General features: G+C 38.9%; 1 protein-coding gene across 2 annotated transcripts; it reads right to left on the bottom strand.

The window, feature by feature from the left end:
- Positions 1-6,102: 6,102 nt before the first annotated feature.
- Positions 6,103-121,114, bottom strand: CDH2 (cadherin 2). Of its 2 annotated transcripts, none has more exons than XM_033059124.2 (16): positions 120,956-121,114; positions 110,255-110,366; positions 45,161-45,387; positions 43,199-43,345; positions 41,994-42,149; positions 40,499-40,643; positions 39,272-39,444; positions 34,271-34,408; positions 33,724-33,909; positions 31,588-31,844; positions 30,123-30,265; positions 28,698-28,931; positions 28,312-28,545; positions 26,945-27,084; positions 14,693-14,857; positions 6,103-7,541 (listed from the first exon to the last, which is right to left on the bottom strand). In XM_033059124.2, the coding sequence occupies exons 1-16, from the start codon at positions 121,028-121,030 to the stop codon at positions 7,335-7,337; spliced, it is 2,739 nt and encodes a 912-aa protein (XP_032915015.1). In that variant the 5' UTR covers positions 121,031-121,114; the 3' UTR covers positions 6,103-7,334. The 2 variants fall into 2 exon arrangements, with proteins under 2 accessions (XP_032915015.1, XP_032915024.1); XM_033059133.2 differs by lacking the exon at positions 120,956-121,114 and adding an exon at positions 119,867-119,888.
- Between the last annotated feature and the right edge of the window lie 23,065 nt (positions 121,115-144,179).

Below are 144,179 nucleotides of genomic sequence, written 5' to 3' on the forward strand. Positions count from 1 at the left end.
ACATCAGCCAACAAATTTGCCATCAAAATTCTCTTCCAAATGCTCAGTTCTGAAATAGATTTCTGTAAAAGCTCATTTAAACAGGGTCACCTGTCATCACAACACAGTCCAGAGTTCAGCAAACACAGCACCTTAGTGAATAGAGTGAGTTATTAGAAAATGTGAAGTCATTAAAGGACAATTTTCAAAAGGAAGTCAACCGATAATTGATAACAACTTGGAATTGTTACGTCAGTCTCTATTTTCTGAAAGAAATGTATTCATGCATATATTACTGGTGATTCAAGGTTGTTTAGCTTCAAATGCTCTCACATATGGCTGCAGGAATGATACAGACATAAACGCTTCCCTGAGCTGAATGCCTGGGGGGCATTCCCAATGGGAGCATCTCAGTTGAGTCAGGAGCTTTGGGTCTGAACCCACTTTGGAAGGGCTGTGCTCTGCCACTCTCAGTTACATTCTGTCATGCGCTGCTGCAGTACATATGTTGACACCACTGAATTTCAAAGGGGAAACATTTTTCATGAGAACTTGACCTGATGGACTGCTGTTCAGCAAAAAGGATTGCTTTCCAGCCTCTGAAGGGCGAGCCTGAAGGCTCGTGCTCAAAAGGTTTCCTTGTGGTCATCAACCCACATGAAAACCTTATTGCCATTCAAGTCTTCCCTTCAAATAGCTGAAGGCTGAGTGGGAATGTCCAGAAAACAATTCATTTTGTGAATAAATGCAAAGGATTTGTGAACTGTTTCCTTCACGATAAAATACAGAGATTTCCACAAGATTTTTTGTGGAAAAATTCATTAGTTTCAAAATAATGGCATTCACTCAGCATATAAAGCACCGAGGCATAGTTCCTGAACAGGGACTGGGCATTTTTTACATCCCAAACAGTAGTTCAGGTGTTAAAGTCTTTTTTTTATGTACAGCAAATATTTAATCAGTCAGACCAAGAAGGAAAAATGGAAACACCAAAGTAACTAACTCTAAGTTAGAGCTTGGTTTAGACATTCTGCAGTCAGATAATTTGGTCTCTAGTCAGTGTGAATTTTTGCCACACACAAAAATAAATGGGAAGATCAAAAAACTTGGCAATAGCCTGGAATTCTTTGTTATGAAACACGGCAGCAGAGCAGGTCTTTGAAGTTGCCTCTCCCATTCCATGAGGAGTTTTTAAGGGTTGGGTTGACTATTTTTGGTCATTTTTCTTGTTTTCTTTCATTTTTCCCAAATGAGAAAAAATCAGTTCTCAGAAAGATAGGGCTCTGAATATTGCTTCCTGACCAGGTCAGGCTAAAAGATAAATTTTTTGTTTGTTTCTCAGTTATGTTGAAATAACCTTACTGAGCAAACTGCTCTTTGTTAACTTCAAGTCAAAATATACCAGTAATGATTCTACATTTTTAGTGTAATTCCCTCTAATCATCCTAGCACACTGCTTGTTTTTATAACTGCTTCACACAATGCCACCAGTAATGAATGTTCTAGAATTGGAACATAATTTTGATTATCTGGCCATTACTTTTGATTTATGGCGCACAGAGACAGCTGGGTTTTTATAAGCTCACTCTGCAGCACTGCAGATAACAAATGTAATGTAATAATCAAACTTCTGTAATTTGGAACCCAGAACGGGTGGGCCCATGGATCTGTCTGTCTGCATAAACCTATACCATATCAACACATTTTATCTTCAAAAGCAGGAGTATAAAAGTAATTTGCACAATGCTACAATTCATTATTCATACCCAGAGCAAAATATGTTTCTTTCAGAATCAGTATTTAGGCTCTTTGGGAGGGAGTGAACCACCTGAAGGTGGTTTCATGAAATTACATAAATGAGTACCACCATGAGGTTCAAAAATGCATTAGTGCTTGGAAAAAAAAAAAAAGCCTCTCAAAATGAATATATTTTAAGTAATAGTCATAAATAAAATCCATTGTGAACAATGAAAAGTCTAATTTTTTTCCTGGGTGCAACACAGGAAAATAGGAACACTATGAGAATGTTCTCCATTAGGAGGAAGAAAATAGCCAATTTAAAGAAGAGGAGGTTGGTCACTTTCTTTTTTTTTTTTTTTTTTTTTTTTTTTAAACAGCATATTGATTAAAGGTCTAAAAACAAGAGCAAAAGAGATTCTCACAGAAACTGAAAATGAGTAAGTAGAGACAGAAGCAAAAGTGGAAACATTTTCTCAGCCTTGCCAAGAGAACTAAGAGAGTAGAATTTGCTTGTGGAAGGCAAAAAGTGTTAAAAAAACTATATATTGTATGGGAAATGCAGCAAACAAGAATAATTCAAAAACCAGAGTGCATTTCCTTTGTAAATGAAAGGCAAATGGTCCTAGGTATTTTCTGAAACATAGGTGGGGGAAGAAGAATAAAGATGGAAGCAAATAGAAAATAATGACCATCTTGTTGAGGCAGTAAATGCTTGTAAAGGTGGCAAGGCATGCAGGAGATGAGATGTGTGGGTGCATTCCAGGGGTCCTACATGGGCACCTCTTCTGTGCTCAGAGAAGAGCTACAAGAGATCAACTATGTGTAAATCTTCAGAGAGACAACAGCTGCACACACACGATTCTCTGCAGCCAGAGCAACAGGAGAGCAGCTCAGCTCATGTCCGCTGCTTCACCCGGACTGATCTTTCCAAAAAGTTCCCTGGGTGGGGGTGCAATGTCACGCTGTAACCACAGGGTATGTCTCTTTGGGGCAGAAAAGTCAAGAGAGCACATAAATGTGAAATCTGATTATAAGTACCCACTGTATCAATGGCAATTGCTGCATTTTTAGATGTCCTACAAACCCACAGAGGTTTTGGGGGTAAAGCACTGTTCAGGACGCTGAACTTTGAAAAGGAAGACAAGCCTTCCCAGCTATTGCTATGTGGAAACACGTCCTCCAGCCTGCAGCAAAACAACCAAACCAAAGCAAGACTTAAGACCTTGATTCTTTGTGGCTTGTAAACTGAAGATTACATAAAACCTGATGTGAGATGTGGCACTGTTCAACTACCTAGGTAAACTGAGGAGGAACACTGGGAAAGTGCAGAGGTGGAATGTATTCTAGCAGCACTGACACAGAGAACTCCAGAGAAGGGACATCTCCAAGCTCTCCCTTACACCCACAAAGATGTTTGGCCAGTTCAGAGCTGCAGGTTGGCTGGAGAGTGGGTTGCATTGATCCATCAAAGGGTCTCTAACAATTGGGATGCTCTTTCCCTATCCATGTGATGGAAGACACCTTGGGTCCCTGTGGGGAATGCTTTGCCTTTTTTGTTTAGCCTTTCTTCCCCACTTCCATTTCCCAGCTGGGCTTTGCTGCTAAAGGGAAAGCACTTTTGTTACTCCTGTGACATAAATTCAGTAAAGGGAAATTATCCTATGCTTTAAAGAAATTCCTAGGAAAGATCCTTGTCTAGAGAGAGACTGAACATTAAAGTTTATTTAAGCAAATGCAAAACAAATTAAAAAAAAAAAAAGGACACCATACGAATCTAGATCATCCCTGGCTGAAAACTGTGTATAAGATATACCACTGTGGATTAGGTATTTAAGCATTCGACTGACTTTTCTGATTTTTATTTGACTAATAAATATTGACTAAGGTAAAAGCAGGAACTTTGCTTTCACACTCCTGAACCAGAATGGTAAATCTGCCAAAATCCAGCTACCACTGCTAGCAGGAATGTTCCTTAAGAAGGTGGGAGTAGCTGTGTAAAGGAAGAATTGGCAGTGGTTTACATGAGACATCTCTAATAACCACAGAAAGGTTTCAGAGACCCTTCTGGGGATTGTGTGTCCCATCACCTGTCAGAAGATATTTTCCCTTTGGTGTTAAGCTGAATGGGACCACGGCAGAGTAGGTGTAAATGTTCCTGGGTAAGGAGCCTTGTCCAAAAAAGTACTGCATACCAAGAAAGAGAATTCCCAGCCAGCAGCTTTCCTGTGGCTTTTAGTCACTTTGCTGCTTTGGCACCAAAAGAACTATGTAGGAGTTCAATTACCTGGAGGGAGCACGGTGAGTACATTGTAGACTTATGGAATGAGTATTAACATATATTCATCAATATTTGGCAATCTCAAAGAAAATGCAGTAAGGCAGACCCATCCACACATAAGGCCATCAGTATCCTTTTCAAATGTTTATTTCCTGAAACCACTCTTCCCCAGCCCTGAAGTTGAAAAGTATATAGGCTGAAAGGTCAAAGTGGCTAAAGCCTCATTTCTTGCTATAACTTCCATTGGATAGAGTGTCTACAAAGCAGAGATAAAATATGCTGCTACCAAATGCCATTTACAAATTAGGCTGCCAACATTTCTGTTTTTTAAAAAATATTGTAGGGCCCAACATTCAGTCATCTTACTCTCAGTGCAGCTCTCTGATGGACATTGAAGCAGGTATCACTGGTACAAAACCTGGTTGACATTTCTAGAATAAGAATTAATCTGGAACTTGATGAAAGGTGATCAAACATCCTTCTTCTTCTGCTATAAGCATCTGAGATGCATAAAAATCACTTGCCTTTTGTTCTGCTCAGCAGACCTAATGCTGATTCGTCACTAGGTCTGAGAACTGTTGCTATGATTTCAAAGGAGCTGTAGAGCTGGCTGTTTGTCTGATCAAGATAAAGCTCCTACTGCTGTGCAGAACAGCCAAGTGCTTATAAAAGATGACCTCTGTCCACTTTCAACAAAAAAATTGTGCTATAGCCCAAACTGGAAGTTTTCCAGAGATCTCTCTCCCAGTGTGTGTCTTTTAACATTCAATGTCAATGAGTAAAGTTCATTTAGCAACTCCAGTTTGTTGCTTTCAAGTAACAAATGGATTATGCTTAAAATACATTTTTGTATAATTTTTTGTGCTAAAAGCTGTCTTCCACTTATTTAACATGCATTGACAGTTTAAATCCTGCCCTTTATGAAAGTTTTAGTTACTTAACTATGCATGGTCAGATTTAATTTCCACGTCCTGATCTACGTCCTTTGTTCCTTATACTACAAATTGAATTTGGAAATAGCTTAACGGTGCTTGTTGGTAACTTTGACACATTACTCAAAAATCAAGGCTATATTACAGCATTAAGTTGTAGTTGCAAATGCATAATATAAATTATAGCCAGGTCTGCAAAGGTTGAAATAATATATCCCAACCTGAGAGGCTTTCATCAGGAGCAAAAATGAGGAAGGAGACATGGAAAGTGGAGATAGCCCCCATGCAGCATTAATGTTCCCCAAACCAGATATTTACCTCCCAAATTCAAATGATGTAAATTATGGTGTGAATGCTGAGGAAGCACTGAAGCGGCACCAGTGAAGAGCTTTCCCCCCAGATTAACTTGCTGCCCATGCAGCTGCCCCAGCACAGACCCAGAGCCTGGTTCCCCTCCCTGTCCACTGACAGTGGAACTGTGAGTTTTCTGCCGAATTTGAGCTTCACATTGTTCTCAATTAGATCCTTAATGTCTGTAAATGTAGGCATCAAACCTGAGCAGATTGCTGCAAGAGAACCAAGACAGAACTGCTGTACCTACTGTGCTTGCTTTGTTTGCAAGTAATCATGGTAACAGGTCAGAAACATGTTTACTAATGACAGATCTCCTAATGGGGTTTTTGATAGAGCTCCGTGACTGTAAGCACCTCATTGAAGGACACAATTTGATGTGCACTCAGGTTAGCAGGGGTTTGTCATCAGCACAAGAAAGTCCAGGCAGCAGAGGACTGCCACAATCTGCAATTTATTTATGCAATTCACAGCATAATCACACATTCATTAAACTGTCAGTCTAGAAATGAGCCAAAAACAATGCAAGTTCTTATTTAGATAATGCGCATTAAACCAAAGAGCTAGCCATCAGTGGGGAACTGAAAATTGTGAACTCACAGAAATCCCAGCACAGAAATCCCTTTGTTTTTACCTCGGAACTTGCCTTCCACATTTGTGCTGGGCTTTCTTCTACATGCAGCTTGTTTTTGGTCCAGCAGTAGGAAATGTCAAAGAAGCACACACAACTTCTCACAGAACTCAAACACATTTTGTGTACTTTTTATTTACTGTAGCCAGGGCTGCTCAGGTGGAAGAAATAATGCCAAACCAAGCACCAGATCCAAAATTAGCATTTTATTCAGAACGTTGGGGTCAGAGGTGTATCATTCATATTCTGGTACACAATACAGAGGCAAAGCTGTTCTCAGAAGTCTCTCCAGTTTGAAAGCTCCTTCCCCCCCTCCCCTCCCCACCCCAAAAACATACTGTATATTTTCTCGTGCCACCAGATCAGGCCAACTCCCCTCCCCCCACCCCCACCCCCCCATTTTTGGTACAAATTATGTAAAACTTTTTTGTGCTAAGAACTTTTCTCCCTCCCCAAACCAAAAAAATAATAAAAATAAAAATAAAAAAAATATTGAGTACTCTAACTACAGTTCAACAATTGAATCAATGTCACTTGTTTGCAACCTGTTTTGTAAATACTTTATCCATAAACGAAAGATATAAACATGCAAAAACCTGAATCCATAGTCGAAATAATACATACACGTGTTCTGAAGTTTCTGCACTTCTCCACAGACTATGCCAATAAAACATTATGTACACATACCATTTTTTACAGTGAAGTGGGAAAAAAATTCTAGAAATTAAAAAGAAAAAAAAAAAAACCAAGAACCAAAACGTGTACATGGATTAAGACCAAAATGTGTCTAACATTCTAGCATAAGAAAAAAAAATCAATTCTGCTACAAACTGGTGATATGAAAACTCCCTTTATTTGCAACCAGCTGCATAAGTTTTAGAATTTTAGTGAAAAAAGTCCCCTAACATCTAAAACTAGAAGTAATGTACATTGTTTCACCTCATGGTCCTCTCTCCCAGATAATAAAATTGTTCCATGAGGATTTTTTTGTTTATTTTTAATCTCCTTATTTTAATAAAAGCAATGCGATGTAACAAAAGCATTGTGAAGTATATTGTGTTTCACCTTACTCCTCCCCACCCCAACATATTTTGTCTCTTTAATTCATCATTTCATAAATCAGTACCATTAAAGCCTTAAACATAAAACTAATTCCGATCTGAAAAAGGTACAAAAAGGCACATAAAATCCCAGTGCTTCTGTACTGTAAAATTCAAGTGTAACTGAGCTCAATATTTTTTTTCCAAACAGCATTGGATCACTGATATTCCACGGAGCCCAAATTGGTTTGCAGCCTAAGCCAAAGCCTTCAGCAAGCACTTGTGCTAGTAGACTACAAAGTTAAAGCCTAGCTTCTGTATGCTTTTGGGGAATATCAGTTGAAATGTTTGTACTTGTCCAAAACCAAAGTTCACTTTGAAGTTCAGTCATCACCTCCACCGTACATATCAGCAAGTTTCTTGAAACGTGGGCCCCAGTCATTTAGGTAGTCATAGTCTTGCTCACCACCACTACTTGAGGAGTTAAGAGAGCTCAAGGATCCAGCAGTGGAGCCGCTTCCTTCATAGTCAAAGACTAAGAGGGAGTCATATGGTGGGGCTGTAGGGTCATTGTCGGCTGCTTTAAGTCCCTGCAAGAAGGAAGAAGAAAAGAAGATTAATTTCTGTATCTGAGAGCAAGACAAAAGCGTATCTGGAATATTTGAAATGCAGTTATCTATCAAGCACCACTTGAGAAAATAAAGTTCTTCCTCTCCTGCCATTCAGTGCAAAACAGGATCTACATTTTTGTAACTCCTTTTAGAATAGCAGGTTTCCAGCATCGCAGCACTGGACATTTTGAACATAGCTGCAATTACAGCCCTAACAAAACCTTAAGAGAGAGTGATGGCACTGGGACTGAAGCTAGTACACAATTTCAAAGATATACAGCTCACAACCTGTGCCATGGGCAACGTGGGAATGGTTAGACACATGAGGAAAGAGAAACAAACATGTTTGCAAAGATTCACTTCAACAGCCATCTCACATGGTCAATAGCATATCCACTGACTTTTCTGGCCTGCAGTCCATCTGCATGTGCCAAAATCCATATTTAGTTAGACCTGTAAGCTCATGTACCTCTGTAGGCTGCTGTGAGAAAAATATATGGTATGTTGTCTTAAGCCTTTTATGTTTTGCCATATCCACCCATGAAATCCACCTGCTCTTCAGAAAAAACACACAGTGACATCAAAGCTGAATACAAGATGATGATCGTTTTTGTTTCCTCATTTCAAATTTCAAAGTACTGAAGTTATCAACACGAATAATGAGCCATCAGCATTTTTAGATTTCCAGTCTATGGAGTTGAATAGCACAAATTAAAACCAACACAAACTGAATTGGAGGAAATGCTGGGAGACTGAAGAGGAAAAGCCAGGAAAGAACCATACTTCTTCCAGAGAAAAGCCTCTTAATTCCCTGTTTTGTTACTGAAGTCCAAACCTAAACACTTACATGAATAACTAACTTTAGAATATGAGACAACTTCTCTGTGCTTATCTGGGGAGTTTATCTGGGGAAGATTCACAAGCTGAATATAAAAACCAAAGCCTGAAGTCAAAAAGCCCTCTTATGATTTGTATTTTTTTAATGTCAGTTTCTTCCATGGGATTAACGCTTTTTCAAGACCTTCCACTTTGAATAGGATCTACTCTGGCAACCACTGACAGGGGATAATGTATCTTCCATCTTAGAATTCCATAAGGCTGTGCTAAGATTTTAAATTGCTCACTATTAATTTTTACCAGTGATATTTGTACTGGTTTTACTTTTAATTTTTAATGTTTATGTATTAAAAATATGGCATTATTATACTGTGGATTATTATACTTCCACTTATTTGAAGGAGTGTGCCTCCTTCAAATTATTTAATATATTCTGGTTTTAGAAAAGTACATTTCACTCCCAGTTGTGTTTTGTCCAAATATGACAAAATGGAACTAGAATCTCATTTTTATTCTACAAATATGTATGATGGAGTATATACATATTAAACCCATTAATTAAAGCATCTGGGATTGATAAGGTAGAAGTAAATCCTGGTTCTTTATTATCTGTTTAAATAATTCAGAATTGTGCAAAATGTACCTAAAATAATTTCCAAATCAGTGGTGGAGAAGCCCAGCGTATTTATCAAGCTAATGACCTCTAATCAAGAACAAATTTTGGCCTTGAAATGCTCATTTCATATGGTAAAACAACATCAAGAAGGTTATTAATAGCCTGCATTAAAAGTGCAATTTTGAATTATGAGATAAGAATAATTGGTGATGCTTGTTATCTCTCTCTGGCATTTTCCAACCTGATGGCCATAATAATCACAAAAGATGTGAGATTTTGAAAGGGCAAAGGCAAGTGTTGGAAGACATCCCTTATCCAGCTTCCAAGAGGGAAGTTCAAAAGGCTTTCTCTTATTTTCTGCTGCTGAAGCACAACGGCAACTTTACTTCTTAGGCAGTAACTGGACTTAGGATATTTAGATCTTTCCTTAAGCCTGCTTGTGGTGACAGACACCCATGTGTTTGGAACGCAGGTGACAGGGAGGGAGAATAAATACCAGCTGAGGTTATGGAGTGCTGAGGTATGAATGCCAGGTATCCATGTGTGAAAGTCATTTAGAAAGTTGGTTTGGAGACTGAATGTTATTTCCCTGCAGTTCTGCCTACTAACAGCCAGCCAACCATGGGATACCAATTTATTTTAAAAAATCAGTGAACAAAACATTTTCCTACATCACTGCAGAAATTCTGATACGTATCAGTCATCCATGACAAGGCAGAAGACAGCCTGTTTCCATCTGTTTTTCCAAAGGGAAAGTTGTAATTTTTTTTTCAATTTGCTGCTGCTATCATGATAGCATTTCAGAAAAGGAAACTGGTTTTGAGTTACTGACTTACAAGATAGGATCTCACTAACAAATTCACTTTCTCAAAGGTTGTGCTGGCGGTGTAATCCATTTCATTCAGAGAACGTAGCTACGGGTCATGTTTTGGAGGTATTGATTCAACTGCGCAGCACAATTTACACTGACATTTTCACCTATCTTCTGGTTCACAGTGGAATGACTGAACTTAGTGTCTAACTCTTCAAATGACAAGATTTCTGCTATAGTCATGTCACAAGTTACATACTAAAATGAGAAAGAAGTAGTACGATGTTTTCTGTTTCCCTCTGCTAGGTCAGTTCTTTGAGCGTACCCAGTGCACTGCTGTGCTTTGCTGTTGGGGTCTACAGCATGTCAGACAGCCCTTGGCAGTGCTGTCAGCTTATGAAACTCCCTTTGGTTTCAGCATTGCCACCTTTTTAGTTTATTATGTTGTCCCTTTCAATGGGTGGAGGCGGTGTAGATACACAGCCTGCTGCATCTGCACAACTGAAGACAACAAAAAAGACAAAAAAACAGGCTGCCAGGAGTGGCTTCTACTGATTTTGCTGCCAAGGCATTTGTTGTCAGTCACTTCTGAGAAGAGATCTCAGTTTTCACCAGATGTGTTCAAGAACCTCAGAGCTGCAGAGTTGTTACAGTTACTTGGTTTTATCAGACAACCCAAGGTTTTTATTACAGTGAGAAGCTCATTGAGCAACAGAATTTCCGGGGCACATCCTCAGGAGCAGGGGAACCTGCTGGGACAGCGAATTGTCACATTTATTTGCATGTGCTACACCACCGGCACACAAAAAGCAGTCACAGAAGAGCCACAGCAGTAGAAAGGCTAGCTTGAGACCTTGGACAGACTCACTTCTTTCCTTTTCTTCCTTTATATACATAGTAGAGCTTTCACTAAGGAGGCAACTGGAGAAACTACAGTGCCCCGGCTGAGGAACAACAGTAAACTTGCTTTAATACAGGCAGCATTCTCTATTTCTCTCAAATGAAAGGAAAGCAACCCCTCAAATCTTGAACTAACATGGAACATTACAAAATCTAATGCTTCTATTTTCATTAATCCTGCTAGTTAATCACATTCAGCAGTCTTTTGACGAGAAGGAAAAGAAAAGAGAGACCTTCAGGGAAATACAAAAAAAATTGGTTTCTATATGGAACCATTTTTTGACATGAGAAAATAGAAACCATGGAGGGACTCCATTCTGCATGGAGGTGCACTGTACCAATAACGATTTACTAAGAACGAACTGAGGGTCCTGCATGTCGCCGTGGGATGAGACCTTTAGTTTAAAATTCAAATTTACTTTACCTCAGATGATGTCCTCTATTGATTACAAATATATTCTTGGCCACAAACTCTCCACCACAATGTAACTTGTTTGAGATTTCTAGGGACAATATAGGTGGGCCTTGAAAAAAGGATTAACAAAACTACTTCCAACAGTCTAATTTATACTGTCCTGCAAATCCTGACTATTCTAAGTGTTAATTATGCTCTACACTCTGCAGGCTTTTAAAGGCTCAAAATGGAAAACAAAGCCTACAGAGGATTCTTAATAACACATGACTTATTTCATTGACTTGTTTGTACACTGGACTGGAAGAAAAGGAGGTTTTTCCTTTCCCTCTTAAATTACAGATTCATCTATCCATTGAAACAGACAAAACAAGAAAGTCCCTGAGGTCATGTAGCTTATGCCTGCAAAACCTATTTTGACTATCAGACACCTCTGGAACTTTCCTATTTTAGACAGTTCATAGCTTTGCACATGTTATCTCAACTTTGTGTTATAAAAATGCATGACTTTTTGTCATAATTCTAACTTGTTTTTCAACTGACAAGTCACCAGAAAACTACAAAACACTTACTTATGTATGTCCCATTGAGTCAAGTAGTTTTAATACACGAGATCAGAGATAGAAAATAATATACCAGCTAAAAGGAAAAAAACCCTGAACGACTCCCTAGATCTTTTTTGCTTTTTGTTTCTATGACTCTGCAATGAAAATAAGAATAAAACCCCCATGCTTGCTTGGCAAAGGGAGCTAAACCCTCCAGTATCTGAAATCAATGACCTATAGTTATGTTTTGTCAAAAGCTGAAGCAATTCAGAAGCTAATCTGAACAATGCTGTCTGTGTGTCTGAGGTGCTGGTGAGCATTCAAAAGATTAAATTAATTCCCACACGAGGACCAGCATCCCAAAAGATCATATTGGCCCACATCTCCTGGAACAGGACCAAATCCTCCAAAAGACCAGACTGATCTCCAAAAGTGTTGCATCTTTTCAAACCAAGGGGCTAATGCAGACTTTGGTACCAAAGTGCTGACAATTCAAAAGCAGCCTCTCCCTGCTCAGCTAGGGACTGGGCTAGTTTTGTGGGTGGTTTGGCTTAGAGATGCCCAAGGGAAGAATTACATCTAATAATATTGAAGTTGGATGCAGAGAGATATGAACTTTGCTCTTTCTTATCTTGCTATGCTGTTTCCACAGCTCAGCTTATCTTCTGGAGGAACTGCCTTAAGAAATGTCTCATACAGGCTTTGCTCAAGATATTTTTTCAATTTACCTCAAGTAAAACTGAGAGAAACTTACCAAATTTCTTGGGTTTAATCATACCAGGACTGCAGGTGCAATTTTCTGGAGAGTTTGAAAACCTGTGCAGCCTGAACATTTATGCTCTAGACACTGATAATTTTGAAATTTAACTGGAACAATGAATACTACTATGAAAGACAGACCCATTTCCCCCCACACCCAGTAGACAATTTATAGTCCCATCTGCCATGGGAATTTTTTTACATGAAACACAAATTAAGATTACACTATTTTAGAGAAATAAAATGTCCATTTTGTTCAGACTTTTGGGAAAACAGATGGAGCATGGACAATCTTTGCATGGCTACTGTCTGCTAGAGAGAGGGTTAGGTGGAATGCCCCACAGTAAAACAATACATTTCTGTGAAATCCTAAGGAAAAAAAAAAACCTTATGAAGAAGACAAGCTATATATATATATAACACTTAAAACATAGAAGCTACCGCACATAGTTCCTTTCAATCAGAAGATACAATTAACTCTGAGCTAACTTGCAGACAAGAAAATTGCTGTGTTTTCTTTAACTTCATATATATTTCCATATATTTTCTTAATCAATGACATTAATGACATTATTTTACTGTGTATGAATAGCTGGGAGAAGCTTTCTTTTTCTGGTGGATGGCAAGGGGAAGCATAAAGGGAGGTACTGATATAATACAAGAGACAGCAGGAAGAAAATGACTCCGTGCTCCTCTGTAGTGCAGTATAAACATACTGGGTTAAATCAAGACAGCCAGTACTGTTTCTTCAGCTCCATGTGAACACACTGATGCTATCATCTTAAAGAGTGATAACCCACTGAAAAATAATATTGCAAGAACAGCTGGCTAAGTCATTAAAAGATTGTAGGAGGCTGGACAACCTTGGGCCCCTTTCTGGCTTTCCAGTAGAATCAGACCCATTCCCTGCCTTTGCTCCATAGCAGAGTTTCCTAGGTGCTTTGAGAACAACAAAAACCAGGGTTCTTTACTACTGCCTGCCAGGTGGGCACTGTCTGGTCACAGCTGAGTGATAACAGGATGGGAATCTCTGATTGTTTGGAAGCACAAGGAAGTTCTTATGTGTACACTGCCTTGCCCACAATTGTGGGCCTGTTATTGTCCCATTTCTCCACTATTCTCCAGAAGCCAATTAGAACTGTAATATTTAGAAGCATAAGGTGTGTAAAAACTGGAGTATCTTAAAATACAATATAATTACAAGAATATTTGTACATTTCCTGCTCATCAATTCTCCTCTAAGTCTTTTGACAATTGTATCACTGTATACCTTAAAAGGGGCAAATTCAATTTTCTGCAGCTTTTCAACACAAAAGACTTTAGTATATTAGCCTGAGTTTTCTTCAAGGTAAACAAGAATAAGCATGTGGCAGAAACTGTTCTGTAATACTCTGCAATATGTGTCCAGCCCAGCTGAAATGGAAGATATGAGAAAACCAGAGAAAATAATTAACTACTACAATTCATGTGCAGAGTAAAGCACAAATAGTAGTAAATACTGAGTTGGTTTTTTTTTTTTTAATAACCAGAAAGCACAAGAAACACATTCTATCATAAGTACCAAAACACCAATGATTTAAGACTGACCAGTGATAGAAATAATGAGGGTAATTTCTTTCAGAACTATCAGTACTCTGGTATAGTCTGAATCTCAATTACATTTATTAGATTGAAGAATCAAAGATAATGCAAAATCTTTGAAAGCTCTCTGACAAGACAAGTATTAAAAGCACTTACATAACATTTAATTTAGCTGCCCTGCTCACTAATCGTATTTGATGGAATTCTTTTGGCCTTATTGAAGGTACCGAATTTCCACTATTATCTGGATTCAAAGGGTAATGTATGAGGAGAATGAAAATGAACTTCTTCCATTATTAAATTACTGTGAACTAATAAATGATTTTAGGCTACACTACAATTTTGTTAGTCTGTTTATTAGTTGGAACCCACTGCATAATCCTGCTTGGAGATATTGTGGTTGCAGCTGATAACGTACTATGAATGTAATTAATACAAATGCACAGAAGTTAATTGATATATCTTCCCTTTCTGTTTGAATGAGTTAATTAAATTTGTCTGCACTTTAAAAGAATGTATTTACTTCTGTCTAGCGAGACAATTTTAATTGTCCAAGGAAGTTTTAAAAAGTTATTATGTTCTAACATAACAGCTACTCATGCGGAGTAGAATAAACAACATATAAAAGCTTATCAGATCTTAGGAGGAAACCCTTTTTCGCTTCCTTACCTCATTAATGAAGTCCCCAATGTCCCCAGGATGAGGAGCAGCTGATCTGACTGGATACTGAGGTTCTGCATGGATTGGCCTTTCATCAAGACGTCTGATTCCAACAGGTTTGATGGCATCTGGTTCCACAGTGTCAGGCTGCTGGAGCTGGCTCAAGTCATAATCCTGCAAAATATGGAACAGACACAGTACGTTAGCAGAATTTCAAACAATATCTGTCAGGGGGAAACATGAGAAGGAAAAAAAGGGAAAATGCAAAGTATCATTTCACCACAAGTCCTGTTTTCAGGATTGCAATGCTTACTGAGAATAAGTCAATAACACTGTTATTTGCATACCAACAGGATGTTATTTGATTTATACTCCCTGAATCTCCTGTTTTGATTCCATTCCATCAGATTTGTAGAGCTTCTTGTACATTTTCCCTTGAGAAGCAGGGATTTGAGTAGTACTATTAAGGGACTAAACACTTTACCTAGTAATGATGATTTACAGCATAGAGCAAGATGCCAAATCCAACACTTATTTTTCTGAGAAAATAAATACCATACATTCTGAGGAAAAAAGCAAGCACAGTGTTCTGCAGTATTTCCTAATACCTTCAAAGAATGCATTTAAGACTCCTTGCTGATTTTATGTGGCTTCCATAATATGAAAGCCAAAGGGGGAAAAATGTCGTAAGGAGTACAAAGCTCCTCAGATTTGGCCTTAACTCTAAGCACTTTCTAGAGATGACTCATGAATCTGTTCATTAAGTACTTGATGCTGCAGTTTCAAACTCTGGCAGACTGATGAAGTTAGCATAGCAGCATGAATTCCAATAAGCATTTTGTATGTATGTGAAAAATTTAATTAGATAAATGTTTATGCAGTGAATATAGATATGCCTGAATTCTCTTTGCACAGTGTGATGCATTTCGTCATTGTCATTCTCCTCACTGTTGCCATGTCTAGAAGAAAGTCATGCTCTATGATGCCTTTACATAGGGTATGGTGAGAATGTGCAACAAAGAACTGGACTTCAAGGCTTAAACAAAAGTCATTCAAAAACTATCAGCAGATGGGGGCTCATGGTAACTCTACTGTATGCCAGACACCCTGCCCCACAGATAATCCAAGCAACTATAAACGTCCTAAATAAGCTACTTGATCCATCAAAAATATCCATTTTTCAACAGTGCTGTTTTGGTAAAATCTTATTTATAATCTCAGCTTGCTGGAAGTTGTCTGTTCAGACTATTTTTCATTAGTTCCTTACTGGCTCCTAAGGGAAGGAATGCAAGCTTTTACTGCTGTTATCTCATGGGATGTAGATCCTTTTTGAGACTATGACCTCCTGTGACCTCAAACCCAGACTTTTCTGCAGGAGAAGAATTCTTTCTGACAGCAGTGATGGTTGTTCATGGGGAGAACTGTACCTGATTATCAAATCCACTACATCTTCTGATTTGTTACTTGGGTTCTCAGATGACTGCACACAAATATACAGTCAAAAAAGGTGGAACAGCTCTACTGAGATCTGAGAATGCAGTTTCATATGCTTTAATTAGATTACAAGTTCCTTGGGGCAGAGCTGTAACTCCTACCCTTCGGTACTTCATGTACCAAACAGAATAAAAAGTGATCTCCAGGAAGCAGTATGAGTCGGAGAAAAGTAAACAGAACAGAACTTTTTATCCTTTCCCTTTTTATAATGTAAAATAAATCAAAATAGTTTAGAGACATGCTATCAGAAAATCCTATCAAACAGAGAAAAATGTACTTCCTGGAATTTATAAATATGTAACATGAGTGCTCTTCACATCCACCCGAAAAGATAAAGGTGGAAAACACCAACAGGGACAAATGAATTATTTTTTAAATCTAAGCATTTCATTGTGGAGGAATTCAAACTGTTATGGTTAAATAATGATGTACTAAAACCAGAAGAGTGTCTCTTTTAATTTCAAGTCTATAAAGATAATTTTTTTCCCACTCACACACATATGTATACAATTCTTTTACTGGTTAGTTGTCATACGGAAATAAAAATCAAGTTTTTCAGCCTATTATGTCCACATCTAGGGCATCCTTTTGTATGTATTTAATAGTTTGAGACAAATCCAGATCCTAATAGCTAAAAAGTCAGCAGTGCAGAACGTGTCCTGACTTGGAATCCCACTTTTGTTTTCTTTTTTGGGGTAATGTGTGACAGTCATTTAGCCTTCCATCAGAGGAAATTTATCTTGTAGGTCTAATAGCATCCAGACAGGAAAAGAAGATCCATTGTATGTATGACCTCAAACAGAGAGTTTATCATTAAAATCAATACTAACTGCACATCAGTGGGGTATGGTCAACTCATTCACCACCTCCCCAAACCAGCTGAGTGCCAGGCAAACACAGCACCATTCTGTCTGAAGTCAACTCTACTCAATTATTGCAAAGTAAAAGAAGGAAAAATGTCTTAAAATGCCAGGTCATAAGCTGTTTAGAGGTGCTGAGGTCCCATCTCTTCACTCAGTGCTGCTTTCACAGACAGGAAAGTGGGGAAGCTTTTCACATACTACCTAAAGCTCTTGAATTGACTGAAAGGTTAGCCTCAAACAGGATTTGTTAAGATAACTGTAGAAGTGACAGTTGAACGGAAAACAGGCACATCAAAGACAGAACATGCTGGGATAGGTTGGGACAGACAGCTTTGAGCAGCATTCTGGGTCATCATTTTTACTCTTAATTTCAGGACCACCATTCAACAGTGTTTTGGTTTTGCTCCAGTCTTTTCCCATACAACCTGTTCATAGTTAAAATCTGCTTAGGGATTAGTGGTAGAAACCCCTGGGGAAAAAAGTTCAGGCCCTCCATCAGAAATGTACAGCAATTTCATGACTATAAGGCGCACCAGACTATAAGGCGCACTTTTTTTTTCGCAGTGAGGATCCGCGCACAACAAAGTAACGAGTTAGTAACAGAATCGCGCGATTGCGGGGTTTACTGGCAGGTGCTCAATTTGCAAACGTTTTTCACAGATTGGCGTAGCCTTTAAACACAGCGCCAGGTGCCCTTCCTGTGCCGCGGGCCCCGGCACTCCCGCCCGCACCCGGCGCCGGCTGGCGTGGTGCGGCTCAGCCGCTGCCCCTCGCAGCTCGGCTGCCGCCCCTCACGGCTTGGCCCCTGTGGCCACCGTGCCTTGCGGCTCACACTTCCAGGTTGGCAAATTTCTGAACTTTGTCCATATATAAGGCGCACCGGATTGTAAGGCACACTTCCAGGTTTCGATCAAAATTTTAATCAAAAGGGTGTGCCTTGTAGTTGTGAAATTACTGTACTTCAGCAAGAGCCGTGAGCATCTAATTCGTATGGCTACCAATTTTTGTCAGAGGTATTTATTTGTACTTTTTAGCCCTAACTCCAGCAATTCTAGAAAAAATTCCCTTCCTTCAGTTTGGACTTGAGTATACCCAAACATATGGTTCGTTCAAGTTTTCTCCTACTCAAACTTCTGGACAAACTTACAACTGTTGACGAAAGAGAGAACTGACTTCAGTTTTTCTCAACTGTAGTATTGTTAAGACGTATTAGTTTGCTCCCATTTGCATCTAGAAAAACTCAGGCCTTTGGAAACCAGAAACTTGGACTAGTCTGATAGTCCAAGCCTACAGTCAAGAGAAACAGAAACCTCACATTCTACACTAGGGATGTAAGTGAACCAAGTTGAATGATTTTTTCTTCTGCTTGTTTATGAAGAGATCTGTTATCACTGTAGAAACTATAGCTGCCTTTTCGATATCTGGTGGTTTAAGAGATGACAACCCTAATGAGCTAGAAGGCCATTTTATCTGAACTTTCATCTTGTGGTGAAATCAATCAGCATCACCGGCCCCACCCCCAAACCCCACTAACCCCCTCTTCCCTCCAAGCTGATTGCAATATTGACATTAGCTCTTCACTTAGTTCTAACAGCTTTAAGAAAAGACTTTGAAGCTAACTACCTTACCAGAAGTGTATGCAGAAGGTTCTAAAACCCCCAAAAGCACTTCTTTAAGAACACCTGCACAGTAATCCAAAGCACAGTTCAAGTATCTCAACTTGAACAGAAAAAACATCCAGAATAGAAGAAAAGGCCATTTTACACTCCCCAGTAATCACTGAAAAACAAGGTAATGTAGCCTGCAAAAATCTCCTCTTGGGCAAGGCAGCTATTCACTGAACAGCACCTGAGTAATAATCCCTCATAGAGCAGTCGTCAGTTACAGTAGGAGATGTTTTAAACATTTACTTTTTCATCCTCATTAACTGTTCTAAATTAGAAGATTTACTTAAGATCTTGGAAAAAACCCTAACAAAGTAAAAATTTTTACAGTAATTGATAACTGTTTTATATGAACGTATCCTGGAGCATTATGACGCAGAACTGCAAACAACAAAACAAAACCACAATGAACTAAAACTATAAAATGCTATGCAGAAACAGGACTGACTTTTTCTGAGAAAGGAAAACTCAGAAAATATTTTAATACATTACATCTGAATTGAACTTTCCATTACCACAGCCTGGTGCCTGGAATGTGACTGACATTCATTAATGGTTTATGACTCTGGCTTCTCTGTTACCTCAGAGTTCTTGGTTTATTTCCTGGCAGTTCATGAGACTGTGTGATACACTCCTAGGGATGACTTGGGTTTTTACCTTCTACAGAATGGAAGCTTTGGCTAGGCATGAACATATGACTGGACACATGAAACATATAACATAACTGCTATACCTGTTTCTCATTTTCAAGGGATGTACCCTTTGCAAAGAAGTATGGAAGTTCAGCTCTGTCCCCACACAAGAAATAATCAGCTTAATTGTCATCTGATCACTTTTGACTTAATTTGATGGTGAGACATGTATCTTTCACTGAACACAATCAGCTGCAGTGGTTTAGGTGCATATAAAGCAAGAGCAGCAGAAATTAGAATTTTACCTGTCCTTTTAGAGGAGATGAAGCCTTAGTATAAACTCAGTACAGTAATTTCACGATTATAAGCCACACCTGATTATAAACTGCACCTCTGGGTATCGGCAACTGTCTTGGGTTACTATACAGAGTGTGATGAAAGGTATCTATTCTATCACCATCTCTTGACGGTGGGGGCAGTGATCCTTATCTCTGAGGGAGATATCTTGCTAATGGGCCATCCATTGAAACCAGGTAGGGCATTGTTCTTTATCTTTTCACAACCTATCCTTCCTCCAGCGAGTCATTTTCTGCTAATGGCCCATTGAGTCCCACTGTGGGACTGATAAAATTACTGCATCCCATTGGAAGTTGCTCCAGCCAGAGGGAAGAGCCCAACTTTTCTTACCAAGCTAAAACCAGAGGTTTTAGGACACTAAGGTAGCCCCTTTCTCCACTGGACTCCAGAGGAAAACCAGATTTCTGCACATCACCACTGGACCTCTGGAGGGAAACTGCATCTTCTGCAGGAGCACTGTTTCAACTGAATCACATTTGTCACTGCAGGAGGATGTAGCCACCATTTAATGGGACTGCTACCAACACCCTGCCTGACGGGGTGTCAGGTTGTACTCTGACTTTGTCAGGGTTTGGAGTTTGTTTCTTTGTAGTACTGTATTTCTATTTTAATTTCCCTAGTAAAGAACTGTTACTCCTAATTCCCGTATCTTTGCCTGAAAGTCCCTTTTTCAAAATTCTAGTAAGTTGGAGGGAGTGGGTTACATTCTCCATTTCAAAGAGAAGCTCCTGCCTTTCTCAGCAGACACCTGTCCTCCAAACTAAAACAGCAACTTTTCGTTCTTTGTCCATATATAAGCTGCACCTGATAATAAGCCGCACTTCCGGGTTCAGACCAAAGTTTTAGTCAAAATGGTGCGGTTTATAATCGTGAAATTACTGTAGATGATCTTCTGTAGAGAACTGACTTTGAAGTACTTACGGATAAAACATGTGTCCTGCTTTGCCTTTGTGTTCTGAAGGCAACTACTGTCTATGCCAATAGAGAAATGGGATGGGAAAGTAAGGAAAGAAATATTTCACTCCTGCATGTTTCCACTGAGATGTTAAGAAAAAATAAAAAAGGACTGAAAACCAATCCTGCTGTATATTCTACCCGCCAAACCCACAAAACATCAACCTCATCAGAAATTTGCACTTAAAACATTGCCTGAGTTTTGAAAAATGCTCCAATCCCCCTAAATCTTACCTTTGCCGAAATAATGAGACTTCAAAAAAAGCAAAGACAGAGGACTGACTAGATGTAGGCTGCAGGCGAGAGGATAGCTGCTCTTTGTTTGTCACTTGCTTTTAGATTACTTTCTGCCATATTGCTTTTCCCATTTGCTTTTATTATAGATGCATCTGTAGTACTACAGGTTAATAATTTTTAAGATAAGGAAGAAGATAGCTTATCTTTTTCATACTAAAAAAGGTGAAAACTCCAGCTGCAGATACAACATAATAGCAGGTAGAGGTTCTAGATATGATAAAACAAAACAAATTTGTAATGGAATTATGAAAAAATTACTTTTCACATCATGAGATAAAGATTCGCCGAGGAATGACAGTAATTCCTCCACAGGAGCAATGTGTGAGTCACTTATTCAAAAAAGTGAAGCTAATGTCTTAGTAAGCAAACACAATCTCTGAAATAACCACCTTTTAATTATAGTATTGTATATTCATGGGGAGTATCATAGCAACCTTTATTTCATTCATTGCGTTTGAAATTTCAGAACATAAAACATGTTCTATTCTGAATGCAACGCAAAATGAAGGTGAAAAGCTCAGAGTAAATGATCTGATTAACACTCAGATAGAGTGGTGAGAAAGAAAACGTAATCACATGGATTTATCAAGTTCATGAAGTAGGTAAGGGCCATTATCATGTTCACAACAGAGGTGGTTAACAACACCCATCACAGAAGACTAATATTATCTCAAAATGTGGGCATACAGAAAGTTATGACAATAAGGAAAAAAAAACCAACAAAACCCACATACAAAAATTCAGAAGGATTACCTAATTTTTCTTTCATCTATGACACATAAATGCTGGAACACAGCTACCCTTTCATAAAGGAGCAATTTTTTTTTAGAATTTAGATCCTGCCCACATAATAAAAAGAACATTCATCTTCTATTTTTAATGTGATTAGCATCATTAAAATAAATGCTACTATTTTCTCTCTTTAGCTAAATATGTAAAAAATATGACAAAAAGAAGGTATTGACTAAAGTAAAAAAAAAAACCCTGATGTAGGAAGGAACATGAAGACTCCTCAGCAAGAAAACTACTTTGAATAATAGTAAAATCATTGCATTAAAATTCTTGTGCAGAAAAGATCTGAGGGCTAGATTATCCTACATGTTCAAAACAGCTCATCTGCAATACTTTAAAAGCATACCACCCACTTGCTCAGACAACTTGCTTCAACAGGACCACCTGCTTTAGCAACCACTACTAAAATTCAGAAAACATTATAGAAATGAACTCAAAGGAGAGAATCATCTTGTGCAATGAGATGTATACAAAAGCAATTAGATGGAAAAAAAATGTATCACAGTTATCAGGCTGACATATGCTGCACATATCCCAGTCAAGCACCCACTGCCTTGATGTAACTCACACAAATGGCCCGAGATATGTGACGAAAATGAGTTAGTGATGGTTATGGGCTGTGATGTGCTGTGTGCGTGTGAACTACGCTGCAGACACACGCTAAGTGCTTCAAGCAGCAGGTTTTGGTGTCTGGAACTGAGACTGGTGTTACAAGTTCAGAGCACATTGTATCAGGAAAGAATATGCACCATTTGCACCCCACACCTCCCCATTTGCCAAACAACTCCAAGCTACAGATCATGAGGTCCATCAATCATCAAGAGTGGCACGCACTACCAGTTTTGTAATCTGAACTTTCTGTTTCAGAATATAACAAACTATAGCATCCCCTCCCCCAACACTTTAAGATTCAGATACAATTTTAAGAAAATCAAAACAAAATACCAAGGTTTAACAAAAAACAAACAAAACCAATACAACAACAACAACAAAAAACCCCAACAAAAAAAACCCAAAAGACCAACAAACAACCAAAAACCCCCCAATATTTCTCCCTTTCCCAAACCAGTCCCATTGTCCCACTGACTTCTGTAGAATGATGCTGACTCAAACTCTCTCACAGCCCATTTTCTCTAAGTCAGGCAAAAGTTAAACTTTTAGAAGTAGAATATAGTAAACAGAATCCTTAGAAGAATACAAAACTTTCTATCTAGAATACCTTTGCTTTCTCTCATTCCTCTCTTATCCCCCAGTTTCTGCTAGTACAGTCATTGTTCACAAAACCCAGAAAGTTGTTGCCTGGAATGACAGGAGTGCTCCAAACCGATGGGAGCCTGTTTTTCAGTCTGTTTTTTCTAGGTGAAAAAAGTCCAGAACATTTCCAGTGTTGACAATGCTCTTCAGAGGCAAGCAAGCTGACTTCAGTTATGACCCACAGATCAAAAGCTTTTATGGCTTAGTGAATTCGCAGCATTTTTCTCAGCTGCTGTGGAGATCACACGACCCTGTGTACATCATGCCAGGGTAGAAGACAACTATGAATCATTCAAGATCCTCAATTTTCTTGACAAGCATTCAGTCTGTCAGACTGAACAAAGCAGACCAAGATGGCTTCAGATGGGATTAACCAAAGACCTTCACGATGGACTAAACTGTTCTTTTATTACAGATTTCACATCATAATTCCTTGGAATTGCTGGCGCAGGAGGAAAAAAAACCAAACACACAAACAAAACCAAACAGGAATTCCAACTTGTTGCTGGCAGTTGCTATGACTCAGAGGAACTAGCTGGAATTTGAACTCATCTAATTTCTTACGGGAGACACCACTCTGACAGAGTGTACAGAGAGTTTGAAAGGAACATGTTGAACATGTTTTAGGAGTTTCTAGGTCTGCCAGGACAGCTACAAAACCCAACTTGCATAGCTTCAAAATAAATAAATTAAACCTCTCAAATAAATAAATAATTTTAAGATAAAAACCTCCAGTTTAATATGTTTCAGGACACAGAGAGATCTAAGCTTTATCACTTACTTTAAAGCCCTAACAGTCTTATCTTCAAATAACCTAAACATCTGGGAAATCTCAGGCCACACAGGGAAAATCTTCAAGTTGTCCTTCTGGAGAAGGATGTGATTTTAAAAAGTAATTTGCTGGCTATAAATAAAAGTAATTTTACCAATTATGAAAATGTCTGAAGCTTTTAAAATATTATTTTCACTGAGAGGCACACGAGGCTTTAAAATTCCCTTTTATTTCACCACATGAGATGCACTCTGGGCTGGGTGGCTCTGTGTTTGAGTCACCTTGTGTACTGCCTTCTACTGAAGCTGCTTGTTTAATCAATCCTCAGGATTTTAGGGATGGTGCACCATAGAAAAGTTAATATTGATGCAGAGCATTTTCCTGTAATTTGCTGATGACTTATGGATCCAAGATTGACACAAAGCAATTTTTCTTGATTTTAATAAAGCAGTGGCAGTTTTACCCTATGAGGCCTCACTCTGAAAATGTATTTTTGATGCTAGTCCCATGCTTTTTTAGAACCCTCACTTTGACACTTGAGTACTTTCATTAACATTGGCAAATTGCAAAGATCTTTATAGCCAATACCTTTTGCCCACAATGCTCTGCACACAGCTTTGCTTATGCAGTATTTTGCTGTGCTGTGGTTTGCAAAAATGAGATTACTGCTTGCAGAGAACTTGTTGGGACATTCAAAAAGCTTTGCATTACAAGTTTTTAAATCTTGCATAAAATATATGCAAAACCAAATAAACCCCAATGAAATATAATTCTCCCTCTTTCCCCTGGGCACAGGAGGTGAGGAGGATCAGGAGGAAACCAGGAAGAAACAAACCTAGGAATTATTATCATCTAGTTAAGTACAGGCAGAATTTAGGTTTAAAAAAAAGTCTAACCAAAATAAAGTAAAATAATCTCCCTGAAAAGCAAGGCACAACATATTTACATCATCACTGTAGAAAAAAAAAAAAGTTGAGAAGTTCATGCTCTCTCTTCATCCATTCTGCACAGGAATAAATTCCTAGATTTGAAGCTATGGGAGAACCTATCCCCATTCTGCCTGCTAGTGGCATAAAACTGGCTACAGTAGAAGTGGTCATAAAAGCTTGCTATACTTTGCACACGCTGCTCTTTTCTGGACATATTTTTGGCATTTAGAGTGTGCAAGGGTATTTTAGACCCCCAAAGACTAGCCTACTGTCAATGGATCAAAAAAGGGCTCTGTGTACCTGAACAAAGTGGCTGCAGTGAAGATAACTAAATCACAGTAGTGGCTGCAAAATTCATCTTTAGAAAGTAAGAAGGGGGTTTGTGACTAAAAATCTTTCAGTCTTTTGTAAAGCCCTCAAAATTCTCTAGTCTAGATGTTTTCTATGCCCACTGTGAGAGGAAATTGTCCTAATTTCACATTTCTCACTATTTTCCTGCTAGTCCGCCCAATGGCAGTTCTCCTTCCACTGTGTGCAGCACATTCATCCACTGCTGGTGAAAGGCTGCGATTATGGATGGTTTATATCACACTAACCTCTGCAGCACTCACAGGACACTTCCTCCTGCCACACCACCCTAAGTGCATCTCTCACAAAGACAGCACTGCCAGCTGGAGAGGAGCACGGCACATGATGGGCAGAGGAGCGACTGCAGAACCATTCCCGTTTTGCTCTCATTGTACACTTTAACGTTCCTGATCTGCAGCACAATCCCTCTCAACACTACCCTACCACCACCTATGCCTTCCCAATGCACTGTACTCAGAGAACCTAACTCACTCTGGCCTAAGGGTTGCATGGACAGCAATTAAAAATCAAAGACCCATGACAATTTCTGAACAGATCCTCTAGAGAATTCCGGATGAACAAGAGCTCAAAATCCCATATGAGAACTGAAAAATTACTTCTCACAGGATTGAGTTTTCCTAATGTTCTTTTAAGATGGTAAAATTGTAAAGACTGTAAGACTGTAAAAATCTTTCCTGTACAATAACAGATGCATGAATGGGATGCAGTTCTTGTCCTCAAACTACGTACAAACAACTGGAATACATGCATAGACTCAAAGGGTTTTCACTTTATTTAACATAAGCATTTTTCCAAAACTGCATAAACTGAAGTTTCCTTTGAAAACTGCCTAAGAAGAACATTATGCAGAAAAGCCAGGAAGTAGAAACAGTACTTGGGGAAATGCAGGAAGCATGGAAATTACTAAGGGGAACACAAATTTCAGACAAACAAACAAATGAGCAGAAGGAAACTATAGAAGTCTGTACCAGTGAAGGGAGACACTTTTCAGATAACTCAAGTGCCAGATGACTGAGACTGGGGATGTGTGCAAGAATTGCACTTAATTTTTCAAGGCTTTTAACTGGAAAATTTCTTAGACTCTATTATATGCACTGTTCTCTTTGTAATTACTACACTTACTTCTACCATTAATAATGTGCATAAATCTTCTGTTTGTCACGTTCATAAAGCACTTAGTAAATGTCCTCTGAAGGAAGGAAATCACACTGCTTGAAAATCCACTAACTTGGAGAGACAGGGGGAAAAAGAAGCTATTCTTAGCATATACACATCACTCCTAGTCCTCTGACATATCACCAGTGGTTCAACCAGAGGTGACATAAGAGTAAATGCATATGGCATCTGCCTGGGAAGGTATTTGAATAAACACAGATGTGCCCTGACAGTTACTTGAAACCTAAATGCTTTCTATGCTTGAAATCCCAGTAGTGGCAGATCTGTCAATAGCCAACATTACTATATATCTAGAAAGACATTCACCCACCACCAAGAAAGGGTTATATTTGGTTTAGATGATATCAGGCACCCTGCACTTGTGTTGCTGCACAACAAGTTCCCAGACAAGGAGTGAGGAAAGTTTACACATAGCAATGAGAGTGGATGTTAACTTTCATTTAAATGTAACAGCTTTAGCTGGAATCTGGTCAGGATGCTTTTACTGCAAGAGGACAAGATCCTGTTTTTACATCTTATCCAAATGGCAAGCAATTGGTATATCTGCAACAGCAAAAAACAAAATGAGAGAGCAATGTTTTATTTAAAGTTATTGCCTTCACCACTTAATGTAAAAACTAGCTATCAACCAGAGTGTCTCAATGTAAACAAAATGAAGTGCAGGGAGAAGTGCAAATCTATACATAAAACCCATTAACATTTCCTCACCTGATCTTCTTCTCCACCCCCTTCTTCATCATATTTCAGAATGTTGTCCCTCACATCATCTTCAGGATCAATCAAGAGCTGCTTTGCCTGACGCTCCTTATCACGGCGTTTCATCCATACCACGAACATTAAAACTAAAACTGTAATGCAAAAATGGAAGAGACAAAACCACATCTTGATTTTGAAATACAGCCACAGAAAACTGTAGGAATTTAATGTCAAGATCTAAAAATAAGAAAAAAGTAAAAAGCAATTAAGTTGCATTTGACTGTTGTGGATAAGGTAGAGGATTTTTTACATTCAAAATTTGACAAAAGACAGTTTAAGCAAGAGATGTTTAGACTTGGAATTTGGTTTGGAAATCTATCACATATTCAAGGTTGTAAGTAAAAAGCCCATTCCACATCTGCAAAATAAACTTGTCATGAAATGAATTAGGAAAGACTATGCTTCATAAACCACTATATTCAGAAAGAAATCTCTCTTTCAATAAGGTTCTGTTAGTTTCATACATAGCACTTCAAAAGTATCTTGTATCAAGAAACCAAATGCTCTGCGTGCTTGTGTAGAATCATGTGCTTCAGCAGACTCTTTTTTTTTTTATTTTTATTACTCCTTTCCATAATTTTCTATGTTCTAGATGGGTGCATAGTGTACTATGACCAGGCTAATCTCTCCCTTGTGTTCCACCACAATAGGCAATCAGTTAACTCCAATGTGCAGGAGAGCTAGCATCTAATTTACTACACTGGACAGACATGATTTTTAGTCATTTCCCTTACTCAATGTACTTCACACAAAATAAAATACTAGTACAGCTTTATGCAGTTCGTAAACAGATGCACCATTGCAACACCTGCTTTTCTTGTCAGGCCTTATGTGAAGGACTGTGATGTGTTACTTTCCAACAGTAGTTCCTACCTGCATTTATCTGAAGCACAGCAATAGTAGTAGTAACATCAGAGCACTCCTTAGAAGCGCTGTTGTTACCCACTGTGTGTGGCACCAAATCACACAATACTGGCAGCACAAGAGAGATGAGATGCCTGGGGACTAACCACATCTTCAACCTGGCTACTCACCGATGTAACATTACAAGTATCCATAGATATAAATGGAAAATCTCTTTCACAAACCCAATGCAGGACTTGACTGCCAAACAGGTGCTAGCTGTACTCTGTCCAACTCCAAATCCTGTACTGTCAGGAAGTTTTCGTACTTGTCCAAAACACTCAACCATGGAGCAGTAATTCCTGGACCTGAGCCTTTAATAACTCCCCTTTGTCAAGATACCCGATACTAAAATGTGATATTATACTTGCAAAACAAAAGTAAAGGAGTCAGAATTAAGGGAGGTATCTACTCACTGAGCAAGATGATGATACAAAGCAGAATTGCAATGATGGCACCAGTGCCCAGCCCTGCACCAACAATCCGGTCAACATCAGTGCAGTCTCCATTTATGTCACACTGGCAAACTTTCACCTTCAGCAAGGAAGTGCTGGACGCATGTGGATTTCCAGAATCTGTAATTACTATGGGCACGTCGTAGATGCCAGCCTCCAGGAACCGGATTCTTAAGGAGAGCTGGGCGTGATCACCTGTGTGTGGAAATAAGGCACTGGTTAAAAAGTAATCTATTGCTCACATGGGATTAAAATAGTGTTGGCAAAAATAGCTCATGTTTGAGCTCAGCATTAACTTCTTGCTCAAACTGCTATGTGACACTCAGGGTAACAGACTTGTTAATTACCACTAATTCGAACAATGGTCCAATTCCTCTTAATACTAGCAGGTGTGTCAGGCAGCTCAAAGGCAAACGGGCCTGCATTTGGATCTATGTCAGGGTCTACAGCAGTGATGTTAATAGCATTAGGCTGCAGTGTTTCACAAGTTGTGGCTTCTTTTGGATGCACTTGGGGGGCATTATCATTGATGTCCAGCAGGTATATCTGAAGTGTGCCAGTTCCACTCATCGGGGGTATTCCTAAAAGAAAAGGAAATAGCATTAAGCCTGTTTCCAGTTGCAAAGTTATTTAAATGAAGCTGCGTCAACACTCTTTTTACCTCAGTAAAAATGTTTACCTCAGTTTTGGGATTCTGTCTTTTACAAAACCTATCTAAGTGCTCCTAATAATTCTTATGTAGTCTGCTCTCAGAAAAATGGCCCTACTCAGCACAATTCAGCAAAAACTGCAGAACCATAGATCAGGGACTCATCCACTTCACTGACCAGACAGACAGTTAATCTCCAGAGATGGTCCACATCAAAGGCTTCAAAGAAGAAGGTGCAAAATTGGGATGGTTTGTCCTCTGGAGAAATTATTTCCAACTTTGAAGGCTTAAGATCACCCTTTACCATAAATGTGCCATTTAAATTCTTTCTAATACTGATTTTCAGCATGCTATTTCTAGACATTCCTGTTATCCACACTGAATGTCTGATGCTTCCATAAACCTTGCTGGAATCACACACTGATGTGATCATTTGGCACTGAATTTTTAGTATAACTACCAATGTTTCGCAATCCACCTCCCATAATCTCCCAGTTCCATTTACGGTTTTTTCTCCAGAACAGAGCCAAAGTATAGAAACAGTTGATCTAGGTTCCAGTTCAGAAATTTTATCAAGTCTTCTTTCCAAGGCATATAGCCCCAGTGTTTCAGTTTTTCCTTCTAATGTGAGAATGTTTCTAACTGTGCCCGCCCATCTTTCCGCTATCAGCTATGAACAGTACAGCACTCCAGCTGAAATCAAAGGACTCATTTCTGAGCAGTGTTAATTGTCATTAACAAACTGACAACAAAAAGATACTTTTCCCTCTGCACTGCTGCAGCCTGGATGTGGGAAAATACAAAGCCCTTCCGATGACACATTACTCCCCATATAGCACACTCATGCTGTGCATTCACTCAACCTACCACACTCCCATGCAGGGCTTTTTCAACTTTCTGTCAACTCAACTAATGTAACCAAGACAGTGTTCTTCTGCAAACTCAGAGAATTATTTTTCAGCCATTTCCCAAGTAGCTGGGAAATTATACACAGTCTGACAGTAATACAGATTTCCAACGGGATGTATTCTAAGCATATCCTGTTTTCTGCCCTAGTAAAACTGGATGCCATTCAATCACAAAGAAAAGCTTTTTGAAAAAAATACACAATATTGATACATACCATTATCAGAAGCGAGAAATGTTGCATTGTACATATTGTTTTGCACATATATTGACTCTCTATCCAAAACAGCTGTAGTAGTTATTTGTCCATTAATGGGGTCAATTTTCAGCCAGTTTGCAGGATCTGAAAGTTTTGAGTACCTGTGTATTTAATTATAAGTTGTGTTATTTATCTGTCAACAAAAATATTGACAACAAAGACAGTATTTTTATTTGTATTCTGAAAAAATTTTTGGAATTTGAAGATAACATTTTACAAATTTCTATTTATCAAGCCCTGTTAAGTAAATTTCTTGGAAATACATATTAAAACCAGTCCTGTATTTCGATTTTTGAAGTGCCTTGCCCTGTAAGCTATCATGTAACTGAAGGAAATCATGTAATTACCATAAACTATGTAACATTAATACTCAGACTCAATTAAAATATTCAGCCAGGATCCTTCTTGGTTTTTCTACACCTACAGAGCTATTCATACTAATTTTCATCTTGTCAGAGTGCTGAGAGCGGGAGACAGGTAAAAATGGAGTGTTAGTTCCACTAACTCACATTGTTCTAGCACTTCAGTATCACTTCATTCTCAGAGGCCCTGGTTTTGCTGCATGTTTCTCATCATAATTTGAAAGAGAAGTGTCTTTCAAAACCATTATTTTATCTGATAATTTTTCCCTTTAATATCAAGTGCAAGCTATCTTAGTATTGAAGGCCTCATGCTGTCATTTCCATGATGGTTACGTCCAGAAATGAGCAAAGTATCACAAACAGCTAACCAAAAATCAAGAGAAAAATAATTGTGATAATCTTGATTTTGGAAGGAAAGACAGAACATAAACTCTGGCATTTCTTGTACACGAGCTTAAAAGAAAAAAGCTGGATAAGGTGGATCCTGACCCATGGGCAGTCATAGCCTTAGCTTTGCACATAATGACCATGTATTATATGAGGCATGCTCATGTAGCAAAGTCTTAGACGTGAGAAAAATTATGATCAAATTATGATCACAGCTATCACTACAAGAGTTCAGAGACAGACAACACCACCACTTTGCATTGCTGGAGAAAAAATTAAAAGAAAACCCTTCAGATTTCATCAACAATCTAATTTTGTTGCCGTGTGAAAATTATAGGTGAATTTCAATTGCAAATGATCTTAGTTCGCAGAAGCACGTGTCTGCTCTAACTGAATTTGTTGGGATAGAACATATACTTTACCAGAGATGCATAACTGCATTCTGTCTTGATGAAATGGGACTTAGGTTGAGAAAACGACCCAGTTTACACACCAACAAATACTGGTCAGTTCACCTTCTCTACAGCCCCCTCCAAAAATCCCTTTGGAGAGAGCTGCACAAAACCCACAGGATGTGCTGGGATAGCTGCATGCTATAGTAAATGCAATCATTTCACATCTCTCTGCTCCCCACCCATTCCACAACACAGATATTGCAAAATGCTTAGACAGACCTTAGAGATGTTTGCTGCATGTAGCGATCCGGGTCCTGAGCAGTAAAAGTTGTCAACATGCTGCCAGCCATCAGTCCTTCTTCCTGACGCACGACCTTGGGGTTTGGAACAAAATATGGGCTCTCGTTCACATCAATGACCGTGATGGACACAGTTGCTGTTGACTGAGGAGGATGCTGAATCCCCTTAGCCAAAGGCACTTGATTTTCCGCAGCTACGGTGAGTACAAACATCCTGTTGGTCTCGAAGTCAATAGGCTGGGAAGAGAAAAGAGCAGGAAGTGTTAATGTTGACTCACAGCAGCAATGGAAACACAACAACATTTTAAATTTAAAGCGCATTTTGAAAGATTAGTTTGTACTGGTTTTCTCAAAAATGAGCACAGAGTCTGAAGAGAACACAGTATCATGAGCTCAACACAAGCCCATGTGCTGGGGTTTTGCTTAGCAGCAACAGCAGCAGTTTTGAGGTCAGAAAAGCTACAAACTTTGTCATTCCTGGATTTAACCTACTCCGGCACTGCCATTAGAGACAAATGAGGAAACAAACAGTTTAACCACAAAATGATGAAGAAGTTCCCAGCTTTGTGCCAGGCACTCACATGTGCCTCCTGATGATCTCTCCTGGGGACAGAAAGCTGCCTCTTACTGTTAGAAGGATGGAAGTTTCCTTCTAACACATTCATGACTATAGCCATTCCCATAGATCAGAGATTCTCATGTCCTCAACATCTCCCTAGAAAGACTCCTGGTAATCCCAGCCAACCTCAATTCTGATACACCTACAGCTTCCATCTTCCCAGTGAAGACAACCTTCAGTTTGGAGATTTCCCTCACTGAGCCAGAAGTCCAATTTAAGGAGACATAAAAAGAGTGCAAATCTAGAATTCCTCTGTCATGCTGCACAGGGTTGAGGCATTCCTGGAGACAGGATTTGCCTTTGTACTATGCACTGTACTACTCACACAGATCCCAGACTGGAAGAAAACCCTGTGCCTTACTGGGGCAGTTGGCATGTGACTATATGAAGTAAGTGACAAGAGGCAATTTAATCTTCATTACAGGTGGACAGATCAAATCATTGCACTGCCAATAAAAACTGTAGGCAGGTTTCCAACTCTTCTCGTGTCTGGGCACTTAAAGGAGTGCTGAAAAGCACAGACACTCACATAATTCCTTCTGGAAGACTGCAATACAACAATTGGTACCTCTGGGGAAGAGCAGTTATAAACCAGAGAAGACAGTTCTTAAAAAAACCCAGTGAAATTACTATTAATGCTCCATGTAAGCTGTCTCTTTCTTTCACCTAGATACCAGGAGGATTAAAATCAAACAAAATGAAATTAAATAAAACAAAACAAAACAAACAAAAAAAAAGACACAAAAACAGAAAAGAAAAAGTGCATTTTTTAATTTCCAAATGGGACTGCTGGCATCGCACATTTGACTTTGAAATGGATCAGCCAAAACCAGAGCAGGCCAACTCAGAGACAAGACATTTATCAGAGGATCATGAGGAAAGGTGGCTACTGCCTGGCAGGTTTAATTATAGAACCACATTGTTATTATCACTTGAAATAAGTCATCCCTCAACACAGAGCTGTGTTGGCTGGAGAATGAAGATAGACAGGTTATTCCATAAAAGGTATTTAAATGAGGTTTTAAAAATAGCCAGTCTTTAAATGTCTCTTGTAGAAATACCCTCCCACCTATCATTTTTTCCACTCTTGATTGTGCTTTGACTGCCTGTATCTGTTCCTTAATGGAACATCTTGACATAAAATGTGCAGACAACATGCATGACTACTAGCAGAGGAGGTAGGAAGTTGTTCCTTTAGGCTAGCAAAAAGTGCTAAGCAGACACTTTTTCACAGAGCGATTTCTAACTTTTAGCAAATAAAGAGTAAAGATTTGCAATTTCTAATAACCTAGCCTGATTTTTAAAACCAAGCAGGTAGAATACCATTGATAGCATAAGCAAGGTAACATTCAGAGAGACAGATTACTTCCACAAGAAAGGGAGCATCCCTTTTATTCCAGATTCACGCTGGCCTCAGGAATTACCATCTCCCCCCGTTCAGAGTAGCCCCACATCCACCACCTCTGCTGAATTCCCTGGAACGCAGGCGTGCCTCACCTTGACGACAGTGACCAGCCCATCGTTGCTGTTGGGGTCGGTGAGGATGGTGAAGCGGCCTGTCGGGTCTCCCCCGGTCATGCGGTACAGCGCGTTCCACGCCGGCGTGTGCGGTTGGTCCTTATCCGTCACCGTCAGATTCGCCACGATCACGTCCATCCTGTTCTCTGGTACTTCCCCGTAGAACTGCAAAAACCACGGCAATGCTTCACCTCAGCTGGAGGAGCATGCAAGAGCCACAGCAGGCTGAACATTCATCAAATCAGGGCAGCCCATCTCTCTTCACTGGAGCTCTGACAATTTACCTAATGAAGTTTACCTGAGGCCACCCAGAGAAACAATGGCTTGATTCCCTTGTCAGCTTTTGCCCTTTGGTCAAAAGCAGAACACTGTATGTAAGGGATATATATTCTGCATGCATTTTGATTATGCCTGCCAGTATGGTATTTAATAAGTAATAAATATTTACTGTCTGTGAATATAATGAGAGAAACAGAGAATGGTTATAAATATGCACATCCTTCAGTAACTCCTAAGCTGTACTTACAGTCATGGCAGTGAACTCTGGAGGATTGTCATTGACATCTGTCACAGCGATGACAGCAGTTGCTGTGTTTGAAAGACCATATGTTGGGTTTCCTTCCATGTCCGTAGCTTGAATTATTAATGTATATTGTTGTACTTTCTAAAACACAAAGTGACAACATAAGTTTTAGACAAAACTAACATTACCATAGGACAGCAGGTGTTTCCAAAATTGCACTCTGCTACGCAATGGAGCCTATCACACAGTTTATTCTAGTTAGCATCACCCAAAATGACAGGAGCAAAGTTTGTGCCACAGGAATACATCAGCAGGTTGCTTATACTGAACTACTGTTTGACTTTCTTCAAAGACCATCAAGGTAAGGACAGGCTGACTGCTTCCTACTCTAATAAATCAAACCACTTTAGACAGTTAACGCATGATCACAGGTTTAATAATGCTTTTCAAATGGCGAAAAGAGAACCAGAGTGCATTTTATACTAAACCAGGGAAAGTCCTCAAAAGCATTTGAGAGCACTGAGCCAAGGTAGGTTTGTCGGCCAAACGGTCACAACTGCCAAGGTTTTGTTTCAGCCAAGCCCGAGTATAAAACTGCTGCTGCAACTTCTTGTGATCTCTATGGAAACCAAAGATGTCGAGGCCAACAGAGACGAGTAAGGGCACTGGGAGAAAGGGGGAGGGAAGCACCAAACGGGCTATTTCCATAAATGTTAAACTCCCTGGCTGAGTATGGCAGCCATGGGCCCCTCTCCCCCCACTGCTGCTAACAGCCCCTGAGCCAAGCACTCGCTCCCCCCTCCCTGCTGGAGTGGGGCCAGGGTCCCTGAGCACCAGAAACGCCTGGTGACCTCAGCCTGGTGAGTTGTGTAAAACAACATCCACAAGGCTCTATTGAAAAAGAAAAAAAAAAAGGAAAATCGTAAAGATGTTTTCCGTATAGAATTGCTGAAAAGTTTATTTTCACTCATTGCTGTCAATTATGCATGCTCCTTCATTTATTTACCAATTCATCGTCCTTCCTTGGAGAGAAGTGCTACCATTCAGTTCTTCCCAAAAGAAAGGACACAAACATAAGGAGTTGCTATTACTTTCAAACAGCAATTTCACAAATGGTTTACTAACACAGGTAAAAAGCATTTGGTAAAATAAAAATATTTCAAGAAGAGCCTATTTTTATGTTTTGGGGGTTTATTTCCACTTGGTACTTTATTTTCTTTGTCTAAAGAGTGGGGTATATGACAGATTACTTCTCATGGAAACAATTTATAGAATCATGAAACATGCCGACTTGGAATGGACCCATCAGGATCAGAGAGTTCAGTTTCTAACCCTAAGCAGGAGACCCCTAGAATCACACCATTTACCAAAAAAGCAATTACAGGTATTAATACAAAAAACGAGCAAGGATAATTCCACTGATAGTATTTAGCTTTCTTTCAAACTCTGGCCAGACAGTACGACAGGCATGAGAGGTTTAACGGTTTGCACATTTCCAAGCAGCAACTATGAGTCACAGAAAAGAAAGTTTTTAAAATAAGGTATGTGGATCTTTATCTCCCACTGAAGATAATGATTTATGTTCATGCCCTCTTTCACACAGAAACCCTTACAAGACAACCAAATGTGAACTGTTATATATGCATCCTGCAATTCTTTAAAAAAGCAAGATTAGTATTAAATCTACAGAAATGCAGTATATATGTTTAATAATGCATAAATATACATATATATATATATAAATTCTGGCTTGAAAAATATACTTGCATACTGACCTACAAAAGACTTTAAACATCCTAAAGGCTTCCTTCATGACACCAATAAGAGTAGCAGTCATGAGGGAATCAAAGAAATGCTTTTACCACTTTCATCCAGGAAAAAATAATAGTTTGCTTACTGTGAAGCAATAAAATCTAAAGCAGTATTGAAGCAAATCACACTGCCATATGATTCCATGTTATTGAAACAGCAGGTGCTTCTGATTCATCTGGGTCTTAACACATTGATCCCAAGAAGCAAATTTCATTAAGGAAACTCCATTATTATTATACAGAGACTCAGCTTCCTTACAATCGTCTTACTTAATTCCAACAGAATGGGCACACTGAAAACTTCCCCAGAAAGTGCCCCAAAAGACAGCATATCAGTGTTTTTGTTTAGTTTCCTTGGTTTTATTTCCCTCTTCCCAGCACTCACATAAAGTAGATCAACTGCTGAGAGTGAAATTTCAGAAATCAACAAGCACACAACTTTCCAAGCATGGGGAAATTGGGGGAGGTGAAAGGGGGTCTCCTCTTTGTACTGTGGTTTGAGAAGCAGCCAGGAATAAGCAGTGGAGCATGTGTCAGCAGCCTGCACAGAGACTTAGCAGCAACACGTCCAAAAGAGAACTGGCAGCTTCAAGAAAGAACGCAGACCTCATCAGTTCACATCTTTCCACTTCAACACAGGCCAAATAAAAGAGCACTTCACTGAATTAACCTCACGTGAGGCAGGAATGTCAGTGTGTAAATTTAAGTACCCTGCCTGGCTTCTTCAGCACCTCCAGCAGTAAGGCAGATGTTTTAATGCTGAAGTGAATTCCACAGCAATAACGGAAGAAATAAGAGCAGCTGGATCTCATGAAACAGCATCTTTTGAGATAACAAATGAAAGATTTCTTCTGCCTTAAGCTGAGTTTCCTTACCTAAGCAAATCTCCTCTTGCGCATGTTAGCACAGATAATGCATTGTGCATGTTAATCTAAAATACCAGCAGATAAGGACTGCTATCAGAGGAACCACTTTTTTTTTTTTAATGCCTACAACACTTATGCTCCCATAAAAAATGTGTCACATTATTTAAGAATTTAAAATTATGTCTAATACTTTATGACTTTAATTACAGCTTTATAAAGAGAGACAAGATGTGTAGAAAAGAGTGAAAAAGCAGAAGTAAGCAGACCAGCAGGGGTATACAGACCACAAGGCACTCCCCGGTCCACTGTCAGAAGATGATTCAGCTTTGCCTCTCTAGACTCCCAGACATTTTAATTTGATTGACTTCCAAAAATGACTCAGGAAATGGAGGAAGCAAAGCTTGGGAAGGAAACCATTTTATCTCATATTAATCTAATTTAATATTTGAATGATTTAACGTTAATCATTAATATCCAATATGTTCAAGAAATGTTTATATATACCCATTTGGGTATCAGCAGAGTGATCCATCAGGAAAACTGATGGTGAATGACAAGGCTTTTTGAGTTGTTAATGTGAGGGTCTAAGTTCCACAGGCAGCTGGTTTCTTCCAGGTTAAATCTCTCCAGTATAGCTAGTCACCAAGTGATAAAACCTCAAGAATTATTGCTATGTCCTTCCGAAAGTTCATCTGTCAAAGATGACCAGGGGATTTCAAAAACAAGGGCAAAGCTGCCCATCATTCTTTTAATTTAGTAGGGCAATACTGTAAAGTTCAGGGTTTTCCTCTGCTCAAATCCCTTGTCTTCAAATCCAACTTAAATAGAATGAATGTTAATAAAACCTCAAAAATTAATAGCAATATCTAACAGTCTGTTTAGCTTTTCAAATCTTCTGATTGCCCCTTTCAGACTGAAATGCATCAGAATATTAATAACAAAAGCAGAACTTCAGAAAGCATTTTTATTCTCCATTTTAAATAACTATAAACAAGCAGCTAAAAGATGAACATCAAATCCAGTACTTTGGATTTAATGAGCTAAAATGAGGTTAGTAATACAGAAGTTGAAATAAGATGTATTCAAAAGAGATTTGTTTAGATTTTAGAGCTTGTTTATAAAGTAATGCTTATCTCTTGTGAAGTTTTCAAGTGGTTTAAAAGCACAGTTAGTGTCACAGATTTGGAGCTGGGAGGGAAATATTTTTATTCCCAACCTCACAGATGGGTGCATCAGAGCAGAGGATCTGGCACACTCCTTCTCCAGTGGTGGGCATAGTGAAGAATTATCTAGACAAGATGGACCTTGCTCAGCACATAGCAGTGAATTACTGACGGATTATTTTTATTATTATTATTATTATTACATTGCTCTGCTGTAGTGTGCACCTGTTCCTTAAGAGCAAACAGGTTTATGGGACAAGATCTCTTCCATGACCCCACATAGCCAAGATTAGCTGTATGTATGGAATATGTAGGTCCAATTTTCATCTCTAACATAATTTTCTCTCCTCTGAATTTTTGTACTCTGGGACTAGGACAATGACCAGGGTCAACAGGGTGAAAAAAGGGAGCAAGTTAAGACTGAGGAGGGGGAGAAATATTTCAAAATATTATGAAATTGTTTGGACTAGAAGTGACCTTAAAGATCCTCTAGCTGCAAACACCTAGCCCTGGGTAGGGACACCTCCAATTACACCAGGATGCTCAGAACGCCATTCAACCTAACCTTGAACACTTCCAGGGATGAGGCATCCACAGCTTTTCTGGGAAACTTGTTCCCATGTCTCACCACCCTCCCAGTAAAGAATTTCTTCCTTTTATTTGATCTAAATGTACCTGCTTTCAGTTTACTGTCATATCCTTGTCCTACCTCTATATGCCCTTATCAAAAATCCCTCTCCAGGCTCTCCTGTAGGCCCCATTTAGATACTGGAAGGCAGCAATAAGGTCTCCCCTCTTCTCCAGGCTAAACAGTCCCAGCTCTCTCATCCTGTTTTCACAGGATTAGGAGAGGTGCTCCAACCTTCTGATGATTTTCACATCCCTCCTCTGGACATGCTCTAGGAAGGTCCACATATTTCCTGTGCTGAGAACCCCAGATGTGGATGCAGGACTGCAGGTGGGGTCTCACAGGAGCAGAACAGAGGAGGAGAACTACCTCCCTTGACCTGCTGGCCATGCTGCTTCTGATGCAGCCCTGGATACGACTGCCTGCAGGTGCACACTGTCAGCTATTGTCCAGCCTCTCACCCACCCACACCGCCGAGCCCTGCATCTTCCCAACCCTAAATGCAGCCCAGCCCGTGGGATTAAGACCTGCCATACCTCTCTGTCGAGCCCAGCTGCTACAGTGATAATGTCGCCCGTTTCATTGTTGATCGTAAACATGTTTGGAGAGGGGCTGCTCGGGGCCTGCGACAAGATTCTGTATCTCAGCATCCCATTCTGGGCGTTGGGATCATCAGCATCGATGGCAGTAACAGTCATCACGTAGGTTCCTAGCAGCAGGATAAATAATTGATGTTATATAAACAGTTTACACTCAGATTATACAAGATCGCTTTACAAGCAGTGGTCAGAGCACATATTTCTTTTGGTAAAATCTGCACATTCCTTCTTTACTTAAAACAAACTGGCTAAACTCAAGACTCACCAACAGAGTAATTAAAATACATAAGAGGAGATAAAAATACTTTGTGTTTATGGAAGACTAGATTTGCTTATAACTGAAGAAGCTATATAAACAATGGAATCCTACAGCTCTGCCACAAATAACATTTCTGTAACAAGAGAACATCTCATGTTTAGATAGTTACATTATTAATTGGGCCAAAGGAAATATACTTATCGTTCAGATTTGGGAGACATACTGATAGTGACTGAAAATCAATATAAATAATACTCTTTCAAAAGTCTTTGAGATAGATCTCAAATGCCAAGTAAACATTGCAAAGTTAGAAAACACATTTCTGGTGCTAACCTTTCATTTTGCACTTCTGACAAATTAAGAAAGTGGTTTCAGCCATAGTGCAAACTTTAGTCTGAGCTGATTAGAATTTTAATGAGATCTGAACAACACTTAGGTTTTCTCAAGAATTCAAATGACACTGATTTCAAATCCCAGTATTTGCAAAGCCTCTGGGAATCAGAACTAGAACTGAATCTAGCGACATTTCGGAAGTTTCTTATACCCTGACCTGTCAACTAAATGAACATCAATGTCTATCATAAAAATAAATGTAAGAACTGTGATGTTATAATTAGGATTTTGAAAACCATGAACCAGAAGCCATATTCTTAAAGCATTCCCTGGTTTTAGTTCCTGTACATAGCAATTTTTGCCTTTTGGAAGTGAATCTCAGCATGCTAAAAAGTGTATTAAAAACTGGGTGAAATAAGAAGATAAAGTCTGAGATTCTGCTCATCACACTAAAGACACCTTTCGAAGTATTACAAGGTCTGACAGCAACCCCTTCTTCACACCTTCAAAATGATACTGCAAATATGATACTTCAAAATAATATCTCTGCCTCCCAAAAACCCATGTATTACCTGGCTTTGATCCCTCAGGGACTGTCCCATTCCAAACCTGGTGTAAGAATTCAGGTCTATTGTCATTCATGTCAATGACATTAATAACAATGTCAATAGGATTTTCCACCTGGTTTCCATTTACATCCACTGCGTGTGCTCTCAGCTGCAAAAAATCATTTAAAGTATTAGAATTTGCACAACATACAGGTGCAAATAGTTTTAATAATAGTGGCAGGAAGTTTCAGGCCAGACATTTTTTCTCAGTGTATTTTGTTATCTGCCACTGCTGTTTCATACTGGGCTTTCAAATCCCCAAGTTACTAATGGAACTGATGTTCAGACTTCCAAACTATTCTAAGTTGCAGACTTCCTTCTTTGATTTGATGAAAATTATTTTAGATCATGTAATTTTGATTACTACTAGTGCCTACTTTCATACAGAATTCTGGTATTAATAATGATTATTAGAGAACATTCTCTAAAAATACACAGATTTAAATGTAAATCTGTGTACTTAGACCAGTGTGCCATTGCTAGGGAAAAGACCAACTTTCTCCTACAGCAGTCCTGCTGATGCCCATCATATACATATACACAGGCTACAAAAGTATTAGAAAGCAGCAAGATGGCATTATTAACTCACCACTCTGGAAATGACTCATATAAATGTAAATTCCTAAGTCAGTAAATTCTGAATTGCCAATGTCAAATCCTCAGTTAAAACCTTATGGATGCCAGAGCTGTTGCTTGAGAGAGCCTTTCACCCACACCTCCCCCTCAGATGCTTCCTGCTGTGTCCTCTGTTTGGGAGCAGAACTCAAAGGGCTTCCCCAGAGCACAAGACAAGGAGTGTTTTAATCCACAACATGCTGGAAAACTCTCTCCAGGAGCTGAGAGATTCAGCATGGTTTCCCCAAAGCACAGCAAACTTTAGGTCACACCTTGCTTTCCCCCTCTTCCTTTGAACTCTCCTTTTCCACTGGTACTAGAATCTGTGGTCTACTCTGTCAACTTCTTTAGAGCAAAGAATATCATTTTCATAAGCTGACAGGCCTAATTTACAATTCTATTAAAATGCTTAGATTTGCCCCTAAAATAAAAATTGGTACGTTATTCTTCTCATCCATTTCTCAAATCACAGCTGCTGCAATTCTAATAGCAGTCACATCCTAATTTAAGTTGCTGAATTAAAAATAAACTTTCGGAAAGTATACAATTCAGTGGAGACTGTGATCAATGGCCTGTACTTGAAATATAAGCCACAGTATCCATATTTCAATCTCTTAAAATTACTTTATCTAAATACATTTAATCACTGTTTACATATGTTAATGTACTTAAGCTGCTTAAATATAGTAAGAGTTAGCCTTATTAAGCACAATAAATACAAATCTGCTACAAACTCTTCAAATCATATCTCATACAAAACTAAACGCTGGCTGCTCAAGTCATGTTTGAAGCAGATGTTCGTCTTCAATTTGATAATCTGATTTATGGTAAATTAAACTCTTACATGAAAAGAAGCAATCTGCTCCCGGTCTAAAGGCTTTGTCACAGACAGCTGTCCTGAGATGGGGTTGATGATGAAGATGCCTGTTGGAGGCTGGTCTGCTCCTGGGCCAGTCACACTGTACCGCAGCGAAAGGCTTTTATCACGATCGGACCTAATCTGTGTGTCAAAAAAGATGAAGCTTACATTAGCTACAAACAAGGCCAGGATGGGACTGCTGCTGAGACAAGCAGAAGCTCTATTTATTTTCTCCTTGCCCCTTAAGCTGTACTTGCAAAAATAATTATTTTGGAACGGTAGACAGTCGGTGTAAAGTTTGAAGTTTTCAACAGCACTCTTTGTTAGCAACTGGTTGAAGGATATTCAGAAATGTAAAAATATCCCTGTTTATTTCTCAGAATAAAAATTATTTGTGTCACACAAAAACAAGCAAATATTTTTACCTTAAGCAGAACTGTTTAGATCTTAGAGAAAACATATGCTATCATAAAAGTATACGTGAAATTTAAAGCCTGGTTTGTGTTTTTCCCCTTCTCCTATACCTTCCCAGCCCAAAGCTACAGGCTATCTTCCATTACAGATCAACTCTTTAGAAACTCACTGTTTTTGTTTAAAGACTGAACTTGTTTCATCTTCCAAGGCAACAACTGAAGGGCAGTGCATCTGTGAGGAGCAGCTGAATCACCAGCACACACAGAGAACAGAGTGAAACTGTCCTATCAACTTGGGCTAATGTTCTGCCAAGCTCCAACAAATTGATCATGACCAGCCAGTACCACGGTTGGAAGCCAGCCCAGAAGAGGTGCTTGGCTCCTTGTGGTGGCCGCTTCTGGGCAGCAGAGTCCTGTGGAACAGCTGCTGTCCTCACTCCATCAGATCCCATTTCCTTTGGTCTCCTGGTGCACTCTGCTTCCTGCTCACTCCCACACCATTTCCCAGGCACAGAACTGCTCTGCAGCGGAATGGAAAGTCCCTTAACACACTTACCACCCAAAACAAGGTCATCTTCCATCAGTACAGATGCACAGGAACAAGTTAAGCCCCAGGAAATTAGGTGCATCCCAGCATGCAATGCAGAGGTAGCAACAAGAAACCAGCCCAGAAGACTCTAATAAATGTCTGGATGATGAACAAGACATCATTTACACAAAATCTCTTCAAGAGCTCTCTGAGGGACACTGAAACCACACTTCTATTAACTTCCTTACCCTAACTAATTCCTGAGGAAAAGGTCCTTTGGAATTTTCTGGTAGGTTGATTGGAGGAATAACCCAGTCTCTCTTCTGCCTCTTCAGAGGGCTGCTGTGCTTGTATTGTTGCCATGGAAATATGATTTCTTCAATTTTCCTTTGGTCCTTTCCCAGGTACAATATAAAATTAAGCACATGTTAGAAGGAGAATTACTAGCAGACATTATAAAGTAACTCAGGTACAATTACACAATTGACTGAAAGGCTGTCTTTCCTCTGTGTTCATCGAACTGTTTTATTTGCATTCACAGTGCAGTTTGAAAATAACCAATATCATTTACAACTGCACTGCAAAATTGTAAGAACTCTTTTTTCCTTACTCAACTAGGAAGAGAAAGGGAATTACAAACCATTTATAACACAGCACTACTGTGTAAACTATCTGGCACTTTCTGAGAAGTAGCTAATATTTTGCAGAATTTAATAGTATGCCTTTATGTATTTCTCATTAGCTAGAGCTTCAGTTCAGGTAATGTGCTACTGTACACTAAATTTAGATCTGGGTGTGCTATAATGTAATTTGAGTTCCAAGAGAAGTTTAATACATACTGGTAAGGAATGTCTCAAATATTTATGACCCTATTAAATCCCATAGAATTAATGCTGTAATTATTTTAAACCTGTGTCAGCCATGATGGATGCAATAGATGACCCACTTTACACACTGGGCATTAATCTCTGCTGGGTGTCAACATTTCCTTCCTATTCCCTTCTATATCTGCAGTCATTTCATCCTTCTGATAACAGCACAGCTAGTTTGCTTAAGGTTGGAAACAGAGCAACAAAAAGATTTTCCAAATCTTTTAAAAGAACAACTTTTTTTAATCTAAATGACTATTTCACACAGTATGAACAGATGCTCAACTGAAGGCCAGATTCCACTACTCTACATTCTGTTGATGGTAAGGATACCTGAATAGTGTCTTTGGAATAAACAGGGCACACCTAAGCATCTGCTTTTTTACTATGCTTCCATGAACAAAATGACAGTATTTCCATTGTTAAAAATATGCCTTAGCAGATTTAACACAATCACCAAGTAAGCAAACAAATAACTGAGGATTACAGAGCAGTGGTCTCCAGAGTGTTCTCTAGAAAAATGTATTGCATAACCACATTACCTATTTTAACATTATGCTTAAATCTTTAATGTGTACCTATTACAGATACATTAATCTATGAATAAATTTTGTTCTTTACCTGTAAAATAAGCACTTCTCCTACACTAAGGAGAAGGTAAGAAACAGCAGGCAACAGGTAATAGAACAGAAAAAGGTAGGCAACCTAATAGGTTTTTCTCAAGTAAATACATTGCTAATTGCATATTGCTATGTCTGATTTTTGTTACAGTACATGGTTTATCCTGTGACAGCTTCCAGCAGAGGGAGACTATCTTCCTTACCAAGTAGTGCTGAAATCATGAATAATTTACAATCTCCAATTTGATTATGAAGGGACAAGACAAAGCCAATATTCCCTGCCAGAAGTGCTTTCCTACTTACTGCTGTAAATCTACAGCTCCCATCTAATAAATGTGACTGATGCATTCTATCACAGATTTGTTTATTTTGCGGTTATATTTAACCACTTGAATAAATACTATAATACTTTCAAGCAATTTAAAATAAAGAAATGGCTGTGTGAGACTTAAATTCAGGTATAAATCTCAAGCTATACAAACAAAAAGCTCAAACACAAAGAATCCTATATAGTTAAACAGGCATGTCTTTCCATGCCTTAGCACAACTACAGAATAAAAGACTATTGAAGTTCCTTCTAAAGCTTCAGATTTGCATGCACTAGGTGTCCATTAATAAGCTGCTCCATGGAGAGGTGCATGACAGGCAAAATTAAACCCCCATTTTTAGGCTCTCTTTGTGGAGATACATTTATACAGGCTGCATTTAGCTCTTGTTTTACCTTTTCTGAAGCCCCTGTGAAGGCTGGTTCAGGGGTTAGCTTCACCCTCATTTGCCATTCCTGCTGGGTTTCCTTGTCTTGAGCAGACACGACAAACTCTGTGGGCTCCGCTGAAAGTTGAAAGCTTCGCTCTGCATAGACAACACCATCTTCACCTACTCTGAAATCCTCTGGCTCACTGCTACCAAAGTGTATTTTTTTGTTTCCATCACAGCTTCGAAACCCCACTGTAAAACAGACATAAAAAGACAAACAAAAAAAAAAAAATTGAAAAAGCGGTCACCTTGAATTCACTGCGACATGAAATGCACTAAGAACAAACTCAAAAGCAGAGATAATGAACTTCTTGCTCATCATACACAATTATGAGTTAGGACTTTTACTTTACCAGTCACACCACGTAACAATGATATTCTTCTGTGGACTGCTAGGCAGAGATTTTAACCCTAGACAGGAACAACCTCCCTCCTACAAATTCACCCCACCACTGGCAAGAAAACCATCTCCTTCCATGTCCTATGGTACATTTCAGTTGGTTGCCAGTTGATGGCTGAGGGGATTTGCACCTCAAGCTTCACAAAGATCCAGTCAATCTGATACACTGAAAACACTCAAAAAATTTTGTTACACTGCAACCATAACTGCAGACACAACTCTGCTTTCCAGCACCTTCTCTGCCAATGGGGGTAAGGCAGAAACCCTGAAATATGTTAAAAATGTTAAATTCTGTGCACACATCAGCCTGTGATTCAGCTGTGTCATCTTAGGAAGATTACTTATGAGCTCTGGGAATGAATTCCTGGTCCCTCATTGACAAGATGGAGCCAGTAAATACCTCACAGAGAAAACCTAAGTTAAAGACCTTGACTTTTTGTTTGGGTTTTTGTATTTGTTTGTTTGGGGCTTTTTTTTGTTGTCGATTTTTAAAAAAAAAAATTTTTAAGCTATATTATGTACCACACATGCCTCTTTATCTACTTAGGAATTACGTATTCTTGTTGACTTACCTCCCTCCTTCCTTTGTTGTGTCTGAAAGACACACACTGGTACAAGAAGTAAACAAGCAAAACCGAATGTAGAGATAATGATGTGTTGTGCACAAAACAGAACTGGTAACAAGTTACTGCCTTCTCTACCCAATTCTTTTCACCACTACTTGTCCTCTGAGTTACTGCAAATAATAGCAAGTAAAAAAATTAAAGTGTGCTTTTATAACCAATGATTGCTCTTTAATGTTTCCAAAGCATTACGAAATATTTTGCTTGTATGGGCAATAGAAGTGCAAAATACCATTATGAAGGTTGTGTTGAAATCCACATAGTGAAGATGAAGATGAAATGAGGCTTTATGCCTCATTTCAGTTATTGCACTTTTTATATTGTGCTAAACCATGCACAAACTATTTAGCTTCAAAACCTAAAGGTTCCTCTCAAGAAAAATCACTACTCAATGCCATGCATCATATGCTTTCTACTGTAATGCACTACACTTTCAGGAAGGTACTAAGAAGAATCATACTTTTTTATATTTGAACTTCAAGGACCAAGCTGATGTTCAGATGACAGACTAAATTTCTTTTCTTATCACACCCTTTCAGTTATCCAGAATCCCCCATTTGCCCTCTCCTGACAGGAAAGACTGTATTTCAAAAGGGTCCATCAGATAGAAAAAGGAGACAAAGCACAGGACTACTGTAAATAAACGATACAGCATCAACCTTCTTGATTTTAATCTTGCTGAACTGGGCAGGGATACTTCCCAGACAGATCCCTGAGTTTGAAGGTCTTTTCCTGTGAAAGGCGAGCCTCACCCTGGAGAGAAGAGCATGCCATGTCCACAAAGCACTTAGCCCTGAAAGAAGAAATCTGCCAGGGTAAAAGGCTTCTGATTCATAAGCAGAGAGACCGCCTTTCTAAAATTCTTAATAAATAGCCTCTTGTGTAAGTTTTCATCTATTTAAGCAATTCCCATGGTTCCTCAAGTCCATCCTACCTGCTTTATCAGGTACAATGACTTCCTTCCCTACAATCTACAGGCTACAGGTCTGCAGAACTTGGAGAAGGTGACAGATCCACTGGTTTGCTCTTAACGCAGGAGGAGACTATTGAGAGGCAGAAGGTCCAGTTCCCAGATGTTAACCATCCCATTGATCTCCCGCTTTTTTCAACATGGGCCTTGCAGTCTGAGTCAGGTCACTGCAACACTCAGTTGAAATGCAGCAGCCAAAGGAGAACATGCATGACTCTAAGCCAAGAATAGGAAACTACTACTTAAAGCAAATACTCCAGTATGTAGAAATACTTACTGCAGTCCTAATTCTGTAATTCTCATTGGCCCACCTTCAGAGTTGGGTAGACTGTATTGCCCAGCACAAAAATAAAAAATGTACAAGAAGAGCTTACTCCAAAGTCACTACAATTAATGATATAAGAATTCAATGACTGCCCTATTAAACAGTGCTATTTGTACTTGGTTACAGAGACACAGATGACCCAGACCCCAAACAAGGAGGAAGCTGGGCATTCTTGAAATGCCACTGTTCACAAACAAACCTCTCAGAAATAGTTCATGTAAGTAAAAAAAAAAAAAAACAAACCAACAAAACACCACCCAGCAACATAAGCCATAGCTCTGTGCCTCTGCTAACCTCTCATCTCAGCTACAACTGCTCTCTCGAAGTCCGCTTTTCAAAAAAGTGTCTTGACCAAAAGGACAAACAGCAAAGCCAGCTCTACCTCTGACTCTTCTCAGACTTACTGCCGGAAAGTACAAGAGTGGGAAAGAAAATAAAGATTAATCTAAACTTTGATCATTACTGTTTCTCAAAAAAGCTAAAATGAGTATTTGTCATTATGGTCCAAAAGACCAAGATATCACAACAATATTTTATAAAAATTATTTCCTAACTATTGCACAGTAACAGAATATATTCAATCAAATTCATAAAGAAGATTTCTTTCCCCCCATCTCCTTACATACAGACTCCAGCAGCACAAAAATAAAACCAAAAAAACCCACCCTGCTAGCCACTTCATTGATATTCTTCCCCCAGGCGACTGTGTATTATGAAATTCAATGAAAATCCCTTCCTCTGACAGTATCCTGGTAAAAACATATAAAATTGTCAATGTGAGAATTATTCTCCCTTTGCAAGGAGCACACATTAACGAATTATAGTCAAGTATAACCACCTATAATTAAATTCCCTTGACAGAGTACAGGTTGTGCAGTAGCTACTCTCCCCCCAACCACATGGTTATCAGTCTTGTAAATTCAATTTAGATCATTTTGCTTCATTTTTCAGTGTTCAACTAGTATGAACAAAGAGTGATTTCTGACAGTAGGTTTTTAGACAAAGATTGTTTTTTGCAAAAATGCTACAGGAAGTATTTTTTTTACTGCGAATAATTACTGCTTATGCAACCGTGTTCTTTTCTAAAATCCACAGGAAAGGGAGGAATGATTTCCACAAGTTACTTTATGTTGACAGATCAATCACAGATTTTTTTTTCCACTTAAAAGTTTAACTAGATATACTCTGCAGAATCTTAGTCACTTTATATGCAATAGAAAGAGTAATCAAGTATCTGATTTTACTTCTTTTTAATAGCATTTTGCACAAATTATCAGATAAGAGTATCATAAACCATAAAAAATAACTCATGGATTTTTAAGTATTTTTGAGCATCCTGTGCATCTTCTCGAAATATCTGCTTTCCAGAAGTATATAATTTGAAAGTCTGGGAAGTATTCAATCAAACTCATAGACAACTGTTTCAGTTTTAAAGAGAATACTTTTGGTCATGTCAAAGCAGAAATATGCAACATGGGAATAAATGCACTCAGTTCACAGGCTCAAAATAAGGTTGTGCACAAGAATTTATAAAAGTAGGGTCTTTAAACAGAAGAAAAGTTATATTTCGTATTAGCATATGATTATTATTAAATATTATACCCTAAGACAAGAAAACATTAATATCCTAGTTTGAATCTTTTCTTGTCTTAAAGCTAAGGCAAGTACATCCTATTAAATAAAGAATAAAAGAGGACCTATGAGACTACAGCATTGTAAAATAAAAAGTCTACAGCTCCATGGTATTAAAGGAAGCTTTCAGTTTAACACTCTCACATGGAAGTAATTACAACATATGCATACATGTGTAGTGTACAAAACGTTAAGAACTAGACATGCAAATTCATTTAAAGTGCACCAGAGATCCCTACCACTCATGCTCACGTCTAATAAGATGAATGATTCATAGTATCTATTAAAAACAGCTACTCATGTTGGTTTGCACTCTCTGACAACATGTTTTTGCTCCTTTTGTCCTAGGCAAATAATATCAGAATTACTTGATTCAAATAAGGACCGAGCAAAAAAACTGATTATAATAATACAGCCCATTGTACAATATTTCATTAAAATATTATATTCATGTACAACATAGGATATTAATAAAGAATTTTCATTACTTGTTTTCGATTTTCTGCACCTAGAAAATATTCAATTCACAACTAGATAACATCCACATGCATAAAAGCACACGAGTGTGCTTCCTTCTGTAAATCTACTGGAATGCTACTCCTCTTGAATGCTCTTCTCAATGCCTAAGCATCAACCTCAAGGCAAAGTCTCACTTAACAGACACCATGAAAAACTGCAACAAATGCCAAGTGCTAACAACACATGTACTTCAGCAATACAGTTAAGAGTGTGCATCAGAGAACAGAAAACCTATAGTTATTTAATCCATTTGGGATCGTTTTGTAGCAGACAAACAGAACAAGAAACAGAACCTACTAGATACCACTTTTACCTTTGACAGATTGAGAAACTATATGGCAGCATTCTGCTTGAACTGTCTAGCCATCTGCATAGTTAATATCTGAACACTCTCCAAGAACACTGTATTTAACAAGTCTTCTCAGAGAGAGAAACAGGAGAAAACTACAGGAGAAACCCCATATAACGCCCCCCTCCCCTTACTTTATAAATTAGTAATTTATTCATACTGGTTACTTCTGTAAGATGATCTGTTAGTCCTACTGACATAGTGCACATGCTCATATTTCAGTTCATGCCTTGTTGGAGTGGCATGTGTAATGCCCATGAGACATCCTTACCACAATTATAGATGACCTTCAAAAGAACTGGGTTTTGGACATCCTGGTAAACTGTTATAATCACAAAGAACTAAAGTACATTCTAACTTGCCTTTTTCATCACTACCCTTGGATTTGGTCTAATTTTAGAACTTCCTGAAATCAGCTTGAAATATTATTAAATATTATTTAATATTTGATTTTCTGATGGGTTGTCTACATCAGCCAGAAAAACATTTGCATTTGTAAAGTGAGAAAATTAGCTACGGAAATTACTGAATCAAAATAAATATGAAATATAATATTTCAGGTTACTTTAGGCAATGGCATTTCCCTACCTGTATTGTAATTTCATTTGTCATTATATCCTTTAGAGATATTTTCATACACCAGTGTTGTTTCTAAAAGGTTCTTCTAGTCTTTTTTACTAATCCCTTTTTCTTCTCCTTTATATTTATGACCTGTAGTTTATCCCATACTCCAGACCATCCAAAAATCTCAAAGTGCTACTTATTTTCAGCCTTGCCAGAGTAACCAAGCTGTGACACTTGAAAAGAAAGCTAGCTGTCAAAAGAATGCTACTTACCAAAGCCTGCTAATTCAATAATTGCTTTTGAAAATCTGTGCCTTGTTTTGAGCACTGTGCTCTGCCACCCCAGCCCACTTGGAATAGAGGGCTGCTTCAGCAGGTCATGCAAGCCCAACTGGAGTTTTGCCACTTACTAAGGGCCAAATATGGCCATTTGCTTCTAAATCTATTTACACTTGTCCTCAACATCTTTACAACCTGGTTCCATGGGTAAGCCTGGTTATGAAGCTCTCAAGCAGCAAAGAAGTGTCACATCAGAATGTTTCAACTGAGGTAAAACTGAGGATGTATTCAAGCTATTTACAAACTTTAGGTGTTTCATGATTTGACTAATAGCAGCTTAACTTCCCACTTTTCCATGCTGAACTGTTTGCTTAATTGTCTATTCAGTTAGGAAAACAATAATTAAAAGGAAAACTGATTTGCAAGAATTAGGTTTAATACATCCTGTACAATTTTTCCATTAATCGAAAGCAGCTCGAGTGATCTGCAGCAGGAGTTAGGCGAAACCTAGTACTGATATATGACTTTACTCTTGGGTATTAGGATATTAAGTAATCTACTGCACAAAACCCCTAAGTTTTTATAAAAGGTGTACGGTATGCTGGTAAAAATAATTTGTACTGGTTACCACAATGCAATTCTTTCTCCTTCCCTACTCCAGAAACTACTAGTTGTAGATAGATAGATATGTACGTTTCCTAAAATAACATACTTTCAAAGCAATCTGGCAGTCTACATGACAGAAGAACACTGGACATAAATCCTTCTCTCCCTATTTCTGCAACATATTATTTTTCACTCTTAATTTGTACAATTACTGTGAAAGTTTTTCTTTTAAAGTATTTAGCTGCAAGGTACAATTGGGAAATACTAAAGCTCCTTCCTACGTGCATGAGAACTGCCTCCTTATGAACCCTAATAATTCAAACATTAAGGTCTATTTTGAAAGTATTTTCTTTCACAGGTAGCTATCACCAGACTGCCTAATTCTTGCATTCACAGGGAAAGACTCACACAGTTCTTTAATAAAATGCCATCTAGTTTCCAGTTCCCATAATCCTCTTTGTTTACAGAACAAAGTCGTAACAGGCATGCCAGAATGAAAATGGGGATAATGTTCTTTCTATTCCATAGAAATGCCTCTGCAGCTTTTCAGTACGGGAATACCAGCCATCAGCAAAACACAGGACTGGTATCTCAAACAGAGTCCAAATTATATCTGATTCACTGACCCTTTTCAGTCCTTGCCTCTACCACTCACTGGCACAAAGATCTGTGCTTTCACACCCCTTTTGTCTTTATTTTAGCAAAAAAAAATGTACAAAAAGAGAATAATCATCTTCAAGAGGGAAAGTACTTGCATTTCGACGACTTCTTTTGTTTTAAAACACAAAAAGGTTTCTTTCCATTTTCCTCCACTCTATTGTTTAAGGCAGTTTCACTATAGATAAGCCTATAGGCCCCTGCAGAGTTCTGCACCAGCTTTTTTTCTAAATGATGCTAGCTGAAAGAAAACTCAGTAATAAATGTCATTTCTGTACTCTGGAGTATGCAATGCACCTTTAATACTTTCCCAAGTATACCATTCTACACAGTAATAAAAAGAAGGATTAAACACTAATCTTTTATACCCATAATGCATCAACTGACTACACCTGCTAAAATCCAATTTGGTAATTAAAAAGTGTATCTACTGAACAGTCAAACCAGGAGACTAAAGGGAAAGTACTGTCTCTGCAGATAGCTAGCAGAAAACAATCTCAAAATTGAGGCACTTAACACAGACCTATTTTTACCTCTATTCATTTTCATGTGACCTTAAGCAGCATAAGAAACAAATACCTACAATTATAGTGCAGCAATTAAAGGGCAGTTTTTGTGCTACAGTAGTGATTTAAATATCTACTAAAAAACTGGAGAGGCTGCTTTGCCTTTTATTCTATCTTTAGAAAATGCCAAAAAGTTAGCTCTTTTTTTTTTCCCCTCCCCAGCAATAAGGAAAGTGAGAACAGAGAATAGATGCTTTTGTATGTTCTCTATGCTAACTGTTCTTGGCCTGAAGTCCTTTTAGGTTTCAGGTTTCAAGCTTTTTTCCCTAGCTCTTCTCTCTTTCTTCTTTATTGTTCTTTTTCCCTGCCTTTCCAGGTGTTCTGTTTTCTAGTTTCTTTAAACTTACTTTATTCCCTGATGCTCTGATTTTTCCTGTCCCCACTTTCAATTGTGCTCCTGACAGAGGTGCTAAGGTGTCAAAGCATTGCTAATTTCAGGCTACAGCTTAGGCTTGGAGCACACCTAGGCAGAAAGATGATCGGAGGTTGTCTTTACAAAAATAAACAAATTAACTAGCAAACTAAATATCCGGGTTCCTGGAGTTTCCGTGAAAAGCTAGAACTTGCTGAAATATCAAATGGGTGCATACTTCCAAATGAGCTGATGATCTATTTTATAAATGCAACTGGTCAGCAGCTTTTAACAGTGGCTTAAGCCCCCACACTAAAAGGGGTTTAGGAACAACAACAGAACATAGGAGAGAAGTATATATCACATTCAGGCAATGTGTCACTTCTTACCATGAAAAGAAATACAATAAAATAAAATCAGGGATTTTTCTCACCAAATTACAAGACTGCTCAGGCAGAACTGAGCAGAACAGTCATTTACAATGCATTGCATCAAACAAAAATTCCCAGCACTGATAAAATGGCAGCACACCCCTCAACAATCCTGCCTCCCATTTAAAAAAAAATAAAAGTATTGAAGCAGATGTGGAACACAATGCTTTGCATTCTGCTGCATACCCCTGGATACCACCTGTTTCTTGAGATCACAATTTGCAGTCCCTCCCATGTGGCTATGGATGCTTCAAGGGGAAAGGGGACAACTCTCCCTAAACTTTCCTTTCAGCTTCACAAACCAGCACACATTTGAATGCAATGACCCTCCACAAACACCAATACAGATTTTCCTCTGCTTCCTTCCTTCCTTCCTCTGTCTCGTCTGCCCAACACTGGTGGCTTTTGTCACTCTCCCATATGTCACTCCTCTGGGAATGATACAGTTTAATATCCCAAAGCTGCAGTTATTCCTTATGACTTTTAAAAGGTCCTTAGTCGTACTGCAGTTACTGTGGCAGCTCTGTGCACCTTCTTTGCTGAAAGACAAAGGCTGTTATCATTTGGGGGGAACCTAGAGAACCTTCCGGCCAACACAACGGCACCAGCATCCCCACAGCAAACAGCAGGCACAGCTGATCTCAAAGCAGAACCACCCTGTAACACAGGGATACTCATTTCCTTAGCAGATGGATAACAGGGAAAAAATACCCTCCTTGAACACCATGCTTTGTATTAAACAAGGGCAAGAAACCTGCCGGTTGCCAAAGGGAGTGGAAGAGACAGCAGAGACAAGCCAGCAGTATTTACACTGATGTGGTTAGATAGCAATAAAAATCATAAATCCCATGGATTATAGTATCGCTGGATCATGTCCAATAGCCCTTGGGCAGAAAGTTAGCTGGCATGGCAGCTTAATTGTATCTATCCAGTCAAACCTCAGGTTTTCATCATTATTGTTCTTAAACAGAGATATCTGACCTGAAAATTCAGAAAAAATCTCTTGGTGACTGGTGCAGGCTAGTACAGAGTATTTCACAGCCAGGCCACATTAGTGCTGCCCATAACAAAGCAGAGCACTCAAAAAGTTGTATGTCTGTCCTATTACGAGGCAGTATCTGTGGGTGAAATTAACCCCTAAATGGGTATTCACTCCCTCTGTGAAGCTAAGGTGACATGCTAATTAACTGATTATCACTGAAGACGGGCAAGTAACAAGAGAACTATCAGGAAAATGCCTAATTTCACCTATTTTAAGATTATTGTTTGGGTTGTTCATAGAATCTTGTTATAGCATCTCTCCAAATATGCCTCACATTCCCCCTCGAACCAATGTATGTTCGCAGATGTCTTAAAAATAAATGAAGAACCACTAGTATTAGAAAAAAAACACTACTATTAGAATTAGATTTAATTGGAAATATGTAGGAAACTACTTGACATTGCTGACTATGGAAGCTCACCTAAAACACTGCAATATCATAAGGAAACCTTAATGCTGCCATCAGTCCTCTCAAGGGAACAAAGAGTAATTAATACATACATTATGTATTTTTCCTCATGAGTTAAAATAAATACAATGAACAGGAAAAAATCTAGTGCTGGAATACTTCCTAGTATTAGTGAATGATCACAAATATTTATTAATTGTTTTTATCTTGATTGAATACCTAAACAATGAGATGAAAACCAACCATCTTTGCAAGGTCACCAAGTAAAGGAAAAACAAAAGAGGAGGAGAAACTTGGACTTTTTGTGTCTATGCTGCAGAGCCAGGACCTCTGACTTGAGTCTTTTCAAATTATTTTTTTATTTCATGTAAGGCCTACCTGACTCTAGGTAAATTACACAAACACTGGTTGCAAGCAGAAGTAGCACTCTTGCTTCATGTTTGACTGTACCATACAGTGCAAACTCATTAACATTACCAACATGAGGTTACTTGTGTACATGTGACACAGTGGAAGTCAAAATTTAAGTGATGATACTTCCCTTCAATCTTTCACCATTCTTTGAATGTCTTGTCTAGGGATTACAAAATTACAAGGTTCAGATAATCCCCTCAAATTCAAATTGACAGTAACAGAATTGACAGAAATAAAAGAGGTGTTACACCAGGAAAAAAACACTGATTAAAAAAACCATTTTCTTTGCAAAACGCAGACAAGCATGACGGCAGCAAAACATGGTACTGGGATTAATACAGGAAGGGGAAAAAGAAAATAAATCCTTGGATACAATTTGCAGACAAATCAGGAGGAAATTTTCAGTACTGCAAAATTAAGACATACTTTAGGATTCTATGCCAAAGCAATGCTGTGCAAATTTATGCAATTTATTCCAGGTGGAAAGAGAAGAGACAGACCTGGCTGAACAGACTCTTGTTTTACAATCATGATTCAGTCTTGTCACGGAAGAACAGAGAAGAAAAAGAACGGATCTTCTGACATATTCGAAGATACTCTTCCTATGATAAATGCAGCTTTTTTTTTTTTTTTTTTTTTTTTTTTTGTGTGTCTAGACTTTCCTGTGGGCCTTGGGAGCACAAAACACAAGACACTTGACATTCAAATTGTGTTAGATTGGAATAATGCCTGAAAATAGCAGGGGCTTGACTGATTGAACTAGAACTGAAAATTCTACTTTTAGCAAAGCCTAAGGATGAGAGCAGGGTATTACCTTTCTGAACCCCTTTGCTGGATTGAACAGTTACATGAGCTTTGAGACCAAAGATTACAGTTATAAATAACTCAATGAAAACCCCACATGTGATAATGGCTCCTGGAGGGAATCATTAGGATTCATTTCTGGATGTGGCAATTAACCTATTACTGTCTGAGTCAAGACTATTTTGCTGAGAAACACTGAGCTATTGCACTCTACACAGTCTTGATTTTTCAATTATTAGTCACAACATTCTAAGTTTCTTAGTAAAGATTACACAGCAACACTGCCCAAATGCCCAGACTGCATCCCAAGTGTCTGGGGATTATTTCTACAGCAATTGGTATAACAGGACTGATCCCTGACTAGGAACAAGAAAAAAATTGGATAATTTCTAACATTTACATGAATAAAACATAATACAAATATCTGAACAGTGGAAACCCTCAGTAACTTGCAGAATCAATCCATCACAAAAATAGAACTAAATCTTCCTTTAGAAACCCAAGTACTGTGCTATTCTAATAGAAGGCACTCCTTGCTTTGCTTACAGAATACTAAATATTTATTTCCAAAAGGAATCTGAATGGAAAAGCCCCATTGTAATAAAACATTTTAACATTTCAATGGCTATTTCAACTGCCATCTGTATTCCTCTCTATTTTCCTCAAATGCTTGAATTCTTCAAACAGACACCTGTGGCCTTCAGTCACGAGAACAAACATCTCTTTTCATGTCCCCTTCCCAAAAACAATGCCTGTTTGCAAAGGGAATAAAGAAAGCCACGCTACGCTTGCTGTACTATCCAATGTGCTCTACAGTAATGACTGCTGATCCAGAGATATTTTTCCTTAGGATAAGCATTACCATGAACATCTTGTGCCAAGAGCACTGAAACGCTGTACTTTGATGGCTAACATAAGCAGATTCATGATCTATCTGAACGAGTGTTGCGGTTACTCATGGCAAAATTCTTTCCTTTCTCGGTGCATGATGCACAGCTCCTCTCTAACACTATACTCCAGATGTGTCTGTGTAGGCATGTGAATATGCTTTCAGTCCATAAATGCAATGGTGTCACCAACGGGGAGAACACAAAGTCACTCACCGAAACAGCACACTGAATTTCTGTTGAAACAAAACTGCAGAGCATGAAATAGTAACCTGTCATCAGATGGTTGGAGTCTGATGTTCATCACTAGCAGATAAAAAACTGCCCTCTCACCTCTGTCTGAGGGAAATGACAGCCATCTGCATGCAGTGGCCAGTCTGCATCCGTAGGCAAGGACTGGAGTCTCTGCAGTGATATTTAGGATCTATTTCACTAGGGGTTAGGGCTATGTTCTAGAAAGTTTAAAAAAAACAACCAACAAACAAAACTACACCAAAGCAAGCAGGAAAAACACCTACCAAAACAAAAACTCACCTCAAAAAACACAACTTAATCTAACACAAAAAGCTACAAAACAAACTATCCTCTCACACATGCGCACCTGAAAAGAAAATAAAAACAAATAGCCCCCAAAGCTAAATTCTTCTATTAACTTCAAATAATTTCAGTGCAGATATTCTCCATTACTTTGTTCTTTCTATTAAAAGGTGCACATTGTAACTAGAACATAGATTCATATTCACATCACCCTAGCCCATTTTATAGCAAAGGTGAGGAAATCAGTTACCCTCAGGAGGAGGCTCCCAGGGAACACAGCCTGAGAGCTGGGAAACACAGGCTCAGTACTTGTCCAAAAGGCACTATCCAGAACATGTGGAATCACGTTTTCAGCTTTGTTTGGACAGGCTGCTCACAGCCCCTGCACTGCAGACCTTCCTACCAGTGGAGGGAGTCTACATGGCTGGTGTAGCACTTTGATGAGGTAATCAGACAGGTTAGTAACCAATATAATCAATTTGATCTGCCCATCTCAGCTGAGCACTTGGAGTCCAGAACAACTCGTATTAAGTTATGCAATGCCTACACTAAATGAGTGATGTGTTATTTTGCTTTGCCTCTCAGGGCTCAAGATCATGGTACCCAAAGCTCACCTTCCCATGAGAAAGGGATTTCTGCAAACTAAAAGCAGCCTCTCCCCGCAGCAGGAAGAAGTAGCAAGTGAAACGGAACAGATCTGACCTTACAATAAACATCTGAGCTACATTTTAAAATACTGGTACTGAAATGTTATTACTTTGCTTTGATATGCTGCCAAGGAAAAGCAAAGAGCCATTGAAAATTGAACTTCATTTTGAGGTCCAGTCCATTTTTCAATAATCCTTGTGGTACTGTGTACATAACTTAAGGATGCTACAAAGGCAACATGCTCTGATGTCATACAATAATAACATTCATATGAAGGTCTTAACAGATTCATGCTTAGTAGTGTCACAAATCAAAATAAAATATCAAGGAACATACACATAATGCCACAAATGAAATACATACGGTACCCTGGGTATGCAGAGAGGCATTTGGGGATAATTAACAAGAATTCTGGCTCACAAGCACATGACATGGCTGCTGTTCCTTATTAGAAGTTAAAAATTTAGAAAGTTGACTGTGGTGTGGATGTTTTTGTTCTATAAATGCAGAGATGTCACTTTTAATGCACATCTGTTGGCATTTTGTACATTATAGTCACAACTTACAGATTCTCAAAACAAATGGTATAACCAATCTATGTGGTTTGCCCTTAACACCTTTATTGCTGGATGTCTCCAGTATACAATTCAAATTTTTCTTTGAGGACCAAGGTAACAAGAGGAATTTGAGATGTGAAATTTTAGTCACCCAAATGTCATTTATCTGTGCTACTCTCAACAAACCCTCATGATAAAAATCAGTAACTGCATTCAATCTGTCTTCAAATCACATTCAACTGACTCATATCTCTCTACACTACATGACTCTGTTTTTACAGTAGTTTACCTCCAGATCCAACATATTTCTGCACTTTTGCCAATGTTAACTTTTTCTGGTATTAATTAATATCCTTAATAAAGGTTGACTCCACCATATCTTTTTTAGCCTACCTTCTCACACATGACACAAGCCCATTCTCTGCCCCATTCTCATTCATTTTTCAACTACATGTCTTCAATAGGTGTTTACCATAAAATGTGTCCATGTTTTTCAGGGCAGTACTATTGCCACATAGCTGTTTGTTCTATCATTTTCCCAAATGGAAAAGCTGGAGGCAGAATAAGAAAAGTCTCTAAAGGTAGCAGACCTCATGGTCTTCCCAAAATCTTGATGCAGGGTGGTAGAGCCAAGACAAACAGCAATGTCTTAAGCAAAAACATCTCCCTCACCTGAGAAATCTTAACACACAGTATTTTAGGGGACAACACTGGACACATCACTTCTTTCCACTACTCTGTCAAGTGCATTCTCCCCATCACAACTAGAGACGCTGTTATCTAATAATGGATGAAGAGCAAACATCATTTATGCTGTATTTACAAAAAAATCAGAAACTATTTTTAAATTAATTCTAAAAAGCAAGCAAGACCAAAGTTCAGAAGACTTCCACAAAGGACTCAGAAATCCGCACAAAAGTCTATAAAGAAAAATCTGAAAGTCACCACTTAAACCATGTATTGAAATCTTTGTTGTTTTATTTAGGAAAAAATAAATGAGTATGACCTGTGCCAATGTTTCCTCTCTTGTCAAAGAGAACCATTCTTTCTTCGTAGTCTCATTAGGTCAAAATCATAGGTGAGCTTGTGATTCTTAATGATCTGAAGGAAAAACTAGATGTTTAGGATCACAACAGCTATCTAATTTCCCTAGATGAAAATGAAATGGAGGTATCTTCCTAAAAATGTCCTCCCAGTCATATAGCACTTTATATTTTTTAAATATTTGCTAATATCTTCACTGTGGTCATCAGCTGCAGAAGGCTGAGATTTGAGAGTTCTTTATTAAAATAAAAAAGGTGGCTTTGTCCTTTATTTTTTTCATCTGAGTCTGAAACACATTTAGAGGGCCTGGTCAAAAAACATATAAAACTTTGAATTAGAGAACTGGCTCATCAGAACTAAACACAGTTTTTATACTGCTTAATGCTGTGTTGTTAATTATTACTGTTTCACAAAATTAAATTTACCAGGTTTTTAAAAGGCGCGTTTAGGCTTCCTGATATAGTACTTTACTACATTTACTGGACTAATAGTCAAGTCTGCATTTCTCATCTGTTCATAAACATCATGCACATATAGTAATGGTTTGACTATTTCCTTTTCTTACCACAGATAATAAATTCAAATAAAACAACACCCACACTTTTTAAGGGCTTCATATGCAGTATGAAACATGATCTAAGGTAAACACAACCATCCAGTAAAGGAGGTAGGCAATGAGCCTATCCCCACCCCTACAAATGCTGCTTTTCTGGGTAATCCCAAGGAACATCAGTCCCTGGTGCAACAGGAGGAGTTTCCCTGCAGATGGAGTGGAGAGATAAGAGGAGAGGAGGATCCACTGCCACTGGTGCCACAGCAGAGCTGCTGGTTTCACACTACACAAGAAAGCACCAGCTGAGCCTACACACAAGCAGTGTCTGCTCCTCCTGAAACTGCTACAGACCTCTGTCTTTCCAGGCACCAGAAGCCATCTCAGTCTCTGCTCAGATGGAGAATTTACGCTCTGACCCACAAACACAGAGCTCAGGAGACATCATCAAACGCCACCCAAATGCAGCAGCCCTGAGTTCTCCAGCGACGCTGCTGCAGGCACAGCTGTGCCACAGAGGCAGGACAACGGGTCATGCAGGTCAGAAAAATACTAAGGTCAGCAAATTGTCTAGTGACTATTTTGTGTACTGTGCAAAGTGGCATTTGACTACAAGGGGTGGCAATTCTTTTCCACTTGCCTTGGGCAGTAAAAGCTACAAAAATGTTTGTACTTGAGGGGTGTCCAGGGAAATCGGCAGGCTCAGGTCTCTATCAAGTCTGCCAAATTCTATACTACATGTGGCACACTTTTTTTTTTTCTCTCTTTTTCTTCCCTCCCCAATTACTCTACATAACATGTCCAGCAAGAGTGCTAAGCATGCCAGTTCAAAAGCAAACAGAAAGTAGGCAAACAAATTCCTCTAAAACCACTTAGCAAGCTGTTTTTGCAAAGGTTTACAAATGGAGCAAGAATCTGCCCTTGCCTTCATAGCAAACCACAATGCCACAGAGATTCCTCATGAGAAAAATCTCTCTCAGGCTAAAGATTTTCATGGAAAGCTGAAGGAAGCGATATATGGCTGAAAAACAACTTTATTTACAGCTAGGCAGAAGTTAAGTGATAGAGCCCACTAGGCATACATTACTGATGATAAAAATAGAAGCATGGATTTGTAAAGTTTATTTGTGGGCCATTGTGTAGTTTATGCTGTACCATTAGCACATGTAAAATAAAAAATTACAAGACAGCTGATGACAAGGGGGAATAATTTCATACTAACTTGAAATAATCAGTCATTTTTTCCCCCCAAACTTTATCTAGGAAAAGGTGCAACTTTTGTCAAAACTCCTAAAACTGAAGTAGTTTGCAAATTATTAGATTCATAAAAGAAGTTGACTTCAGCTAATACTGATCCATTTACAGAGAAACAATCCACCTTTCAAATGAAAACATTAAACATGAAACACTGAAATGATTAAAAATTTAACAGATTATGAATTGTGATTATTAAATGCAGCTTAGAACAGTAACTCAGAGAAAAGTGCGTTGACTTAAGGGTTTTTTTGATAGCACAGTAGATTAAAACTAATTATAGTTTCAAGTTCTTCATTATTACATAACTCAATGCCCACCCACATCAGTCAATTTACTGCAAACATTACACATGCATGAAACAAATTATTTATGGTGCAACTGAACAACTGAAGGATGGCAGCCACATTATTAATGAATGTGAATATAGTGAATTTAAGCAAGACCTGAAAAGCCTGAACCAACCAGTCACAGCCTGTTAATATAGTAAGACTAATCATATGAACCTTAAGTTCTTGCAAGTCTTAATAAATTTTAAATTTCCACAAAAATACTTTAAATGTCATGTGTCCTCCCACCCTCTCCAATTTGTAGGTATTATTTACTCCACTGCTCAGATAAAATGGTGGGGATGGATGGTGTCTACTGGAAATGCAATTTCATGCTGTTTTGAAAAAAAAAACCAAAAACAAACAAACAAAAAAACCAAACCCACACAAACCAAAACAATAACAACAACAAAAAACCACCTCAAAGATTGAAAGCACTAAAGTAATCTTGGTAGTATTTATTCTTGCTTTAAATGAAGCAAGAAAGACAAAAACAGACTGCTACAGAAAAATGCATGAGTCTTCACTTGTGATTTCATTTCAAAGTTGAACAAAAACCTTCCCTGAACATGCATCTCAAATTGATACTTAATAAATAAATGAAATCTCAACAACCAAAGACCAGCTTTTCCAGAGTAGTCACTGTGTTTTCAAAGTGCTAAAGGGAAACAAGCAGATACCAGAAAACTCTCTGTACTACACACTGGTATTGATTTAGAGGGGGGTTTGGTGTGCACAAGAACTTCAAGACTGCATCCTAGGGAAATGAAAAGGAGCTCCAACTCAGTTTCTGGTATTTGGAATCTTACCACCCAATGGAGGATTTGCTCCAGTGGCTTCTCCTAAAATTTCTGATGACGAACAGAAAAAGGGGAGGAGGAGGTTGTGTGTGTGTGTGTGTATGGGAATCAAGGCTGGCCAAGCATGAAGAGTGTCTCAGTCTCTTCCTCCTTTATACCGTATCCTCTTGCCTCTCAATTTGACTGCTTTGCTGAGACCCACTAAAAAAAACAGAGCAAATGTCTCTAAAGACAGTGCTAAGAGAATACATGACTGGTCTCACCAGCTGCATGCAGGCAAGGGAGAATGCTTTGGCCAAGTTAGATATGGCCTTGGTCACAGGCACCAGAGCTTGCTCTCTCATTCTCTTGCAGACTATACCTCCACCAATACTGTCTTATTCACACAGTCCCTTCTTACTGTCCACAGGCAATTCTTTGCTTATCCTTTCAAAGTACACGAATACGGCGCTTGCAGAAATCAATTTTATCTCTAAGATACTAGATTCTGACATACAAATAAAATAATAGCCTACAACAAAAACTATTAAAGATGATGCATCCATTTAAAGATTTCCCAACATATATAAATGTTATCTATCTAGATGTTTATCTCTATATTTTTACAGTACATTATCTATATATTTTTTACACTACACTGAGATTGCCAAGAAAACAGAACTGCCACAGTGAGGCTAGAATCTTATGTGAGAGAATTTTATTTCTTTTATCTAAGCATGTGGGCCTTGGGCATTCTTTAAAGTGATAGCAACAGTTGCTTGACTTCTAGAGTTAAGCATATGCTTAACCATGCTAACTACCTTGACAAAGCCCATGGCAGGGAAGGGGTGGTGTTCTTGACTGTGGCAGCTGTAAAGCACAAATAATTACATTATCTTTAACTACTCTTCACTTCAGCCGGAAGAAGCATGCCTTGGATTCTGCTTCTCCTAGACAACTGTAAGGGAACAGAACAATGGTATTCCCAAAGCCCCTGACCTCATGGAACTGTATTTCATTAACCAGTTTTCTCTAAGCAAGTGGCAGAGAAGTACATTACACAAACGGGGACACAGAGGCCACAGATCTGGGGCAGCTGAACACTGGGAAAGGATTGTGATGACGCTGCTCAGAGAACACATCCTAGGAATGAACATTCACCTCCTCCCCCCAAGTTTGTGGGTTTGCAAATCTGCAAACTTACAAGTCAACTATACAGAAATAAAACCGGGTATTTTGACTCTCAACTTAAATATGAAACCAGTAATCATTCAAGAAGGCAGCACACATGGGCAACAAAAGAGCAGGCAGAATGCAAGATTCAGTACATCTCTATTCAGCAGCAGGAAGGCATCTATTATCAGATGCAGAATGGACTTGAAATGCAAAGAAAGCCAGCATTGTTGTGTGCGTTACTGGGATCATCCTAGCTGCTCGCTACCATTATTCAAAGAAAGATGAGCTGGGACAACCCCAAAACAGAATCTTTAAAACCAGTATCTGACAAAGCAAAGCTTAATTTTACAATAAAACTGAAACCAAAGCAAGCACATAAAGTAACTTAGGCACTGCCCAGAAAACACATGGATAAAAACTGGCTAGAGGTTGGCCCTCACAGCCAATCTCGGCAAGCTCGCTATAGAGCAGCAGTGAAAGATGCAGTCAGCCTTTTAGACATGGTTGTCTTGGAGACACCAGAACACACTGCATTGATGACAAAGGAAACAAAAAGCTGGATGCACTTTCTAAGGCTTTTAGTCTGCTCTCTCTCATGTGGAGTTTACGGAGGAGGGCCTCCCTGGGATGGGTATGCGGGGAATGCTGGCAGCAGGACCAGCTCACTGAGGTAGAAATCTGCACTTGCTTAAGAGTTTCATGCAGCCCCAGAGCACCCTTTATCCCAGGGAACGGGAGCCTTCGACATGGAAACTCCAGCAAATGAGTCTCACATTTGCTCACTTTGAAGATTTAGCCCTGCACAAGCATTAAACCCTTCCACCTACGGGTCTTTAAAAGAAATAAAGCAAGCAGTCTCCCTTGGTTTGTGCAAGAGCCCTGGAGCTGCTCTGGGGGCTCTCTCCAATTATTCAAGTGCTCTTCTGCTAGGCTCTTTCAAAACTTTGAAGCAGAAATCCAGCAAGTACCTTGAGGTAACTAGGGAAGAAATGGCTAGTGACATTTAGGCTGTAACTGTGAAAAGTACAAGTTCTATCTCAGTGTAACTGAGGTAAGCATGGGAAAGAATTTTGATGGAAGTTTATTTTTTAAAGAGACCACGAGCAGTGAATGCTTCTTATTCCAATTATGGAGTAAGTCGTGTAACACTGAAATGTAAATCCCATACTAGACTGTCAGATTCTAGTTTGGTAAGAAAAACCACTTGGTCAGTATATTGCACTGTAGTACATGTAACACGTACAAGAATCCTTTCAATTTGTGATACTTTTCACTGATAATGCAATTCAGACCTACATCAGGGGATGCCATGACAATAACAGTAAATACTGGCTTTAGGTACACAGCCACATGTATCTATCAACCCTTGAATTAAGCACTGTAACACTGAGGTCTAGCTGGACAGTGTGACTGTTTAGCTGATAGTGCAATATTTGGTGCAAGGCGTCTGCCTCCCTGTCTCCACATCTTAACTTCATGCAGGACAATCATGATACCGACTTCTTACCTGCAAATACAGTGCAGGGGCTGTAACTATTTCTCACAAAAAGAGATGGTAGGTGTCACCCTGCTACAGGTCACCTGCTTGCATGAAAGTTTATAAATTTCCTGATTTCACAGGCTGCTGAGTTTTATATGCCCACTTTCAAACTCTGTGAGTACAAGAAAATTGTGCATGACATATCAACATTTAGTTCTGACAGCAGGATGGGTGAAGCAGGAAAAAAATTGCAGTTTTTCACATCATAACCTCCTCTTGTTTCATGCTGCTCCTCTCTTTTGTCCATAGAGGGGATTGAAGAGGAGGGAAGCAGTGAGGCTACACAGATAGGTGATAACTTCTTGCCTTTCCAGTCTCTTCTGAAGAGCTATAAAACAGATATGTAATAGGTACCTGACAAAGAGGTATTGAAATAATCAGCACCAACATCATCTTAGAAGATCTCTCAACGTCTTTACATAAAACTGTGTATCTGTAGTAGATAATTGCTATCCTCTCATACATCTGACTGACAACAGCAGAAAACCTGGGTCAAATGATGCAAAAGACGCTCAACCTGATGGGAGCAATTGCTACTGGTGTATTTCCACATCAGAGGTGCCTTTGTAATGAAATAGTGCTAAAACAACCAACTCTGTTAATTCTGGCTCATTTGTTTTGTCACTAAATGCAAAACAGTGTATTGAATTAACTGAATTGCTGACAGCAGCTGCGGTTTTTTGAGACCACTGAAAATCAAACTATTTATAAATACCACAATATGGATTTTTGAATCTCATTTCAGGCATCACATAACTAAGGCATATCCAGACCAGGACAAATATCATCAAGACAGAATACTTCTCATCTGGAGAGCCTATTCCTTGGTGTAACTACTTCATGCATCTGAAGCATCTGTAAAAGTACAATTCAGCATGATACGTGAGGAAAAAAATATTCTATTTCACTCTGTTAGTAAAATTAAAACCCCGCCTGCCACACAGAGGTCCTCCAGTATGGATACAGGTGAATTTTGCACTCATGGAATCATGACTTCTGCTGTGAAGTTTATAGGAACTAAACAGTCAAGCTGTGCTATCACTATTTCAAACATTAATGCCAACAGTAAACACTAGGCTCAGAAAACAGAATCATGTGATTTTCATGATGATGAGAGAAGCAGAACACAATACACAGCATCTTTTCTCCATCTACTTCTATTTTTAAAATAAGTGAAATATTGAATAAGATTAATGAACAGCCATATCTATTTTGTGACATCACACTAGAGGCACATTCTAAAAGGCAGGAAGAGCAACCAGAAGATGAACAAAGAAGGCACTTGTGTATGCTTTTGCATCAAAATCACTTTTCAGGTTGGATGCCTATCTGCAGCCTACCTCATTCTGTTAGAGAAGGCTCTCAAATGCTGCTCAGAACTGGAGCACAAAATGTTTTTACATGATGAATCCATGGGCATTTAGTAAAACAGTTAGGCAATGACCATAATGTATGGTCATGGTAAGGAAATTTCTAGCTGGAAGAATTTTTTCCCTACATCCAATTCAAAAGCCTCAAAACCACACAAAAAAGTCTCCTCTTGACTCTCAGACCAAAAAAGAAATCAAAAATTGGAAGTTCTAATTCTACTTTTCAGGAAAACTGTAATTAAAATCTACCACATTTATTTACAGGCAAGTGAAATTGAAAAGATAATATGCTTTTACTGATAGTTGAATTATACCATTGTGAACATGCTATATTGGATGTCTATTAAAATTATTTCACCACAACAAATCTGGGAAAGTAAATTAGAGGTTTGTTCTTTAAAGCACATTCCTCTCTGCCCCAGCTCAAAATCACTGCAGCTCAGTTTACCAGAACTTTTTAAAGAGCCTGGGCTTTATGTAGCTTACGTACAAAGACTGCCAAATTTCAGAGTTATCACTGACCCATCTATTATGTCCTGATACAACAAAACCTAAAAACAAGAAGAAGGAACACAGCTGTAGAAACCAGAACCTGGAATACTTTCCTCCTTCCTTTCGTCATAAAAGAAAGTAAAACTCTGTGAACCTGTTCACATTTCGACAATAAATCTCTGTATGCTTTCTGTATTTGCAATAATCAGCCAACAGACTAAGTTTTCACAAGATCAATGCCCACAATAAATACTTGCAAACTAACATACTGAAATTTTTATTATTAAGTAGAACAGGTTTTCTTATTTTCTGCAGCAGAAGCTACTTTCTTCCATTACTCTGTTTTATGAGAATTCTGTTCCTTATTTAGACTTGAGCACTAAAGGCTGCATGGTTTATGGATACAATTATAACCACAAGTCTGTTTCCAATTTTCCAAAGCCAAACCTTCATTGTAACAGATAAAGTCAGATTTACAGGAACAAAGCATGATCATGGAAGAATGACATTTGTAATATAAATGCACAAAATATTATACTATACAATCAAAAAGTGTATTTTGCAGCCTTAGCTAATACAAGTCTGCGTGAGGTCAATTGTAGGATTTGCCTGACTGGAAAACAAAGCCTGAACCACTAAAATAATTTGTATTATTACAAATACTCTTGACTACTCACATGCTTTGAACTGGATATATGTATAAATCCTTGCGGAGATGCAGTCCTGGACTGTTAATATTCACATCTCAGTATTCATACAGTAGCTGAAAAAGTGAGGTTTTACACTCCTGCTGCTAACATCACCACCTAGCTGGTATTTACATCCATGCAACTCCTATGGTGGAAACTGGCAGGATAAAAAAATTGGTAGGAGACACTAGTTGAGAAGGTATCTATGCTTGATTGCTTTGTTTAGTCATCTGCTTCCAAAGGAGCAAAATCACTTCAACCTATCAGAGTAGGCTCTTAATACTGTACTTGAACATTACTTCCTCAGTCTCATTTTCCCCTTACTTTTTTAAAATCCCTTCCCCATTTTCTTCAGCTAAATCCCTTTTCTATTGTGCAGATGCAAAAAGAAATGCAAAACAAGCCTGTATTCCTGCTGTGGGATTGTGCCACCAAAGCAGAGAGAAATTCACTAGAATTATATACTGCCAGGTCTGTTCTACTCCCACTGATACTCACAAACATCTTACTGTACAGGAAGGAAGGGAGAGGCAAAGCTCCAGATATACAAATATTTATGGGGGGAGAAAAACAAAATGGGAATCCTGGCGTATAATAAATATTATGGATGCTGACTGCGTGTGTAACACATTGCTAAGCAGAAGCAACAGGAATTCTAGTTCTATAATCAGCAGTCTTCCAATTTGATTCCAAATTATAGGTGTGTATAACTCATGGAGTTGGGGGTAAACCACTGCTTAAACTCAGTGATGTCAAATAAACTATACATTAACAATTAAATGTTTCTCCCTCCCTCTAAATGCAATATTCATAACACAAAGTCTGACAAGTTCCTTTTCAGCTGAAATCACAACTAAATACACTTCACGGGAGAGATGTGGTTGCCTGTGAAGTTATTCAAGAGACTCAGAACCACTTCTGCTCTCACAGGAAAGCCATTCAAATTTCTGATGGCCAGGAATTATTTCAGAATCTAAGACTTCAAAACATATAGTTTATTGCAACACTTACTCAAACGTGGTCATATTCCTCTCTTAGAAATTCTTAGTGAGTGTCAAAATTTGCTAATAACACTGTAAAAAAACTTCGATTTTCCAAAGACTGTATCTGTAATTGATATTAGAAGTTCAGTTTCCATTTTGAGAACAGAAGAATACTCCATTTTGAGAACAGAAGAATAAAAGACAGAGAATTTAAGCTTTTTGTATTAATTTGTTCCATTAAAAATGTTTTCTTTGGCCTTTATCCAAAGACACAAACTAGATACATAAGAGAACCTCACATATATTGAAAAAGGACCATCAGTTGGTGTATTTTCAGAATTTCAGCTTACCCTTAATAAGGCTGATAGTGTTAGGGGATACAGAAAAATGCAGAATGTATTCAGAATGCAAACTAACAGGTTTTCCTGTATCTTAGGACATTTGTATTGTTCATATATACATGGATGCCCTACACACACATACTATTAAATATATATGGATTCACAACAATGCCTTAGGACACTGAGTGCTATTTATCTCTGCCCTAAGTCAACTGTGTATTTAAGTCCTTGACATAGGGATGCTGCTGATGTACTATTCATATAATGGCTTCTGACTTGAGGGGATCCTCAGAAGCAGACTTCCAGAAATTATCTGGCATGTTTTTACCCCATTTTCTACTCAATTTATCAAATAAATGTAAACATTTTAAAGACAAGAACAACTAGTTGAAGATGGTGGAATTCCTTGCAACCAACTGTAGCAAGTTTAAATGTGTCTCATCATCTGGACACTTTCTGTACTCAACTGAAAGACAAATTGCTTTGCTAAAGGGTTAAGACAGACTGGGAAATCTGCCATCTAAAAATAACTCCCTCTTCACTGGAGAAGCCAGAGCTCAGACAACATAGACTAGAGGATTAACAATAAATGGTAAGTTTTAGATGAAGACGTATCTTTCATTAGGCCAACTTGTGTAGTTTTTAAAAATGACACAAAACTTGGGGTAGACAAAGCCTTTTTTGTTTTAAAATCTTTCCAATGTTATTATCAGCTGGGCAAGTATTCTTATTTTGGAGCCAAAGAAAGGCACACATACAAAGTCAAAGGATTTGCCCTGGGCTACGTGCAAACCACCAGCAAACTAAGATCAAAGATCAAGTGGTTCTAGATGTAGATTTGGAGTGGGCTCCCTTCCCAGCTTACATCACTTCTGATACTTCTGGAGACCTTGCACTGAACAAACAGAGACTTGTGAAAATGCCTTAAATGAGTTTTTGCAGGGCATATTCAAACGATAAAAGTACTTTGGTGTCATCAACCCAGAAAACATACTCACCACTGATGATAAATTATATCAGTTATTTCACCACCACCTACACTGTTTATTTTTATAAAATGTCTAATCCACCTATGCAAGTATTTCCACAAAGTCAAAGAACAGCCAGCCACCACAAAGTGGAAGAATACTTTTTTAGATTGCACTTGTGGTTATTTGGTGTTTGGTTGTTTTGTTTTTTGTTTTTAAATAAAAAAATTATAATATTACACTAAAAGAGATTTGTTCTAAATAAAATCAACTGGACTAAAACAAGAGCCTGTTTTTAAGCAGTGTTTCTGAAAAGGAGAGAGTCAGAACACATCAGAAGTGGTTTATACATAAATATATCCAGAGGGAAAAATTACTGAAATATTTGTTTACAGTTCTGAGGTTGAGACTGCCTACAGGTAAATAAGTCTAGATGAGAATTAGCATGTGAGGGTGACCAGTCATTCAAAAGTCTCTGGTGTGATATAATCCTTTCACTGAGCTATAGATAGATATCTGTGCACTTGTCCCTTGGGGACTTAGACACCAGACCGACCTTGAATGGGTACCAGCTGGCCTGGCAAAGGCTGCTACCCTGGATCTGAAATAGCCTTGATGATACATGAGTGTGGGTCGCAATTAGCACGGCCACTTAACAAGGAGCAACGCCTTCTCTAGCTGGCGTTGCAGTTGGCGGACACAAACAAAAGGTTTCCCAGAAATTGTTGAGCAGTGCCCAACAGAGCAGGAAGAATCCAGAGGGAAGCTTTAATAGGCCATTGAAGAAAACTGTGATGAGCTAAGTATGAAACAGCAATAGAAATAATAGTGGAAGATTGAAAAACAAGGGCATAAGGCCTAATATGAGAAGATGCGCCAGCTGGAAGCAGACAGGAACTAACACTGTAAAGAAGAGATTACTATGCAATTCTTAGAATAATGAATCAGATAAAAATATCAGGTTCTTCTTGTCTTTAGCCTGTGATGCATTTAGTTTCATTGCATACACAGGGATGCTGCTTTGCTATTTGGCTGTGCTCCCTCACTGGCTCTCAGCAAACTGTGCCACCAGCTCCTGCTGTTTGCCCAACAAACCCACGTCCAAATTGGAAGATGCTCAAACAGAAGATCTTTACCTTCTCCTCTGCTTCCCACAACCTGTGAAAGATACACCTCTCAAACCTAAGTCTGAAATTTAAGGACTGGACTAAGTCCAGTACTGTGTCACTAAGCACTGCACACAACTCTCCAAGGAGCATTGACCGCACTTCACAGAGGCTCTGCTTTTCTCTTGGTACTTCGTGGCAGGGAAGCTATTAAGACTAAAGCACAGTGAACAAAGATCAGTTAGAAGATGGTGTGAAGTTTCCAATTCATGAGTTTACAGGAAAAAAAAAGGACTTGTGATTACAAAAGGAAATCGAAGGGAAAGAGATACCATAAAGGGTTGTTTGGTTTTTTTACTGAAAACACACAGTTTCTCTCAAAATGTCCAGGCAGCCAAAAACCCCATGAATTCAGGCCACTATAAAAAGAGACACTCCCCTATCAGGAGCCATCCAGGTTTAAAATCACAGAATTGTTTAGTTTAGAAAAGACCTTTAAGATCGTTGAGCCCAACCATTAAAATGACGCTGTCAAGTGCACCCCTAAACCATGTCCCTAGGTGCCACATCTACATGTCTTTTAAACACCTCCAGGGATAGTGACTCAACCACTTCCCTGGGCAGCCTGTTCCAATGCTTGACAACAGTTTCAGTGAAGAATTTTTTCCTAATATCCAATCAAAACCTCCTATGGCACCACTTGAGGTCAAAAAGGACCAGCTGGTCAGTACTAGCTAACAAAAATACATGATCTTGCACTCCAAGTCTTATAAAAGCCAGTCTTAAATAAAGACATTTCTTTCTTAGAGAAGGAGGATTTACTCGCTTTAAGAATTTCTGAGATTTGAGGTGAAGTAAGCACAAAGACCCAAGGGAGCAAAATTAGAAGCTAGAAGCTCTGCCCTTCAGACAAGCTGATGGAAGAGAACACATACTCTCAAAGAATATCTAACTGCAGAAGACCTCTCGCTTGGAAGGAGGTCCATTCAAATTATGTATGAGAAATGTCCCTGATATTTTTGCTTTGAGACTAGGAAAAAATATTTACATACAAGATTTCTTTATCAAGTTCATTTATTCTATTAATGCTTTTAATTCCTTTGATTCAACTTCTTCAGAAGTCATTCTTTTATTGACTAACAGGAAGGAGAAAAGCATGCACAAGGCTGGCAGAGAGAAATCTGATAATTACAGACTTAACTAGGCTTGTGTTTTATGTACTTCACTATATCAGATTAGAATCAGATGATGCAGAAGTTAGGACATGAAGGACATAGGTTGTTCCAGCAAGACTCGTACATCTACTACAGGATTTAGTCCTCTAATTATTTATATAGTTCATAAGAGTTTATTTATTAAGCATTTCACTAAATGATCTACATGATAAACTGACTGAGCAGAAAGAATCAGCACAGAATTCTATCCTGCCTCAAACAAGAATCACATCAATAACATCTATAAGGCTATTTTCAGATAGCAGTATTACAATGAGAAAAATAAAGTGTTTCTTATCTGTAGATAGCATTCTTACAATTCGGATATATGACGTGCTTTACACTGGTCATGCAAAAATCATCTAAAATAAATATCCACTATTCCTTCTGCATTCTGAAATGACCTTCAGTGGTAACAGTTATGCCCTTCCAGCTGCATGGGCGAAAATGGTATCTTCCATCCTGTCACTAACAGATTGTCACTCTGACAATGATTTACAGTGACCGTGGTTAATGAGTAAGATTGCATAGTGAAGAACACAATGTTTCTCCCTATCAACTTGCTGAGGTAACTGAAAAGGCTAAAACAGGATTTACAAGCCAAACAGTTTGAGATAAGAACAAAACAATTCACTAAAGAAAACAAAGAAAACACTTTGTTTCCTTTTCTAGGACACCTCACAAGTTTAGGTTTTAGAAGTCTACAACAGCATAGCTACAAGAGTCACTCTGAGCACTCAACAGAAGCAAATACGCCTGCAGATAAGTATGGGACTGAGGGTCAGATTTGCCTCTGGAATATTAAGTTTGTGAAACTGTTTCTGGCTTTTTTAGCTTGTTACTTCAAAGGTAGTTCAAGGGTTAGAAAATGAGTTCCAATTAAAACCAAATTCAAAAACGATTATTGGGAGTAGAGCAGATCATAGTTTTGCTTTACCAGCAGCCTTCACAGAAATGTAACATTTGTGTTTCCTGCATTTCAAACTCTGACATTCCAACTGGTAAACTCTTTTAATGTATTCTGTAATACACAAGGTGTCAGTTGCCCAAACTGACCATTTCATTATAGGCTTGAAACTCTGTACTATTTTCTTTAAAAGAAAAGCCTAAAATTACATTTTGGTATTTACTTACAAGTCCATCTGTGTCCTCCCCTTGCCTGCCCTTTGCTCCTCACTGTGTTGGCTTCTGACTGGTGCCGAGCAACCTGCTGTTTTTTGCCTTTATTAATACTTCAGTGGTTTTTTCTGAACAAAAAAAAGCCTAATCATCGGGAGGCAAGACCACAATTCCCAGCTTCACTACATATAACCAGCCCAGTTACTTACCAACATGATTATCACAAGAAGAGAAAACTGTTCTTATGGAAACAGCATAAAAGTTACTGGAAGATTTACTGCTCAGCTCTAAAAGGTATTCATGGAACAGCTGGACAGATAACAATGCAGGAACAAAAAATCATTCACTCTGTTAATCTTATGGCATAATCTTACAGCGATGAGCCTGCCCTGTCATTAAGTCCCTACAGCTAACTTTTCCTCGTTAGATACTAACATTCAAAGAGAAATGAAATGATGCTTTAAGTACTTCTATTTCCATCAATCTCTCAAAACCAACTACTCCATTGTAGATGTTATGCTAATACGTTACTTCTGAATTCAACTTTAGAGAGGAGAAAAAAACTACAACTACTGTTGAGTCAGATGCTTGTTTAATGCTACTAGTGGACAAAATCTTAGCGAAGAGGAAAGACTGTGGCTACTGCTATTTACTGTCAAGGTGGGCTATAAAAATTTCCATGTTTACACTATGGAAAACAATCCTTTCATCTCTGAATCTGAATCAACCACATTCAAAATGCTTTTTAGAAATCCTTTTTAGTGGATGAAAGCATCTTTTAAGTCACACATTTTACAAATGGGTAATTTTGCAAGCAATGGAAAAGAACCACCAAATCTAATATAACAAGTGTTAGCTTCAAAACAAATTATTACCTCTTCTTGAACAGAGACACATGTAAAATCATTTATCTCCTTAATGCTTTTACAATACTGCTTCAAACCCAAAATTTTCAGGGCAGGATATGCTAGACAATATGCAATAGGCATAATATTTTTAGCCCATCCATGATAAAGAGATGATAAATACTATGAGAAGCCCATGGCTATGCCCAGGACCATGAGAAGTCAGGGAATACTTCGGATGTCCCTTTGAACTTTTAAGAATTAAAGGCTAATCGCCTTTTTAAAACGGAGATTGCTTAAAGCTTTCCGCAGAAGATAAAACCTTTACTAGATGAACTACATCTGTTCATCACATCATTCAGCCACACCAGTCATCTTGGAATGAAACACAGCAAATCTGGGTGGAGGTTAAAAAGCGATTATTCTGCCTTCAGTCCTTGCACACACTGTTCAGCAGGAGCCCCTTGAGCTCAATGGGAGCTTGTGCTCAACCACCCTTTCCCAGCCCAAGTCCTCATCTAATTACAATTTCTGTATCCTCTGGTCCTGCAGAACTCCCCCTTACCTTCCCTTGTGTTAAAGGCACTGAAGACAGTAATTTACGTCTAATTAACGGAACTGAGTCATAACGAGCTTCTTTCTTTTACGAGACTTGAATGTTAAATGTCCCAAATAACCAAAGAAACCCGGCTTTTAGTCCTGCTCCCTGTGTTAAGTTCCTGCAGCACAAAGCTGTTATTCAGGTCTTGCTTTGCATACAGTCGGAGGGTCGGGGGTTATTCACACTGACAAATTCTTAAGATGGCACACACAGAGCCACCAGCTCCAATATTTTAGCTATGCAGACATGCTGAAACAGGTTCATCCCTAGGACCCACTGATTTTCTTCTCCAGCTTTGGGAGGGTATCCTTTTCTCCCTGACTGAATTTGACAGGCCCTTTAGGAGGGTTCAATTTCCACGCCACAGAGACAAAAGGAGGGATGAAAGTTGGAAGGCAGGCACACAAAGAACTGCACATCTGCCCAAAGAGCAGCATGATAAAGCAGTTCTGCTGCTGATCCAAGATGAACCACCAAGATGTCATGAGGTAAACTGAGGCTACCAAAGAAACCAACGATGCGGAAACAAAAGCATGCACGAGAACATAAGAAAAGAAACTCAGCTTCTCACTCCATGAAAGCAGCAACTCTTGCATATCCAGTGAATTGAACCATAAAAACACAAAAATCCAAAATGGATAAAGATACTGACATAACATCTCAAAAGACAAGGCAAGTTCTTCTACCATATTTTCATTGTTGTGTTTTAAAAGTTATATAGGCAATGATGACCATGCACAGATTATGCAAATACTGATTTCTTACTATAATCAGAAAGACCAGAAAACAGCCCAAGAAGGACCAGGTAGACTGGCAACCTACAGTCTTAACCAGTTTTGTTCTTCCATGTCCACACAAGATACCGTAACTTTGGAAGTGTGGTCAAATGGATGTTTCCACCTGCACAGCACAGATGCTTCTGCACTTCCACTCAACTACAAATGGATCCATGAAAGAAGAGGTTTCTATTCTGCCTCACAGGCTTGGGTCTTCCTGCTTAATTTTAGAGAAAATTACAAATACAGACTATTTTGTGGGCTACTAGACGCAATAAAGACTGAGAATTATCTCTGTATTAAAGTAAATTATATACACTTGCAACATTAGATTTAAAAACTCTTTTTTCCAAACTAACTTTAGGATGAGAATCTTCTTTAATATTCAATTGTTATGCCTGATGTCAAGTGACACACAAATAGTTATAAATCTATCTACTCATTTTTATCTGTAGTTCACCTAAAGTGAAAAGTAGTGAAAACAAAATCTTTGATTAAATTTACTAATATTGAAATCCGGTTTGCATAAAAACTTTCACAGATTAGACTTTGTGTCAGTATCGCCACCTTACTAAAAGCAACTTACACTTCCATCTGTATTGTTGCCTCTAACTTAGAACTCAGCCTCTCTAAAAATGCCATGAACAACAGCTTAAACTGGCATGACATTTACTTTTCAGTTGTTCTGACTTACCTGCCCAGTTTTTGCACAAACTTGTGCTAGTAAAACAAAATCCAAATATCATATCTTTATATTATGTAATTAATGCAATTATGATTTTCTGCATAAACTTTTTGGGCTTTTTGGTTGTAACAAATTGAATGTATTAAGCGAAACCTACAGTTTTTTGTCTCGTGTCTGTCAAAATAACTGAGGCACATTAAGTTAATAATCTAGTTACCTGGTAAAAATATTTAATTAGTTTAATAGAAAGAAAAGGTGGTTATTTTTTTCAATGGGATAAAAGCACTATTTGTTGAAACTGAGTTACATTAACAGCAATTTTAATTTTACAGCCATTTGAAATGAAAAAACAATGTACATTTAAAGAATTACGCTTGTCAAACATTCATTTTGTTAATGTACTATTCTAGTCTTCCATGTTAATGGCTTACTAAATGTACTTTTCAAAGAAATTTAACATATAAAGAAAACAATTTAAGCATATCCCAGTATATTAAAACTAATCCTTACTTGAAAAAATACTGGTAATGAGTTAAATTAGCAAGTGGAACTGCATTCAGAAGCAATACAAGTTCCCAGTCAATTAAAGATATGATTAATCAAACATGAGTATCTTAGTAAAACTACTGTATTCTCTTTAAACCTAACCATCAAAAGCAAGATATGTAGTTTTCCTTTTCCCCACGTTATTTTTCTTTATATATATTTATATATATATATATATATTTATATATAGGAAGACAACATATCGAGAACCACATATCATGAGTTTTTCAAGGATCCTATTCCCCTTTTCTCAGTCATTCCAGTTCTGCTCCTTTCACACCAAATCAAATGGATTTGCAAAGGTTGATTATCATCATTTGCATGTAAAATGCATTTTTACTGGAGAAGCACACAGGGTAGATTAAAAGACCAGGGGGAGGGAAGTTGCTAATAAAAATACACACCAAACAGGAAAGATTGTTTCCAGAATTGTTCTCCCCCAATATGAGCACATAGATACAGCATAGAAATGGAAATTTGATGATGAGACCACTCTGCTTGCTAAGAGCATAAGGTTCAGGCTGAAGTGTACCACATTTTCTCAGAAATTCCCAGTGCACAGTTGTCTGGAAGAGGTGTTTTTGAAATAGTATACACAGTGTTTCTACAAAAAAGCACAATGTAAGGTGCATCACAGATTACATGACTCAAGCCCTGAAAAGAAAAATAAAAAGTTTGACCAACAATGCTACACATAATTTTCTACTTCAGAATTTGCAAAGGACTTCAATAATTACAAATTTGATCTAACATTTATTTGATCCACATTATTTTCGGCTCTATAATGTCAACATTTTTAACACATTATTTATATAGGTAAATTAAATTATTAAGAAAACTCTGACAGACTGACAGTGTGTCAATGGATGGCATTATTGTGCTAAACTCAGATTGCTTCAATGCATGCTGTACTAGACCAGTGAGCATCTTACCTTCCCTTCACTATGAAAACTGAGTAGAAAAGCCTGCAGTCTCATGTAGCTAAAGGTTTAATTGTGTATAAGGACCAACTCCTAAAATTTAAGAGTGGTGGCCAATGAAATTTTAATGCTAGACAAACATGCCAGAGAGGATTCATTTCTGCAATTTAAATCTCAACTCTCTTTATTTATGCAGGAATGTAGTCTACTATTTAACAGACAAGCCAAGCAAATCTATGGGAAATTTGATTCTGAAACAGGTATAAAGATGGATGAAACACTGTTAAAAAAATTGTGTGTTTTGTTTTGTTTTTAGATGTCTTCAAATGGGAAGCCCTTCTGCTGGCTCTTCCAAACACCAAATTCTTAATTCTGAGTTATTGGTTCCACCTTATTAGAAACTCTATTCTTGACTCAGATATAAAAACCCTTTTGTTCCTATACTTAGCAAACGACCAACAGGAACAATAACAAAAATTCAGGCTGGAGAGTACTAGTTTTAGGCCTCATCTCTACAAAAGGGTCTTTTTAATTGCTCAGTCAGATTCTTTTCTTTTGCATTTGTGTCCCAATGCAACTGCACCTAAGCCAAACTCACAAAATAACGGATGCAGCATTTTACAGCAGAGTAAAATGTGTGCATCACTACTATGACAGTATTACAGGAGGACAGGATCTTCAATTAAAAATCAATGTTGTTTTCCATACCCTTAAGTCTTTGCGTCTCTCTTTAGGAGAAATTAATTTCAAATAGATTAAATTAAGTGTTTTACAAAGGCATCAGTGGGGCCATTTTGCTGTTTGGTTTTGTTTGTGTTTTTTTGGTTTTGCTTTTTTGTGGTACAAATTTAACTTTACATAATATAGTTTCAGCAGAAAATGTGAAAATGCTCTGAAGATCAAAACTGTGGCCAATGCATTTTTCCATGTCTGAAAAAAAGGAAATATGCACTTTTCCCATATGCAGCAAGAGGTCTTGCAGGTATTTTACATTGTCATACTAAGTAAAGAGACAAGATCCAAGACCTGGATATCAGATCCATCTTTTAAACATTACCTCTCTTTCAAATAATAGTTAAATTGTAATAAATTTTGTGCAAAGAAATTTACCATCAGATAACATTAAAAGAAAAACTGAATACATATGGACTTTTTTGCCAGCATCAAGCCCAAATACTGCTACGGTGCTCATCTCAGGTTTTTCTTAAGGAGATACTGATGACCACTGCAATCCACATCCAATCTTCTCTGCTTTCCAAGTGATCCCAACTTAAAAGTCTGAAATGTAACACTAAAGACATTTAAAAATACATTATTTCAACACTTTAGGACATGGTGAATCAAAGCCTTTTTTGTTTCTTTGTAATATTTCTGAATAATTATACTAACAGAGACAAGTAAAACTTCTTTTCAGAAAGGGAATGTGTTGTTGCCTTCAGAGCAGAATTCACATCACAGTACACATTTGATGAGTCTAGGACTCAACTCAATAATGTTTTCACAGTACTGCAGAGCACAGTATAAATCCTGGGTCACAATTAAAAGTGTCCCATAGCTCTGCCACAGCAGCTAAAATTCCTCATGTGACCAAGCAGAGTGCTGGTATGTCCTGAAGAGACCATGAAGGCAGAAACATTGTGTTTGTGACTGAAGCACAGAAATATACTGCATAATACATGGTTCTCTCTGGTGCTCATTTCAAAAGCAAAAACATGTAGACAAATAAAGGGAGTATTTCATTTTGGCTAAAATTAGGCATGACTTCCACCAGGCATGGGAACAAGAACAGAACACAGTAAACTAATTCTAAAATTGCACTGCTATTTTATAGGGGAAAAAAAAAGTTACTATCCCAGGAAGGTTCTTCTCTAGCTTAAAGCTAGCTCTTGATTGGGTTTTTTCAAGCATAACAGAGTCTTTATTACATTAGGTAAGTGACTGTCTCAGTATTGGGTGGACCAGTTATGTATATGGGAAATTAGTCTTTGTAACACAGAAACTCCAAACTTCTGCTGAAGGTTTTTATTTTTGTAGTTCTTCAGTTCTCTCATCTCTGTGCAGAGCTAGTGTGATGTGCCCATGACTGTTAAAAGAATAAAGAAAAACTCTCATCTTGAAAATATTGAAATTAAACTACAAACTTACAGAGAAACTGTTCTCATTCACATGGTCCACACAGGGGTTTTTTGCCTCATATAATATAAATTATTTCTCTAAGCATTGATTCTTTCAGGTATGAAAAATTATAAAGAAGTCAAGATTTATGGATTAAATAATTTAAAATCTAACCAGTCATCATTTTACTAGGGACTGTTCTACTCTCCATGTGGTAATAGATACAATATAATATTAATGACTTAAAAAAGGAAATAATCATGCTGCAGAAAGCCAAAACATGGCAAATGAGTTGCATATAAAAAATTATTTCCCATGCAAAGAAAATGAGTGTGCTTGCAAAAAATCTTTGCTATCCTGAATATATTTGTTAAATGGCATTATTTCAGTAATAAATAAATATCCAGCATCTAACATCTGACCAAGTGTTTCAAGCATGGGGAAAAATATTTCAGATAAACTGTGGTATCTAGTGATTTACATTTAAAAAAAAAAAAAACAAGCCAATAAATCTTTAAAGATGAACAAAACATTTAAAACTGTTCTTCCAACAGGCTTGTAAAGTATTACTTCACTCACTGAAGCTGGTCAGAAGGCAAACTACCAGTCAGTGATTATATGTTCTCATATTCCAACTGCAAGTCACAAGAAAGGAAACACAGGATTGGAAAGGGGCACTAATTTCAGAAAGGAAGCCAAAAATTCAAAAAGAATACACATAATGACAACTTTTTCAACTTTTGTTTTCTCCTTCACAGTCCAAAAGTTAGTTTTCAGAGGAGGGAAAAAATGGGCATAAGGATATCGGAAAAGATCTAGGAACACATAAAAACAAGCAACTGTTGGATTTTTTTCCCCCTTTTCTGAGGAGGCCTAAAACATTTTCCACTGGACATGTACCTCTCCATCTAACAAACTTCAGTCTCCTGGTAAGAGAGCTCTTAACACATCTACAGGAAACTTCCCAAAAAACATAAACAAGTAGCAAAAATAATAGTAATTCAACAGCTATCCTCATTGCAACTGAGATATAGAGTTGATACAAGGCATCTGGCTGCAGAGACAAGGAAGTCATGGTTGCTCAACGATTCTGCTCAACCAGAAAATATAAAAATCTGGGACTGTGAGATTTAACCGATCAAATAACAATTCTGGAGGGCAATAATCCTTTTATTTGTTACAGTCTGGAAATTTGTCTTTCCTCAATGGTGCTTACAGGCACTCACACTGGGAACAATGAAACTCAAACCACGTATTTCTTAGAGGGCTGCTGTTAAATTTGGAAAAGCATACATAATTTGGGGGAAAGAAGAAAAAAAAAATCATTCTTGCTTGCAGTGATTTCTTGTAGACATCTGACAGATGGGACAATTCCCCAGACTGATCTGCTTTCCAATTCTGTTTCAGATACCCAGCTTTCCTAAATAATTTTAATTGTCTGACATAAAATGTCTGGCAGTAAATCATACATATTTCTTCTATAACTTGGTGTAAAAATTTTACCAGTTCTCACTGGAATATGAGTTGTCATGACTTACATATTTGTAATAACTTCTTTCTTGCTTTCTTTCTTGCTTTCTGTCAACTGCTCCTTGATCTTTGTTTTAAAAACAGCATTCAAACATACAAAGTGACTACAGGTTACCAGGTCAAGAAAACAGATCTACAAAAGGACTACAAATCTACCACCTCTCTGATAACTGGACTATGACTAAGTTGCTTCGTTTCTTTAAATCAATTTCGCCTCCATTAAAAAAAAAAAAACCACCAAAAAAACCAAAACCTGTTACATTCATTGCAATCAAAAGATGCAGATGCTTCTTTTTAAGTCAACGCAATACTAAAGATGACTTTCCTCTTCTAATGACATAAAGTAGAAAAAAGAATACATCCAGAAAGACTGGAGGCAGGATAATTAGTGAAATTAGCCATATTCTATTATCCTCCCTAACTAGTATTCCAAATCCATTGTTTGTCCAAGTCTAAAAAAGAGGATAAAGACAAAAACCAAAAGGAAGTTAAGCACCAAACATAAGAAGTAGCCTGACAAGAGCAATTAATACTGGATGACTAAAGAGCTGAACATAGTGGTTCACATATCTTAGTGAAGCAACAACTGAGGGAGGCATGATATCATCTGCAAAGTATTTGAAGGACACAGAATACGGAGGAGGATGAGGAATTCTGTAAGGCTGCACCACCCGTGAGGGTGCCACAAGTGCACCAGCCTGTGAAGATAGGAACAATGGAAGCAGAATATCAGCACGAGTCTTTAATAAGGATCACTTAGCATCCAGCTATGTGGGAAAGAGTAACACTTCCCCTAACTCCCAAAACCTTGCACCACCTCTGGAAAAAAACAGCCCTTCATGGGGGAACAGCTCTTAGCTCTTTGCAACCCATGTGACAGAAGCCAGTCTGAGTTGCTCACCTGCACATTCGTTTTCTTCTCTGCAATCTCGGTGTTTTTCCACATGGGCTTTGCTGGTATGGCAGGAATTACAAAACACAGATTTAGGAACCCCTGTCACTGGCTGTGCTGGGGTGATGTGAAGCATTTCCTCCTAAATTTCACCTTGAACCAGGACACTGGCCACACAAGTGATGATTTCATTATTTATTTTAAATAAAATCCATAAACAGGAATATCAAAATAAAGTCCTAGGAAAATCTTTCTAAAACATGAAAAAAAAAAAACCCTTGAATAAAAACCCCACAATAAACACATGAAGTAACAACACCCCATCTGCTTCCCCAGAAGAATCTGGAGGCAATGTTCTGATGTGCTCTGGGGATGAACACCTTACCACAGGCAAATAAATATGTGAGAGAATTAAGAAATCATCTTTTTTTTTTGCTTTTCCTAGGTGATGAATAAGAGTTACATCAGCATCTGAAAAGTATCCATTAAACCATTTTATGAATTACTTTCCAGAGATTGCACTGAACAGGGCAGAGACAAACCAGCAAGGTTGCTGAACCTGCATATTCATGAATGTGCCAAACAAGTGTAAGATAGAGCAGATGACAGAATGGCTTAAATCCCAGAAGTTCATGTACTTCTATGTAGGAATTTCCTCAGATCAGCTTTCTAACTAGCATCCGTTTCAAAAAAATTCTCAGGGGGAAAGAAAAAGATCAGGGTTTTGGCTATGTTTCACTCATGAAAGCTCATATACGACTCCACAAGCTCAAGGATGAGGTGTCTGCTAAGGTTCAAGGTTAGCAACATCAACACTCTGGGAGAGTAAATTTACATCTGGTCTTTGAACGGGCCTGTGATTCTCAGCTTCACTAAACTAGACAGGGAGATACAAAAATAAATCTGTCAAAAATAAGAAAAGTCACCTAATCACCCAGAAAAAAATTCCAAATAAAACAACAAAACAGCCCCTAACAACAAATATACAAATGCATCACTGGATATATACTTCATAAGGATGAAGGAGACATTTTTGTGTACACAAAAGGAAAGGTGAAGAATGGCATTATAGCATCCTATCTTAAAAAACCTTTCTTGAACAAATTATGCATTGATTCTAAACAGTAAGCCAAATGCAAGAAGCCAATACAACTGTGGGAGTGCTAAGCAAAATTATTTTTGGAGGATGATGGGATAGTTGGTGTAAGTACCAAAATAAAAGTTTCTTTTATTTATAAGTATACAGTACATCTCTTATAGCACGGCCTCAACAGCTCCACTGGGCAAACCTGCCAGGACTAGAGCTGCAAAAATAAAGGCTTAGATGAATTCACACAACATTTAATATTGAAGATGATAAAGCAAAATGCACTTTAAACTTAGGTTCCAGACTGAAAATGGAAGACCTAGCAATTAGAGGGAACATAATTAAATTTGCACAGTAAGCATATTTGATGCACATCTCACTGCTGAACAATACACTGGGAAGCACAAAGCCATTTTTACAGACATGCTTTACAGGACACATGCACACAGACATTGACTTTAGGGTGACACCAGAATGGAGCATCCTCTGTTGACTTTCTGTTCTCAGTCTCAATCCTACACATACCACAGCTTTAAACTCAGCATATAGCCTCCTAACCAGGCTTGTTCGAATATCCTAGAGTGCTCTGGTAACACTGACCTCTGATGTTTGCTGCTTACAGTAATTACGTTTAAAAGGAGAAAACATCATTACTTTCCTCTAAATGTGATAGTTATCTCTTAATGGTTGTAAATATAAATAAGGGCCCAAATAATGTCAGATTTATGTGATGCTTTTTCCTCAAAAAAAAAAAGAAATTATTTCTAAGGTCAATTTTATTTAAAAAAGTAATGTAATAATTTTTGCTTGCCGGTTTTTACCATAGGGTGCTGTCCCAAAGAGCTCCCCCCACAGCCCTGCCATCAGCCTTCTCTGACCATCCCCTCTGATTTTTCTCTGTAACTCAGGCAGTTCTCTGAATTCACATTTCCTTTCTTCAAGTCGAATTTTAAATTTTATTCCCTTGGTTCCACACACCAGATAACACTTAGATTTTACCCTATTTGAGGGATGGTACCCAGTAGCTTGTGATCATTCCTTAATATGACTACTGCCCCCTTTAGCAACCAAGTTTTTAAACAAAACTCATATTATTTTACTTTTTCTTCTATTGAGTAATGTTTACTTGCAGCCTCCAATACAAATGCAAAACTAGGAGAAAGATATGCACCCAGGTTATCCGATCAACAAATCCTGGACAGGCTGTCAAGTAAGATGCTTACTTACTGTCCTTTTAGACAGTGCCAAAATTGCATTTCATCCTTTACTACCTTCCCTCCTCCCATAAACGTACCTCTGGCAGAGGCTGTCAAGTAGAAGCATCTTAAATGGGCCATCTGCATGGAGTGAATTTCATCCACAAACCCCATTTACTGCTACTCAGTATTTGTATATTTGTGCATGAATCTTCTACTATATAATTTATGCAGTCAGTTCAAAAGTACACAGAAGTCATTAGATGCAGCTGAACATTTAGTCTACTCAGATTTATGTTATGGAACTCTAAGCAGCATCAGAAATGAGATTATCTGATTCGCAGCAGAAAAGGGAGGAAAGTGTGGAGGAAGGGTCTTCAGTAAAATAGATCCTTGCTTTCCTGAGCTAACATTGTGCATTTCAAGGTTGCTCTTTGAAAAAAAAAAAAAAAACAAAAACGAAAAAAACCACCAAAAGTTTATTTCAATGCCACACAGCGTGGCATTTTGGTAACCTCCTTCCTGGATACTAAGCCACTGCCTTAAAACAATCAACCTCTCAAAACTTCATGGAAACAAAGAGGTTTTAACCTATGCCCAAATAGCTGATGTAGATGTGCAAAGCATGATTTGGTGTCAAAAGGACTACCACAGAATATAAATAAAATTCAATTTAAAAAAAAAAAACAAAAAAAACCCCAAAAAACCCAAAAACACACAGCTCATGAATACAATGGTTTTGTAAACACAAACCATTAAAAAAATTAAACATTCTATCTTTTCTAAAGTTAATGCAGCTGTGTAAAAGTTTGTAAAAGACACTCACCAAGAATCCTTATTTTTTGTCATCAATTAGAATGAGTTTTAAGAAAATTATCTTATTGTATTAAAAATTGTGCTTATTTGCATACTTCTAGTTCTTTTGCAATGAAAACATGCCACACACAATTACATAGCACATTGATCAATGCGCGTTTCCAAAACTGCACACAATCTACAACTTCTGTCTTTAGCCCACCTGCACAAAGGCAAACATTCCAGTTTACAGATGCCTCATTTTGAGGCAATGTTTTGCTGGAAGGGTTAAGCAAAAAAATTTTTCCATACATTTTGGTTAGCCAGCTTGAAAACTAGAAAGGAGACCAAGACAAACTTAACATCTTCTATAGCTATAGTGGTTTTCCTTCAGTATCATTTTTGTAGCTACTGACAAGATTTATTTTGAAAGAACCTCGTGTTTAAAGTACACATATTATTCTACCATTAATTAAATGCAATTATCCAGTTCTGGGGTTTTTTTAAATTGAAGCTGTTTCAAAATTCTCTAGCAGCCTTTCAGTCCATGAAAAAAACAATAACCCACAGCTGATGGAAAGGGGACAGGAGCGTTCAGGAAAAGAAGAAAGGGGTCTTGCTAGACAGTTAATAAAAGAAATAAACCTACATATGTCCAATGAGCATGACAAATGGCGAAGAGATAAACTGACTCATTTTCTAACACTTTAGTCTTGGCATTTGACCAAGAGGTCTCTTCCTGGCAAGCAGCCCTGCAGGCTACCGACACTCAAAACATCTGTAAGTATAAACTTCTTCTGGACATTTATTCATTCTCATTCTTAGCATATGAGATCATTAACTTTTTTCCTAATTGCAGTCTAAGTGAGTGGATTAAAAAAAATAAAATAAAATAAAAAGAGACAGAGTATTCAGCTAAATGGGTCCAGTTACTGCAACAGCAGCAGCCAAAATGCAACTGCTCATGCCTGGGGCTCTACCAGTGCCAGTGCACTTAAGTGGGCTGGTGCTCAGGCCTTCACCACACAGTTGTTGCTCAACTTTTTTAGCCCATTAGGAGAGAATTTATCAGCAAAGGCAAACTCACATTTTCTAAAAAATCAGGTTTTCACCGAGCACGGTTGGACTTAGGTGTATTGTTTGTTCTGTAAGAAGGTACAGTGTTTATCTAAAAACTTTTCAAAACTTGTATTATCTTGGTCCTGTTGGATATTTTTGTCGTGTAATCAACCAGCAAAGAGTGTCCTCCCCCACCATATCACCAGCTTAAAATGCAGGCTGATGTTAGCCTTATTGTTGTTGCAAAGTTAAAAGCGGGGACAGAATTTCCCTCTCTGTTTTTAAACTGATGCCACTTCTTCCCACCCTGTAATCTCACTTTAAGAACGAGCACAGCCCTTTGAGTACTGCCATCTTGTGGAATGGCATCCTACAAAGGAAAACCACAAACATCTAAGTAACTTGATAAATTACAGGGCTTATGAGAAAATGAGTTAACTTTGGTCTTGCATCACATCCCAAGAGGGAAGGAGAAAACTACCACATAACTTCTCATTATCCCTGCAGAACCATTTATGCCTCTCTGCTGTGTAATTCCTGAACTTCTGGTCTTTCATTACACTCTCAAGATGCACTCCATGTCTTGGTAAGAATAATTTCACTATTCAACACAATATTTACATATAACTCTTGAGGAAGAACTTAAACCAATCCCTGCTCCACTGTCTTACAAAATTATCAGTTCTCAGCACACAAAACTCAGATGGACTTGATATCCCAACTCCCAACATTACACACCTCACAGGGTTCTGTATAGAAGATGGTACGACTGTGCAATAACAGAAAGATCTATCTGCTGAGTGATCTAGTCAAAAGAAACAGCACACAAATACATACCCTACACCTACAAATTTTTTGGCATGAACTAGCAATGAATGGTAGCATTCAGTTTGCCACCTTCTGTGCCACCACTCGAGCATATGCACAAAGATGTCGTCAGCTGCAACGTGACCATGGTAACTTGTTCAAACATGTTCAACAAAGCTGAAGCAAAGGTGCCTTTGAGGCACACACTTGAACAATGAGGCATTTTTGGTTCAGCAGGTTGGGGATACAGAAGAGGACAACAGCAGGAACTGCGGGAAAAGCAATGCTGGGGTCTGCATTTAGGAAAGCAGGATGAAAATGTGCAGAGGGGCAGGGCTGGGTCCTGCTTTCAGTGAGGTATGGATGTAGTGGAAGCATAGGGAAGAAAGACTTGAGAGCCCTTCAAATAACTCCAGAGCCTCTTGTTGCATGGAGCAAACTTAAGCCAGAAAGGTCAATTCAGCCTACATGCAACTACTCCGAAAACAAATGAAGAGTGGAGCAAGATGACTCAAAAGTTTGGAGTTATTTTTGTAACATTGTCATTAGTTTTTACATATAGAAAACACTAGAGAATGTCTTCCAAGGTTTCCCACAAAGCAAAAACATCTTTCTGAAGAAAATTCAGCTAACTAGTGAAAAGGATGGCATGAACTTTATGTGGCATTTCAACAGCCCTGGCCTGTCAGAAGATTATAGACATCACAAAATATGCATACCGTGCAATGGTTAGACCACGGACAGTGATAATGACAGCCTGCACTACCCAGGGCTTGTCATTGTCAGAGAGCTTTGCAAACAAGAAAAGGCATCATCACAAAGGTCCTTCCTAACAAATTTCTGTCTAGAAAAATATGAAAGAACTTTAAACCCCTGACACGTTCCTTTCAACTTTCCTTCTTGACCACATTCCTGTTTAGACTTCAGATGGCAAGTAAGTGTGCCAACTCGAGCCTCTTCACTCTTGGGGAGTGCAGAAGTTGACAGAAGAACAACTTCACTTTAATGCAGTGGAACATTAATTGCCTCATGTATCAATTGTATATGAGACCTCTGAACCATACTTGCCAGAGGTTCACAGGTCTAGCAATGAGAAACAGGGACTGTTGCCTTCTTCTAGGCAATGAAACATCAAGGAAGGCTCTACAGAATTAGCAGTGTTCAGCTGGTGTAAGAAACAACATTCTAAGGCCATCCACCCCCACCGTCCTGAGCAGCAACCTGGATCCATAAAAGACAAATAAATCCCCAGCATCCACAACAAATTTTCTGTTGTCAAAGTTCAATGCCACTGCCAGAACTGTCACAATTTCTAGTTTTAGTACATAAAAAGTAACAACTTCAAGGATGCTGTACCCTCAGTGTAGTATTGTCCTCCCCTTAAATACTTTCTTTAGGCATATTAAAGAGCTGCGTTAATTTACTAGTCAAAGGATACTGACAGGTTGCATGTCAAGTCCAACCCCCTAAAGATTCCTATATGGTTACTGTCTGGTAACTTTAAATTACTAGATCTACATTATTTTACATGGAGAAACAGATGGGAAGCACGGGACTTTTGCTCACATTACTATCATTTTTTTAATTAAGGCTTTTAAATTTCTTTTCACCTTTGCATGTTTGATTGTTGTATCTTCCAGACTCTGTCCATGGAGAAACATGTAAGTTCATCCAGCATGGTGGGATTTGACCCCAATTCTTCCTCTTTTAGCTGTAAAGGATGTCCACAGAAACACGCGCAGCTACTCACTACTGTTAGAAGTATTTAGTATGTAAATCTGCACTGTTTGTTCCCCTTAATGTCTTAATTTTTGCTTCACTTTTGACTGAAAATTTCACTTTTACATCTTCACTTAATGCATGAAACAATAATGACTAGCAACTAATTATAGGTCTAGTAGAAAGTACAGACAGAATCCATATGATGAAGTTTATGGAACACTTTGTCCCCTGCAGATAACTTAAATCACACCCACTACAGGCTCCTGGAGGTATGCAGTTCTTTGATTTTCCTATCTCTGTTTTGTGGCCAGAGACAAAGTCACTGCACCAAAATAAACCACAGACACTTTCTGCTATTACCATCCTGGGAGCTGCCCGGAGATGACCAGAGGTGCCTCCAGCATCTGACCTCCCCTCAGTTGCGGCAGGACAGCATCTGGGAATCCAGCACACATTCTGCACGCCCAGGTCCCATCAGATCTGACATGGAGGTGGCAGCTAGAGATAAAGGCCATCAGCTCACTGCACACCTCTTAAGTCATTTGCCCAAAATAGCCTCGGTATCTGTGGCATTCAAAGTTTGATGCATGTGCACCTTCTGGTCTCCCTCTGAATTCACTCGTTAGATTTTTTTTTTTTTTTAAGTGGCAGAAAATAAAGATAAAAATGTAAGAATTATATCAAAGAACAGACAGTTCCTGGTAGCTACAAAAATCTTCATTCTCCAAAACTTAACACTAGATTAATAAAGGCTAAAAAAAATAGAGGGGAAGAAAGGAAGAGGAAAAAGACAAAAAAAAAAGGTTAAACGACCATCCTCAGCTTTCCCCACAATGAAAATACTGCCAGTAAAAGATCAGCAGTTACCAAAATCTGTCTTCAATGAATATTTCATCTCCAAGTCTCTGCTGAGGAGAGGAGGATTTCCCCAGGATTTTCTTACTTCTTTACCTTTATAAAATACTATTTCATCCAAATATGTAAGAAGACTTTATTGTGAGGGTTCTTTACATTGTCTCTTAACGGTGAAACAGAGAGTTGCTCTTTGAAAATACTTACTTTTCTTTAAAGGTTGTTCTACTTCAGATGGTCTGTGGAAGCTTATCCTACAGCTAGACCTTTCTTATATATAGAGATCACCTTTGATACTTGCTATTCTTTTTTAAAATGCACTTTTAAAAAAGGCATCTCAAGTCTCTCAAGGCTTTGAATATTGCTATTGTGCCTTCATTCCCAGTTCTAATCTCTTGGATAGAGAGATTAGCCTTGCTTGGTAGAACTGTGCCTCAGCAAACCCACTGTCCTCTCCCCAGTGGCACACAAATGCCACCGTGTCATGGGTGGGAAGCAAGGCCTCACTAGTACATGTGGCTCCATTCAGAGCTGTGACACCAAAGCTTTCCTTATCACATTCACAATACAAATATTTCTAGGTCAGCCCTTCAGACTCACAGGACACAAGCTACCTCGACCAGTGATGCAGAGCCAAGCAATATGACAAACAAACAGTGATGACTTATGTGATATGAGGAGAAAATATTTCAGTAAATATTTCAACCTAGTGAACTCCAACTAGCCTTATGCTTACTGTAGCTAGATACTTTTAATTCACATGCTGCTCTCCTCGTGTATGCAATGATGACATCCTTTTACGAGCAAAGGATCACCATGGAAGATCAAAAACTGGACTAGGTGTCAACAGCTGGTATTGCTTACTGAGCTTCCCAACCTCATGAAACAAAAAACAAAGAGTGTAAAACATCTTACATAAAACCAGGGGGGCATTTTTATTTTATTTTTAGAAAATCAAATGCTTTAGAAGATGGCAGAGTAATTGCATTATTGAAAAGCCCATTCTAATCTCAACATTTTTACTGAGTTTTCATGCTTAATTGCTCTGAACTATGAACACTGCTCTGCATTTTTTAAACCATTCTTGGCATCCTGCTCTAAAAAAACTGCTCCTCCAAGATTGTGCTTACTGTCTAAGGCAATGTCATACTGCTTTAAAAGTGTTTCCAAATACCCAAAAATACAACTTTTGAGATTTAGGGATGAGAGATTTTAAGTATAAGGGACGAGAGATGGTGAAAGCACTCAGTAAATGCTCTGAGGGAGCAGGGGGGCTGAGCAAATGGACAGACCCTTTTGGCCAGTGCAACCTTCCATCCAAACTCTTCTACAAGCAAGTACTATACCTCCAAATCACCCATAAACCTTTGGCATTTCTGGTGACACACAACAGGATGTGGGCTCTTGCTCCCTACAGCATCACTGACTAGGAAGTGGAAGGATTCCTGAATAAGAGTGTGATGTTCTCTGTAGTTCTGGGCAGTTCCTACACTAGAAACACCTCACAAGATGCTGCCCAGCACTGCACGGCACAATTCATCTCTGGTATTAACCAGTGGTTTCTAGAAAGCAAAATTCACTTCAAGCTTTGAATGCAGCTTCTGTACTGACAGTAAATGATGACATTTTACTGTTTTCTGCTGCTTCAAGAATGCAATGGAGAAAAAACCAAAACAATTCACCTAATGAGAGCTGAGCCTGTATCATTTAAATACTATTGAGGTACTGCATTTAGCATTTAAGAAAAACAGATGTCCCTTGTTTCCACATCTACTGCAGTTTGACAGAAGTATGAAAAAGTTATAGAAATAACATCTAATTACCAATCTTAATGACAAGTATGCAGGAACTACAGATTTCCATGTTTTATCATGTCATGGATTTCCCAACTTGTGACTTGGAATAGAAGAAAAACCCATGATGAACTCAATCATATAATTTTCTATCTTCTTGTGTTCTCCTTCTTCCTCACACTGAATACTCGCAGTAAAACCGAGATGCACATCAATTATCATGAGCTATTTATTGATCTCTGCTTAATAGTTGCAGTGCTGCAAGTGTATTAAAATTGCTTCTTTTAAAAAGTAATATTGATATTCAGTACCTTGCATAGCATTTCAGAAAAGCTGAACATTTCCACGTTCGTAATACTCCTTACAATTGCTCTATTTTTTCAGTATTACAGTCTACTTCTAAAGTTTTGCACCATGACAAGTATTCACCCATGCAAGGCAGGCAGTCATTGAATTCAGATGAGGAAATAATTCTGTACTGCATCTGTCCAAATACTGCAGATTTATTTTCACAACGTTCTCATAAGAGCACAGAATAGTTCAGATGTACAAAAGATAATAAAAAGGAAATGTCTTCATTAAATTTTTGACTCAACAATAAAAGCCTTCTTTCACCCCCCCTTAAAATCTGCTCAGAAAAATTAAAATTATTGGCAAAGCCACGCTGTATTGCATTGAAAAGCCCCCTCTGGCCACAGCTGTCAGTTTTTACTTTCAGAATCAGGATCTGCCCATGGGCACACAGATAGCTTGTAGCTCATAGGTTCATTACAAGTCAAGGGCAAATAAAAATAATAATCATGTAAACCAAGAGGAAACACTAATACAACTTTGGATGTTTAGATTACGCAACTGCACATAAGTATTTTAATTCAAAAAAAAGGTACTAATAAACATCCAACTTTATGGGAAAACATATATGTCATAAAAAAAACCAACAAAAGTCCTGACCATTGGGTCAGATTACAATAAAATCAGGTATCAAGAAATCTTTATCTGAAGAAACACACCAATACCACCCAGTACATCTTCTTCATCACACACAAAAATCTTGAGATACACCTTTATTCCTATTCACTCCCGCACAGAAAACCAGAATCCTTGTCACTCCCTGTAACATTCACTTAAGATACATAAAAATAACTTGCATATATTTTCTAGAATGTGAGATCCATAGCAGGTCTACAGAATTTCCCTTTTCTAGCTGAGATACGCCAAAATAAAAAACAATCAAAAGCCCAAACCCCAAAATACTAGAAACTTACTAAGTTTGCGGTTGATTTTAGACTAGCCAGATTTGCCTTGAATTTCAAGTATTCTCAGAAACTCCAGACCTAGTTTTCCTCTTTCTTATACCACATACTTATGTAAATCCACTGGTTTTGATGAATTACTTTTAAGCTGACCACTAATTTAAGAGGAGAAATAGACTGTGCTATTTAAAGAACTTTGTAGTAGATAGTTTACAAGGCTGTCGGGGTTTTTTTCTCCTCCCTTAATGAGAAGCTTTAGAAATGTTGTCCAAAACAAGTCACAGCCTTCAGTTTAAGAGGAAACATTCCTGTTGTTTTCAACCCAAGCTTAATCAAACTGATTATTGCAAGTTACAGAGAATGCGTCTATTTTTAACCCAAATTGCCACAGCATATACACCTGGAACAAGACTTCAGCCTTAGCAGAAGGGCAGCAAGCCTGGCTACCACAGGAATTCACTGCAGAAAGCATTGTAGACCATTTTCTGCAGACCTCTTCCAAGGTTCGTGTGACCAAGCGCCCTGGAGCTCTTTTGCCTTCCCACCACAAAATACTTCCAAGCCCAGATCTTGACTTTGCTAAGGACAGTGATGAGCAAGGTCTGACACAAGGCCATGCACATCCTTGCACTGCTCTAGTTCTTCTGCTGCAGCCCTGGTGCCAGCACATCTTTATTGATAATTCACAGGAGGCAAAGCGCAGGCAGGCAGCCTGCGTCATCAGCCCTGCAGCAGGATGGCAGCCTCCAGCTGAGAGCCAGCATGCACACACCGAGGCAGCAGCATCCTCTGTTACGGCAGGAGACTCTAGCACAGCTATCCCCCAAATCTCTACACATGGAGGAGTTTGAAGAACCCAGAATGCCACTGAAGCCCCTGCAGCAGCCCTGGCAGACTGTCATGTTTTACATCACCCCAGGTGACTAAAGGGAGTTCAACAGGGAGTGCATGCAAAAATGGCTTACAACTATGGTAGTCGGCTTTGCTTGCTTCATTTTGTCTTAGCAGTAAGCCCACGATTCTTCTTGTCTGAAAAGACACGACTTGCTTAGGGCTTTGCTGCTGGATTGTTAGTGTGGAGGGAAAGAGACTGGACAGACTGGAGATTAAAATGCTGCACATGGTTCTCGTATTTCACAGAAGGGCTTAAGTTAATGGTGAAAACATCCATGATTTATACATTCATTAAAAAAAAAAAAAAGTAATCACAGTGAAAAGGTCATCTGATTTGCATACTAGATGTTCAAATGAACCACCCTGGTCCTGCAGATTTAAAAGGACAGCAAAGCAGTATGGTTGGCTAGTGAGAGATGAAGACCTCAGTAGAAAATGAGCAATATTTACAAACACAGCTAAGATGCACTTCTGGTATAACTTTTAAAATTATTTAGGCACAAGATCCCACAATAAGATGTGTTCTTGCAGCCCATGGTCCCATATCCCTCTTCTCCCAGAAGGCACTGCAGTGCAGCTACGGGACAAGTTCATTCATCCTGCTAATCCACAGGACTATCACTTCTCTTTCACTTCAGTGTAAGCCTGCCATGTGATCAGACCAATGCACTGATTCATACTGAGGCTGCAAGACCACTGTAACTAGTGCAAAACATGCACTGGGACTGCTGGGAAGGGCTAGGAAGAGATGTGGGACTGCCCTCTCCCATGGCAATTTAGATCACTTTGCTCCAATACAGGATTTAGACCTCAGACCTTGAGAAGTAACATCTGCCTGAGCAACTTTGTCACCAGGGAAGATGTACACTGGGTTGTCTTCCCTGCAGTGTGACTCATATCAGGAAAGTTATACCATTCAGTATCATGGAAACACCTCTTTCAGCCCACCCCTCTTTGGTCCTACTACCTTGTACAGAAGCAAAATCAAATTTAGCCACCTCATCCACAGCCATGCAAACACCTCTGCACGAAATCTCCCAATGCATTTGGGTCTGGACAGTGAGGCACAAGTAGGACTGGTATCAGCAAACCTTATTTTAATGTGCATCTGTTTTATGTTTGTCTCTCACCAGCAAGATATGCTTCTCCATTTGGGAGCTGCCAATGGTGCTCTGAAATTCTTATACCCTGTAAATAACGGGAACTGTTACTCTTGGAATGAGAGAACTTGGGGCAATCAGTCTTCCAAATTGGCCTTCTAATCTTCCCAGCTATTTTCAATATCCTCCCACGACGGCACTCTTTAAGTCTTTCAATCACTGAGATTTAACTTTTTCTAAGAACCACAGATAGTGCCTGGAACCTGCAACATCCACCTCGGAGGGCTCTGAACACCTGATGGTTTAAGTCATAGAACCTTGAAACACAGAACATTAAAAATTCTGCAGCCTGTAGCAAAAACTTTTTACAAGATAAACTTTATTTTAATATTCGCTATAGTGAGGAAAACATATTTTGAATGTTTAGCAGGAACATCAGTTAAAAGATGAGAAATACCATGTCCATCCACATGCATTCAGAAAGGCAGTAAATAGATTGTGCATAAATGAGAATTAATTCCCCAATCACAGCATCAGAATTAATTTAATTGGGTATGTTCTGAAACAACCTAAAACCACTCTGTTCCATATTGAGTATTACAGATCCCACTGCCCTCTTGGCATCCCCAGGTCTTTCTAAAGACTTATCTAATATTATAATTTTGCTAATAGAACAATTATTACATAATAAAATATAAGGAAACAAAAATTTACTTTTTGTTGTTGGCAAAATCAGCAAATTTAACATAAACTATGTGATACCACATGAACAATGCTATTGACACAGTTTGCATTTATGGCACAAAGGTGACCTTCTCTCAGTACATGGCATGGTATGCTCAGAATTTAATTTAACCTGTGCACGCAGGCTTGCAGAAACTTTAAAATGCAAAACAGCAAGATTCTTACTAAAACAATAATACAGAGACTTCAGAACTCTACAATAAAATTTTTTTAAAAGACCTATAAGCAAAAAAACCCACGTTTTGATCTGCAGTGATATTTTGACACTACCCATAATCTGGAAAATTCTCTGCATCATAAATATACGTGGTTGACAGACATTAATAAAACACTGGTTCAACAGTATACCAAACTATTTATCTATCTCTACCCCTTCTACAAATGCGTAAATGCTTTATAAGAAGTTACTTCTACTAAAAAATACACGTAAAGCCCTTACCAGCCTCTGCTCATCTGCTAAGCTCACATTCACAATTTTTTAATTGTTTGCAACAGAAGTCACACTATCATCTTTGAGCAGACAGAAAGTAGTCTTTGAATGCAGCCTTTTCCAAGATCTTATTTGGTGACCCTACAAAAATTTTAGGTACCTTTAGAAAGTTGACAGTCACTTAGAGGAACACATGCTTGGAGCGAGTTTCTTCAGTTTTTTATTGATGTCCTGCATGATAGACAGGGCTTAAAAAATTAAGAATCTTTGTATACTATAGTTGGGTTTTGTGCGGAACACACAACTCAATACTGTTAGGACTCAGTAACTTTTCGTTTTGTTTTAAATCAGTTGCAATATAAACCCACAGACCCTGAGAAAGTGGCCACCTTAAGCCAGGCTTCATCACTGTACCATGACCTGCCTAGCAGACTGGAACAGCCATGTTCTGCTGGGATATCACTGCAAAATTGCTTCCTAAAGCCAGGTGCACCTGTGCTTTTGTGGGCTTTGCTCCCTTTAAACAGCAAACTCACTGAAGACTAACAAAAATCTTCCATGTTCAGCAACACTATTTTGGATTTTGGCATGCATCTGTAAATTACAGAGACTTTGTTTCAAAAACTGGAAGGAGGAAATAACTTCCAGATCATTTACAGCTGTAAAAACTGATATAATCATTTTCTCTGAGGAAAAAAGGTCCATTTTTATAAATGATGACACATATCATTCTTAAATAATTAATTGACACACAGGCATAACGACAAGATTTTAATTAAATGAGACTTGGCATGGTCAGAAGTGCAGGTAGTGACACACAGGGTAAGGATGAGAGGGATTTCTTTTGCTGTTAATTTGTATTTGAAGTTTCAGTGTGATACATACTTCATTCCAGTTCTGGTAAACACACTGAACGAATTACATGTAGCCAAAAACACCTGCAGTACCAAAATGCTAGATGTGCTATTTGATCCAAGCTGTTAGAACTACTGCCCTAACACAGCTCTGCATAAATGCTCTTCAGGAGGTTAAAATTCCACTCTGTTTCAGTGCCTCTCTCTCCTAGCCAGGAAAGCACTGTGATATTGACCTTCTCCAGCTACCTTCATACACATGAGCACTCCCTGCCCACGTGTGTTGACCCAGTTTCCACTAATTTCAGCAGTATTTCTGCTCTTGGGTAATAAGTACCTTTACAACAGACTCCATCAGAAGAAACCAAATCAACCACAGCTCCTTTTGCATTACCTACCAAGCAGTTGTAAGTTACTGGCTACTGGATGCAGATGACAGACTGATCTGAACCTGTGACCTCTGAGGGACCTACACTCCCCCATTAACCATCCCCTGAGAACCAAGTTGATCAATTTTTTATAAAAACACATACATGCACTAAAGCACTGTAAAGGGAAAACTGGGGTTAGCTACACAGAAAAGCACATACTGAATTGGAAAGTCAAAGATTTTCACTGATGTATTATTTTTATAGTGTAAAATGCATTCTTACTGCTTTGCAGAAAACACTTAATACAAGAGGTTTTTTTGTTTTTGAGTTTTTCACCCTTGAAGAATTCAGACTATAATCAGCACTGAAAGCTAAATCTATGCAAACATTAATTGGATTTAACGAATGCACTGTGATAAGAATTTGATTTGGGGAAGTACATTCCAAAGAATTTTTAGCATAAAAGATGATGCTAAACAAACACCGTAACAGCTGATGGAAGGAGTATTGTGATAAAACCACATACTTGACCCACTTGATATAGTTCACACTTCTGTCAGTAAACAATATGCTTACAGAGTGTAGTTAGTAAGGTATTAGTGTGTCAATGAGTAGAGATATTTTATAGATTAGAAAATGCAGACATTAAAAAGACTCTGAAAACTAATCTTTAATGCGTGATCTTTGTTTAGCTTTCCTAACAACAGTTCTTGCACACCAGTTTTCTTGAATGGCTAGGAAGAAATTCTTTACTGTGAGGGTGGTGAGGCACTAGAACAGGTTCCCCAGAGAAGCTGTGGGTGCCCCAACTGTGGCAGTGCTCAAGGCCAGGTTGGACGGTGCTCTGAGCTACCTGGTCCCTGTCCATGGCAGGGGGTGGAACTGGATGGTCTTTAAGTTTCTTCTGACTCAAACCATTCTATGATTCTCCTTTGTAGAGACCTACTTGTGCAAGGCATTAAATTCAAGTTGAAGAATCTGTACTGTATACCACCAAAAACCTTACAACATAAACACCACTAACAGTTTATGTGTCCAGTTTCTGGCACAAGGCTTGAAAATGAAATGGCTACACCTAAATAATGATCATAAATATCATCCGAATCCAGGAAAACTCAACAGAGTAACTTGCACTGACTCAGCTATGTATCAAATCTTATGTGTATGACTAGTTGACAAAACCAGAAGAAATTAAGACGGAAAAAAACTCATGCACACTTAGTATTATGTTACTAATGTTTAAAAGCCACTCACTTGTGGAAAAAAAAAGAATTTATTTTTCCTCTTTTCATGTACTTAAATTAAAATAATGACCTATTGCAACCAGTGAGCCACCATTAATAAAAGTTCCATGCTGACAACAGTTAAGAGCTTACCCTTTACCCACATATAATTTTGATACAGGTATGCTAAATGCAGATGCCAAAGTCTACTTACATAGATGTTTTGCTTGTATTTGATTGCCAGTTTACTTGTATTTGAATATCAATTTGCAAGCTAATTAGAGAACATTGCTTAGCCCATTACAGGAAAATAGTGCTCCACCATTAACTGCAGTGCTATCTCAACTAATTCCTTTAAAGACTGGCTTCAAACACCATCTTCATCTCCATTCAAAACAATTAGTATACATTTATTTCACATTTTAAACTGCAGCGAATCAAATTTTTAAACACTTTAACAGACTGCAGTGCTATTTTGATAGCTTTTACGTTATAAATTGTGCTTTTAGGGATTCTAACTTTCCTATTTAAGAGAATGTTAAACTGGAACTCACAGAGGGCCTTAAATAATTCTTCCTCTCCACAACCTGAGAGGCATATGCCATTAACTTTCAAAACCACACGAAATCTACTTCTTAAAAGGCAGCACAAGAAAGAGCTGTAAGCAAGCAGACACAATCATAATATTTGCCACTGCTCACAGGTCTGCCAAAACACATCAGACAGCAAAAAAGAAGGAAAAGAAAAAATCAAAACGGGCCAGTTTCTGGTCTCTGCAGGCAGCTCAGAGAAGGAGGAGATGCACCTGAGCCCTGCTGTGCTGCTCCTCTGCCCAAAGCATCAGTGCCTACAGGCAGGCAGGAGCAGCAGCCAGCAGGGTGAGGGATGGCAGCTGTGGGCAGCACTGGGTGCCCTGGTTCTCCAGGATTATCTGCAGCCAGGCTGGCAGGTTAATGGGATTGCTCACTGTCACCTGCAATCCAGCTAAGAACTGTGGGCACAATTCACTACTGTGCCTGGGTAGTGCTGGGATGCAGCAGGCATCAAGGGCAAGGGATGGCAGGGCACTGACCCTCAGCTGCCCAATTCTGGAATATATTAAAACAGCAGGAAGAAAGCACCGCAGAGAAAAGACAGTGGGGAAAAAACCTGACTGAGAATCTAACACAGTTTTGTGCAGTTATGACCTTGTTTTATCTCATCACCACTGACACACCTCTTTTCTCATTAATCTCCTTTTCCACAGCAGATCCCAGCAAATCAACAACTAACCTGACCCAGAAGAGAATGAGCCCACTAGAAAAAGCAGGAACAGTTTTGTGATGAATCATCTCGCTGACCAAACTCGCTCATCCTGCAGCCACATCATTGTGATGCACTTGCAACAAACAGAAAAAAAATTACGGTTTGGGTATAGTGTCTCCTAGCTTTACTTAAAGCTGTGTTTTCATATGCACTTAAACTGCACATCTATACACACAAGGTGAAAAAAAATGAAAAAAAATATTGGTGGTACCAAATCCCCTGTAACAAGAAGCAGAAGTGGCTTTTAACACCACTTCACAGACACTGATGGACCCTTAGTGCTCAGACTCAACACTGCCTCCAGAACAGCGGACAAGTCACAATGTGCAGCTGTAGGTACTCTGGTTAATCTCATGTCTTGGCTATAAGATCAATTTCTCTTCAAAAGGCTCTTCCTTGTGCATGTTCTGATCTTGGCTGAAGACTCAGACAATTACTTTTTTTAGCATAAATTATGGAAAAAATGGAAGATGTGGGACACTTGGTAACAACAAGGCTGGTGGTTTCTCCTAGAAAAGCTTCACTTACTTCATACTGGTGAGCTCTACTGGGTCCTTAGCATTTCCTTTAGGGTGGGTATTGGATGCCCATGACTAGCTCAAAACTAGATGTCATGAGGAAATATGGAAGTACTCCAAGATACCTTCCTTTTTACCATGGGTTGCTTCTGCCTCCTCTTCCAACTAATGTGAAGTTTCTCTGCTCTTTCTTGGGTTCTGGAGAACCTGTGCTATCCCTTCCCCCTTGAATGAGGGGTTCATACCTCCACCCATCATCCATCAACCTTTATCACCCAGATTCTTCTGCTTCCATCCTTTCCCAAACCTCAGCTCCATTTTGCACTCCAAAGATCCCCCAACATTATTTTCCTTGCCCTCTGGAGGACACATCAACCAGCGAGAGCATATGGATATGAGTAGAAAACCATCTGTGCTGTGTTAAATTAGAAAGATTTAAAGGGTACCAAAGGCCAGTTGCTCCTTCTACAGTCTAATTAGAAGATAATAGCAAGTCCAGTAAATTTCCTTCCCATCCAAAATCCAACCCTGTTTCTTTGCACCATCCTTCTGCTCCTTCTTTCTCTTGAGTTTAGCAAGGCTGGCTCTGATACTTAGGACATATTGTGAAAGCTTGGAAGTGAACTCTTCCAAAAGTTAGTATTTCCAGAATAAAAACATGCCCTCACATTAAATGTCCCAAGTTCCACCAAAAGCAATAAATCTGCCTCACTGCATTCAACCAAAATCAGAGCAGGTCAAACTGTACTCAGGACTTGATCACTGATATCCAAGACTTCAATACAGTAGTATTTGATTTAATGTGGTCTTTGAGTGTTTAAATACTAGAGGAGTTTATTTAGTATGGTAATATGTTTTGCAATAAAGGATATTTCCTGTAATATCAGTTCAGTAGGATGCTCGCTCTCATAAATTTGTCTTCCGAATTGTTAGAAAAATGACAAGTCAAGAGAAGATGTACTGTAGTCCTAAGTGACAATTTGAATTCCTAATTATAAATACCATTATCTCACATTATGTATGCTAACACAGAAGGCCTCACCTGAGTTTCTGCTCCATGTATTCCACATACTTCTGTACTACACAAAGAAACAATTTTTTTTCCCCATGCAGCTCTTGCATGCAACAGCAACTTTCTACTCTAACTAAATAAATTACCTATACCTAAGGGCACCTTTGCCTGTTTGGGAGGTTTTTTGCACAGCTTTGCAGCCACCATTGCTCCAAGCCTTCCCTAGAGCACTGGTCAGTGTTGAAGAACGCTCTTAACTACAATGATTCCAGGAAAAATAATGGCCCCTTGGGAATCAAAGCCAGATGGCATAGCTTAAAATTGAACTAAGGCTACACTAAATGGTGTTAGAAAGACTATAATGCTAGATCCAGCTTCAGAGGGCAGAAAGAAACATCCCCTTTGCCATCCTTCATTGAGCCATGCTCAGAGCTTACTGAGGCAGCTAACAATTCTGCTGCTGTAATTCACATTTCTGCACACAGAAAGGACACTGCATTTGAGACTCTCGCAAGTAACCAGCTGAATATAGGAAAAGGGAGTAAGTACTAATTAGTTCAGTGTATTCCAAGTAAATGCACTACAGACAGAAATTACTATCTGGACTGGACTAATTAACTAAGATAGTAGTTTACAGATCCCAGAACACTGCAACCATTCAAGATTTCTGTAATTTCTCTGTAGATGTATTTTTCTCTTTATCAAGATAGAGTTATAAGAAGATACAGGAGAAACAGAAGGAGCGCTCCTTTTCTAGGGAATAAGGGAGAACCATGTTTCTTCTTTGCAAAAACTGGACAGAGCAGTTTATTTAGGATTTTACTACAAACTGTATTTCCATCTGTATTACAAATATTCCACAAGAAGTAAAAAATTTGTTTAGTACATTTTGGTAAATTTTTTTAGAATTCTTTCTTATCCAGAACTCAAAGTGATAAATTCTTTGATACTGGGTATACAAATTGATCCACATACTACATACAATTCTGCAATAGCTTTACAATCCACCAAGGGACAATAGAATTAAGTTTCTGGAATGTTAGTCCTTTTACACAGTCATAATATCACATCATTGCATTTCATTATTTATGCTTATTTCCTGTTTATAGGTATGTAACATTCAATATACAAGCTTGAAATTAGACAATACCCACTTATAGTCAGCAGTTTAATACTCAAAAGTAAAATCAGAGATCACATAGAAGTCAGACAAAAAAGAAAAAAGGAGTCACTGTTCAAATAGTATATTACCACTGCTCAGCAAGGTGAATATACACTATATACACTCTAGGATATAATCTATGTTTAAGTAGTTGGTAAAAGGGAATAAGGAAATGACATCTCAAGAAAAGCAGTCTCTTGCTTCAGAAAAAGAAAGCTCTAATTTTCAGGGGACAAGTATCTAAGAATAGATTAAGAGGTTGGTACATGAATAGACAACTGGCATCACAAAACAGGTACTGTGCTAGCACAGTGAAAGCAAACAGAAGCAGCTCTTCCAATCCAAGATAGCAAGCTCAAAACTGACACTGGAGAATTTAGGATGCTGTGGGGTATGGAAAGAGTACAAACAGGAAAACTGTTTGAGAAAAGAAGACAAAAAGGATTAAAAATGCAAGAAACCAAGAACTGGAATGCAACTGTAACATACAATAAAACAACAAGGCACAGCATCACTAAGTTACGGCAATAGAATTTGCTCTGCTTCTCACAGAAGAGGGCAAAACTAAACCTACTAAATCTTAAGCAGAACTGAGGGGGGAAGAAAAAAGCTTAACAACAGAAGCCTCTGGAAAAAAAAAATCACTCCCACTAAGCCTTAAAAGAGTAACTGGAAGGGGATGATAGGTTGTAGTAGTTTTCACTTTTTTTGTTTTTTCGGGGTTTGTTTTTTTTTTTTTTCAAAAGGGGACAGGGTGAAGAGTACAGGAAAATAATTTCAGAAAACAATACATTTGGGAAGAATTGAAACAATTTTCCCCCAGCTTGCCAGCAGCTCATAGAGAGACCCTATCCATCTGAGATTCTTTGGCTGTCTGCCTGGAAGGAACTTGTCAACTTGTCTTTTTGCTTCAGGCATGGAGATTTCAAACAAAGTGGTTACTATTTTCATTTTTTTTTCATAGGGGAAAAAAAAAAAAAAAGGCCAAAACTTCTTTCCTGGATAAAGACGAATTTTCCTCTTGGAAAATACAATTCTTCTACACTTTCCCTGCCTCTACAGTTAAGATGCCTTAAAAGATGCGCTGCTGTCCTTAATTTTAAGCATTACAATTTTTAAAAAGGAATTTTATTCTTAGCTGATGGTAGACATTTGTATATGTAGAATAATAAAACAGTAAAAGCCAAGTAGCTTCACCTGGGACAGACAGCATCCATGTAACCCTCCACTACATCATGAAGAAATGTCAAGTTACTCTTAAACACTGGGCCATGCCTGAGGGCCACACTCTCAACAACACCACATTTCTGAGTTGAGACCAATTGGTATTTTCAATGGTAAACTACAAAATAAGTCTGTGGGAATGCAAAATATCAAGTGTTGTCACTCAGTTTGAAAGCATCACAACAAATGCTATTTTCTAAGCATTTCACTGCTAGAGAAGGCAGCAGGGACACCGTGGCTCTGTTGAAGCCTACAAGGTGATTCAGAAAAAAAGTCTAAAGGAGTGGGAGTGAAAGTTTACCCCGGATAAACTGGTTAACCCCGTTCATTTTATGGTTTCATGAGCACTTGGTACCAGGCTCAAAGAGGAGGGAAGGCGTAAGTGTGCCTTTTTTGGCAGAGCTGATGCTTACTGTGGCTTACATGGCTCACAAAACTGCAGTGTTAATCATCCATAATCACTGCTTATCCCTGTGATCAACACCAAAACGTTTTCATTTTTTTTATCGCTGTTCAATGCAAAGACCTTAGAAATATTTTATAGCTACACAGCGTTCAAAGGAATGGTTCAGAAATGAATTTGCTTAGCAGAAAACTAAAACTATGCATTTAGTAACAGGATAGACAATGTTAAAATAACATCTTTGAAAGATAAGAAACTGCTACAATAATTATCAGAGTAAGAATCTCTAAGAAATGATTCTGCAAACCATTCAAGTAACCTTTTGAGGTGAATGATTTCAGCTGAAAACGCTTTATTTGTATCTTAAAATTTGCAGGATATAGAACAAAGATTAGATAAACATGTTGGATATATCAAACTGCCACAAGTACTTTTCCCTGGATGAACTACAAAAATGTGATAAAACCAGCGCAAGCAAGGGCATTTAAATATATTAAACGGAAGTCCCTCCTGACTTAACCTCTTCTTCTCTGAATACATCTTATTTATGGTTCTCCAAGCAGTAATCACATTTTATTTTCAGAAACCAGTCATAAGTACTGTGCTTTAAATTTCAGTTAGACATACCCTTCTATTAGTTGATGACTGGAGACTTATTTGCATATTACTTATTTTCTTTTTTAAATGCTTGAGGATTTAAGTCCTAAAAAATTCAAAGTATATTACATTCTAAAAGAGCTGGAGGCTCAAATAATTCCATGGTTTTATTACTAAGACAATATTTAGCAATGAATGAAGTTTCTCTTAAATCCACTTCTGAAATTATTTTTTTCCTCCCTTTATAGAAATTAAGGTGGTAGTTCTGAGCTCACCTAATTCCAAGTAAAAATTACTTGGTAATTTCAATGAAGCCACTGGTATCAAGTGAAATGACATGCCAAACATAATACATAAAATAAATATTAGGCCTACAGTACTCATCTTAAATGTATCTAGTGACCTGAGCATATTGTATCTTGAAGTCAGACTTGCCAGACATTGTACATGACAAATTGTAAGGCATCAGCTTCAAAGAGTCTCCAAGGCTGGGACCAGTGCAGTCTGTTCCAGCAAACACAGGACCATGGGGCACTGGTGACACTGTGCCAGAAGGAGGCAATAGGGGACAGCCTATATGGTGCAGGTTACCTCCTACACAGCTCAGTCACAGCCTGCAAAAGGAGTAGTTTCCAAATTCTATGACTTCTCAACTAGAATCATCTTTTCCATTTCCTCATCCTGAAACCAAGGGCAGCAAGGGCAGTTCTTTTTCTCCCCCCACCAGCCCACATAGGGTTTTTTTTCCCTTTTCCAATTTAAGTTATTCTGAATATATATTGCTCCACCAATTTTTCACAGACTGGTACAATTGAACACTTGGATAACAACTGAATGTGTAGCTGCCTCTCATGCCCTCATGTACAAAAGGAAAAAAATTAGTAGCTTCTTTCATGATGTCCTAGCCATACAAATGAACAAAGTCATTATGAATTATTCTGAAATGAAATGGGAACAAGTTTGATCTTATGTCAAAAATGAGCATCACCTGAACTCAGAATGAAAAAAAAATCTCTTCAAAAACATACAGTATAGTGTAGTGCAAGAAAATTTCTTATAATAGTGGTTTAAAAGCCAGATATCCTATGTTACTGTAACAACTGGAATGCAGAGACCAACAAGTCATATCATAACTCCAATTTTATTTAAGTTTTTGTAAACAGAAGCCAAAGAACTTAAGCCTGTCCCCCACTGTACTAGACAAAAGCAAATAAGCAAGACAGGTGATAAACATACCATCATTCTTTGGGGCAGTATTTTAAGAAGCAACTTGACAAGAAAGCATCAAGTTAGGGTCAAATTACTCAAGATATCTGAGAAAGCCTCTGTGCTGGTGGTATCAATGCATAAAACCAAAGAAAATTAAACCTTCATCTCTAAAACATACAGAAATTGGTGTAAGTATCTACAAGGATATTGCAAGGTTACACAGGGAGAAAATCAGAAGCACCAAAACCCAAACAGAACATAATCTGGTGACAGATTACCATTAAAAGACAATTTAAAAAAAAGTCTTTCTAGGAATCAGTAACAAAAAGAGGGCTAAGAAGAAGGAGGGCTCCATCCTTTATGAAATGTGAGTAGAAACATAGGGACAAAGGATGAGGAAAAGGCTGAGGTACTTAATGCCTCCTTTGCCTCAGTCCAGTAGTAAAAAATCTGTTGCTCTCTGGGTACCCTGCCCCTGAGCTGGAAGACTGGAACAGAGAGCAGCGTAAGGCCCCCATAACACAAGGAGAAATTGTCAGTGACTTGCTGCATCACTTAGACACACACAAGTCTACGGAGCCAGATGGGATCCACACAAAGGTACTGAAGGAACTGGCAGAAGTGCTCAGGGAGTCAATTGCCATCATTTATCAGCAGTCCTGCATGACCAGGGAGGTCACAGTGGACCAGAGGTGAGTAAATTGGATGCACAGCTACAAGAAGCTGGAAGGGGGATCTGCAGAGCTACAGCCTGACTCTAGGGTCTGGGGAAGGACATGGAGCAGGTCACCTTGAGTGCCACCATGCAGCACACACAGGACAACCAGGAGATCAGGCCCAGCCAGCCTGAGCTCATGGAGGGCAGGTGCTGCTTGACTGCCCTGATCTCCTGGTATGGCAGGGTGACCCACTCAGTGGATGAGTGCAAGGCTCTAGATGCTGTCCACTGAGACTTCAGAAAAGCTTCTGACACTGATTACCATAGCATTCTCCTGAAGAAACTGCCTGCTCATGGCTTCGATAGGTGCAGTGTTCTTGGGTAAAAACCCCAAAACTGCCTGCTCATGGCTTCGATAGCTGCAGTGTTCCTGGGTAAAAACCCCAAAATTGGCTGCTCATGGCCTGGATAGGTGCAGTGTTCCTGGGTAAAAAAAACCAAAAATTGTCCGTATGGGCAGGTCCAGGGAGTGGTGGTGAATCGACTGACATCCAGCTGGCAGCTGGACTCAGAGTTGGGGCTAGTCCTGTTTAATATCTTTATCAATGACTGGGATCAGGGGAACCGCAGCTGGGCAGGAACGCTGATCTGAGGGAAAGCAGGAAGGAAATACAGAAGATCAGTGAGCCAAGGCTTTACTGTTCTCTACAACTACCAGAAAGCAGGCTGTAGTGAGGTGGGGATTGGTGTTTTCTTCAACAAACAAGTGATAGAACAAGAGAAAATGGCATCACCTTGCATTGGGGAGGTTTAGATTGGATATTAGGAAGAATTTCTTCAGCAAAAGGGTTGGCAAACACAGGCTGCCCAGGAAATTAGTGGAGTCACCATCTCAGGAGGTATTTAAAGGACATGCAGATGCAGTGCATAGGGACATAGTTTAGTGGTAAACTTGGCAGTGCTGGATTAATGGATGGACTTTATGCTTTTGGAGGTCTTTTCCAACTTAAATAATTCTATGCATTTAGATAGGCAAGGTAGCCGAGATCAGAATCAGGAACATGATTATCCCTACAAAGCAAATGTCATGCAACTATACTTAACTTCCAGCATCATCTGAATCTAGTTTAATAACCAGAAAATAGGCTTTTGACAACAACAGTATTTCAAATTGACAGTGTAATTAAATTTAAGTCAAAGCTATGCAATGATGGACTGTATGTTTATGTGTAACCAGCAAATTATATGCTTTTAAGCATGTCAAAATTTTCAAAAGAATTAACCACTGCAGTAATTCAGTTGAGGAAACGATGGTAGGAAAAAGGCTCCCCCAGGTCATTTTTCAACCAGCTGATATGATGTGATACATACTGTTTGCCTCATACAGTGTTTCCAATTCCTACTTCCCTAAAATGTTATGCATTTTAATACCATTCAAGGACAAACCAACAGTCATGCTTCACTCACTTCTGAGAAGCAAGGGAAGGGACTGTGGGACTGGGATGAATAATGAGACAGGAAGTCAGTTTGTCATCCTATGTTACTAGTTCAGACTCAGTTAAAGCTGCTCAGACATCATCAGGTTTGAATGAGCAATGACAACAGACAATTAGTGCCCAGTCTACTGTTGTTCCTAATAGGTGGGAAAAGGGAAAAATTGCAGAAATAGCCTTGATTCCATAGAGAACAAAGGGAACTTTCATAGGACAGGGAAGATCTCAAAACTTGTGATCTCCATTTCAAGAGGAACTGATGGCATGACAGTTAACCTGTAAGAAACATCTGGTGGTTTCAAGGTGACACCTTTGAAAAGCATTTGGCTGCTGTGCTCTGTGTCCCTGTTTCTGCCCCCTGCCCATGTCTGTTCATCACACACCAAGGAATTCTCCTGCTGATGTGTATTACAGGAATCCATAGGAGATCCATCTATTAACTCCCATTTGGTGGGAAAGTGAGGAATATTCTCTTTCCTCTTTATTATTTTTTCAATTGGCAGAACATTTACTTCAATACATAAATTTCTAAGCCATCTTTTAATAAAAGAAAAGTCTGTGTTGGTAGAATATACTTTGTTGAAACTGAACAGAGAAAGCTTTAATAACTCAAGTTTAAATACACTAAAGCTAATCAATTCATCCTGCATTCAAGTTTCCATTGTACTTCTAAGAAAGCACAAAACAGGTCTGTAAAATATAATTAATGAGAGACTGCTACATACAGCATGTAAAATCAAGACTACAGCTTTTACTTCATTTGTTTTGCAGACTCATTAGAATTTTTTTCATTTAAATGTCTCGAACTGTGTAGCCAAATTTATATGTGAAAGAAACAACAAATTAAATTAAATTAGTCCTTATTTAAGCTGTATTTGAAACCGTCTAAAACTGATCTTCTTAGTTCCACAATTTCCAAATTAGATTTAAAATATTAGTTAGCGGTTCAGAAAACAGACATTAATGTAGATTTTTAAAAAAATGTTTTACTTCTGCAAACTTGTATACTGAAACTTAACTGGTTGGGAAATGTAGGAAACATTCAGAGCATCTGCCTGTGTGTTCTACTCTAATCCCTGCAAAATAGAGACACAAAGAGAACAGTGAACTGAATTCCCAACCTGGACAAACCACAGGGCATCCCTGGCGGAGGAAAGGGCTTGTGCTCACCAAGCACGAGGTGAGCAGGTCATTCCCAGCCTGGGCACCGTGCCATTTGGATGCAGGTAGGTGCCAGGGTGAGAGAGCAGTGCACTGTCCCTGAGACAGCCCTGGCACTGTCCTGCCTCTCCTGGCACAGCTCCTTACAGAGCCTGCAGTGCTGTGGTCACTGACCAGGGCTCACAGACAACCACTCTCTAGTCCTGCTGCCTGTCCCACTACTTGCTTCCCATAGGTGTCTCTCCTCAGACTGACACAGAAAAGCAGTAAGGGAACTATCTCTGCATTTACACAAGCACTAGCACTGGGTGAAACTGCAGTCCTTCTATGAGAGGTAAAGCAGAAAGGAAATTTTCTTTACCTCCTCATATATACATGGGCTGTAAGCACAGACGAATGGCATACATATTGCCAATGGTATTAAGAAACATCAGTGTGAATGCTGTGCTGAGAATTAGAGGATAATAATGGGAAGTTTTGCAACACTCAGTGTTTTCAAATTACAGTCAGAGGTGCATGTGCTGCCACTAATGCCAACAGATTTTCCAAGTCCTATGACAGTGATCAAGAAATAATCACAGAGCAGCTGATATTCTTTTCCTGCAAGAGTTTGTGTCCTATTTAAGGATGAAAATGCTCCAGAGAGACTTATGGTTACAACTAGAACAAACAGAAAAGTTCAAAATACGTTTTCTAACAATACCATTGAGAAGAGGCTGTCCTCCATGTACACTCCTTGACACTACTGCACTGTGAACATCTTCAGGAAATCCAGTCTTGCATGACATATCTTCACAGGCTGCTTTTATTGGTGCCTGAAACACAAGACAAAATTTATGTAATACTTGCAACCCACATTCACCAGAGAAACATTCCAGTTGGCACATACTCCACTTTGTTGCTTTTACAAGCAGAATCTTTGTTTCAGAATGACTGCAATTAGGAGTGTGAGGGCAAAGGGTTAATCTTTCTGATAACTGGAATGGAAGGAACAAGTCCCACTTGTCTGGTAAGATCTAAATAATACACCATCTTGATTCTTCTGACAACTGAACATTTCCACTAAACCAGACATCTAGACTGAAGGGGAATCATAAAGGGAACAAAAACATTCCTTCCTCTGGAAATAAATGTTGCACAAAACACGCTGTCAACTTTTTCACAGCCACATTACTTGAAAGGGGGATCACTTCAACCACTGGTGTAAAATGCATTGTTTAAAGTATTTCTATGTGAGGCTGCACCAGAACAACTAAACTAAGACAAAATGTTACATTTGCAGTAACTTAAGAGAATTTACATTTGTGTTCATGTTCAAACAGATACCATATAAAGCCAAATGTTTCCAATGCAATATCCTATTTCAAAGGGACATTAAGTTAAAAAGGAGAGTAGCTCATTAAATTTTCACAACGGAAGAGCTGAGCCACTGCAACTGTTCCCTCACTTATTAAAAAAGTTTACCCTCAAATCACATTCTTAGAAGAATTTCATAAATGCCTTTCTATTAAGAAATATATTACAGTATTTGTAAACTTGTTTGCTCTGTAGTCTTCTATGTTCAGATACTTCTGGCAGCAAAGCTGTTTTCCAGGACAGTTTGCTGCCTATTCGGAAAAAAAACCCAAACCCAAAACCAAGCATCTCCTGTGGCAAAGGACTAATATTTCTTTTCAGGATTGGTTTTGTCTCATTTTAGTACTGCACTAGACAATGGCCTATCTTACATGTGGCTACGTGACTGTACATAGGCAAAACCCCTCTCACACTGTACACCGCAGAGAGGGCAGCTCCCATTCCCGAGCTCTGGTACATCCAAGAAATCGCGACAGCCTTCACACAATCTCAAACACCTCTACATGACAAACAAAGGCTTATCCACGTGCCTGCCCAGATGTAGTCAGTATATGGTCTTGGACAGCACAAGCAATTGTGTGATTATATCATACTTAAATCTAATCAAGATTTAAATTAGATTTTCCTGTTTGCTTTCCCAGATGGGCTACCATCAAGCAGACCTACTCAAGGCTATGTAAGCATGTCTGCATACACTGGCAAAGAAAGCCCTACAGGAAAAAACCGAAAAGGGGGAAAGAGGAGATGACAATGTCACACCCATTCACCATAGTAACCTCAGGGAAAGAGAGCACTAAAGCAAAGGTGGGACAGGAGCACCTCAAACAACAAGGGTTTCCTCAGGCAAAAGGGACTTAGGCTGAAGTGTAATCTCTCCACAGACAAACTCAGCATGTCAACCTCTGCTGGAACAGTTTCATCATTAATACAAGGAGCCATTTGTAACCATTGCATTGCATTTACACCAACAGTATCCTAACTGTGCAGCTCAACACTGCCACTAGCAAAACAAAAAAAAAATTAAATTTACTAACTCACAAGTTAATGCACTATCCAGGTATGTGCTCAGTAAGAGAACTTGTAATTATCAAGTTTCAGATTAACTTAAACTGTTGTGACTTAAGATCTACATGGGTATCTCACCTGCATGCTTATGCAGTTTAATATGTTTATATGGAGACCCTAAAGAGAAAGCAAATAAAGCAACAGTTTAGCTACCAGGGGACTATGTTCCCTTCAAAACTGGAACCAGGATCTGTAGCTATGTGCCAACAGTCTATTTACATATTGAGCTTTTAAGATAAAAAGATGGCAAATCAAAAATAACTAAAATTTCAACCAGCCAGTTTCCTCAGCTCTAGAACTCAAATCACAGGTTTGATAAGGTTTCCATAATTTGAAAAAAAATTAGTAAGACTCATTTAAACTACTGCACAAAAGGTGACTTCAAAGTAATGTGGCAGAAAAGAAAATAAAAGTCTTTCATAGTATCTTTGAAAAAAAAGGTACCAGGTGGGCAGCTGAGGAGATAGCAGGATTTTTAACAAGGTTGCACCGATGTGTTTAGGAATCTTTCAGCCTTTCCAGTAATCTATATGTACTAAGCACCTCTTATAAACTGAAACAATGCCCACTGAAACAAAGGCTGGGGAACATGAGCCTTCTTTATTCTTTCATTTGCAGCCATCAATTTTATCCAGAAACAAAAGACTGTACTCTGCTCTCCAAAAACAGCCCTTTGTAAAGATTGTTTCAGAATAAAAACACAAGGGAAGAAAGAATTCAGATTTTCAGCAATTCTTAATCGCCCTGTGTTAAGCATTCTGAATTAAGTAGAAGTTGCAACTTCAGACACACTGGGTCACATCAAGTTCAGCCTAAGAGCACTGCAAGACTTAAACCATTTTAACTCTAAGAAAAGAAGGATGCTGAAATATTTTTATCCCCTTATCTGGGGCAAAAGGCGAAAGCTAGTGAAGATTATGGGACACATTATTATAATTTACAGGATTTTGGGTGATTAGTACAATTCCCAAGACACTTTCAAATTTAAGATAACATTACTTGCACGTTCATCTGCAGAAGGACACTATTATAAAAAAACAACATCTTTTAAGACAGAAAGCAATTACCTTAGCTTGTACCCACATAAAACCTACTCAGTGGAGTCACAAAGCTTTGAAGAAGCTCAGCACTTGGAAAATTCTCTTCTCAAGTACTAACAGACTTCGCAACAGCAAAACAAAGTTACTTCTAAAAAAACTATTCTGCTTTCCTCATCCTTTATGACTTGTTTAGCCATTTTAAACTGCTAAATGAATGATAAGCATTACATCTCCAGATGCTAGAGAGATAGTCACACATGGTATTAAACTCAGTACTGTAGATCTTAGATTAAATGCAACAGGAAAATGGCAATTATGAAGCAACATGATGTAAATTAGAAGTCTTCTGTCAAAACTGTTATTCAGTCAATTAAAGGATTCACTATTTTGATATAGTTAGGTAGTTAAGCCTGCAGTTTTGATACCCTGCTTCTCTGTTACTTTAGTTTCATCTCTAGATATGAAATGTGGGGTTTAATTCTAAAGTTGTATTCTAGCTCGATTTTAAAAAAACCCAAAAGCAAAACCAAACAAAAAACCCAAACCAAAAATACCATAACAACCTGTTTACAATTTCAACTGTATAATTCTAAAGGATTTGCATTTGTATCTTTTTCTAAATAGCACCAGTAAAAGTCTTCCAACAATACAGGTCTCAAGGTTTTGAAAAGTTTCTAAGCCGAGGCAGGCAGAATTTCTTCACTAGTACTGACAGATCTGGACTCAAAGTCAATTTCCATTGTTTCTAAAAAGCAGACACATTTAAAATTCCCAGTATCTGTAGATATCAATTTTAAGAAACGTGCATTGCAAAATGTAATCTCACCACCTCCTCTGCATATGCCATACACCACTGGAGTTCAGTAGTAGCTATCAATCTGAAGTATCCAAATCTCTTCTACTTTGCATCTACTTTTTTGTGTCTACGCATACTACAACACAAGATTTCTTAACAGCAATTGTACGAAAATGCATGACAAGCTGTTTTTGGAAGACTGCTTTCTTTTATAATCATTGTAACTCAGTCCCATAGGAAAAGAAGTCAAGGTAGTAAAATGAGAAACCAAGCAGTTTCTCAAAGAAGTATCATACTACACAGTATAATTGAACATAGTACAGTTACCAATTGCCAAGTCTAGTCAATTCACAGGACATTATTGTGTGAAGTTCAAAACAATGTCTGACATAATTATATGTATGACGAAGCAAGACTGGGTGCTTCTTCATTCATTTCAAAGTCAGGATGATAACCCAATACTCATTTGCAACTTAGACTGCAACTCTAGAGATTTTTCTGTCCGTTTTTAGTTTTGTGTACAGACATTATCTGACACAATGGGATAGGTTGTATGAAGTGGTATCATTTAGTAATGAGTTTCTACTTACTGTTATAAGGCATAATAAACATACCCTGGATGATAGAAACATCTCCAAAAAGCTTTAGAATTCAAAATGTTAAGCAACTCTGCCTTAAATCTCCAACTTGTTGCAAACGAAGCTGCCAACAGTTTATACTCTCACAGTACTCAGCACTTCAGCAAATGTAGTTAAGTACAATTTGTTTTCAACCATAGAGTGCAACTAGAGAAAAAGAAAAGTGCCTTTCATTCAAATTGTTCTGGAAGCCAAAAGCCTCCAAAGTGGGTGCCAGGCCACATCCTCCCAGAGGTCATTTAGTTACAGCAGGAAGGGCTTTCGTTTTACCATCTTCACTTCTAATCAGTGCTCTGCTTCATGAACCACAAGGTTTTAGATCAAAAAATCCAATTTCTTAAACCAACACCTGCAGCTCTCAAGCACCTTCTCAAGTAAGAGAACCCACACCTTTCATGCTACTACCTGGTTTAAAGTAACCTGCCTTAAGCCACCAAAGGCTCATAGAACCATACAATGCCTTGAGTTGGAAGGGGCTGTGTAAGTCATCGATTTCCACCCTTCTTGCCCATGAGTAGGGACACCTTCCACTAAACCAGTGGGGCTTGCTCAAAGCCCCATCCAAACTGGTCTTGAACACTTCCAGAGATGGGGCATCCACAACTTCTCTGGGCAACTGGTTCCACTGCCTTACCACCCCCGCAAGCAAAGACTAACTAATCTCAACTTACTGTTATTTCAGTTTGCAGCCATTCCTACTTGTCCTATCTCTACATGCTGATGTAAAAAGTCTCTCTGGTCATATTCTGCCTCTCATCCACCAGCACCACCGTGCATCTGTTCATCTCCCAGCTTTACAAACCATGTTCACAGCCTATCCTGTTAAGCCCAAATGAGAGATTATATTCATTTGCTTTATTAAAAACTGAGACAGTTATTTAGTATACCCACATAGCTCAAAGTCATGATCCAATTTTGGACTTTTCCCCTCTCTCAACTAGGAGAACATCGGAGTGGCTGCATCTTCCAAAACACATGGTTCTTCAGGTAAGCCACAGCTCAGAGAAGGAGATCTTAGAATTTCTGTAGGTCTAAGTTTTAACAATTGTTTTAATAATAACTTTTTTTTTTAAATTTGGTCCTGTATTTGACCACACATTATAATTTTTCTACAAGAAATAACCTCTCTCTGATTTGATAATAGCCATTGTATTGCTCACACTGAACAGTTCAGCCCATAAAACTGCTGCTATTCCATACAGGAGGATGCTGCTTTTTTCTGACCTTTGGGGAGGCCTTGCAAGGCCTCTTCGGAGGGGATCACAAAATTTTAACTATGTCTTCAGTTGCTGGGTGATAATTATATGCTAATTATAAGGAATGGGAGAGTCCCTAGAGGAGTGTGTTGGTAAAAATATATTTTTTAAATATGTCAAGGAGTGCCTAGAGGAGAGGATAAACAGGCCTTTTGGAAACATGGTATTTAATTAAATATACGAATACTGACTAAAACCAAATACTTTAAGTGAAATGCTGAGAATATTTGGCAGTGAATCACCTTCCATCTTGTAGGCTGCTGATACTGTATCTGTTTTCATAAGTCATTTAAAAATAGAAACCCTAATTTCCCTTCTTTATTCAGACAGAACTCGCATGATCTTTCAACAAGAAGTGCAGGATCAAATCAAATGATGAATCATGCACACTTGGATTATATACCTCTCAAGGTGAACAGCAACATGGTCCAGCACCCAGGTGAAAAAGGTCCCGCTCATCTCACTCACAAACTACAAACGCACTTGAGGAAAAACACATCTTCTTCAAACTCATCTGCAATAATGTATGTTTATTTCCTCTCAGGATTCACCTCATTGTATGCCACTGTTGGCCAACAAGCATCTCATCTCAGTGGTAGCTCAGAAGTGCTTTACAACTGCTCCTGCAAAGGATGTCAAGAGTTCTTTCTGCTTTCATTACCCTCCACCCAAAGTTTGGACAATGCTGAGACTCTTGGGGATGGTGCTGTGCATGGCCAGGAGCTGGATGATCCTTGCGGGATCATCAGCTTATTCTGCGATCTGTCTCACTTAACCTTACATACAACTGGTGCCAGTAGGTTAGTGGAAGCAGACAGATTACTCCACAGGGCCACCATGGGCTCCTCCTACCTTTTACAACAAATATTTAAAATAAAAATTCCAGGGAACATTAGAGATTGCACAGCCTTTGGGAATGGACTTGTGCTTTGTGTGCATACATTGCTGGAAATAAGATAGGCTCTCATCCTAATGGGAGTGCTGGTAACTATTGAAACTATTCCAAACTTTCAGAACTTTTTCTGTTAACCTAGAAAAGCACTTACAAAACCAATGAGAAACAGAAAGAGAGTTTAACTGGCAAATTATTCTGTTAAGCAGGAAAAGCCATTCAAAAATTCCTGTTCCTTACCACATGACAAGTCCCTTACACAATACTGTCTGTATTGAGTAAAAATAACTTTACTCACAGCTTCCTCAAGCTATTTTTAAATAAAAACATGCAATTCTGTCACAACTAAATTGTCTCATGTGTTAGTGCTCAGTTATTAAAAGAAGTAATAGATTACATTATTGATATAAAAGCATCAATGAAACCAAGTAAGATAGAACATGACAAGGCTCTTCCAATGACGTTTCTGGGAGGACCTCCAACTTCTAGAAACAGAAGGGAAAATAACAGATACAAAGTTTTTGAATTATACACTCTTGACTAAAAGTAGTTCAAAAATATGATAATTTTGGGCAATATTTTAAAAGTTGGTATCATAAAACTATACATTCATCTTCCCAGCACACTGAGCTGCATGCCTAGGTAGCAGTACTACCCAGGAAGAGAGAGCAGTAGAAGGCTCTCTAGAAAACATGCATTTATTAAAAATACAGATTGACAACAAGAGAATATATGCCTTCTGGTACATAAGCAAAATATGTATTTCTAAGCTTGCTACAGTATCTGCCCAGATATTTTTGTGTATTAAAAAAATTCTGATTATCTCCTGTTCTGGTAACCAATAACTTAAATTTAAAAAACTCGTTGAATTACACAATCTTATCTCTCCTATAAAAGATGTAAAAAGGAGAGGTTTTTAAAAGTATTTTAACAAAATATATTTAAACAGTATGTTCAGCTTAATATCCAAAGAAATTATCTCCGCAATTATCTGAATTTTGAGGATGTGTCAGTGGCATCACTGTCACCTAGACCAGACAGACAATGATTGCAGAGCTCTCTGCTGCAATACCCTGCCACATTTAACTTTTCCAATGGAGTCTTTGAAGACAAAACAAAACCAGAACACAAAGATCTACATCCAAAAAGGCTGAGGTACTCCACATAACTACCCTGGTCAGAGGCTTATGAATGTGTTATAAAATGCATTCAATTCACTACATTCAGTGTACTTTGAAAGGAGTTAATGGTGTTGGAGTCTGTTAATGGAGTCATTTTTCAGAGACACCATAAAATTTGTGCTTATACAGATTTAAAAAAAAATAAATCTAAGACACAGGTATATTGTGAGAGACAGATTTATCCACAATAGGGGATCTTGTTTGTTCCCACACAAAACAATGTTAATACCCCTCACCCCAATTCTGTCAGAGGCTACTGCTGCTGGGGGTAATTACTAGAGGGGTAGAGCAGGCAAGAAATGCCACTGCTGGATTCTCAGCTGAGACAGCTTAACAGGAGTGTCATTTAGGGTAGTAGCTTTATCACCTGGATACCTTCGCTAAGACCTGGAATAAGACCAAAATTGCCTGCAGAGGGTAGTAACTTATGTCCTCTGTCATAATTCGAATTCAAAACAGTCACCTAAAGCTCAAAAGGCTCAAAACTGCTTTATGGTTTTTACTTGCTTTTGAATTAGAAACAAACAACATCCACAAAGTGATTCAATTAGCTTATATTTTTAAAAGAATTCCCTTTTTGAGCACTTTATTTCTAACTTGTGTTCCGGTTTATTTCTAATAGTAGTTTCATTCCTGTAAACTCATACTAGCTTTCCCATTCCTTCGTTGGATTGGGATCGTTGTTTTAGTCAGAAAAACAAGACTCATTCCTTTCATGCTCTCTTCTGTCAGGATTTTTTTCATTTAATACTCCCAGACTCATACTGATATAGTAACCAGCAAAAGAGTGTAGTTTTCTTTCCTTTCTTTCTTGTGCACTGCCAAAACTCTTAAGCTGTATTTCCTGTACATAATCAACATCCACAGATCTGCTCTTAAAATCCAGCTTCAGTTACAATCTTTCAAGTAATTCCGTAATAACAGCTTTTCTAACTACTAATAACTGATCAAAAACTCCAGAAAATAAAGGTAGATGCTGTGTGGCAGAGAGGAAAAACTAAGTGAAAAGGTTCAACATTTCAGAAGAACCTGACACAAATAACCTCCTACAAACCAAAAGCAGTAGGCATGACGATGGGGGAAAAAGTTAGCACTGCACCTAGCTGGTGCAGGTTCTTGCAGTATGCATGACTGAAGAAGAGGAGAGGGGGAAAGAGCTCTTAAAATGAAAATGTTGTACAGACACAGGTCTATAAATCTGATTTCATACCCAAGTTCCAATTTTGTTACACACTATTAAAAATCAACCCTAACCTGATTTAATGGATACCCAAACAAGGGGGAAATTGGATTCCCCAACCATAACGTGCCAGTGACACTGAGTGATACCTAAAAGCAACACGGCTGGCTCCTGTCCTTAATTCACAGCCTGTGCGTCAATTTCAAACCTGCCTTGGGTAGGGAAGGAAAAAAAAAAAAGAAAAAAAGAAGATGGAATAAAAGCTTACTGCAGATTTTGTACTTTACAGATTTATTGAGATAGGAAGACTAAACAGAACTGAAAGCGCATACAGTAAACAGCACATAAGGACTTAAAAAAAACCAAAAAACAAAAACAAAAAAAGAAAAAGAAACCACACGAATAAACCAACCCAACACAACAACAGCCGGTAAGTGGTACACACAAGTTTCTGAACAGGGTATCTGCTATCACATGCAGCCGCTCATGCTCAGCCGGACACTCCCGTGTCACGCCAGCCACCCTGCCTCGCGTCCTCCTAGGGCTCAAGGGAAAATCCCCGGCCGCCGTGGAGCAGCGTTTCAGCACCTCGCTCGCCTGGCGCAAGTCACCAGCCCCTGAGAGTGCCTCAGAAACTGCGTGAAGGACTCGGCTACCCGGGGACCCCGTGAGGGGACGAGAGTGTCAGACGGAGAAGCGGAAAGGAGACGGGAGGCCGGGCGGGCTCCTCCCGCCCCGGTGCGGCGGAGGCAGCGGGGCCGCACCATGGACAGTGGCTGCGCCCGCCGCCTCCCCCTGCCCTGCGCCAGCCGCTGCGGGAGGGCGCCCTGCCCGCCCCGGCACCCCGGCCCGCCGCCGGCCTCGCCTCAACCCCCTCCCCGGCCCGGCAGAAATGCCCCAATCGTAAATACCATTAAGAGGCGATGATCTGCGCCATCTGTCCCTTGGACTTACAGCCCTCTCCACCCCCGGCGCCGCGCCGGATACGGGAGCTCAGCGAGCACAAAGCGAACGGGGAACGCACCCGGCGCCCCGGCTCTGCTGCGGCTCCCAACACCCCTCGCCGCCGGAGGGGAGCCCAACCACCACCCCGCGGGCACTGCCCCGGCTGCCCCAATGGGATCCATTTTGTCGTCTCCCCGTCCTCCCCACACCCTCCCGGTCACTCCCATCTCGTCCCAGACCTCCACTTTCTGCGCCCCACGGGGAGCACACCGCGGCTAGCAGCGCTGCCCCGCGACCACCTGCCCGGGACCGCTAACTCGCCCGCCCGGAGCGCCCCGGCAAGCCGCCGGGGGGAGGCAGCAGCAGGACTTTCGTAATAATAAATTAAACACTTCGGGGCCCGAGCCCGTCCCAGTGGAAATTCCCGTTAGCGGCAGGGGGTGGGGAAGCCCAGCGCCCAGGCGGAGGCTGATTAAATTCTTCCCGGGAAAGGGATTAGCGGGCGAGCGAGCCGGGGGTAGCCGAGGCGCGGGGGCTGCTCTCTGGCACCCCAGCCTGCCCTTCATCACGCGGGGCGGAGGAGGGAATGTTCGCTCCGTCCCCCGCTCCCGTAGTTTGTCCCTGCGCCCGCGGCGGGGCCGAGCTCCCGTGCTCCTGCCGGGCGCGCGGTACCGGCCAGCTCCCGTCCCGCGGCACCTGCTCTCCCGGGAATGAGGGGGGATCGCTGCCCCCATGACCCCTCGCGTCTCGGGACCGCACTCTCCTCTCCGCCGGCCCCGGGCAGCTTCCCCCCCCCTCTCTCGGGCGCGGAGCCCGCTGGCGGAGCTGCCCCGAGCAGGTGGCTCTGCACGAGCGGCCACGAGCCGCCCCGGGGCACCCCGGCGGCGGGGCCGCCTTCCCCGACCCTCTCCCCGAGACCCCCACCACGAAGCGGAGCCTGCCTGCTCCCCCCACCCCCTTTTTCCCCCCCCGGCTCTCCCACCTTCCCCGGGCATCGCCGCCCGCAGGGGAACAAAGAGCCGCAGCCCGGCCCGCTCCCCGCCGGCGGTGCTTACCTGCTGCAGGGCCGCCAGCAGCATCAGCGCCAGCGGCGGCAGGATCCGCGGCGGCGCTCCCGGTACCCGGCACATGGAGGCGAGGAGGGGCGGCGGCAGGGCGGCCCCCAGCAGTTCCGGAGCGCGGCTGGAGCCCGCGGAGCGGGGCGAGAGGAGCGGCGGGGAGGGTCGGGCAGCGGCAGCTGCCGGGAGCTGCGGTCGGCGTCTGCCCCCGCCTGCCGGAGCCGGCTGCCGCTCTAGCTCATGGGCAGCGATGCAGCGGAGGGAGAGAGAGCGGGGGGCGGAGGATGGGTGAAACTCAGCTCTGGGTCAGCCTGCTTGTCTCTCTGCCGAGCCCCCTCCGCGGTGCAGCGGGTGGGCAGGGAAGAGGAGGAGGAGGAGGATGGGCGAACAAAAGGCTGGGAGATAAGAAAGAAGTAGTCGCTGCTGCTGCTGCGAGGCCGGTGCGGCGGCGGCTCCCGTCGGCTGGCAGCCTTCCCCACGCCTGGATCGTGCCCGCCTCGCTCCTCCCGCCGGTGCCCCCCAGCGAGCTCGGGCAGGCGGCTCCTCTCAGCGCCTCAGCCCAGGCACGCCAGCACCGCCGCTTCCCCGGCCCCAGCCCTGCTGCATGCTCACCCCGCACTTTCTCTCTCCTTCTTTCTTCTCCTCCCTCCACCCCTCCCCCTGCAGGCAAAGCCCTCCGCCGAAGCACAATGATAACAATACCCCAGCAGCCTCTGCCTGCCGTGCGCCTGTCTACGCGCTCGCCCGGTGCCTGCCTGCCTGTCTGCTGCTGGCAGCTCCCTCTCCGCCTCCCGTCGCTCCCTGCCGGCCGCACGGCCAATGGGAACGGCACGGCACAGTGAGCGCCGGGGAAATTCGCCGCTATGCCTGCGAATGGTGCTGCCCCTCCTCGGTCCCCGGAGAGCGGGCGCTGGGGAGCGCGGGGCAGGCGCCAGCGCCCGTTGACCCCGCAACGCCAACAGCTAAAAAGCGGTGGGACCAAATAAATTCCAACCCGCACACTTGGTGCACTCTAATGGTTTGGGCGAGAACTTTCTGGGGAAGGAAGGACCCGTCCCCGCCGTGCTCGGTAGGGGACAGTCGGTGCAGCGAGAGGCTGCGGGGGCGCCGCTGGTGCCCAGCCCGAGGCCGTGGGACAGCCCTGCCCGCCCCGTGCTGGCGGCTCGGCAAGTTCCGCTCAGCTGTTACTGCTTAGCGTTCCTCTTCCCCCCCACACTTTTTTTTTTTTTTTTTTAGCCGCTTTCCCTCCCCCTCATTCCGTATTTCTTTTCCTAAACTACCTGCTGAATTTTATTAGCAAATGTTTTCAAAATCTTGGCTGGGTCCGCAGTCTGCGGCTCCAAAAATGTCAGCGTGCGGAACGGAGCTGGGAAGCGCTGCTGAGCGAACAGTTACAGAAGCAAGTACCAAGTGCTGGGTCATTTGCGCAGCTGGCACGGATTTTCGCTCGCCACAATCGGCAAAGTTGTTCTGTGTCTATGCATCAGAGCTCTCATCCTGGGACATAGTAAGGGGAAGATTCGTAGGCATCGGCCCCTAGACAATTTCATGAAGTGTTCATTCAAAACGGTGCATTATTTGTTTTAAAGCATCTTTACACCTGAACTCGCAAGAAAAATACTCTTCCCCAGCACCACCCCCCCAACCCCTTTAGAGAATAATGCAAACCGTCACGCTCAATGTTTTGATACAAAACAGCGGATTTGCCTTTATATTTCTGTCGGGGAAAGGCGGGGTAAGTACGTGCTTTTACGATGCTGGTTTCATTAGGCTGGGAATTGGAAGCAGCGGTCAGTGGTGAGCTGCGGTGCAGCTGCGCCCCCGGGGCAGGGCAGAGCGAGCGGAGGCCCCGCAGCCGCGGCGCTGGTGCGCGCCCGTGCCCGCTGCCGCAGCCGCGCCGCCCGCCGCCTCCGCGGGGCACAGCAGGGCACCGGCCCGGCCAGACACCACCTGCAAGGCTTCAGCAGCGACACTCAGCCCAGCAGAGGCGGCCTCAGTTCCGAAACGTGCCCCCGCCGCCCCCCTCCCTTTCGCGCCCTCTTTAAAGTTGTAGCCCGTGCGGTTGTACCGATCCCAAGAGTTGTGAAGAGCAGCGAGAGGAGAAAGCTGCGGCTGGTCATGAGTTTCTGGATTAAAATTTAGCCAAAGCCTGAGGGAAAGTAAGCAAGAAGGGCACAGCTGATGTTTATATCCTGTTACAAGGACGAGTTTCTCGGGTTTGCACCTGACGGAGCATGTGTTCGGTCTTTTTAGCAATTCTAAAGAGAAATGCTTGGATTTGCATATGAAACAATAACTTTCCCTGAGTAACAGATTCTTGTTTGTATTTTCTGATAGGCAGGCAAAATGTTAGCATTTGCTAATGGCTGTATTTGAGCATTTATTCACTTTTACAAGTGTTTTACAGAATGCAAAGCTCACATTATAAACTACTCCATAAACCAGCTGTCCAATGAGAATAATTACCTGTCACCTAAATGAGCCTGGCCCCTCACATCCTTCAACCCATCCATCCCTAAAGGCCTGAAAAACTAAAGGCTCTGCAGCATATCTGGAAAGTTACCAGATCTGAGCTCTGGCTGATGCTTCTTATGGTTCTACTGCTGCCTTTAAATTTACTTGGCAGGATTAGTAACACTGGCAGAAAAATTGCTCTCACCAACATCGTTTTACTCAATCTTCTAGCCTTGAACAAGTTCAAATCAAACAGTAGGCTTCCCTCATTTACTTAAAACCAAAAGTTTCCTCTGGCTCATAGTTCCCTACTTCTGGGTATTGTGATAAAGAGATAAGAGAGCAGGGGTGCCTAATACCTTTTGAGGTATAATCTCTGCACCACATCTCTTCATGGTGAGAGGCATTTATCTGGGAGAGCAGAGCAGAGGAGAAACTTGTGTGTTTCTTCCAAACATGAATGGCTCCTCAGGGAATCCTTAATCAAGAGAACACCTTCTTTATTTTTTCCCCCCTCACAGAAATAATCTAGCATTAAGTAGGCATAGATGGAAATTCAGAGTTAGTACTGCTGCTAAAATGAGATTGTCAACTTTTTTCATGTATATCATGCAAAAGCCAGCAAGCTGGCAATTTCTGGCCAAGATTCAAACTAATGATTTAGAACTCAAAGGGCTAATCTTCTAATTCAGCCTCAGATTGCATTTATGACTGTGTTTTAACTAGTATGAAAATAGTGGACATAAGTTAATGTTCAAGCTAGGAGATCTCAAGGGCTTCCAGAAAAACCTTGTTAAAATTCCATGATTGAGTTGAAGAGAGGATTAGGGTAATTCCCATGTTAGTCATGGAGTTGAGTCTCTCTTTCAACTTGTCCAAATTAATTTTCATTTCTAAGGTTCATAAAAATTCTGTAAAAAAAATGAATGCTTTCAATTTGGAACATACTAGATTGCTCATGGCTTCAAATATTTTGGAAAAGGAGACCCTTTCCCTTGTGGTTCTATTCTTGCATTTAATCTGCCAGGTACTGCCACTACTACTCCTCTCCTCAATTCAAATTATGCAAATTAAGTATTTTACTGACAGTTTAAGCCCCTGTCTCACATTTATGCATGTGATTTCAGCAAGGTGAGTTACACTGCACACAGGCATACCCCTGTTGCTATGTCTAGGTATTTACAAGATGGAAGCATTGAGCAAAAATACTAAGGGCGTATTGAGTTTTGCCCAGTTTTCTTGTATTCTTCATGACATATGTAAAAATACTTTTACTTGTTTAAAAAAACCAAATCACACAATTAATGTGTGTGAAGGCATCTAATGCTTATTAATGAGTTTTGTAACAATAGTGGAAAAAACAGTGAATGTTTTTTACTATGACCCGAAGGCTGCACACACATCAGCTAATCCAGATAAATTCTCCTGACAGAAAAGAAAGAAGTACTAACAAAAACAAAAATCCAGGTTTTTAAAACAGTGTTTTTTAACTTGGATTCTGTTGTCATCCTAAGACTCCAGATTTATTTTGAGTAGTCTGTGACAGGCAGTGGGGAAAAAGCATATTTGTATATTCTGTGTAGCAACTTTATGCATGTGAAATTCCTAAGGGGAGGGAGATCTTTCTGAATAGTAAGATTGTTAGTTGTTGGCACCACATGAAAATGATTTATTGCTTTAGGAAGTAAATAATCATGTATGGCCAAGAAGAATGCAGTTTTATGGGGATAGCATCAAGTGAGTAAGAAAAACTGAGTGGCACAGATACTAAAACAGCTTAAATAGTTTAAAAATTAGAATAATTTAAATATTATTGTTCATGCTGCTCTCTTTCTCTAACTTCAGTAAAATAAGTATGACATTGAATTATTCAGTCTGTTTGGTTTTTTTTAAAATGCTTTTTCACCTATGTGAACTAAAACCCCAATAAGTTCTAATTGTCATTTTATTTAGGCACATATTCTCAGAAATAGGGGAAAAAAGGTTGTCTTAGCAGTAAGTAAGTAATATTTATTTGACTATATCTTGTAATTTCTTATATAACTTGAATAGTTTATCCCGGTGCGCTTTTCTGGCCCTACCATTACTTAAAATGCATAGCTCTACATTTTTTTTCCCAGTTTTTTCTTCCATCAAGGCAATGAAAGATATGGAAAGGTAGCTACAGCTGCAGCATTTGTGTGCTGTTATGTGCACATTTGAAAATCAGCTGGGTTTAGGATAGAAGAATGTAGCATGCAGCACATCTGTTTCTGCTTTAGCAAGCCTCGGCAGCATTAATCGCTTTTTATTGAGATATATATGCGTGTGTGTGTGTATATACATACACATACATATATATGTGATTTGTAGAAAAGGATTTTCTTTTCTCTTTTCTGGTAGCTAATTTGTATCTGTCACCATAGTTATATTTCTGTTAATTGCTAATGAATTTTGTAAAGGATTTCTCTATGGAGAAGAGAAATGTAATGAGCATATGTAATCCAGATGTGATACAATATATTTGCATATTGTGTAATTGGCTTCATGTTTATACCCTTAGTGTGAAGATCTGGGATCAACATATTCAAGCTGATTGCTTGTGTTTCATTCTTCCAGGAGTCTCATTCAGCATCACTGCCCACTGCCTTCAAGCTGTTTGACATGGAGAGTTTCTTTTGAAAATCAAGATAGAGACCTTCTGATCAGCATAGCATCTCTATTCAGTGGGATATCTTAAAAAAAATAAAATCATTTCCAGAACAAGGCTTTAATCATATGGTGTGAGAAAGGATGATCGACTTGTAACTGATGATCGACTGAAAGGGTGATGACTTCTAACAAGGGCATATGATGATTTCTAATCTCCACAACAGAAAGTTTTAGAGTTTCACAGAGCTGCTTCATATTGATTAGGCCAGTAGGAAGAGGTGGACTTGCTTCTTAAAAAGCTAGCTTCAGTGAACACTTTTTTTTATTATTTATGATTTGAATTATTTCCTTTTTCTTGATTGTCTTTCCAATGATGTCAAGTAATGATTTTATTGTCTTGGGACAATATGTCTTAGTATTTTCTATCACCACATCTTATTTTCATTTACTATAGTATTTTCTTTATATTAATTAATAAGTTTTAATTATCTGTTTCAAGCCAACTGCTTTTTGAAAACTTCAGAAAAGTTCATTATCCTTTTAGAAGAATGAGATCAGGGAAAATATGTAATTTTATTTTTGTTGAAAAATTCATGCTACCATCTCACATATTTTACTCCAGGCTCTGAAACAGAAAGCTTAAGTTTGGGAGGAGCATGATCCTTACATTGAGGTTGTGCCTTTTTCAACTGCTGTTAAAGTTGGCCAAAATCTGGCATTTTCACAGATCTGAAAATTATGTTGTTATAGTTCGGAGTAGTTTCACAGCCATATTCCCTGATAGATCCATCTGCATCTAATATACCTCCTATTCCCCCAACAACTGCTGTTTTTGCAAAAGCTCTGCAGACAAGTCATCTTCATAGAACAAGTCAATGTCCTTTATTTTGAGAATGAAAGAGATGCTCTGGAATTTCCAATACTTCCTGTTGGATTAAACACAGCGGAGATGGTAGGGGCTGTCTATATTCATGAGCTTGTTGCTCTCCTTTCAGACAATGTTCTCAAAAATTGCAAAAGTTTAGGAAGTTTAGAACAGTTAGAAAGTTAGGGAATTGTTCAAGCATCTGAGAAATTGTTTTTATTGACAAGTATGTGAATAATAGTTGCTATTAAAAGCATTTACAATTTGTCTGCAAAAATCAGTCCAAGTTAAAATTAGACATGCAGTGAAGTAGCCATGGAGAAATATTTTACATACTTGCAGAGAAATCTGATGATTTGAAAAAATCCTCCTTCTTTTTGAATCATTTTTACATTAGTAGGACTAAAAAATGGTTTTCATCTTTAAAATTGAATTTTACATATCTTCTATATATTCTGCAGCAATGCAAGGCTAAATCATCCCCAAATGCTATCTGAATTTACATTACTGGATCATTAACCTGAACTTTAGAAAGTCTCTAAAGATTTAGTATAGGGGAAGAGTATTTTCCCTTGGGTAGATTAGACCCCTGGAAGCCTGGGGACTTGGGTTTTTGTCCTCACAGTGCCAGGTATGTCCTGTGGAATGTCTGACCTCTGAAGTCTGCAACTTCAGAAGAAATAAAACCAAACAAAAAGACCAAAGCAAGGGCTTTTTCTGTGGCACCGTGGTTTGCTACTGTTAGCAGCTGCCCACCTTGTCTCTTCCCAAGAGGTCTCCATCGTCAGAGCAGGAACATGTCCCTCTCTTCACTGGTTTGTTGGTTCAGACACTCCAACAGCAACAGGAGCTGAGCACTGCCCCCAGGTAGGTGCCAGGCAGTGGATTAGAGAATGCCATGGTGACTCTGAGGCCACAGAGCAGGAGGGATGTTTGGATTAAGGTGTCAACTACTGTCATGGCAAGATGAGCCAGGGCTCCTTCGTCAAAGCCCTCAATCTGCGTTCTTCCTGCTTATAAACACCCCTCTGCTGCTGCTCACCTCAGGATCAATGGGAGTTCCTGAGGGCTTGTCGTGTTTGGTCCACTTTTTTCCCAGAGTCTTAAAAAAAAGTATTTAGGAATTGAAATGAAGAGATTTTTTTTTTGTAACTGTAGACCTAATTTATTTTCTGTGTTAAAGATCACAATGCAGTACATGTGCAGATTCTGAAAAGAACTAACTAACTAATCAAAAAAATCTATTACTTTAGTTCTTTGGCTTTAAAATAAAATCTCTTTTTCTTTACTGCTAATGGGTCATATTCTCTTTTTTTATATTTTCTGAAGTCAGAAGGGGCTGTATTAATAATTTATTTTGACTTCATCAAAGCACAGGCTTAAAAATATTACCCAGAAGTTTTCCAAACAAGACCAAGTACTTGTGCAGAGCAAGGGGATGTTTTTGAGGCAGATGTAGGAGCTTAACTTAGAGTGACAGAATCCAGCACAAATCCTCCTAGTTATATTTTCCTAGTGAAATACGGTTCTTCTGTCAGAAGTCTTACTTCACAAGTCAGGGACAGACACTTTTTCCACCCAGGCCTTTCTTTGAACCACTGTGGAGAGGGTGCAGTAGGAGCTGCTGCTACAGCCTCGTCTGTTCCTGAGCTGCAGGCAACAGCAGGGAGCTCAGCATGGACTAAACACCCAAGCGTTCACTTTGATTTGCAGAGGGATTTTGTGTCCAGCACTGAGCTTTGTGCTACTGCAGTGGTACCTACGTTGCATAGCCAAGAATATACTGAAAATGCCTCAAAGGGTTTGTTGTCAGGCATTCTTTATGCATGCTTGTGATTTGCCTTTAAATTGTTACTTTGGAAATGTTATGTATCCTGGATTAAATGAAGAAAAGTATAGGCTGTCTTTTGACATAATATTACATAAAACATTACTAAAGAAGTTACTGCCTAAACTAGACATTTATTCTTTTCTACAAAAAATCCTTATTTTCATTTAAAAATTGCTGGTGTTGGAAAGTCTAATGCTACCTGTACTACGTTGTTCCAGTGGATGATTAGCTTTCTCTTTAAAAATGTCACAGATTAGTGTCAGAATCATAGAATGGTTTAGGTTGGAAGGGACCATAAAGGTCATCTAGTTTCAACACCCTTGCAGTGGTCACGGACCTTTCACAAGACTAGAGTGCTCAGAGCTCCATACAACCTGACCTTAAACCCTTCCAGGAAGTAATGAGTAAGCTACGTTTATCTAACTTGTGTAATTTCTTGGCATTCACTCTTATTACTTTTTTCAGCATTGAAAGAGTTAACTTTTTCATGTGTCTTTTCACTGTATTGGCACAGACCCATTACCTTTGATAAGATGAAGTTTTCCCTCATTAAGCTAACTAAATCAAAGTCTTTGAGTATTTCATTAGATACATAGCTCCCAATAATTAAATAAATGTTCCAGTTCTTCTCTGACCCTCTAATTTTTAAATGCTGCTTGAAATACTGGTGCTAGAGCTGCATGCTGTATTTTACCACCAGCTGTAGTAATTTGAAAAACAGAAGTAATACATGTACCAGACTCCTACTCAGTGCTCCCATGTTAGCAGATATAGTGATCATATTAACCCTTGCATCACACCCTTGCTTTGGTTGCCAGATGACCCCCCATCAGAACCAGTTTCCCAGAATAATATCCTTTGCTCAGAAACACACCCTTCAATATTTACTCTTGGGCCAGGAAGAACCCTCATTTTCCTTTGCACTGAAGCTTTTGTAAATACATTCTTTGCAGTTCCACTCCTGGCAGTCTTCCACTTCCATCCCACGCTCATCACTTTATATCTCTCCGTATTCTCTCCTGACACTGATTTGGAGTCATCACCAGATTGCCTTTGCAAATAAATATCCTTGGGAAGCCAGGAGTGCTGATAAATAATGTTGAGTTTCCATATCCATTAAAGCAGCCATGTCCCTTTTGATTCTGCTTGAACATATCTTAAGATAATGAAGAGAAGAATGTGTAATCCCACCTGGAGATGAATCAGTAAATTGTAAACAAATACAAGGCATTCAGAACTAATGACAAAATCCTTCCAAGTATCAGCAGCTAAGATATGGCAACCAAAGAACTGAGGGATGAGAACAGAACTGATGATGGTGAATGTACCACAGTTGTGAGGAGTCTGGATCTCAGTTTTGTCAAACCAAAGAATTATGTATTATTTACTTATCCATCAAAACCACAATTTATATAATCCTTGGCTGTAACTTTGCACTAAATGCACTAAATTACAGGTCTTGGGTTGGCTTGGAGATTTGTTTGTGCATTTTACTTTGCCTTACATCTGTTCCTTCCCAGTACTGTTACTTCCTAGAGTCAGAGCACTGAGAAAACACCATAAACTTCACCTGGACTGGAGCAACATATAACTTCTGGAAATGGTTAATTCTTTCAGTGGCTTCGTCACACTTTGCATACACATCCTTATTATGACTCAGCCCTTCTACTCGCAGTATTAGCTTTTCTTGAGGAGTGCTTGAATAACAAAAGTCTGGCAATAATTTTGCTGCTGGAGACAGTATTTTCTTAGAATCATGGAATTAAGTCTGACTGACAATTCACACAGTCCTGATAAAGATATTAAACAGGACTAGCCCCAGCTCTGAGTCCAGCTGCCAGCTGGATGTCACTCCATTCACCACCACTCCCCGGGACTGGCCATCCAGACAATTTTGGGGTTTTTACCAGGGAACACTGCACCTATCCAAGCCATGAGCAGGCAGTTTATCCAGGGGAATGCTGTGGTAATCAGTGTCAGAGGCTTTTCTGAAGTCTCAGTGGACAGCATCTAGAGCCTTGCACTCATCCACTGAGTGGGTCACCCTGCCATACCAGGAGATCAGGGCAGTCAAGCAGCACCTGCCCTCCATGAGCTCAGGCTGGGTGGACCTGATCTCCTGGTTGTCCTATGTGTGCTGCATGGTGGCACTCAAGGTGACCTGCTCTATCACATAAACAGCCAAAATCACATTACAGAGAAAATTTAGACGCATTATAAGACATTGAAAATTGCTTCGCCTTAAACTGCTATTGCAAATGGTGTTAGTTTTACAGTGTATTTGATAATTATTATCAGGTATAATAAGAAAGAGGTGAAAACTAAGGGTACAGACTCCAAGGAAGAAAAACTCTGCTGTGCTTGTTCAGGTATTTTGTATTTTTCTTTACTTTTCCAGCAGCTGGAGTGCATCTATGGTTGAGAGTAAGATGAGGAAAAGATCATGATAAAGAGCACCCTTGCACCCTTGTTCATCTTTCCAGTTTATCCATTATCTGATTTGGGTGAAATCCTCAAAAGTGAAAACAGCTCTAAATGGCTTTTTTTTTTTTTTTTTTACTCTTTTTAAAGTAAAAACAGATTTTAAACATCTTTGAGGGCTGCTTTCTAGAGTGTCTTTTTTTTTTTTTTGTCTAGCCCCCTAGACAAAATGTGTTATTTGTCTAACACGTTGAACAACCAGCTGCTGTCACAGAAGCTTTAGGAAGAAGAAAATAATTTCAAATGTAGTTCAGCCTCTTAAGGGATGTCAAACGAAAGGCTAAAATAGCAGAGTAGCTGGGAAGGCTCCCCAAAAACTGTGGGGGAGTTGGGAAGGAGGAAAAGGATTGTTTTATGGAGAGGAGTCTCCAAGTTCCTGGGATGTTTCTGTCATGCTGCTCCTTGCATAAATGGGGTACCTTTTCTCCATTGAGAAGCAGACATTTCTACAGGAGAAAAGAAAAAGAAGAAAAAATCTGTTTGAGGGATTATTATATTTGCTCTAAGAGAACCATAAAGAGACAACTGAGAAGTAAACAGCTTCTTAAGCTAGGACGAAGGAATCAAACTGCATAAAAAGAGTCAGGAAGGGAGGCAAAATAAAGAAAATTAGTGGGAAAAATTATGCAAATGGAAATCTTCAGCAAAAGGGTGGTCAGCATGGCCTCAAGCTTTACTGCTGTCACTGTAGGGAGCATCTTTTCAAGCATTGGTTATAGGACCTTCTCACAGCAATGACTAAATCCTCCTTTCCTTCCTTCTGAATAAAACAGTCCTTTCCACACATCCTTTGGAAAAATTCAGCATTTAACCATAAGTGGGCCAAAAGCATTTTCCAATTTTATACTAAGCAAAATTAAACTAAACTATTATTTTTTGCTGTCTGTGGAACACAGAGAAAGCACCATATGCTGGGGAACTGAAAATAAATCAGATACTCCCTAGTGAGGAGTGAATTCTCTGCAACATTAATATCCAGACTATCCAGAGAACAGACTTTCCTTTGAACACTGTTGAAGATGACCCCCAGTTCCCGGCAATGTTGGTGTTTCCACATTAATATTAGGGGACCTTCCTTAATAACTGATGAGGCCTTGTGGCAACATGAAAAAAATATTTTGTCCTGTAGATGAAGATTTTGAAAGATGAAGGCTGGAAACCTTGTGAAGGTTAGTCATATACATCCCTCCATGAGTCCTAATGGAATCGGGAATGCAGCTATACAATGGAATTCATAGGGAGACTGTTGCTCCTTCTCCATGAGCCAGATGACCAGGACATCTGAAGGTACACAATACTGCACAGTGGTATCCATCTGCTATCAAATTCCTGTTGCAAAGGCACAGTCTATTTGCATAAATAAGATTTATATTCACAGCATTATTCAAGATTTCATCAAGTGTCCTGAAAACAATTCAAAAAAAGAAATGGTGAAAATAATGGATATCAAAGAAAACAAGGAGAGTGTAAAGTTTGAAATTCTTTTCTTCAGGGACTATCCTGCTCTGAGGAAAAAACCCACAACCATCCAAACATGTAGGATAGAGCTATGTGGTGGAACACCTTACTATGGTGCATTTTCTCAGATTACAGTGGCACATTTGAAAAAAAAAATTAACAAAATAGTTTCATTGCAGTGAGACTACTCTAAGCTGGTTCCTAAAGTTGCACTGACCCTCTTGGGTTTGATATTGCTAAACTGCTGTGCTGAAACCGATTTATGGTTTTTAAATGACCATTTTGTGTATGGTCAGTTACAGGTGTGGCCTGAGAAAGGTGCATGTGAAGCATTTTTTCAGGTGATTTTTACTCACTCTAGTTTGCTGAAACATGTACCAGGAAGTATTATTATGGTACTGGGAAAGTTTATTTTTTTTTACTGCTGTGGCTCTCCCCTGGCTCATTCTTTTCTAAAAACTGGGCACAGCCCCATAAACCACAGAAGTACAGAATCAAGATTAAAATTAACCTCAATGCCACTTAGTGAGATCATTTAAGCAGTTGGAGTCAGCGTGGTTTTGCACCAATTAAGTACTGTTATGAGGCAAAATCCCATTGACTAGAATTATGTCAGTGTTTAGTGCAAAATAATGTACATTATCCTAGCTATATGAAGTCATGATGGAGTATGGTGCCAATATATTTTAAGAATGCTTTGCACAATCCTAGCAAAAAATTTAAATATTGCCAGTGTCAACTGAAGGACAGCATTCATTTTCTTGATGTCATGCTGGGTCTGAAGAAAACACCCAATGCAAAATATTGAATATGATATCAATGAAGGATTTTGTTTGTTTCAAACCAAAAGGAAATGAAATATTAATACTGTTGCTCCACCCAGGTAATGATTTATCTAAATCTAAAATAAAACAAAAAAAAGACCAAAACCAAACACTTCCCACCTCCCCCCACCAAATAAAAGCTCGTTTAAAAAAAAAAAAAATCAGACTCTGTGTGTTGGATGGAGGAATCAGAAATAGAACTCTGGCCAGCCAATACAGTCATCTATCTACACAACCATAATAGTTTTATAAGTCTCTAACCATGTAACAATCAGTTTTGTTACTCTTTATTGGTGGAGAAGTGCATGGAAAAGAGATGAAGATATCTCCTTAGTCCTTACAGAGCAAATAAATCTTTAAATAAATTCCCAAAAAGAAAAAAAAATATTTGTGTTACACTAAAGCCATTAAACGATATCTTTCTAAGTGTCTTGCCAACAGTTCAAACATGGAACTAACAAAACTACTCCTGTAATCACCGTAAAAATTAATAACCTTGAAGGTGGGAAGGTCTCAGAGGCTTGGATAATGGAATCTGCACCTTCATTATATTGTTACTTTTCTGACCAAATTTTTTGAATTGGCAGTACTCTATTATAAAGGCTTCAAGTTTCCTTACATGTTAAATCAGGTACTGTATAGAGACAAAAAATTTGAAATTTTAAATATCCTAGAAATTAGGCACTGAGATAGAAGTTTCTTTGATTTAGAGAAGAAACCTTCTGTTAGGATGAACTGGCTAATAAAATCCCCAGGTCACCAGAAAAAAAGGAGACGTGAATATTTTGAGTATATACCAAATGGTCACATTTGAACCCTGCTTCTCCTTGGTGAAGCTCAAGAAACATTTTAACTGCTAAGAGTGGATCCATGGACTTCTATTAAATTTCTTTCTTAAGTTTGTCAGGACCCGAGATACTGCTATTTTTCTGACCCCTACTGCAGGGAATGAGCAACGTGCCCTCTACTGTACTGCACTTTAGTTACCCTTTAGGTGCTTCTTCACATGCCTTAATCCTCTGTGGCCAGGATTTATCCTAATTCCTTAAATTCAGCCTAATTTTCATTCAAATGCATTGAAAGTATCTCTTACATTCTGAGCAAATGTTACTCTGCTAAATTATTAAACAAATACAGCCAAGGTGATTAGCTGGCCAGTGTTGAAGTTCTTGTGCTAAAGATTACTGTAGTTGTTTTTTTCTTAATCAGTCTAGGAGAGACATGTTGCTATAGGCCATCAATTTATTTATAGCAGAAAATAAAGTCTAATATTTACTATTCAGTGATCCAGCCATGGACATGTGTGTATATGAATTATATACTGCATTCACAAAAAAAAAAAAAAAAAGAAAAAAAAAAAAAGAAAAAGCACACGATGAGGCAATTTTCATAAAAGACTAACTATGCTGACAGTAGGTGTCCTTTTAACTGAAGACTTTTTTTCTTCAGCTCTCTTCAGTAAGAGGGTAAGTTCTTTAAAATAACAAAGTTAATTGTAGCTAGCACTGAAATGATAAAAAGAAATATTTTACTCTCTATGGGGGGCTGTTTTTTCAACTGATGAAAGGAGAGAGATTTCTGACAGAATAATAGGATTAATTTTAAAAACATGCTCAGCTTTGGACAGTATGTCCAAAAGCAACGACATGATTACTGTTGTCTTTAAAGAATGTACAAAAGTTTAATTTCAGGGAAAACACTGGAAATGCTAAGACAGTAGGCATTTGATTTGCTTTGATGACTTAATAGACAGTTTAGCTACCTTTCAAATTGATGGCTGACAATTGAAAAGGGTGCATTTTAAATAAGTTTTCTGGATTTCACACTCTCAGTTTCTACTGGCTTTACTGGAAATCGTACAGTTGATATCTTTGGTAACAAGTCTAAGTTTTCTTGAGCCAGTTATTTTGGGCACCACCAGCTTCCCCCGTCAAACAGCAGGGGCAAGGAACACACAGCTTTGCCATACTGATCTGTAAGGAAAAGTCAATCACATTTTACACAATTTTTTTTGAAAGTGAGATCCTGATCACCTTGAAATTAGTTTATTTTCAAACTATTTAAATTGGTATTTTGCTCCATGAACACACAGCTGTGTGAAAAGAAACTTTTACATGTTTACACACTGGATAAAGATAATATAAGAAGCTATTTTGAATTCCCTGACCTTCACAGATTGAAGTTTCAACTTCAATCAGTGCTAACACAGTTTTTCTTCTTCCCTCCCCTTTTCACAATACAATAAAATTTTATTTGAATATTGTAGTGCGGGTTATAAAATCTCAGAGAATTGAAGTGGCAAGTCTCCAGGATCTGACTGTGCTAAGGGAAGAGATAAATTACCTTTCTTGAAGAAGAGAGTGATTGCTTCATGTTTAAAATCTTTCTGCTATTAGGAATGAAAAACAAATACTTGGGTATTGGTCTGTGACCTCCCTACAATGTCCATGAAGGAAATCACATAAATGTCAGCTAAAGTAGGCCTTCACATGGGATGGGGTTTGGAACAATTTCCAGAGAGAGTGGGGGCTTTGCCAGCTCAAAGAATAACATTTTTGAAAGACATTTTGGGGACAGGTGTTTTATTATGCATTGCAGTAACTGAACTCTTCCAACTTTTGTTGTTTTAAGCAAAAAAAATGTTGGAAGATTTTAGATTAATATTAATATAACTTCTACCTCTGCAATAAAAACCTTTTTAACATTTTAAAAGTCAATAAAGTAAGCTTAGAGGAGCATTCTTGTTATACCAGAGATACACTTTTTAAGCAAACATATTGTTGTTCCGCAGGATTTTTCTGTCTCTTTCTATGTAATAACAAAGTTCTAACATTAATAAGAAGAAACTTAAGTAATGTAAGTACCTCTGCTTAGAACATTAGCTGCAATACTAACAGTCCTTGTCATTGTTAAATTTTAAATCTTCATTGCCAAATACACTTGAGACAAAATAAATAATTTTGTGTAACTGCAGAAACCTTCCTCCCCCAGATTCCTTTCTTTTCCCCTCTAAGACTTTTTCATGCTATTTTATGGTAGCATAACACGTTAACGTCTTTATGCTGCAATTTGCTGATATGAAGTTTCATTGTACATGTTAATATAGGAATGCTACAAGAAAGTTGCTTGATCTTCTTCCAAGTTTTAAATACCAATTTTAAGCAGCAATAGTCTCATTCACTAATTGCTGTTTACTTCTTACATGCTGCTGTATTTTTCCTTTTCTTATTTTCTCTCTCTACCACAGCAGAGTCTTTTTAATTGCAGCACAATTTTTCATTCTGCTCAGGTCAGTTTTATTTCCCTTCTTCCCCCAGCTTTAACAATATTTGCACAGAAAAATAGAGAGTGCTGTGTTATTTTTGGCTTTTGATAAAAGTAGGCAATATATTCTAGCTTTTCATTAAAACTGAGGTTAAGCAACATTATAAGTAAGGTGTGGAGCAAAACTGAAAAAGCTGCTTGGCTAAAATGTTGGGGTTCTTTCAAGAGGTCTTATTCACATTCAAACAATAATTAGCAGTGGTGCAAATCATCTCATTCTGAGGGAAAAAAAATCAGTTTCCTCCCAAATTTGTATCAAACTGGGGCACCTCTTCATCAACAGGTTCAAAAAAGAAACAAAGGAAAAACCTATCCTTTTTTCTGCATTTTCAGAGATGGTATCTTCTTGTTGTAGATGCTTTAAACCTGAAAGATCCATAATGTTCTAGCCTCCAGCCTTTCCTCCAACTTTGTCTCTTAGATCAAGAAATAGAAATGGAAACACTAATGGAGGTTTTGCTTTTAGTACCTAGACTTGGGCATCCTGGAGGCTTTTTTGAACTGCTTAATTCTTCAAGGGAAAAGTATAAGCTTTCTTGTACTGTTCTAGTGTTATCAAACTGAACTTTACTTAGTCTGAGAGTACTTCAAGGAAAGAAGCCATTGTCTCACTTTATGCTGTCTATGGATCTGTGTGTTCATAGCAAAATTAGTTATTCAGTCTGATCCAAGTCTAAAAATTTGTTGCAAATTAATAGAAAAAAGCTCATATTCATTAAATGTTCTGTTTTCTTCTCTGCACAGTTTTTTCTCCATCTTTCTCTATTTCCTACACTGCATTCATAATGCAGTGAAAAATCAAGGTACTTAAACCAAAATAACTCAGCATTACATAAAACAATGAATAAAATTAAGGCCTGATTTCCCTTCCTCCTGCTCTTCTTTACATCTAAAAGTTATAAAAGACTATACAAAATTTCCACGCAAGGTGGAACATAAGTGCGGCTTAATAATGAACTTTGCAAAATGCCTTTTGACATGCCTTTATTTCTGCTTACCAGGCTCCTGCTGAGTTTAGGGCCTTTTCATTCTGAGCACTGTGTAAACAAAGAAGCAGCTTTTCACTGCACAGGGGGAGTGAAAGCAGGAGGTTTTTCTTCATCTTCAGGAAGGATGGTGAACAGGGACTGTGTTGATTCCATTTTCAAGAGTATTTCTAGCTTGATAAGATTTGACCTGTTAAGACTGATACTACAGGAGATGTTATAGTTGAATGGACTTGTTAAAACAACCAAGAAAAGGAGGCTCTGTAAATTGAGCAGAGCCTGCCCTGTGTACTCTCAAATTTCATAAATCCCAAATTTTAGAAAAGTTTGAGTGATAATAAGTCTTAATAAAGGGCTTTCCAGCAGTCCACTATTACATAGTACTTGAAATAAATGTTGACTTACGTTGTTGGAGTTCTGATAAGCATACTTAAATTGTAGTTATTTTTGGAACACTCTGATGAGGTTTAATAAAAACAGACAACTTGGAACTGCCACAGAAACTTTTATTTAAAAAATAACTTACATATAAATCCATAGAAAAAGCTTTTGGTGACTAAGTGAATAAATACTGAAGAACACCCATAAAGAATCTTGAAAACCTCTGCTACAATTTTGTATTACTTTGTTGTAAAATTTATGTTAAATAGGCCACTTTAATCTCAGCTCTTTAGGTTACATATGAGCCTGTTAGATCTTCAGTTCCTCTTTTGTTTTCATTCCACATACCTGCTATTTAATCCAAGTACAAAAGATTCTCAAATTCCTGTTTCCCTTTGTTCACAAGGCTGGAATAGAGGACAGGTTTCTATCATACAGGAGAAAGAACTTTTATAATGACAAAACAATTACGTTAACTTTCACAATTTGGCTGAAGTATGTCTTTTTCTAATTGAAAAGCTAACAGTAAATACTAGCACCTTCAAAACACTAAGTCTCCCTTTGAATCATTCTTCCCATCTCATCACATCACCAGACTTGTCAGGGATTTTGTTGGCATGTGTGCAGCAAATGTAAATGTTTTAGCGGGAGCTATGGCGTGGAATGCATGATCTGAAGGAGAGAGATGTAGAGCCTAGTGGCTTCCATCAATTTGTGTTACTTTGTGAAGTTGTAAGAGTAATTAACTCATAAGATTTTTCTTAAAAAGTAAACCAATATTGCCTCTGTACAAGGACATATTCTCTTCTAGTTTTCTGTTATGCAGTACAACTTTGCAAAAATTATTAGCTGTAACCAACTGGATCAAAAAATAGACACTCTTTCTAAAGTTGAGATCGGATGAACAGCAAAATTATTCTCTTTTCTACTTCCAATATACTCTCACATGGTCCATAATGTGATCAGAAGAAGTCCTCTCCAAGTTTCACAAGTCATGTTTTTCAATAAAGATATTAATTTCTAAACAGAGCAGCAACAAGATTTCCTTTAAAAAATATCAAATCCAGACATCTTTATTGAATTGTTAATTTTTTAATGTCTGAACTTAATGATAATTGATTCCTGGAAGATTTATTTACTTGGAGAGTTTTATATCATCAATGCTTTAGTGGTCATTTTACTGTTCTGGCTGCTGCCAATGTATCATAGACTTCTCTGTACTGGCTGTCCAGTCACACACTGTTCAGCCATTCCCAAAATCATCTTCACATTTTCCACTAATAAACTGCCCTACAGAGAAATGGCCACGTTTATAGTGTTACTAGAAGTAATAACCCTTTAAGATTTAATATATTAAAAAGGCAAATAAAACAGCATTCGTCAAGATGTCTGAGGCTGTGAAACTCAGCTCTAAAGACTATTTTTTTATGTGTATTGCTTTTGCTTTTAGACTTTGCCATCTACTTCATCTTGTACTGAAGAAAAAATGAATTGCTCAACAACAAAGTAAAATTTAGGAGAATTTCTAACTACTGAAAGAGATTAAAGTACACTCAATCTCAAGAACATTTGTTCGAAAGCCAGCTTTACTTATGTTTTTGCATCCTTCCACCCACAGAAGCAACTGTAAAAAACTGAATTTTGTATTTGTCTGGGAAAAGAAAACCACAAAACCAAAACTGTTGGTATTTGGAGATCAGGTAGGTGTGCATAAAAACTTTTTCTATCTATCTTCTTTTTTCTTTCAAATGATGCATTAAGATGTTGACGTGCCCTGAAAAGTTCTAATATTACACGAAGGAAAGGGACTTGAGGAGGTAATCTGTTCTCAGTGGAAACATGAGAGGTCCGATCTTGGGGGAAGACAGCTGAGGGGATGGAAGGGCTCAATTTCTTGCATTAGATAGTCCCAATTGTATGTGTCATCCAAAGAGGGGAGCATGGTGCCTCTACCAGCTAATATGCTTCTGTGGACTACCCAGTGATGCTGCATGCTGCATACAGCTCTGAATCAGCACTGAGACTGCTCTCATATGACACCATTATCTATCTGCCATGAAGGTCTTTGCATCTGATGAACTTAACCTGAGTTATTTGTATTATTCAAAACCACATTGCCAAGTAGCTCTCAGAAAGATGTTTATGCATTTCCTGCGAAATCTGGTATTTATGTCCCACATACAAACTAGCCCAGGTTTCTTTTAAGTGTTTGGCACAGAAAATCCAAGCATGTTGGTATGGTTGCATGACAAACTGTGCTTTAGATCCTGCTAGGATATCCATTAAGCAACAGGCTTGTTTTCCCTCACCTGTAACAGTAGATGAAGCCTTGGAGTCCCATAGTTCTATTCCCAGCTGTGTTGGCATTATGGACCCAGTTATACTCAAAATCTTCCCTGTCAAAGAGCCTATGATCAGCACACTTAGTAAAAATTACTCAACTTTAGGAATTTGTTCATTCATTCATTCATTCATTCATTCATTCATTCATTCATTCCCTCACTCACCCACTCACTCACAGAACACAGAAAAGCAGGAAAAAGACAAAAGGTTAGGCATATACCTACATTTCCCCTTAACTACCTCTTAGTCTTTAAATGCTTGGTAAACCAACTTGCACCCAGTTCTGGTCTGGTAAAAATAAACTAAGCTTCTGCAATGTGCTTTATTTAGCTAGGTGTAACTGCAGAGATATAGTGGCAGCCTTAGGTCAAGAGGATTAAACTGAGCAATGCTTACAGCTGCTCATCATACTGCTTCATCCAGGTAGTGGATGTACCTTTGGCTGCCTCTTAATCTTAGAAGCAGGAAGTAGGTTAAGCATCTCATCTAGAAACAACACAGGAGGTCGTCACTCCTAGAGAACCCAAACCTGAGTTTTAAATCAGGGAAAGTTGTATTTGGAGTTCCAATGCACAGAATTAGTTCTTTTTCTTTTAAACACCATGAAATCTAATATATTATGAAAAGGAAGGAAAAAAAAAGGAGGGGTGGGGACTGAAATCTCACTGTACATTATTGGTATGCAGGAAAACTGCAGTATTTTTAATGAAATTAGGGTATTAGATGGTGGACTGAGTTCAGTTCTAGGTGCAAAAACAGAAGAATGAATGTAATCCAGAATTTGAAACCCCTCAAGTTCCAGGCAAGACTGCATCATTAGATATTTTCCATAAGGAAAAGAGACAGGAGGAGGATATGATTACAAACCCCAAATATGTAAGTAGTTTCTTGTTATTCTCTATGTCCATGGAAACTAACGTAGCAGAGGAAAAGGGAACGTGCAAGGAATAGGTGAGGAATAGTGATCTAAGGGCTCCCAGATTATGTCTCTTAGTAAGGACTGGAAGAGGAGAGGATTATCAAGCTAAGGGCCACCCAGGTAAATTAGGTGTATGGGTCTCTGTGGGATTACCTGTGAGGTTATTTAGGAGGATTGGTCACTCTGAAGCTGCTGTTGGTCATGTCTCTGAAGTCACGTCCCACCGATATTCCCACTTGCACATGCAGCAAGAGCTTCACTATCTCACAACTTGACAATCAAAGCTGGGCCACAGTTCTTGCTATCATTAAGTTGTCTAACAGCTAACATGTTAAAACTCTAAGAATTTCACCTCTTAAATTTCTTTAATTACTTTAAGATGACTTGATGCTATTTATGAATATTAACATGATACTACTTACGAATGCTAATATGCTGCTACTTATGAATAAGTGCATTACAGTGAGGTTTGCCATAAATTTCCAGCCAGATCAGGGGCTTTTTAAAAATTCTGGAACTTATTTCTTGATGTCTTTTTGTTGTAGCTGCAGGTCAGCTGTACCAGATAGTCTTTCTATTCTCCCATCTTTCTTTCTGAGTTTCCCAAATATGAGTCAGCCTGATCAGAGCTGTACCTGGAGCAAAAAGCTGAAAAGCAGAGTATATTAACACTCTGCTAATTCGCCTCTCTGGCTGCCAAGCCAAAGCACATGCACAACTTCCTAGCTTGGAGTACAGCCAGGATAAATCTATGACTACACTTATCCGAGCAGATACACATTTCAACATCTAATTCCTTTTTACGAACATCATTCTAAAAGCCCTTTCCTCTTTCAGGGTAGGAAGCCTCTGTCTTTATACATGTCCTACCATCAGTGCTGCTGGAGGCAGTGGGAAGCAGCAGCCATTTTGAAAGAGAATAATTTATTTGTTCACTAGGAGAAAGCACCAGCTTCTATTGAAAGTAAGTTTCAGCTCTGTGTTTTTATTGGTAGTTCAAACAATAGCGGAGGTAAGAAGCACAGGATAAGGAAGAGTGGCTGTGTAGGTGTGCATTTAAACAGAGTGTGCTGAAAAGAACTATGGGAGAGGTTTGTAGCAGAAGACAGCATGTGTTGGGATATGTGGGAAGGGTCTATGTCAGGAAGTCTAGTGTGGACACTTCAGCCACTTCTGTTTCACCAGAAATAGGAAGAAAAGGGCGCTTTCATGTGTTCTGGGGAGGAATTTCTTTTAATAAATATTCCACCAGATGAATGCCTCAATCGTGACCTGGGATTGCTTCATGATTTCACTGGACTTGGTAGACCAGAAATTTGGTTCCTCTGTTGTCCATAGCTGATGTTTGCATTGTAGAAATAATGTTTAGCATTCTTAATTTATGTACATATTTTACTTCTGGGCTTTATTTTGACTATATTGTATATGATGGTTTTGGGCAGAAAAACACAGAGGTCTTTGTCGAGCATGATTTTCAAGCAGAACCACTTCCTGTGGAAGATTCTGTTTTGGCAAGAAATTGACAGTTTTGAAAATTGCAAAACAAAGCTCTGTCTATAAAACAATAGAATCAATAATTTAATGAGTCAATAGTTTTTCAATTGAATGTTTAAGTTACTTAAGCTTTTTAAATAAGTTCATTGTTGAAATTTATTACACTGTTGAATGAATTGTTTAAATTGAGCAGGATTATACTGAATATTCTTGAGATCTTAATTTTTTTCTTGATTTGGTGTGGGAAGAGATATAAAATCTTGACCTTTTTCATGATGATTAAACTATTTCCTATACAGTTTTAATTTTTAACAGTGTAAGAATATGTCTTAGTATAGATTTCAGATATATGCCATCAACGTTAACTCAATTTTATTGTAGATTTTTATAGCAATTTATTAACTGACACAAATACATTAAGACCATACTGTAAGCCAACCACTGATATAGACAAATTGAGGCTTAAATTCTATCTCAGCTCCTGTTCTCCCCTTCACCTTCCAGCACTACATTAAATGAAATGATTAACATTGATCACATACAGTTGTAGCAGAAAGTGGCAAGATTTGTAAAGGCCATTATTTCATGTGGTGGCTTAATTCATAGTCCTGTAGATACCCCTAAAGAGTTGTGTCTCCTGCACAGACAAGCTTTACCTTGGTCATAAAACTGCCCTTGTGTCTGAAGAATAATACTACCACCCATTAGTCATCATTTGAGAGCTTTAGGTGATTTTTCAGTCACCTTGGCACAACCCCAGATCTTGTCTGGAAAATAAAGACTGTTACCCCACACAAGGAATGAAAAACAGATCGAATTACACATGGTAGTTTACATTTTTGAGGACACGTGCTTAAACTTTATTATTATTATTATTATTATTATTATTATTATTATTATTATTATTATTATTATTATTATTATTATTTCCTAAGGATTGATTATTTCCTGGCCAGATAACTTCCTGCAATAATGTTGTGATGGGACAAGACAATGGATGATGATGTCATTATCCATTAGGTTGGGATGGAAGGATGAACCGCCACCAGATTTACGTACATTCATAAATAGTATTGATAGAAAAGACATTTCACAAATAAAGTTTTGGAGTAATCTGGTACAAGCAAAGTATCCTCCAATACTGAGTCAGGTTGACCAACTGCTCACACATATTTTTGGTCAAAGTAAACTCAAACATGGCAAAGTACACTCCACAAAGTATATTCTGTT

This window comes from Catharus ustulatus, chromosome 1, assembly GCF_009819885.2.
Source record: "Catharus ustulatus isolate bCatUst1 chromosome 1, bCatUst1.pri.v2, whole genome shotgun sequence".
Taxonomy (NCBI): Eukaryota; Metazoa; Chordata; class Aves; order Passeriformes; family Turdidae; genus Catharus; species Catharus ustulatus.

Bases quoted from the DNA above. Each gene is read 5' to 3' on its own strand.
- CDH2 (XM_033059124.2), bottom strand. From the start codon at position 121,030: ATGTGCCGGGTACCGGGAGCGCCGCCGCGGATCCTGCCGCCGCTGGCG. The intron at 43,346-45,160 runs GTAAAACAAGAG...TACCTGGGAAAG, and splicing joins TCACAGGGGCTTCAGAAAAG to GACCAAAGGAAAATTGAAGA. The intron at 30,266-31,587 runs GTCTGTCTAAGC...TTAAATACACAG, and splicing joins ATGCAGCAAACATCTCTAAG to GTACTCAAAACTTTCAGATC.